The sequence below is a fragment of the Corvus moneduloides genome, chromosome 1 (assembly GCF_009650955.1).
Source record: "Corvus moneduloides isolate bCorMon1 chromosome 1, bCorMon1.pri, whole genome shotgun sequence".
Lineage (NCBI taxonomy): Eukaryota > Metazoa > Chordata > Aves > Passeriformes > Corvidae > Corvus > Corvus moneduloides.
Window position 1 is genome coordinate 135,506,804 of NC_045476.1, and position 141,395 is coordinate 135,648,198.

Sequence of the window (141,395 nt, forward strand, 5' to 3'; positions counted from 1 at the left end):
ATTACTTAAGAGAGAAAGCAGTACCAGGTAAAGCAGGATTAAAATAATGATCTTCTCAATGAACTGAGACTCAGAAAAATAAAGGTATCTCACAAATATGAAAGCCACTAAGATTTAGTTTACTTCTGCTGAGTAGGATTAAAAGGAATTTGACAACCTGCTGTTTCCCCTAAGGCTCTCCTCCCCAACACACTGCCCGAGACAATCATGTAATGTAGGGAACAGTAGAAACCTATTGAGGAAATTGAAGAGTACTCTGAGTCTGAAGTTTTAAAATAAATCCTTAACCGGGATTATGAGTGAGTCATAGACTTTGTGTATAAAAAACACTGAGTGATGTTCAAAACCCAGTGATGGAGAAATCTTTGTGATGTGGTGAAAACTTATTTTAAAGAAGCAACTCTTTACACAGTGGTTTTATCACCATTAGGGCATAACAGTCCAAATACTCTTCCCACACCTTCACAAGACATGTGCAGTTTGCCCTTGAGAACATATCTGGAAAAATACACTCACCCTCCAGTACCTGGTGGGAGCCTTACATGTGCAGGCAGGGCTGGCTGATAAAAGTCTCAGTTGTACCAGCAAGGCTGGCAGATTGCTGCCACAGCATTTTCTTTCTAGAGAAATTAAGGTTGGTTTGTTTGTTTGTTTTTTAAATGCAGCAGGTGCCTTGCTAAGAAAAGCAATTCAAGTTGTGCCAAAGCTCTGACAGGACCTGATGATGGAAAGAGCCTGTAGCTGTGTGGCTTCACCTTTGGTGAGCATAACTGTGCTCTGGAAGCCTTGTCACTGCTAACATTGACCAGCTGTGAATTAAAAAAAAAAAAAAAGAAAAGAAACAAAAATAAGAAAAAAAATTGAAAAAAAGTACCATACCATTTATCTTCCTAGTAAAACAGGATATATTATGTTGTGTAAAACAACAAAGCATTTCTTGCCTTCACAGAAGGAAAGGTGAAATTCTGTTATACCACAACTGTTGATGCTTTCTGCTATTCACCTTGTTTTTCTCAATATGAGCTATTATCAAGTGCTTTTGAAAAGCATCTAAAACCAGTCAAAGCACTATAATAGATCTGACCTTTCTTGTAGCTCTGTTTAGAGTACTTTTTTCCTAGGAAATGTGACCATTTTCTGATTCCATCAGTTTTGGAGTTATTCTCCACACTACCTGCACATCTGTGCACATGTGCACACCCCAGGACACACAGAATATCTCTACTCTGATATCAATATTTCCAGCTGATGGTTTTACCTGCATTTCTCAACATTCATAGCTTCCTTCAAGTCCCATGGGAGGCAGGCTTTCTTTTAAAATCTGAATTTATAGATTTGCTGACTACAAAAAACAAAAACCCCCCAAAAACCAAAGCTCCACTAAAGATGTGTACCTGAAAAGTAATAGCACCTAATTTATCAATTTAATATGCATATATTTAAAATTAGCCATATGAGGTCACCATTGTTTGTTGGGTTTTTTTTTAATGTTGGGGACTGGCTACACTGAGTTTCCTTACATATATATTTATTCATTTATAGTGTGCTAGTCAGAGCTTGGTATTGAAGGGCTGACTGACTATGTCTTTGCTAATATCACATGTCTGACCTAGTATCCTCTGTCTCATACCATCAGAGGACTCTAAATTTCTGCTGACCCAAACCCATGAAGATGTGTAAGAGAGTGGTGGGGTTTGTAAGGATAGTAACAGTGTTTACTGACCACCTGATCTGTAGGAAAAAAAAATAAATGGACTAACGTCTGAGCCCACCTGCTCTCTCAAAGTTGTCTTTGATTTTCAGTCTTTTATGTACACAGAACTGCAGGTATATCAGCTCTGTTGGCTACTGCCCATGAGGCAAAAGGCCCTCTGCTCAAAATCACACAAACTCTGACAGCAGCTCCAAAACTCACAGTTTTGTCAGTGTGTCCATGAGTTCTACAGGCTCTAGCAAGATCCTGGTAAGATGGGTTGCTCACTTCTGTTTGAAGGGCTTCCCACCAGGCATTAGGGCTGGACATGGCTCATTCAAGCGAAATAAGGTGTCAGCTCCCAGACCTGGACAGGTTCCCAGCCGTGGGCAGAGTGGTCTTCCTGAACAACTCTGGCACCCAACAGTACCAGAAGCACTAGTCACCTGTATTATTGCCATGGCAGTCATGACTCCAGACTTTGTCCCCTCCTGGCTTTCCCAGATCACACCCTTTGTGTGAGCCATGCATGGTGTCTCTCTCCCTGCACCCATCACTGGTGGCATTGCTGCAGAATGAGGTCTCCCCAGGACAGGTTCCAGATCCAGAGGCAGATGCAGTGAGCTGGTAATGGGAAGATGGCGAGCAGACCAGATAAGCTACACCCACAGGACCTGTAATCTTATAGACCCATTATCCAAGAAACCTTAGAGTTACTGGTGATAAAGCAATACTTTTCTGATATCATCATAATGACAGATTCAAAAGGGCTTCTCACCTTCATACACTGTGCATGTATGCACAAATAGCTGGGTGGGTTATTTGAAAAACAATTCCCAGGCTCTTTAAACTTTGTCTTCTGTTTGTTACTACAAGAAAAATAAAACTACAGGGCCCAACCCACTGCTCTCTAATTTTGTGCAGAAAGGGGAGGCATTTTTGCATTTTGGAGACAAACTGTAACAGACCACTCAGCAAACAGAAAAAAAAATAAATCAAAAACCAGTCCCTTGCCTCCCTGCTTCTCTCACCATCCTCTAAAATGAAATTAGCTTAAGATAAACTCAATTTTCTTTATATAGTTTGGTTTTGATCCATTTAGGTCTGTGTCTTCAGAGTATTCTGAATTTCTCTGTATCTAGGAGAGTGAGAAACACATTCTGCAGACAGAAGTTGTAAGTGCAATTTTTTGGCTTCTGACTGGGTTTTGAGAAGAAAAAAATCCTCAAAAGCAAGAAAGAAAGTGCAAAATTTATGAAACATTCTTCAGCTTGAGATAAGCTTAGTACAGTTAGCAATATAGTTAGCATAGCTGTACTGCAGCCATAAAAAGAAGGCAGCAGATTTTTATGAGGCCAAATGATGCTGTCAGACTGATGGTTTAGGCAGGAAAAAAGGGGTTTACTTTATCTTGATAAACAAGATGTATATTATTGTCAAATATATTATTGTCTGATTATCAGAAACAAGGAGAAAGAACAAAAGAAAGGGTATGGCTTACTGTGGATGAATTATAACACACCTGGACAGGGAAAGGGCTCTAAGAACAGTGTGAATTACACCCATCATATTGAGTGACGGCTGAGCGATCCAGGCAGAGCACACACATATAAAAGTGAATTTGGATGTGACTTACTTCGGAAATTACTGATCTTGGTTAGTTTTAAGAGCACTGAAAATTGAAGGGTCTAAACTCAAGGGACTCTTATAAACCTGCATCTCTCCCTTCATCTTACATACTAGTACTACTGAACATCCATCATACTCAGTATCACCCACTTGTAATTAAACAGTGGTAGCTAGGAGCAACAGATTTTAACAGCATTTTTAGGAAGAAACATTTTCCTAAAAATAGCAGAGGCCCAACGATCTTAACCAGTAATTTTTAGCTCTCCTTTTCCCCTCCAAAATGTGGTTCATACTCAGCAGAACATGGTCACAGAGGTAGACTGAGATAGCTGGTTTTCACAATGTCCTACAGCTTTTCAACTAGGTCATCAGTCTTAAGAGGAGGCCTTAGTGCACCAAATTAGGGGTAGAAAGTAATTTAGCCTGGGTTTCCAATTTCAAACTACGCCAGATATGGACATCCAAGATTCCTCGTTAGCTGTCTTCTGGCATGACCAAGAAATTATCTGACTCCAAGAAAAGAGCTGGTCTTTAACTTTATGGATGAGCTTTTCCCTGACCTGGGTAAAAGTCTGGTAAATCTGAGCTGTGTGGGGATTCTTCCACTCCTTGCCTATTTTGAGCTGCCTCCAACCATTCTCAGTTGCTCTCATCTCCGTGATCTGGTTTTTGTGGATGCCACCTCTACGACCTTACCTTTCCCCCCTGTTCTTTGTTCCTACCATCTCTGCTGACTTCTAAAGGAAGGAGACCTGAGACAAGACACTGTGTGCTCCAGGCAGCTGGAGTCAGGGTCCCTGGAGCCTACTGGGACACACACTGGTCACCCTGTGTGCTGATTTTGGCTGGCATACTGCTAATTTTCTTCACAGTGGCTGGTATAGGGCTGTGTTTTAAATTTATGCTGAACACAGGGCTAATAATATGGAGATGTTTTTGTTACTGCTGAGCAGGGCTTACACAGAGCCAAAGCCTTTTCTGCTTTTTATACTGCCACACTGGCAAGGAAGTTGGGAGTACTTGGGAGGTTGGGAGGAGACCCAGCCAGGACAGGTGACCAAAGGGATATTCCAGACCATATGATATCATGCTCAGAATATAAAGTGGAAGGAAGAAGAAGGAAAGGGGGGGTACATTTGGAGTGACGTCATTTGTCTTCCTAAGTCACTGTTATGCATGGTGGGGCTCTGCTCTCCTGGAATTGACTGGACACCTGCCTGCTCATGGGTAGCAGTGAATTAGGTCCTTGTTTTGCCTTGCTCGTGTGTATGGCTTTTCGCTCTTTTTGTCTTTATGTCCCCAGGAGTTTTCTGCCTTTTACCATTCTGATTCTGTCCCCAATCCCTGGTGTGAGTGAGTGGCTGCGTGGGGCTTGGCTGCTGGCTGGGATTAAACCACAGCATCCTGCCCAGGTGTGTACCTGTATTTCTGTGTATGTCGGTTCCTGCTTTGCAACTTGGGTTCTATATCTCCAGGTGCTCAGGGAGCACCCGTGAGCACTTTTAGCTCAATCCAGCTGTTCCAGAATACTTGTAAAATTAGTTTCAAAATTTTTTTGGGTCAGTATGACCCTGGAGATTTTTTTTTTTTTTTACAGGAGCACCTTTTTATATTTTTCCAGCATTGCATAACAGGTAGAGAGTTTGGTTGTATTACAAAATGCCTGGGCTGGGCCACTTGCTTTTTGCTGCAAATGTAGCTGAGAGTAGAGAGAGAATGTCCAAAAACCTGAGATCAGAAATCAGCAGGTCTTGTTTTAACAAGCCGGTTGAATCCACTACAGGCTTTTTGCTGTGTGCAAACAGCAACAAAGAAGAATAAACTTCAGTGCCCAGGTGGTGTAACTGCTCCATTCTCTTCCCAGTGGCTCACATCTGACAGCTCGATGAGCTAACCTGCAGAAACAAATGGGACACCTTTGGCTGCTTCCGTGAATGTCTTAACAACAATTTTTCCCACTTTCATCTGGGCAAAAACCAAGTCACTGCATTTGGTGCAACACACCTGTTCAAGATCAGGATTTTCTGTATGCGACCTCAATTCTACCATTTTTTTAGAGGTTTAACTAACTCCATAATTATTAGCTAGGGTCCTGATGGTGCTGCCATAATAGCTGTTGGAATCTTGACTGCTGTAGTAGTGGTGCACACCAATGATTAGAGAACCTCTCCATTCCCTCCTGGTGCCACTGCAGATGAGCCACCTACTATTACTTGTCACTATAAATATTTATACATCTTCCAACTCTGGAGCAAGCCCAAGAGGAATGAAAGTAGATTCTGTTTCCAACTTCTAAGTGTCTTTACACTTACCATATAAGCAAAAGTTTTGATTTTTGCTTCCATGTTTCTTTGCTTTTTATAGTCAGACACTGTCCCAGGGACTTTCGATCTCCTGAGGCAAAGAAGCAAAGGAAAACAATCTTCTAAAGTTTTTGCTGAATTTTCCTCCAGTTGCTAACTTCTCCTGCCAAACCTGCATCTGTTTGTATCTCATCATAGAAGACAGGAAATATCGCTGGAAAGGACCTTGAGAGGTCTTTGGTCTTGAAGGGATGAGCACTAACACTGCATTTATGATGGTTATTTGTATAACTTGTTCTTGACAACTTGCAAGTAGATATTTCCCACTCTCTCCAAGATTTTTTTTCTTATGAGAATTAATGTTTGTTGCTGCAGTTTAAATCTATGATTTCTTCCTCTGTCGTCACTGAATGTTCATTCTTTTACTTTTTGCAGAAGCTGCCTGAACATTTCAGGTAATACTTAATATGCCCTCAGTTTTCTCATCTCTGTTTAACAACCTTCCTTCTTCACAGTCCAAGTCTTTCAGGTGCCAGAGCCTTCTTGTTGCCTTTTTCTGACTTCCCCTGACAAACACAGTAAGATGGCCTTTTTTAATTTGCTGCTTCTTTATTGCTGTCAATGCTTGGCACACTTTTCAGTAATGACCAGCAAAAAAACTTCAGTAGGACTCTGTGGCTGGTCCAGTTTAAAATATACTTTTATTCTGAGATGTATAAAACCAGATCATGAGGATAGTTGCAGTCTTGGGCTTTGTTTTCTTAGTCATCCTTCTGGCAGAAATACAACAACATTCATGCATAAAGAGCTCCAAAAGTCTTCCATGTACAGACTTGCAAGTAGGAGGAAAGGCAATTAATGACCCATTTATGTGTAAAAAGAGAGGCAGATTCTTTGTGAGGAAAATGAGTAGAATTTGGAGAAATGAGTTTCCAAATCAGGCATTAATGGTCCTAACCAGAGACATTTGGTCCTAACCAGAGAGATTTGGGAGTTGCAGCATGCAAACACACAATGTAATGCTTTGAAGCTGTATGAACAGTGTACTGAATGCTCAGTCTAAACCTGGCCGGTTAAAAGTGTTCAAACGCTACTTGGAACATTTTCTCCATGACCAGAACATTTTCCTTTTGTCACCAGAAAGCAAAGCAGGAGCTTCTGCTGGTTCTATGCCTGTGCTCCTGACACATGTGATCACTTGGTGATGGTTGAGGCAGATCAAGCCCCTGACTAAATCAACCACCTGGGAGAAATGCTAAGAGCACCCCCAGGATTTGCGTCATGTTGTCTCTTCCCTATAAACATTTATTGCCTGCATTCCTCTGCCTACACTGGCAATTCAGCAGACTGTTGAGATATTAGTAGATATATTCATTTTTTCCAGTGCAACTGCTACCTGGACACAGGGCTAACTTCCTTGTGCTGGAAAGGTTTTAGATGCTGTTTTCACTAAATAAAGTTTTATGAAGTGTGAAGCTGCAAACAACATAATAAGTTTGGATATAGTGCTGTTATCAAGATTAAGAGGCTTTTATACACACATGGTGTGAAGCAATCCTTACAGTCAGAGGTGTCTGAATCACAGAAAATTATGGCTGGAAAGAGCTTCCGCAGATCAGCCATTCTACTTCCCACCCAGACACTGGATAAACCCTACCTACAACTTTCCTGGCAGATATTTGTCTTATGTCTTGGTAAAAGTCTCCTATGATGAAGCTTTTCACAGATTTCCTCAGGCAATTTATTCCAGTTCTTAACTATACTCAGTCATTTTCCTAATGTGTAATTTAGACAGACCTTATCTTTAGAGAAGAAAGCAGTATGGTCAGAGAAAGGTAATATTTCTATTTATCTCTAGTACAGCTGCAATAAGAGAGCTACACACATATATCTTGAAAGCACTAACTCAGAGAGACCTGTGTATAAACGTACGTGGATCTGAGCATGGCAGCAGCAGCCCTGACAGGGAGTTATGCAGACTAGGTGGCTGGAAGTGCTGAGCTCTGACATTTTACTGAAGCTCCTCCCTCTCTGGGCCATCGATGGCTGAGCCGGTGCTGTGAAGTGATGCTTCCCTCCATGCAATTTCACAGCTCTAAGCCTTCACCTGAGGCATCTCATTTGGCAGCAAATGAAGAGCTAACTCCCATTCTTCAACACCGATTGGCAGGAGGAACAAACTCTTTTTATAAATCACTCTGTTGTCCAGCACTCATGTGAGATGAGGAAAATTTGGTTCAATGTCCTCTTTTGCCTAGTGTGTCCTCACTCATAATTTGCACTCAGGTGCCTTGTCTTCAGATCGCTCACAGTTTTCCCCTTTTGCAATGCCCTGCTTGACATGAAAAAAGGTTTAAGTGCACTGGAAAGCAAGAGTGTGACTTTTAGTATTGCAATTCGATTCTTACAGTAACCTTGGAACTGTCAGTTTGGGTCTGGCCACAAGGATTGCATCAATATTTTATGCAACATTTGTTTCATGCAAAATGCAAACACAAACTTTGGCTGAAAGAGCAAGCATCACCCTCCACCCCAGCTGCTTTTCTCAGGAATCATGCTTACTTTCTATGACTCACTCAGCGTTCAACTTTTCCACACAGTGGAACAAGTTCAGCAGGTGAAGCAGAACCTCCCCTGCCCTTGGTTACACACCCTTTGGAAGGTGAGCAATGGTGGTTTTAATCCTTTCCCACAAAGAAAAGAACAAACCCTGTATCCCAGTTCTTGGTGATTGCTGCAGAGTGTTTAAAATATTTTCCGTTCACCTACATTTTGAAGGAAAACAGCAGCTTCCATTGGGCTTCATGTGGATCCAAGGTTTAGATCTCAGCATGACATGGCCTGCCCATAAGGCAGGCAGAAGAGTGTCTGCAGGGGAAGGCAGGGGCTGAGCTGCACACAGCCATCCCAATGGGCCCAGAAATGGAGTTGCAGAATGGACATCATGGCAGAAACCCCCCCTTCCTTCACGGTGAGGTACTAACGAACACAGATCTTGAGGGTTAAACAACTGGACTTAAATTTACTGCAAACAACTGGAGTTAAATTTAAATTGTCTTCCTAAGAACATGCAAGAAAAGTATAAATCTGAAAACTTTTCATGTCCTAGTGAATGAAACTTAGCCTTATAATACCACTAATGTGTTAAGGGAAGTTGACTGCTTTTAAAACTGCTATCCCGCATTTTAGAAATCAGGGCACCAATTAATTAATGTAACCTTCTTTCTACTCATCATCAAAGAAATTTTATCTAATTATAGTAGTTTACTACAAACTTTTCCCCAGGGAGTTTCAGACTGTGGTGTTGCTAGGTGTGCTGAACTAATTAAGGATGCACATTTCTAATTCAGCCATTCAGGAGTATTTTAGAGACTAATTCTCATAGAGTTTCTTATCTCTGTTGTTTTAATTTCTGTTGTCATTAAGTTAATTTTGGAAATTACTTAACAACCAGTAGAGAGAATCTGATATTGAAATTGGCTTGCATAAATGTGGACAAAAGAAAGACAATTTACAATTAAGATCTGAAGAAAAAGGCAGACTAGGAAAGCAAAACAACAGGCCTCAAAAAGGTAGATTTGACTAAATCCAAGTATTGCAGCTCAAAAATTTCATGGGAATTTGATGAGAGGGAAGGTTAAGCTAAGAAGAATGGCTGTCACCCAGACAGGATTAATAGGAAGGACAGATACAGAAACAATCAGACAGAACACAGAGGCAGCTAGCCTCCCTGTCATTTCACCGCTGCCCTCTAATTCAAGAAGAAAAAGAAATGAAAAGGAGGTCATGCTCATAGTCACAGGAAAAGAAGAATGAGCTTGAGCAACTACAGATAGGATCTGAAAGACCAAGGCATAAAAGAAGATGTCAAATAACAAGAAATTCAGCTTTAAACAGCCTTAGTAAGGGAAGAACCAGAAAATAGAACCAGAAGCAATAGGAAGGCCTTTGCTTCACTTGCAAAACAGCTTGATGTGGAGAAGGTCAAAACATTCAGTTCTTTCCTTTGCTTTTCTTTCCATAAAAAGTTCAATGATGAGCAAGTCTGTAATACTTAACAGTCCAAAAACTGTAAGATTTCAGCCTAGGTGAAGGATGGGACAGGGATAACTTGGAAGGTAAAATTCTTATATATTTGATGTTTCGGCATGGCTGATAAATTGTTCAGTAAGATATTTAAAGACATGCTGAAGCAACCTCAGTGGAGAATATACAGGAGGGGAGCAAAAGTTTAGTGAAAACACCTGTCCTTAAGAGAGAGGGAGAGAGCTGGAGGGGAGATAGGGAATAATGGGCCTTACTAACAACAACTGAAAAACTAATTTTAAGTATCTGGGTGCTGAAAAAAAATTCTGTTACTTGCCAAACTAGATGTCAAGAGCAAATTTTGTCACTTCAACATTTTCTTCTTCAAGAGGAAAATTGTGCTTAATATTTAAGGAAGGAGTAATATGCCATCTGTCCTGACTTTAACAGGGACTTTTGACGCTCCCTTTCAATGTTCCTACAGGGGTATTAAGGGACACAGGTAGGATGAAACCAGAAGAAAAGCACAAGAAAAAGTGCAATTCTCCATGATTCATTGTCAAAATGGAAGGACTAGGTTTTCTACAAGTCCATCACTTAGGTTAAATTCAGCTTTCTACTTGATACAAGAGCAATTTTGTTTTGCATGCTCACATGGAACAGAACAAGAAGTAATGAGCTTAAGTTTTAGAAAGATTAATTTTAGACATTAGTAGAAACATTTATAACTTTGTCACAAAGAGAAGGGAACAACTGCAGAGTCTCTGTCACTGGAGGTCTGTAATAACAGTTTAAACAAACATAAATCATGGAATGGTTTAGATTGTCAGGGACCTTGAAGACCATCTGGTTCCAACACTCCTGTCATGGGCAGGTGTGGGAACCCAGAATACCGAGAATACTTCTCTGTCTGCTTTGAAGGGTTCTACCCCCCTGGACAACACTGTTTTTGACCTTCGTCCATGGAGAAAATTGCCTACCCTCTGGGAAGAATTAGAATCTACACTGATGTGAACTAGGTGATAGAATACTATGTAAGATTGTCACAGGGTGAAAAATTTGGAGCTTTTGGGTTTATTAATATAGTAAGTAGATAAAAACCATCAAAATGGAGGATTGTTGTTGTTCTCCAGACCTTCTTCTTCTTCTTCATCTACTCCATATTCTGCAGTAGAAGTAATTTGGGATGATTGGATAAAGAATTCCGTAGTTCCTGCCTGCGTGACTAGATGATTTATTAGACATTGGTAGAAAAGTGAAAATGCCTTGCGTTTTAAGTTTTCATTGGGTGATTTACCTTTAAAAAGGCTGTGTAATCTTGATAATTCAGCTTTTTCCTGCATTCTCTGCTTCATGCTATGTCTCGGTCATGTCAGTGCCTCGTACTTTTTAGATAAGACTTAATAAACTACTGCAGAAGAAAGAGAAGGCTAAAAGTCCCATTCATCTCTGACTCCTGGCAAAGACTCTAAAAAGTCTCCCCCATCAGGGGAGACACAATTAAGGCGCAGATTGCGTCAGGCAGGGACACCTTCCTCTAGACCAGGGTCCTCAAAGTCCCGTCCAACCTGGCCTTGAACATTTCCAGAGATGGGGCATGCACAACTTCTCTGGACAACCTGTCCCAGTGCCTCACCACCCTCACAGTACAGAGTGTCTTCCTTATAGCTAATCTAAATCTACCCTCTTTCAGACTGAAGCCACTACATCTGTCAGGGATGAACAATTGTAGCTGACTGACTCTTCTCTCTCCTCCTTTTTGCTGTGATTAGAAGCATTCAAAGAAAAACAATTGACTGCAAATGCAATAAAATTTTTTTTTCCTAACTCTAGAAAGGGATGAACCCTCCCATTAATTCATGGAGTCATGCACTTGCACTGCTTTGAGAATCAAAGCCTCTATCACATCAAATATCAGTGATGTATGTGAAGATCACTATTCATCTGTATATTTTATCTTTGTTTCTGGCAGTTGTAATCATAATTAAATTTCAGCATTGCTGTTGTGGTTCATGTTAAAGCTTCTTGCTTTGCTGTGGCATAGCTGAGACAACTATTAGTCTCTGGTGATGTTAATTAAAGAATGAATATTGATGGCAGAGAACATAAAAAAGGGTTTGTTGTGGGAGAAAAAGAGTTATATAGAAACGCAGACATTTATCAAGAGAAGCAGTAGCAACACAGAGAAAATAATTCCAATGAGTGAACATAACAAAAGAGAGCTTCAGCAGATCCAGTTATTAAAAAGAAATGTCAGTGTTGCCTCCTTAGACTCAGCATGTGCACTGCTGCCTGCTGGGATGGAAGGCTCTGCTCCAGCAACACCCTCAAGTCATTGCATGTCCTGATAGGAACATAGCCATGAAAGTGGCAGGATGAAAATTGCTGAGCAAAAGAAAATGTTCTGCTGAAAAATACTGACAGAGTAAATCCTGCCAGCCTGGAACTGTGCTACAGGGAACTGGGCTTGGGAAAGAGAAACATGCTTGAGAAATGCACCTGATATCTTTGAAGTACAGCTGGGTACCTTGAAACCAGAGACATCCTGAGACACTAGTGATAGACCCCAAAAATAAGAAGCTGTAACAGCGACTTATTGTCTGAAAAAAGTGGAAACACTCTGGGAAAATAAAATGGTTCTAAAGGCTCTTCTTAAATGGTTCTTTTTAAAGGAACAGCAAACATCATCATCAGTTGGTTGTTACATGTGAAAAAATGGAAACTCACAGCATCTATTGGCTGCTTGAAGTAGCGATGTCCTACACCCCCTCATGCCTCTACGATCTAAAAGGCATTTTCAACCAAAGTGAAGCTACTGTCTCTGAGTACTTTCCGTGCTTCACTTTTTTTTTTCTTTCCCAAACAGGTTAAATCCCACACAAACTTTCAGCGAGCACTTGGATGCTCACCAGGGATATCTGGCTGACTCCAGGCTCGGTGACACAGATCATCTCCAAAGTGAGAACCCTGTGTAATAATTTTACTGGACTTCCTTTGGGCACAGTTTTGGGGGATTGTCCTACCACCTCTGGGATGGTTGGGTACCCTTCCAGGGTCAGTTTGTCCTCTCCTTTGGGATTGTTTGGCCCCTTCTGAAATCTGTATAATTCACTTGATACTGGCCAGTATCATATACCCATAGAAATAATCTATTTGAAGTGTGTCTGCTGCTACATTGTTGAAAAGTTTCTTCACTAATTATATTTGTAATAGTCTGTAATAACATATACCCCCTTTGTTGCTGCTACACAATTGGCTTCTGGTAATATTATCTGCCATACTAATGAGTGATATTGCTATTGATTTCTTATCATCATTTTTAATAGCTTGATATATGTATATATTCATGTATATATGTATATGTGTATATATTCACTTTATTAATCATATCAACTTGCTATTATTGATTTTTGTGCTATTTGTGCTAACCTGCAATAAGGTAGAGAAGTTTAGAGGATAAAAGTCTCCATGTCTTTATGTATTATGGAGTCCTACAAACCACAGCCGTGATCCCCACCCACCCACAAGCCAGGTAGCCCATCAGGTTGTGACATATTCCCAGGCACGTGCTTAGTTTCCCTAAGCATGCTCCATGGTGCCTTTGGGAATACAAGTGAACTTACAGGTAAGGACGTGGCAAAATGTTTTGCTGTATGTGCATGAAGCTGTAAAAATCAGTAACATCCCCCTACAGATAGGATCACATAGGAGGTTCAAGAAAGGGAAAATACAGCTGCATTAATCAAATGGCTTGTCACCCACTGAAGATGTTTGAGAAGAGGCTGCTCTCTTCATTCAGATCTGTGGTGTTGCAGGGTTCAGCTGCTGAGCACTGAGCTACTCGCAAGGCCAGAAGCAGCAGGTGATCTGGACACTTGTCCACTCTGGGACAGAAGCTGGGGAAAAGGGACTATTTACCAGAACCACCTCCTCTTCTCTGGCATGGTGTTGGTTTGTCACTGCTAAAAGTGGAGGCTCAGGGATTTAAAGCATTTTGGTGGTCATGAGTAGAAAATAATTGGCACAAGGTCTCCTAGCCTAGCCATGAAAAAAGCAAATTGATGGGTAATAGTTAAATTAGTATTTATCAAGTTAAAGTTTAAAAATTTAAACTTTATCATACATGAATTTGTACAGGAAATTTAACTTTTCCAAATGTGTTTTTTTTTCCTTTATGTATGTGGATATTGACTAGGTAATAAATATGTATGATATAGATGCATTGAATTTTCTCCTCGTGCTATCTGGAGTCATTTCTGTGTCTCCTGAATATGGCAGCATGAAATCAGCAGAGTTACACATAGAACTACCTTGCCCATCTTTCCTCCCCTGCCTTCAGTCACCTAATTAGTCACCTAATTAGTAAATCAACTACAATCTGGTTTAATGTGACGAAGTACCTGCTGTAGGTCTCTTCAGGCCCACCTACGTACCTGCTGTGAATGTGTTTGCTTTAAAAAGCAAGTGAACTGAGAGCCAAAATTAAACCAAACCAAGAAATTCTGTTGCACAAATCTTCCGTTTACCCAAGTATCTTCCTTCTAGTGGAAAGCTATTGCAAATTGTCCTCTCTATCATTAGCTTGCAAGATCTCTGTCACCATAAGTCAGCCTCCCAGCCCCCCTTTACATGCCCTTTCCAAAACTAAATGCATCCTGTCAATGGTGTTGCCACCTGAGTTCATTAAGTTCATGCTGTCTCTGAAGTCATTGATAGAAGATATTGCAACAGGCCAGGTGGGAGTGGATTTACAGTTCCTGTGCTGCATTTGGAAATGCTAGGGATAAATTTTCACAGACCGTAATGGAAGAGTCACACGTCTGAGACACTGCCTCCATGTGTCATCATGCATATGTTGGAAGATATGAAGGAACTGGGGAGAAAAAAAGCCTTCAAATGAAACAAATTTTTAATGAGCATGCTCAGGTAAAGATGAACAGAGCAGAAAAATCTGTTTTCTTTTATTTGATTTGCTGTCTATGTTATCTCAATAGCTGTAATTTGATTTGGGGGTTTTTATTGTAACTGATGCCACTTTCAGAAAATCATTAGTCTCTTTATAGGTTAAACCGTAATTGAGTTTTTCCTGCTTTCTTATCTTCAATTCCATCTTCTATACAGATGGTGCCTTTTCTTGTGAAAGTCAAGCCAATTAAATAGCTGTAAATATTTTTGGAAAAACTGACTTTTAAATTATTTTCATAGATGTTCCACTAAAATAAAATTATTTTTTAAAGAGATGCAAATATCTGCTTTCCAGGAAGCTCACTCTAAAAGCTTTACTATGGATTACATCAGATCCACAGGGCTCTCTGTAGGTACAGACCCTTCTGGAGCAGAGCTGTGTGTGGAGTTGGAAGTAACTTCATTTAGTGCTCTGTCAAGTAAATCAAGTAAATCAAGAGATATACTTTTGTGGGTTTTTGGGGGTATTTTTTTTTCCACTTCTTGAAGTTGTGTCATTCTGAAATGGAAGAGAGGAGGGTATCCTATCCCAAAAAAGTCCAGTGAAGAATGTTTATCTGAGAGAGAGAATGGGGTTGTGATTTCTCTCTCTGCTTCCCAACCTTTGAATATTTTGTCCATAATTCTTTCATTTAAATAAATTTTAAAAAAACCCTAGGCAATCAACTCTCTATTCTGGATTAGAAAGCAGATATAATCCACTTGACTTCCGCTGAGATACACTGAAGATTGCAATGAAAACTTTGGGAAGAAGAAACAAACACTAGTAACAGAGTCTGCAGAATTGGAGGAACTAACTAGAGTATACAGTTGGGTGGCATTTCCTAAAATCTCAAGTATTAGGCTTAACAGTTGGCAGGTACAAGAGGCAGAAAGAAATCCCTCTGACAGAGTCTATTAATTATTAATTTCCCATGATATTTAAATAAAAGATAGGAGAAATTAACTAAACTGGAACGTGTACTGGTGGAAAACATATTTTCTCTACTAATTGATTCATCTGACTGAATAGCAGTGTTTTTCTGTGCCAGCCACACAAATGACTGTTGATGGGAACCATTAGGTCCAGGTTTCCGCTTCCTTTCAGTGGGAACTGCTATTAACATCTAAGTACCTACAGAAGCAAAGCTTTTAACCTCCCCCTGCTATGACAGTTTGTCATTATGAATTCCATTTCAACACAGTGAGCTGAACAAGGTGCACAGATGAAGTGGGGTACAATTTACTTTTACACAGCTAACACATTGCTAATTACAACTAAATAAATATTGAAACAGGAATTTCTAATAACATTAACCATTACTCTCTTTCAAATGTGTTTTGCTGGAGGACTGTTGAGAACTGTAACCACAATTTCAAGTATAATGAAGCAGAAATAAAGGGTGTTTTTATTATTTTTAGTTTTCAGTAGTGAGGTGATTGTTTGCCTACAAAAGGCCAATGCAAACATCCAGTAAAGTTGAGGGTTATGCCATTAATAATAAATAAAGTCATCCTGATGAACTTTTACACCTGAACTTACTTATTTTAATTCTGGAAAAACTATAGAAAATTGAAAATCCCTACAGAGGCTTTCTAAATACCTCTATAGATGTCATCATACCTGTTTGTCATGAGAGCTGGAAAAGAATGACATTTCTAAAACTAGAAACATTCCCTGCTGGTACTAATATAACTCGGTACCAAACTAGGATCTCCTGTCCCTGCTGCTGTTGGCCTGTCCCTCTCCTACCTTCTCCAAGATCCCACACCACAGCAATCCCCAGGTCAACACATCTCAGCTGGGACCCTCTTTCCACAGCTATTTGTCCTCAGCCAAGACACCCACAGCCAGAAACAGCTTTAGGAGCTTTTCTCTTGTCCAAAGGGAAATTTGCAACTGAGGAAGGAAGGACAATGTAGCTGTCTTGCAACACCATAGAGAAGTCATAGTAGAAAGGAGATATACCATACTGATCCTCACTAGAGTAACTTATTTTAATTCACTCTGACCTGTACTAAAGGGCATTGCAGACAGTACAGGACACACCTCTCCTTTCACTACTTGCTTTTAGGAAGCAGAGTATCTTGGGGCCCCCCCAACAGCCTGTGCAAAGGTACTCGGCAGCGTCCTTATGTTCTGCATGGTGTGCTCTGGCAGGGCATCTCCAGATGTGTTACAGGGAGGGCAGGAAAGTCTTTTCCTGAGAAAAGTCCTTTCCTGGGAGACAATGCCTCTCAACAGCCACACTGAGATAAAGAGTGAGCCTTTCGTCAGTAATGCATTGGCACTTAACCTCTAGGCCACTGCCTTTGTAGGCAAGGCCATAAATACAAATAAACTTTTTATAGGATGTGGCACAGAGACCTGTGAAACCTTGAAATGAGGGGATGAGTTACCTATCCATGCTTGAGCAGATCCTGAAAAATATAGTTTCAATATACTATTGTACAGGGAAAATACAGACACAGCTACTATAGTTCCTTTACATCATCACAACACATTTGGAGGCAACATATTGAGCTTGTGTTCTCTTTGGAAAACATAACAACTGCATCTCAAAAATCATTAAGACCTCCTTTTTTGTGTCTGGGTTTGTTGTCCCAGGGCTGTATCTGCATATGGATTAATACATGCGTGCCCAGAAGATTATCTTGTAGGCTTAAAAGAAAGGCTTTTAAAAAGGCATGTCCTAATTTATGACAGCAAAAAACACAGGGGAAATTACTGTAGCCTTAAATGCAGTACAATCTAAGGATTTTTATGGCATTTATCTTATTTTAGAGTTTAGATTTGTGATCTTTTGTGATACATACCGGTCTTTAACACTGAAAAGGAGGGAATATTAATTCTGCTGGCACAAGTCCTATTTCACACTCCTTCTCAAGTCACAGAAAAACAGAGCCAAAGTCCTCAAAAAATTTTGGAATAATTCTTCTAAATAGTTCTCAGTTATTGTATCCAATAAAAACTACAGGGAGCAGAGCAGGATGGAAGTGAGGCGTGGAAAAAGGAATGCTCGCTAAAGCAAGGGAACTCCGGGCCTCCTCGTGTTTCCCTGACTCCGGCTGCCATCTAGTGTTGTGCCGGGAGCGGTGAGGGGCGCGGCTCTTCGGGGGTTTGCGCATCTTCCCCAAGACCGCCCACCGCCTGCGTCCACGGGCCGGATAAAACAGCACGGAACCACCTCTCCCGGGACAGCAGCACAGGAAGATGTAACCCAGAAAGCTGAGGAAGAGCGCCTATGAAATTATTTATCAATATTTGCAGTACAACCACTTCTAAATTAAGTGCTTCACATGGCTGTAAACGTAGTCTCTGCTGAGCTAAGGAGAGACATAACAAAATGTAAACTTTAATCTTCCACCGCATGAAAAGGGGAGGTTGGCTTACCTATTGCTGTGGCACAACCATTGCTATTGCATTTTCTTCCTCTTTTCGTTCCACTTTAAGGGGAGTACAGAGGGCCCAGTTCCCAATCACCTCAGTGTAAAAGTCATCCCCGGGATTGTGCAAGAGTATGTATGACACAGTGTATGCAGTCAATGTACCAGTCACCAAGAGAGGCTATAAGCTTCTGGAACAGGATGTACAGTTGCCATTATTTTTTAGCGTCTTAATAACTTGAATTGTGCTTGAAAATTAGTTCTGCTTTGCTTTGGGAAAGAGCATTCCATTCTTTAATCCATTCTCCTCCTCAAACAGGCGGGAGTTTGTAGCTCTCATACAGTGCCATAATATACTCTCGGCTGAGCACAGGCCTCCGATTTGTTTGTTCCAAAAGCTGCACACGGCTTTGAAGTGTGTCAGATTTTCTTTGCCCTGTTGTTCTAGCAGGCAGACAGCAGATAGTGGACACAGAGGACATGTCACATGTCAGAAGCTCCTGCTATCTTTAAGAAGCTGCAGATCTTTGTGTGAAGATTGTACACACTGGAGAGCGATGTGACAGACTACATTCACTGTTGTTCTTGGTGCTGGACAAGCAGTAATTCAGAGATGGAATGGATTTTGCCATCCAGGAGATCTGGCTGACACTCTTGAGGTGTCACATCATTGACATCCTTGTGATGCTTGGAGTTTGTGCAAATAAAGGCAGCCGTGCCAGCTGCTGTAGATCCAAAACTAATGTACTGTTGGAGAGCTGCCTATCAGCACTTTAGCAACAGGATCAGATTTGGAAGGAAGCAATTACCTCTCTCACAGGTAATGAATAGAACTGAATTAGCTGCTGGCTTTGAGAGGATAGAAAGAAGCTTGTGAAAAGAAAGAGATGTTTGTTCCTTATTTAAAATGCTTCATTACCAAGGCCGCAGGATGACATTTTGTTCTAGTCAAAATGCCCAGTTCACACTGACATTAGACTAAGTAAAATTAAACCACAGCTTTAGGTCACAAATATTATGAGGGATAGTCCATATTCCATAAGGGAAGGGGATGCAGAGGAGGGATTTTCTACGGGGCTATTTAAGAGGGCTGGACAAGATCCTGAAGCCTTTTGTGACTTTGGCAGTATTTCATGCTGGGAAAAGCTCTGCAGGATTGAATCTACTGGAATACTCTGCTGTGCAGCTAGAGCAAAGCTCTGCAGGTCATCACAGGAAACAATCACAAATTATCAGCAAATCAGTAAATGGAGATGGCCAGTGATGGGTGGTAGCCAGGACAGCAGGCTAAGGATACCTCCCCTCCTGCATACACATCAGTGGTAGAAGTCACCATTACTATTGTGTAGTACTAATTGTTTTAGTGTCAGGCTAAAAATCAGTCCCCTACTTCGAAGACCTTTGTTAAGACGAGCAGCAGGCTCTACAGTAACTATATAGTGACAATGTTGGCCATTTAAATTCTCAAACTAAAGGCAAAAGGACTGGTTAAATTTGCTCATGTAGTCCTTTAATTTCCAGCAGTATTTTTTTTATTTTTTCACTTGCTCCAGTTGCTGACTCTGTCCACTCGATCTTCTTGCACCTGTAAGTTTTGAGTGTTCTTCACTCAGAGCTGAGGTTCAAACCACAGTGGCATTTGCCAGCTGAAGTCCCGGGTTGTTCACTGAAAAGCTGTGCAAGAAAGTTTCCTGTGTACTGGCCTGTTGATACCTTCATGAGGAATATTCATGACTTTAATCTGACAGTTTGTCTGTTCAGTCTGTGGTAACTGGCCTTTCTTTCCAATTGTCTCATTGCCCAGCAAAAGCTATCTCGTAAATACATAATTTTATCTTAGATTTTTTAAAAAATAATTTAAGAGGATTAATTCTGCCCCTCCATCTTTTAAAGCAACAAAACCATACTTCTTGTAGTTTTGAACATTCAGGGACTACCTCATATATGCTCTCAAAAGCATTTTGCATACACAGAAATCTTGACTTGTTTCATTAGAAAAGCTGGTCAAAATCACAGGCTAGAACAGAAGCAAAATGTCTAAACTTAGTAATTACATTTCAGTGTCCTTTCACATGACAAAAGAAGTGGCGACATATTAAAGAGGTACCCGAGAAGATAAATGTTTAGCAAAATGGCAAACTAGGATTTCTGATCCTCCTCAAAAGGTGGCTGAAACTAAAAAGAAAGCAGTTGATAAAAACTGCCATTTAGAGAGTGAGCAAAAAAAATTTACACTAATCTCTAACATAAACAGAGTGAAGAAAGCCAAGATAAGAAATTAATAAAAATTTTTCCTCAGATAACATCATAAGGAAAGCTAACAATGAGAAAGCTACATGCTTCAACCAGCTGACAGACCTCCAACACAAATGACAGGCAAGATAACCCATAATGTTTGAGTCTGAGGTTGGAAATGATTAATGAACCATGATCTCATTGGAACAAGGGGAAATATTTGCTCCAAAACCCAACTGCAGGTGCATACATAATCCCACGTACAAAGGCACAACAGTTTTTCATCTATGGACATCAGGGGCGAAGAAGAAAAAGTGTTCAACTCAGAGAGTTTGAGGCCCACAGATCCAGCCTGATGGGTCACAGCACTGCAGCCTGATGAATGCTAAGAAAGGAAGCACAGCTGAAGCCACACTGCTGCTAAAGTTATTTATTTCTAACATGTTCTCTCATCTTAAGTACTTTTTAGACATATCTCCATTTCACAAATAAAGTTATGCAGATTTTGTTATACACTAGCCACAGAAATGGTACAGAAGACATTCAAAAATAACCATGATCCCACACACATTGTTTACAGCAACAAAGTTACACTGAAATGCTCAAGTTTTCCATCCTTGTCAACACGAATTTAAAAAGTAAAATAACTGTAAGTCTGGCTTTTTGGGAGGACCTTTAAAATAGCAGGCTGACCTCATTAACATTAATCATCTGGCATTAGATACATCTTAAAATTAAGTATTTCTGAAAAATCTGCAGAAATCAACTGATAAAAACCCCTGACATTTATAATATGCAATCTGTTGAAACTTCAGTATACCGTTTTTCAAAATAAAAATAGTGGGACAGCAGTACAAAAAGTCATACTTTCCATTGCTGTGTCTTGACTAAACAACCAATGAGACAACTTTCTTTTCAACACAAAAAAAAAATCAGTCTAAAAACTGATCTGAGTGACATCTTTTTTTTAAAGTGCATTAATTATTTGAACAGTGCACTGATGCTTTTAACAATCTTAAATACAAAAATGCAGAGAACCAGTATAATTTTCAAAGTTTACAAAAACTGACACCTAGAATTAAATCACTAATATTTCTTAATTTATAAACCCTTTAGGTTTACATATGTATCTTCTTCTGTGTACATTCTGTAAAACACAATGGAAACCTGCTCCTGGTTGGTCACTGCTTTTGTAACTTACAGAAAATTATGTAAAAAATATGGACTATGGACTTATTTTTTTGCCAGCAGAAGTACTGAAAACTCTCTTGGATTTAATGATTCCTTAGACTTCAAAACACACTCATCCATGAAGAAACTCAACCAAAATTAACAAAATGAAAATCATACTGCATCTTAATTTCAAGTAAGTACATTTGGTGCTAGGCGTGCTCAGACCTTAATTCTGGAAGATGCACGTATTTTCTGGCACAATAACTATTACTTTTGAAATTGTAATGGGTTTGCAAGTGTACTGGCCACATATGAGGCTAAAGAAGAGACTGTGTCTATCTACCATCAGAAAGGTAGGATGGCTACAAAACCAATGATACCTAAGTACTAAAAGCTTTAAACTGTAGCCAAAACTATGAGCAACTAACAAGTTTGGAAATGTGTGAACTACCTTTACAAAAACTGCAATGAGGTATGGAAATGGATACCACTGGAAACCAGACAGAGAAAGACAGGATAAACAGTAATGCCTTCATCTTTTTGGGTTCAGGATCAGCTGTGATGATGTGGTGTTAGGACAGCAGTTTTTGGTTTTGTCACTAACAGAACTAGAGATCTTTATTGATCTATACATCAAAGAGTCTCTTGCTATGTGTTCCAGTGTAGTATAAAACTTGAAAATACTAGTTGCATATATTTGCTTCTTTTTCTAGATTTTTATCTAATTGTGATGTTAAATAAAATACTCAACAGTTACAGCTTACTTACAATATTGTTCAATCTCAAAGCTCTACTTAGCAGCCACACCAGTACTGAAAGACTACCATCTATTCAAGGTGTAGAACAACCACCATGTGGGAATATGAGACAACATTAGAAAAAAACATTTAAGGTCCAGCTTTGGTGTTCAGTTGGTTGCATCATCTCTTCTCAGAGGAATTACTTGAAGTGCTTTCGCTATTCTCTCTCCGATAGCTTGACTGCTTGCTGCAATTATTCTTCGAGACATCAAATCAAACGGTCCACCTAGAAAGCAAAGCAAACAAAGCAGCCAGTTTTATATATGGAGAAAATTAAAAGCTGGTATGAAAATAAGCACTGAAAAAACTGAGTGTAAATTATACATTACAATTTAGAACCAAGTTTTGCTGGACAAAAATGCATTTAACACAACAGGTATCTCGTATGAGCTGCATTTAAATTCTCTTCGGTGTACATTTACTGTCTTTTTTCACTTTTCCAGGAGTCCAGCCAAGGCAGTAAAGGTTGCCTTGTTGCTTAAGAACATGAAATTAACCTGTTCTTCATCTATTGATGGGTTGGGAACTGTTCAGTAGTAGTTGCTGGAAAGAGGACTGAAAAGAACTTCTTGGCTTCTCATTTCAGCTACATTTTGCTCCGTTAGTCATTTAAAAGGGTAAAGAGTATTATGCAGGCCCGTGTATTTACCTGTTACATCCAGCAGGACTCCACCAGCTTCAGTAATAATGATTCCAGCTCCTGCCATATCCCAGCAGTGAATCCCCATTTCATAATAGGCATCAGCTCCACCTGTTGCCACAAGGCACATGTTCACAGCTGCTGTACCAACAGCTCTAATGCTAAAGGAGATACAAATGTTGTTTTAACTGAGAAGAGTTTACAAAGAAGTTACAGTGTCTGTGTACACTGCACAGAGAACACAGAAATGTCCTGATGAACTGGAGAAAGGATGACGAAATGCTGCAGAGAAACATAAAAAAATGGGCAGGAAGTGTTGCTTAAGTAGCTTGAAGAGTTTTCAAAATACAGCAAATTTTCAGAAATTACATTTACAAATTCTGTTAATCAATTTTGGTTTAAATACATCTTAAATAATTTCTTAAACTACAACATATTGTGGAAGATAATTTCCCATGAAACACTAACAGATAGTCTATTTTTCTCTTTGAATACAAGAATTCAAGCAGAGTGTATACTTTCCAGTGCTGAAAAACTGTTTTTGTCAGTTTCTCTGGTGATGCTCAGTAAACATCTCTGACTTGCCAAACCCCCTAACAGTAATCACAAAAAATAAATTACACAGCATAAATTTGGTCTGGTTAACTTCACCAAATCCTTGTGTCACAGATTCCAGTTTCTTTTGGAAATGTCAATGCACTTAGCCAGTAAGTGTGACTTTTGTAAATGCTGCAGTTATTTCAACTAACAGTAAACTGTACATTAAATTGTAACTGATAGCAGCTAAACTACTGCAAGATGCAACTTAAATCAACTCCAGTCTCAAATTATTGTTTACAAATAAAATGCCCAAGATGAACTCACGACACTCCTAAAATGTGTTTCCTACTTTCATCCTAACATATATATTCTTTAGCAGCATCGGAAGACTTTTTGGAAGTAGAAAAAAATCTACATGTTAAGCATGTCAAGTGTCAAAACAAGAATCCTGAGAATCTCAGCATAATACTTGTTAGAACAGAAACATGAATATGGTTGAGAAACAAAAAACTGTCTGCTGAAACCAACTTTATACAAAATATTTTGTGGAAATTATACTTTGGTTTATCTAGAGTAGAGGAAGCAGGGAATGCAACCAAAATAAGAGCAGTTTATGGACAATTTAAACTACTCAGACAAAGTTGTATGGTTTTGAAAGAGGAAAAGGAGATCTACTTTTGTCTTCTGAGACATATATATATATATATTAAAAAAAACAAGAACAATTTTCATTACTACAAGGAAAGGAAACTAAGAAATGCAATATAGCTTCTGTTCATCCAGTTTTATTCCTTGTGTGTTTCTAGGGAAAAAAAGCGCACAAAATTGCACATAATTTTTTTAACTAGTAAATATAACACTTTGCAGTCCTACAAGCCCAAACATGCTTTGCTTCTCAATACTGATTGTTAGGGTTCTCTTCTATACATCTCAGCTTGAAAAAGCTAAACACAGTTTCTCTGTGGAAGCTACTAGACAGAAACATTTAAACCATATTTCACATTTAAGGTGTCAAACATAATGCAACCAAAGCTTTCTATAAATTATCGTATTTACAATATTAACCATTGTCAGTACATATAAATACATATAGAAAATATAAAGCGTCTTACCCATGAATAGGAATACTGAGAAGTCTTTCCATATTAGAAAGAATTATTTTTATAGCCTCTGGATCACGATTTGACCCCAATTCTGTTACTAAAAGGGATTTTGTAATGTCTGGAAAAGAAACAAAACCTCACTCTTCCAACAGCACAGCTTAAATAGCCACAGGGACTAGCAGAGTTTACCTCATTGCTTTCTTACAAGACTGAATAAAAGTGAGGTATCTTAATAAAATATTACATATATCAAACATATAAAAATCTTATTATCTTATTACTTGGAAAATGGCAGGAAAAAATAAAATACAATGAAAGAAGCACTATCTGCTCCAACTGCGCATATACATTAATCAATGACAGTACTAAATAAAATTCTATTGCTAGAAAAAATAAAAGTCTTGAGATACTTAAAGATCCCATTTGAAGCACAGATTTTACTTGATGTAGGGTTGTAAGCATAGAGGAGTGCTACTGACTTAAACCTACAGGTCACACCTGGGAGAAGTTGAATTGTTTGGCAGATTTGTTACACTCTAAAGAACAATCTCAAACAGACTGCAGACATATAGGGAATTAAAAACAAACAAACAAACAAACAAAACAACAATACACACATGGGGAATAAAATCTTCAATTGCCAAGTCCTGATTTTGCACAGATGACATCATATGCATCAAAGAGAACATAAAAGGTGTTTCTTTTGGCCCATGGCCAAAGAAAGTCTTGCAAAACGAAACTATAAGCTAAGAAATACCAATATATCCAGGTATGAAATTTCTGCTGTCTGATTTGCAATGTGGTAATTACCAGAAAGAAGCTACTCAGCTCAGCTTACCTTCTTGGCCCGATACTTGAAGTTTCTGACCATTGCAAAATGCACCTTTTCCTTTTCTGGCAGTATACATCTTGTCTTCTACACAACTATACACAATTCCAAACTCTATCTGCAAGAAAAAATACCTTGAGGTTTTTTTTCCCTGTGTTCCTATTTACTGTGAAATAGGAAATTATAGAACTTAGTTGTAACTAGAAACAAGCAATTAATTTGGGTTTGATTAGATATTAAGTAATAAAAAGTATACCTTTTTGTTTACAACAAAGCCAATTGAAACTGCCACAAATGGAAACCTACAAAACAAAACATTTCACTAATTTATAGTGAGATACTAAATTTCTTTCATTACCATGCTTACTCTTAATAAAGACAGTGTTCAGTTAAATGTAATGTATATTTCAAAAACAAACTTGGACTATATACAACATAGGTTTCTGGAATTTGCACAGTTTAGCTGAAAATAGAGCCAATAACACTTATTCCCATTTGAAACACAAACTTTTCTATGCACAAGGGGCTGTTATTCCTGTTACAGCTGTTCCTAGCTTCGGGACTGTTTTTTACAGCCAAAGAATGCAAACAAGCCTCTATGCTACTAACCTTTCTCAGAAGGAACAAGCTGGTCTCATAAGAAGAACCAAGTTACCTCTGCCCCCACCTCCCCGTTTTCCACCAAAGCCATGACCAAGACAGATACTGAAGAATGGAGGAAGAGTGAAGACAGTGGGACTATGTAAGACATGGTGGATTGCATCTCAGTCTAAGTTTGAAACAATCAACCAGTTAATTTTTTTTCAATTTCCAGACATTTGCTTTTGTTCTTTCGGCAAAAAATACCAACTTTTAAGCCTGCAGATTCAGTAGAATGGGTTCTTTTCTTGTAAGTTTCTGAACATGTTATTTAGCAGGATTCAGAAGCTGTTTAAAAGCCATTGTGCACACAGCAGCAGTCATTTCAAAACTGAAATCAAGCAGACTCAGAAAAGCTCACTGGGGCCAAAATCTATCACATTTAAAAGACATAAGGAATAGGCTGTCAGCATTATACTGAAAGTCCCCTCCTCATCTTGGTGCAAAATACCATTGATAATTACTGGCAATATCTTGCTTTCTTCTTTAGCTGGGGCTCCTAGATCTCAACAGATTTGAAATTTCTTAGAAATCAGCACCTGAAGCTGTTATTCCCTCTCTGAAGATGCTGCAACTTCTTACTCTGAGTCCTGCTCCTGTTGCAATCTGCCCATCTATCTTTGGAATCCATGCCAAAGGCTGCTGACCCCTGCTATATAATACAGGCCTCTTATGGAACAACTGATGTAGGTTAACAGACCAAGACTATTAAAATACTCACAGGAGTATTAAAATGCTTACAAAAACTGCCCAGTGGCTCTCAGTAAGTAGCAATTTGTAACCATTAACAAGTTCATAGTATCTCTTTCAAAGCAATTTAAAAATTAAAAACAACCTTACTTTCAGGGAACCGGAGAAAGAAAAAGGACTATCAGTTGAGGTTGCTAACAAAAAAATGAAAGGTGGACCTGTGTACAAAGTTGGTAGTTCCATCAATTGGGTCTATAATCCACGTGGGGTTGTCTGTCAGAATGCTGCCCTCTCCAGCTGCAACAGATTCCTCTCCAATAAAGCTACAGTAGAAACACATTTAAAAGACAGAAAGAAATTGTTAAAAATGTATTAATTACAACACTGTCCTTGACACTGAAATTCTTAAAAGTGAGATGAAGCTTGGAGTACCACCAGTGATCATACATAAAAAACTGAGAAAAACATTATTTATCCAGAAAGCACCAACCATATCTGACCAAGCTTGCATCAGTATTTATGATGTCAAGGATAAGCACAATATGTGGCAAAAAGAATTTTATGTTTCAATACAGAAATAATACCAGAATTTAGCATTCAGAACATTGACGTTTTCATAATTTTTTTCCAGTAACAGCATCATCAAATTTTGTTCAAAATACCTATAGCTATTTACACCTTTCAGCTTATTTGTGCTACACAACATTATTTTTTAGCTTGTGTTTTCAGTGAAAAAAGCCTTTGTGGTCTTATGTATCTGGTTAGAACACTGCAGCAACTGTTAAATTTGAAGACTGATTTAAACCCAAATATGATAAAGTTGTTAATCTCAAAATTTTAGTTTTACAAGCATGAAAAAACAGTAATATAGTAATGGAATGGAAATTCAAACCAGTTTCTGAAGAAGATGGGTGACTGCATGCTCAGCCACAGTATTAAACCCCAGAGACACAGAAGGCACAGTGCTATAGCACTCCAAAATTCACAATTTTTGCTGCTCATGAAAGCATTTGTTTTGGACTGCAAAATTATTAGAATGAGTCTAAGTGGGTGGAATTCTCTTCAAGGCCTTTTGCAGGTTGTCACAATTTATCACACATTACTCAACCTATGAAAAGTTTGCAGCAAACACATGCTTTCCTCCACAAACATAAAAAATGAGAACTACTGAGAGGTAACAAACGAGGTCCCTTTAATACTGATTAGAGTTTTATGATTAACTACAGAAGTGAAGATGACTAATCAGAAAGAAACAGCATGTTTCCAAAAAGCAGCAGACCTTCAGAAAGATGAGACTGAATATAGCTGATGAGTAATTCACTAGGAAAAGAAGTTCAGCACCATTATGTCTAATGTAACACTGGTTACCTAAAATAAAAAGAAGCTAAAATATTCAAAAATGCTTATCAGTGTCACAGAAACTGTTATTTCAAGGTCATTCCACAAGTCTGTATGATTACACTAATTTGGTTACTGAACTTTTGCACCACCTCCGTTGCTTCAGTTCTACACAGATTTCTTATATTCCACACATACAGCCACAGTAACAAAATCTCCAAGAAAATGCAAGAAAAAAACAGCAAACTGACTTTAAGGAAACTGTATTAAACTTGAGCCATTGTGTCAAAATGCTAAAGACAGACCCATGTAAGCAAAATACATATAGATCACCCTTCACGAATACATTTTTCAGGGAGTGGAGGATAGGGATATAGAGAGAGGCAGGGGAAGAGGAAAAAAAGGGAAGAGCAATTAAGAAAGCAGTATTTTGTATGACAGCCTTTGTGTTATGCAGAACAAGAAGATCCTGTCTTCTTTTAAGGATGTTTTATGTTGTCAAACTGTATGAGATTTGCCAAAGGCACTCGGTTCCACAGGACCCATCCCACACAGACAGCAAAGGCACACTAGTTTCAAAAGCAGACAAGAAATCTGGGTTCCAGGTCTCCTGGGGACACCTCTGATTTTCCAAAGCAATAACCAAGAAGTTTCTTTCAGTTGGCTCAACAGCAAGTGAAGTTCAGTCTAAGTTTTGTCTCATGTCAGTAACCTGGGGACACCTTGTTTTGTTGCTACAGCCCTGTGCAAAACTTCAACCTGCTGGTACTCTAAAATACTTAATTTATTGAAGGTAAAGGAGAATGCTGCAATTTTCCAGCATGCCAGTTGTACTAAAATTTTACCAAGCAAAATCATAAATTTTCCATTTTTTTTTCTGTCAAAAGCATACTGGTAAACAGCCATACCTGTGAGAAGGATACTTTTCTTTTATCAAAGAAATAATGAAGTTTTCTACTTTTTGATCAGTTTCTGTCACTAGATCTACAGGTGAACTTTTAGTCATAACAGATATTTCTTCTTTGAGTGCTCCACAGATTATCTGTTAAAACAAAAACAAAAAAAATCTTTCACTGTTAACAATACGGAAAATACTAGTTTTCCAAAAAAATCTGAGCAACATTTTTACAGCCATTTTCTATACTGCATATACAAAACACAAACACAAGCAGTGACATGGATTTAACTGCAGGAGCTGAGACTTGCATCTCTAGTCCCTATTCACTACAAAGTTTTACATGGCTTTAAATCTAAGTACTATAGGAAGATCTCCAGGTAGATGAAACTGGGGTCCATTTTGTTAGGACAAGTTTTAAATTCACAAATTTAAATACCAAAGTTGAAGAAAACACCTGACACTGAGCTCAAATCAGCTATTTTTAGCCAGACCCAGCATTTATGATCTTAAAACTATCAGTACCAGCTTAAGCAGGAATCCATGCCTCATAGCCCACAGAATTATTTTACTACAACTCAGAAAGTTTTTCTGAGGGAAGACGTTAATGAGGTCGTTGCAGAGACAATGTTGCACAGATTTTGCAGCTCCAGGGGACAGAATTAGTACATGTGTCATCTTGTCTGGCTGCCACAGCCTTCAAATGTACCAAGTAGAACTACTAAGTAGAACTGAATGTTTGGTAACCACTCCTGCTGAGGCTTTGCCAAGATGTACGAACTTTTTCTTGTTCTAAGCCGTCTTAGATCTCAAATGGCAAAATGTCATCGCTGTAAGGGATGGTTTTTATTTACAGAAGCAAAGCAGTTAATGAAGAGAAACAATCATAGAGTGGTTTGGGTTGGAGGGAGCCTTAAAAACCACCTAGTTCCAACCTTCCTGCCATGGGCAGGGACACCTTTCATGGACCAGACTTAGAGCTCCATCCAACCTGGCTTTGGACACTTCCAAGGACGGAGAGAACACAATATGGTATTGTGTGCCATCAACAAGCCACTGTACAAAGCTGATTGAAGCGTTCACAAGAAAGAATGTCACCGACTTTCAGGCGGTAAAATAATAAGGTAGACAGGAGTTGTTTAAGGGTGATGCTCTTTGTCTACCACAATTCTGAGTTTTATTTTTTAAATCAAACTCAAGGAACCAAAGTTACTCCTTAGTCTTTAAGGACTTTAACTCCAGACCAAGGAAAAGCACAAAGTTGTTTTCTTAAGCTAACCAAATTGCAAACATAAAAGACAATCTAATCTTGCACTTGACCATCACAAACTATTCTGCCCATTTAGGTTTTGACAAAACACTCTTAGGAAGAGATTCCAACATCAACCTCCTTCAAAAAGCTATGTACATATTAAACTCAATAAATAACGTTATTATTTATAAAGAGCTTATACATACCTCCCCAGCTTTCCTTGCTAAACCAACTGCATAATCCATACATTCTTGCCAGGGATCTGCCATCTTTCCCGAGATAAAGAACCTAGCAAAAGGAGAGATTAATGCAAAAAAATTGTTACGTCTTCTTTGTTTTCTTTCTTTTTTTTTTTTTTACAAACTCGAAGTTTCTTGCTTCACCTGGTTTATTTTTAAGTACTGTTCAAATGAGTGCTGAGCGCACGCCCCGCCGCGGGGCTGCGCGGTGCCGCAGGACGCGTCCGGAGCGCGGGCGGGACGCGCAGCCCCCTCACGGCGCCCGAAATGGCGGCGGCCGCGCGCGCCGCACTCACCGTCTCCACCGCCGCCGCCGCCGCCGCCGCCGCCGCCGCCCCGGCGCAGGCGCAGCGCGCGAGGCCACGGGCCCGCCTCCTCCACCGCCCCGCTCGGCGGCGGCCGCGCCTGCGTGTGAGGGAGCCTCGGCCCGCGGGCAGCCGCCTCGGCGCCGGCGCTGTCCAAGTTTACCGGGGAAGTGTTGAAATTAGACTTTGATGTCGACTTCTTGTTAATAGTTGGACGTGGCAGGGCGGAGATACCGTAAATGCTCTCCCATGAAGCACGCGATTGAAGTTTATCATAGAATTGAAAGGGTGGTTGGGGTTGGAAGGAACTTTAAGGATCATAAAAGTAACCCCTCTGCCGTGGCCAGGGACACCTTCCACTAGATCAGGTTGCTCAGAGCCCCATCTAACCGGGCCTTGTTCACTTCCAGGGGTGGGGCATCCACATCGTCTTTGGAAAACCTGTGTCAGTGCCTCAGAAACCTCACGGAGGGTGAGTTCACGGTGTTCAACGAGTTTTGAAAGCAATTCGCGGTTCAGCTGATGCATTTTAAGTATTAATTAAAATCATACAGAGAAGAAAAACCTTCCAAGCCTGACAGATACCAGTTTCATTTTTTCCTGTGGTCTTTTGAGCCTATTGTCTGTCATCAAGCAAAGGCAAAACACTGAGGGCTTGTCTTGTCCTCACAAATTGCAACTGATGTAACTTACTGTTCAATGTAAAATGGTGATCTGGCTAAACAGGGCAAGGGTTGCAATTTGCTTTATGCTTAAAATAATCATAAAACGTCTACAACACCAAAAGAAGCAGTCTATCCCATTGCCCTAATGCCAACCCAAGGCACAGCTGGGCCAAAGGGGGTTAGTTTTGTCCTTCCCACACCAGAAGATACAGTTTCCACTCTCACCGACCCTGCTGTGTGGGACAAGTCACTGTGCAATTCCACATTTCCTCCTTCCCTCCTCATAAACAGGAATAAGCCTGCTTTTTAAAGTATTTACAGTCATTAAAGAACTACAGAGACGATAAGTTGTGGTTTTACTGATTATTTTGCAAGTCGTTCTTTGCAAGGTTGTACAAAAAGCATACAGCCCGTTCAAAGAGGCACTTTGGCTCAGATTCGGTTTTGTTGAGGCAAGCACCTGAACACGCCCCAGTACAACTTATATAGGACTGCATGAGTGTTATGAGAAATGGCTTTTTTGACATCATTGATTGTATACTTAACATTACAGCAAGGGTTTTACAGGAGATTTCAAATTCTGCATTCACCTTAAAATCAGCAGAAGTAAAACAGGAATGCCTGAAGTTCTCTCCTAACAAGTATAAGAATTTTCCTAATCCAAACCACAATTTCTATTCTGGCTGAAATGAAATTTTATATTTTACATATGAGGCTACTAGGAGGAAAGCTAAGCTGCAAGGTGTATTTTTATGTGTCACCTGATAAACTGAATGAACAGACATGACTTATTGATAAGAAGTCTGCAAACCAGACTGATCACACCGCAGCGTGCATACTTTTCTAAAACAGACACCAAAACAGAAAATGCTGAAAATAAAAGTATGAGAGATTACTGCCTGCTTTCTTAGTGGGATGTGTTCTGGTTTACTAAAGCATTGCCCAGCCGATCTAACAGGTCACGTATCCAAGCAGAATTGCACTTTTGGTGTTAATACAGCCCTTTCCAAACTTTTGCGTATCTTACAAACATGCCAGGCAACTTTGTAGCAATGTTTGAACTGGAACAAGGCCGGGAGCCGCTACCACAGCATCTCATAAAATGTGAAGCCTTGACCTTGTGCATTCTCTAAAATTACAGCTAGAACAACCAAAATGCTTGATATTCACCTATTTTTGTAGTTTGGGAGAAAACATTGTTTATTATCAAATCAGGAAGTATTTGATAAATTTCTCTTCTCACTTGCATAACTTCACATACATTTTCTTTACATCTCCTAGAAGTTAAAGTTTTATTTATTAACTTTGAAGTGAGACAGTTCAGCACCTTATAAACACAAGCTTGTAAAATTATCAGTGGTTTCAAATGCCAAATGACTCCTCCAAAGTGTTTTGGGTTTTTTTTCAAATGCAGTTGTTCAAATGCATTTCCCTATGAAAATGTGCTAGGATAATAAGTTTTAGAAAAAAACAACAAAAAATGCTAAGTAAAGATATGTTTGAATCTAAACAGGTGAAATGAGAGCAATTCTAGCCTAGGCAAGATACTAAAGGTCAGAGAAAGTTTCTGCTTTTGTTCCTAGCATCATTGATTAGGGTGGAGTTTTCACCTCTCCTCTACTATTTATCTGTCAGACTAGCTTAATTTGGTTTTGCTTCTCAGTTTCTGAAAACTACGTGGAATGAGCTTCTGTGTACCATCTTAGACACATTCCTGGAATAAGATAATAGTGAAAACTTTTTGGAGTACTATCAACTGTAACTTGCCATGTTTGTACTGTCAGTTACAGGCTGATAGCCCTTACTCATTACTGGCGATTGATGAAAGCAACCACCCTGGTAAAACCTTTGAGGTCTCCCCAAAGATTAACTTCCTGCATGCCAAGTCTATCTTCTCTCTATTCACAAAAAAGCGTTATTTCAATTATTTTGCCTGAACTACTAGGGCAGAAAAATCAGGGGCATGAGGAAAGGTGTAAGTAGAGAATGGGGATTTTCTGCTAAAAAAAAAAAAAGAAAAAGACCCTGTTGCACAACAGCATTTTTCACTTGCTTTTGTAGCAACAGTGTGGGGAACAAGTTCTGTTTAGGGCTCTTCCCAACGCACTGGTTCCACAATGCTGGTTGGCCTCTTACAGCATATTCTGTCTGACAGCAGCCTAAGAAAAAAAGAAAGATGAATAGACAGTTGCAGAGGAAAGGAAGGAAAATAAACAACAAGAGAAAAGGGAACTGTTCCTTTTGTACTGGAAAGCAAGATAACAACTGGAGAGACAGGCAGGGGAATGCAGAAAAATGCTCCTATCCTTTCTGCTGCCCAGAGACAAAGATTTCCAAAATATCCAGCCACTGAAAGCCCTTTCCTTCATGGAAACCAGGAAACACCTTCTTTTTTGTGGCATCCACACCACATCCAGTAAAGTAATTTATCCATACCTAAGTCATGTTAAAACTACAGTAAAGAGTACTGTAAAGCAAAATAAGTGACAGGCTTACTGAGATCTTTTATCCCCCACTAACCACACAATGAGATTTACAAACAGGAAGACACCTGAGTGAATTTACTTTTGCTTCATAAAGCTTTCCTTCTAAATGTCATTAAACTATTACAAGAAGAAAGCGTGGACCTGGTGTATGGACAGTGCTGGTTTCCAAATGCAATGAAACCTGTTCTTGTACATGTAGAAAAGATGCTGCAATAGTGCAATATGTTTCTTTCCTTCAGAAAACTGTCATACTGCAAGTTTACATTTTCATTATTTTATTGAGACATACTGTCCCCACCACTTACACAAAAATAAATACCAAATTTAAGAAAACATTTTTGATATTATACAGCTCAATAGAGCAAGAATTTATTCTAGAATGTGAGTATCTGTAATATTAGCTACTATAATTTTCCTTTCAGGACATAGGTCTTCTGTCAGTCAAGCAAATGAGAAATTGATGGCAATTGTGTCTTTACAATGGAAGATAGATTCTGGCATACCAGTGATTTCAAAAGAAAACTGGACTTGCTTGAATACCATGCTTCTAAAAAATATTGGAATTTTTGTTTGTTAAAATTTATTGAATAATAAAGTAGGACTCCGGATCTTCTATAAACAGAACATCGTTATCAAGATACTCCAGAATTATATTCCCTCCATTGTACAGTGGATAGTCTTTATCAGATAGCCATGTTTCCAGTGTGTGTTCAAATGGCAAAGCTTCTCCAGAGGCAGTATGGCATAACCTCAGCTTCTGTAAGAAAAATAGCACAGAAATTAACATCAAGATTTCCCTATCCAAGATGAAAGAAGTGGGGTGGGAGAGGGACAAAAGGGTAAAGAAATCTAAAAGCTAAATACAACAACCTAGAAAATGCTTGTTATTGCTGACTTACCTGGGATGTTGATTTGTTGTTGTCATTTTTAAGGCTTGCTAAGGAAGCTGCAAAATCTACTACTTTGCCAATACTCCACTTACTGCAAAAAAACATAGGTTTGCTTTTCTCTCTGTTCGCTTTTGGTAAAAATACTTGAAAGTAAATTCTTTCTGTCTAGAAAGACATGAAAAATAAACACAAAAATTTATCCACAGAAGAAACACATCATTCCAGTCACATACATCTAGTAAGTTTTTTTTAAGTAAAACTTAAAACTTTTTTTTTAAGATTTTCAGTAAAAACCCCCAAAATTACCAACTGAAATTTGTTTTATTCCATCAGGACAATTTTACTGCAAAACATAAATGACCAAGATCATCAAATCCAGTCCTCTCCAGCTGCAGGCACATATATGATGGACAGTAAGTTCTTGAAGGTGGAGAGAACATCTTTTCCCACCAGTCCCAGAGCACAGTTATATACAGACAGACATGAAAAAGTATCTGCCCTCGTGAGGAAAAGGTGAGTTTGAATAAGCAGTATTTGTTTTTGGCAGCAGTATAGTGTCTCAAATTGGAAGGCGAAAGCAGTTAAAACAGAGCAGTTCACTGTATTAGAAATGCCTGCTTCACAAACCAACATTTAGATCATGACCAGCTAATCCTTTATCCTGTACTGTATCCTCATTTTATGTACTAAACAATATTTCTACTAGACTGAAAGATTTTTTTAAGGAATGTCAAGAGTAATCTATGAGGGAGAGATTCTGAATGGGATTGGGGTAAAACATAGCAAGCATGACTACTATGTATTCATAATTTATGATCATCCTTGCTGAGTCAAAGCCAGACACTATCAAACAAGACAGGTCTTTTTAAAGGATTTATTTATGTGTTCCCTAGGAACATATGGAACGACCTCAACCATGTTCATAAAACTGACTCTGAATTTCAACCTGTGCATTTTCCTCTAAATTTGAGTGTTCTTCACACAGAAGAAAAGAGAATCACGTCCTGGAGCTATCCCTCTGAAACATCAGAAAATATTAGCAATTGGAGTAAACTGAGCAGTAGTTTCTTATTCAATTGTTAAGGTAAAACTGGAACTCCCTTTTGCCTCCCCCCATCCCCCAAAACCAGCAAATGCAACCAGGAAACCTAAATACATTCAATATGGATATTCTCTGCTGGAGTCAGGGGAACACCAACTGGGCTATCAAAACTATTGATGAAGAAACAATGCCAGGGCCCCAGACAGGAGGTCACCTTTTCTGGGGACCAAATGGATTGTGGGCAGGAAGTAAGCCCCCGGTCCACTTGGCAAATTAATTATGTTGGACTTCTCCCTTGAACACCCAAGGGGTGGCGTTATACCCTTACTGGAAATAAAATAAGGAAGGCTTAGGGAAAGCTTTTGCTTGTGGTAAAGCTGATGGTCTTACCACTCTGGCAGGATTTAATCAGTGGTTTGCTGACACTCCCATGCCCTCTACTGTGTAGTCTGACAACGGCATTCATTAAAAAAAGAAATCCAGGAATGGTGTGAAGATCATGGAGTTGCCTGGGTGTTCCACCTGTCCTACAAACCTCAAAGTAATGGTGCAGTCACAAAGTGGACTGGTCCACTAAAATGAGCTCTAGGGCAAAGTTTCCATAAGGAAAATAGGGAAAAGCCCTACTTAAAATTGTTTGATGTTTAAAGTAACCAGCAGATACCCACCAGATGCCCAGTGGAACAAGCTCATTTTCCTGCTCTCCAACCAGTAAAATGTCTAACAAATGCCCACTGTCAACCCTTCTCTTTTCTCAGGGTGACAATATTCTCTTTTCTCAGGGTGACAATATTCTTATTAACTACCCTATGAAGTTTAAAATACCTGTAAGTATTTTATACTTCCCTAAGTAAAGGGCACATGGAAAACAGTTTCTAAATGGGGGCTCCATTTAACTTTCACTAAGCTTTGGATAATTCCCAAGAATGAGTAATTTCTTACCATTTCAGATAATGAGTGGAACTTGGACAGATTCTTTGGCCTGAACAGACCTGGAGTGTGCCCAAGGAATCATCACTTTACCTTTGTAGAACACTCAGCTGTGAAAAGATGATCACAACACCTACTGTATTGTACTGACCCTCATCTGTACCTCTTTCCTCCCTATTTCATGAATGGGATAATAATTGCATCATTCAGTTTATGAAAATCATTTCTCTAATGGGTTTTTTACACATACAAATGGTATTGTATATACAACACCCTCAATCTTCAGATGATTCTGGGTGAGTAGCTGAACCTGCACCTGAAACATCTTGGTACCAATCTTAGTTGGCACAGTCATCCCTCGACCCTCCAAATTATCAAACTTTTAAGGCACATTCTAATGAAAAGACTGCATTGTCCACTACAATGCCCCAACATATGAATTCAATTTGGGTGGGAAAACCAAGCAATTACATGTTTCAGGGCTAGATTATCTGAAATGTTGATATTGCAAGCCAAGTATTAAGATATGACACAATCTGCAAAGCGTCCATGTGATAAGGAAGCACAAGCTAAGACGTGCTATAAAATTCTGTGCTGCACTACTTCAAAATTGTGCTACAGTGATTCTAAAAATTCTGTTCTAGTCTAATAATAAAATTCTATGCTCTGCTGATCATCAAATTCTGCTAAAATAATAAGCTTTAATACAACTTAATGCTGTCATCATTCTGCCAAGGATCCCCAAAAGACCCCGTCTGTCCCTGCAGTGCTATGTGACAGCCATGTGGCAGGCAAATATATTTCTGCTATAAAATAATAGAATTTGACTCGACTGCTCTGAACCCCACACAGACATCTTATAACAGACATAAGACCAGTGAGATTGCTTTTGGGTACCAGGCTGAAATATACATTTAAGTGAGTGTGGTCTTGAAAAATTAAATCCAATACCAAGCTGAGGGAATTAGATGATCAAGCAATTTAGAAAACTTTCCATTTCCTTTGAGAATTATTGAAAACAAACATCACTGACCTGAGGCAAGGACTTGTCCCCACATGCATGCATTTTCAGTTTCATTAATGCCACTTTTGCAGCTGTCTCACTGTTTTTTGCTCCTTTACGTTTTTTGCTTTTTGCTTCGTCACTTTTTTTAGAATCTGAGAACAATATTATTCCTGTTAGTGTGATCATTCTGACTGTTTCCTGTGCATATTGTATGACATAGACCCACTTAATCTGTTGGGTCTCATTGTATCTCCAAGAGTGCCATCCCTTTTCATGTCTATTCATATCCTCCCAAGGTCACGTATCAGAATTTTTACAGTTCTAGCAGAATTCCTTTACATTGAAAGGTAGATGAACACTATCACCAGGTAAACACAGGCTGCAAAAGCCAAATAGATACAAATTCTTTAGTTTCTACACCTGTGGCCATCACAGCATTCATATGGCAACAGTTTCAGGTCCTCCTTTCTACACATAACCCCACTGTCCAGCTGGGCAGTGCTGTTTATTTTCTTTCCCATCCTCAAGCTTCTTTAAACCTGCAAAACATTACATTGTAGAATCAGAGTTTTCTGGCCATCTTGATTGTGTAGGTCTGATCCCAACAGACTGACATGCACATTTGACACAACTGCATTATTTGCACATGAATGAACATGTAAATAATAATGGCTAGGTAAAATTCATTATATTATAATATTTGTAGAATGACACCAAGACAATAATTCTGAAAGAAACCTGTGCCCTATATACTCTTTTGAGATTCTCTTCATACTGTTGTTTTTGTTTTGTCTCAGTTTAGATGAACAGTATTAAATGCTGACATGTAAGTTTAGGGCTATTTAACAAAGGAACCCTCATCCTTTCTTCTTATTTGGTCAAACCTGACTCCTCAAAGGAGGTCAGAAGCTCAAACAGCATTCTGAAGAAAATACAAGAAAAAGAAAAATCTATCCCTTTGTACTTGCCTATAATATGCTGAACAAGCTGCTGGGTGGCAGCCATTCGAGGTTTTGGTGTGTCCAGCTTCTCACATTCATGGTCCGATTGATGACGATGTCTGTAAACAACAACATAAAACTTGTATTGCCTGTTCCATACATTAATGAATGAATATTGATGTTTAAACACTGTTTCACTCACCTGAGGCAAAAATGTTTTTCACAGTAAGGACATAACACCGGCAAAAGCTCTTTTCCATTGCAGTCCTTGTATGAGCACGGGTAAGATCTGTGCTGATCAGGTTTCACAGAATTGTTTCTTATATTCACCTAGGAATAAATACAAAATATTTTGTGTAAATAAACAGATACTAAGATATAAATAACCATCCCAGCTTTCTAAAAAATATGTGCTAGCTCTCCATTCTATGGGCAAACCTGGTCCAGCTATTCTCTCCTACTTCTACCCTGGTTATGTTTAGCTCAGAGGTAGAAAAAGAATCATCATTGTACTCAAAGTCTATTTACTTCTAAGAGACAGAAAAAGTGTAGATTCACTTTTTAAAGCTTGTCATATTCTCAGTTAAATAATTCATACTTATATGCCATATGCATTTGTCTAGTCTGAAAACACACAGCTAAGTCACATGGCATTTTAATTTAAGGCTGTCACATATTATTAGATTACCTCAGAACACCCATGAGCATCCCGGCTCCTGTGCTGAAGGCTTTGTGGAAAAAGAAGGAAAATATCACACTGTTATCAACATTCCAGGAAAAAAAACCTGCATGTAAAAACATTTAAGTGTTTAAAGGGTAATCTGACAAGTTTTATCATGGGAAAACTTCAATTAGATAATGAATCTTCTCCCAAGTTTTTTCTATCCTATTTCAATTCTTGAATGGATAGATCATATTCTTTCTCAGTACGTAAAACATTTAGCTTTTGGAACTTATGCCTCAAGGTAAACAAACCATTTCAAGAGAGTGAAGACATTACCATGCTTAAGAGGTCAGTTCTATGCAAACCAGAGTTTGTCTGTTTTAACAAATTTTCAATCACCTTCCATAACGGCAGAAATCCCTTGAAGGCTCTTGATATGTTAGAAGTGAAATCTGCCCCCAAGCTCTTTGAGTTTCTCTCAGCTGCCCTCTACTAAACTGAAGTGTAAATCAAAGTGAAGGCCCTGATTTCAAGCTTGCAAGAAACTTCAAAAATTTTTCTAGAAGAAAACATAACCAGCCACCTCCTTTTATGACAAGGTCACCCATTTAGTTGACGTTGGGAAACCAGCAGATGCGTTTTGCATTTTAGCAAAGCTTTTGACACTGTCTCTCAGAGTGTCCTTCTGGACAAAATCTCCAGCACACAGGTAGACAAGTCCATAGTATGATGGGTGAGCAATGGTGATGGTTTGTGCTCAGAGAGTCACAGTTAATGTGATTGCTTCAGGCTGGTGGCCAGTGGAGTTCCCCAGGGCTCAATTTAGTGCCAGTGCTCTTTAATATCTTTATAAATGATCTGGATACCTGTTAGGGTTGCCAACCATACTAAACCACGAAAAGCTGTGAACTCCCCTGAGTGTGGAGAAGTCATACAGAGAGATTCTGGATAGACTAGAGAGCTGGGCAGTCACCAACTGTATGAAATTAAACAAGAGCAAGTGCAGGATTCTTCACCTGGGATGAGGAAATCCTGGTGACCAGCATACAATGTGAGGAAATGGAAAGAAGCTATGTCACGGGAACTTCAGGTTGAACATTAGGAAAAGGTTCTTCTCAGAGAGGGTGGTTGGGCACTGTAACGGGCTACCCAAGGAACTGGCACCAAGCCTGTTGGAGTTCAAGGATTGTCTGAATGACACTTAGTCATAGGCTTTAGTTTTAGTCCTGAGGAGTAGGGAGTTGGACATGTTGATCCTTGTGGGACTCTTTCAGCTTGAGATACTCCGCGATTCTATGAACTTACCAAAAGACACCTGAACAGCCATCACATACAAAGGGAAGAAAATCTGAAACAAAGAGATTTGTTTTTAGTTAAGACAACATGGTTGTTGTTTTGCTAATAGTTTCTAGCTTAATTTTCACATAATTAACTTTTGCTTACCAACATCACTGAGTAGATATCTTTATAAGAATACTTAGCAACTGCATCTACACTTTAGCTAGAAGTGGCTTTTGTTAACTCCCCTAATTAGTATTACAGAAAAACATACGAGCAGGTAAATTATACTTATATACATTCCAGAAGTTGGAATTAGGCTTTAAATTCACTTTTTTTTTTTTCAATATCAAGCTATGACACTGGAACATTTGGCTATCCATCAAAGTTACTAGTTATGTTAAAAACTGAATTTATTGCAAGACCACTCAGAACCCTATTTACTGACACTGGACAATTTACATTTTATTTTATGGGTTACCAACTGGAGGAGATGCTGGCTCTTAGGAAAGGAGAGCATCTCCTCCACTGGAAAGTCATGATGATCCTGCCCCTTCTTCACATCATACCGTACATACTGTCCTTGGGTGACTTAAATTGCACACATTTCCTAAACCTCTGTACGCATCCCCTGCCTACTACATAAATTCTCACAGATAAAATCACTTCACTGTCTGCCGAACTCCACCACATCACCAATGACAGCAAATGCCAGGTCCAGCCCATTACTCCACTTCTCCATCCTTCAGATTTTATGTTAACAGACCACCACGGAGCTCAGGTCACGATCATCACGATCCCTTCATCTCTGAGTGGTCCCAACAGAAAGCTTTCGCTACAGGCGGTTCTGCTACTTCTTTCTGAGAGGTTACATTTCCAGTAACACTTTCCGAGATCAGTGAAGGCAAGCAAGTGTGAGGAAGGGGCAAGCGGGCTATTAACCACCCAGGCACACAACCGGGGCGACAGGCGCTGGCAATGGACCGTGCAAGGCTGCAGCGGCACAGAGGACTCCCCGAGCGAGGGGGCATCCCTCACAACCCCCGCACCGCCCCCGGCCCACCATCCCCGCCTCCGCCGGGACCCGCCGCGCTCTCCCTTACCCAGCTGGCGGCAGTCGGGCACCCCGCAGTGCTGCCCCACCTCCAGCTCCGCCATGTCCGCGACACGCAGGAGGGGGAGAAGAGGCGGAGAAGAGGCGGAGAAGAGGCGGAGAAGCGGCGGGGCCGGGCGGAGCCGGGCGCGGCCGTGCTGCGGAGGGGCCGGCGGGACCCGCCCCCGGGAGGGCGGGCCAGAGGCGGGGCCGAGGGAGATCCACCCGCGCCGGGCTGAGCCTGAGCCCGCCCCGCCGGCTCGGAGCTGTTGGGGTGCCGGCGGGACCGGCTGCGTCATCGGGCTCAGGGCAACCTGCGCTGACCAGTCCGTGTTGGCCCAAGCGACGCTTCAGACTTCAGTGAGCCTGGAGCCGCGGCTGGTGCTCCGCGGGTTGTTCCGGGGGGGAAAAAAAGGCACGTTTTGTGTCTTATTTGTGTCGCTATTTGCATCGTCCCTCGATGCCTGTTCTCGGAGGCAGAGCGGAGGTAGACCGGCTTCTCGAAGCATTTCGTGCACCCTGTAACCTGTTGGTGTCACTCAGGTTTCCTTAGCGGCGCACCCACCACTTTTGTAAAAAGCCACATTCCTTCAGAATTCAGGGTTATTTTCCCAGCCTTCACCCACGTGCACGCCTGTGCCCAAGTGTGATGCCCTCCCAAAACACCTTTATGCAGCATGTCTCCAATTCTGGCCTCCTCAGTACCAGATACATCGAGCTCGTGGAGCGGATCCAGCAGAGCGCTACAAAATTGATCGAGGGACTGGAGCATCTCCCTTCGGAGGAAAGACGGAGAGTTGAGCCTCTTCAGCCCTGAGAAGAAGCAACTGAGAGGGGACTTCACCAATGTCTATAAGCATCTTAGGGGAGGGTGCCAAGAGGCTGGGGCCAGGCCCTTCTCAGTGATGCCAAGCAATAGGACGAGGCAACAGGCAGAAACTGACACAACAGGAATTTCCACCTGAATATGAGAAAGAACTTTTTTATTGTGTGAGTGACCACACACTGGAACAGATTGCCCAGAGAAGTTGTGGATTCTCCCTCTCTGGAGATACTGAGCCGCCCGGATGCAATCCTGTGCCATGTGCTCTAGGATGACCCTACTTGAGCAGGGAGGTTGGGCCAGATAACCCACTGTGCATTCTGCGTTTCTATGACATGGGAAAAAAGAAAGGGGGAAGCACAAACTCGGCAGCCGCCTAGGCAGCGGCGGCCCGGCCCGGGACCCTGCGGCTGCCCTGCGAAGCTCGCCGGCTCCTCCCGCCGCTCTGCCCAGCTCGGCCAGCCCGGGGCCGCCCCCGGGCCCGCCCCGCCGCCAGGTGCGGTGCCGCCGCCGCCCATGGGCTCAGGAAGTGCTGTCACGGCGGAGGTTTCTGAGGACCGGGCTGGTCAGACCTTTCCGTCGGCGGGTGCCGAGCCGGGATCGCCGCCATGAGCAAGATCTCCAAGTTCTTCAAGGGGGGCGGCTCGGCTGCCTCCAAGGGCCGCGGGGGTCCCTCGCCGCAGGAGGCGCTGGCCCGGCTGCGAGAGACGGAGGAGATGCTCAGCAAGAAGCAGGAGTACCTGGAGACGCGGATCGAGCGGGAGCTGGCGGTAGCCCGGCAGCACGGCACCAAGAACAAGCGAGGTGAGTGAGGGCCGGGCCCCGCGAGACTAAATCCCGGGGCTGGAGGGACTCGGGTCTCGGGGGGGCTGTGGCTGGGCCGGCTCACCTGGCTCCGCAGGTGTGCAGTGTGATTCGGCTGTGGGCTCCGAGCAAGTATCACCACACGCGAGGCGGGATGGTGGTTTTGGGTCTTTGGCATCTGTTAGTGTTTAATGAACTGTGGATTCATATAGCGGGATGGGAATTTGTTATTCCTCACAAAATTTAGTGTCTGTGGTTTCCTGTGTGATTGTTCTGTTCGTGCTTTGCACCACAGTCGATGCAGGTATTGGCTGTATACACAGAGAGCAAAGTACTGCTGCTCAACGAGGGGAGGGAATCGCTGTTTGGGGGCTCAGCATTGGCTGGGCAGGTGGCAAAGGGGATGAGGGATGTGAGGATCTCCTGTATATTCATGAATAAATGCACATTATCCCTATTGCTGACAACTGAGGAACAAAGTGATGCAATGATTCATCCAAATCATGTAAGAAGTATATGTGCAACCAAAAAAAGAATGATAGCTTAGAGCATTAGTGACTGGTCTGGGACACTGTTAGCTACGAAGGAGAGGATGCTAAGGGGTCAGAACGTCTGGCTCCTGTGTATACTGATGTTGTCGTTCCTGGGAAGCAAGTGATGGTAGTCAGTGTCTTGGGGATATACAGACCTCTGAGAAACAAGTTAATTACTTCCTAAAGTCACGTGAAGGCCTATTTGTCTACTCTGAGCTGTATTTTAATTCAAATGCTTCAAAACAGAAGAAGAACATTTTGAATTAAAGATTTGTGATGTAACAAGAAAGTAGGTCTTTTGCCTGCTCTTTCTGTTACTCAATAATTTAAAAAATAATGCCATGTTACTTCAAACTTGTGAGGAGCTGTGTGTGTTAGAGGTGTTTTGGTTAGCCCTCTAATGTATTTGTAATACTTTAGCATTTAATAATTATTAGCAAAAGGCAGTTTAACTAAACTAACTTTTAGTTAGAAGGGATTTAAAATCATGGGTCAAGATGGGACAGATTTGAAGGCATGGTCAGGGGAAGTAAAGTCAATTCAGCAGCACAACTGAGCCAGCTGCTCGAGAGCATGGGAGCTGTCAGTGTTGTCCCAGTCCTGCCTTTTCTACTCCCCTGGCTTCAGCTGGAGTGTCTCTTGGTTCCTTGTCGAGGTACTGGCACCGTGCTGTTACAGTGAGCTAGTTCAGAAAGGTGATCCAGCTGGAAGCTAATTTGCTATGGGACAAAGTGACCAGGTAGCTCCTGGGGCTGAATTCATTGTGCAAAAGCCTGAGCTGCGGGGCTGGTGCAAGAAAACAGGCTGGTTCCTGTGACTGTAGCAATTCCTGGTTAAATCCAGACACGCTGTTCTGGAATTTCATTCCAAACCCGGACTATAAACTGGCACATTTGCAGAGAGAAGAAGCATTTCCTGCCTCGCTCCTGCCCTTGTGCTGCTCCCTTCCTTTCCCTTAGCAGAGCTCCCTGAAGGGTGTGTTTCAGAAAGATGGATGTTGTAAAATATTGTGGTTTTCTTTGTCTGGGTTATTTTTTTTACCCAGGATAGTTTAAGTTCCACTTATCCAGTTGACCTGCTAGCTGCATGAGTGCTCGTGCACCTGCGAAGGAGAAGGTGGTGCACAAACAGGAATGAGAACTTGTTGGGAAAAGGTGGATCTGCTTCTCCTTTAACTCAGCTGGTTGATGGTGGTTTTAGGTGTGTGTTGGCTTTTTGCTTCAGGCATGCAGCATTTGATATGTGAACGTTTTCTCCCAGATCGTTGTTTCCACTGCAGTACTCAATATGCAATTGCCCTAGCTTTTTATCTGTAAAATTGTTCATGGAGTCATATTGCAAACTGGATTGTTGAGCTGATCGTGGTTAAAAATAACGCCTTTTATTTTGTCATTTGCTCAGGGACCAACAGTTAAGGACAGTAAAGAGGCAAGAGTAGGGCAAAAAGTGCCATGTGGCAGTTTTTATTCATGCCAAAAATTGTTCTTAAACCAAAATGGGATAGTCTAAGTACAGCCAGAGGAGAAACAATATAAACTATGTTTTTTTTAAAATATAACCTTGCTGTGGCAAAGTGCTTAAATTTAGCAAGATAATCAGTGAACTTACATCCCCGATAATATGTCTTAATTTGATATATCAATTGCTTTACAGTTTAATTACTGTTGATTTACATATGACAGCATATTAGCTGGTGTATGGTACTGTATAGCTCAGAGAAAATCTGTGTGAACCGGCATCTGTTGTAATGTTATGTAAACATACAAATGAGAGAATAAAGGTTTTAAATCTCCATTGCCTTGTTGAAGTGAATGTTTCAGAGGGACATCACTGGTAATTTTTAATGTTTTGGTTTTTTTTTTTCTTAATTGCATCTATGTAGAAGCCTATGGAAACTAAAATGGGGCTGTCTGCAACTGGAGCAAGATGTATGTAGGGATAGAAAATGCACCAAATTAGCATGATCACACATGATTTTTAGGTGCATGAGTCTGAGTCACACCAACACAAGAGGGAGCAGATTCAAGCACCAGCAATTTCTCATGACTTCATATGACTCTTGAATGTGTTTCATGGGACGTCAGTAGGCTTAACTTGAATTAAAAGCTGTGATGCATCATTTGTGCGATAGATGTGAAACATCACTGAAATACTCCTGGCTTTTCCTTTATGAAATATCTCTGCAGTTCCTGTACCTAATCTGAAATTAGCTATACTTTTGAGCTGATACATTTCCAGCATTCCCCATTAATATCTGATTGTAGCTAGACCACTTCAGGTTTTTTTGTTTGCTGAGGTTCCTCCTGCAGAGGTTATGTCATGAGAAGCAATATTTTTTTCACAGTTAGCTCTGACTTCTAATATCTCTCTTTTTTCTATCTCTTGCTGTACTTTTAGGGGGTATCTCAGTTTCACCCAGTGCATAGCTGCCAACTCCATCTACAAATTGGCCTTTCTTCTCCATTATTTTGAAGGACATAGAGGAAAATTTAAAGAACAGGAAGCGATACTGAATTTTTGAGAACTTTGTTTAAAAGGAAATGTGTTTTCTGAAGCAGGCCTGTAATTTTGAAAAGAACATATACGTGAATGTGTGTTGTTTCATCCCGGTGTCTTTCACAGATCCTAAAAAAACCCCAAAAACTTAATAAAAGGAATAAAGTTAAGATAAGTCATCCAGAATAGGATTAAATCTTAACTATAAAGAACCACATAGTATTACTGAGGACAAAACCTATGAAGAAAGTTGGAATAACAGGGAGGGTTTCACAAGTAGATGCTACTAAAGACATTGTGTGTTACGGTTGGGCAGGGCTTATGTAGCTGTGTAGCATTCCTTTTCAATGAGTTAGGTGTAACCAGCAGGCTGTTGAAGCCAAACAACGATGTGGTAGTTGTGTGTTATGAGGGATAGGACAGTCATGCCTACGGCAGGCTGTGGGACAGGTTGGGAGTGAGGGTTTCTGGCAGGGACATAAAGGAAAGCCCTTAGTGGGTCTCTGCTCTGTGAGTTACAGTGATTGTTCTCTGACTTTAGTGAGCACATTTCCAGTGTCTTGCCATGAACTGGAATGCTTGTAACTGGTCCAGCTCATTGTTGTTCTTGATTTAGCTCCTCAGTTGTAACTGCATATGGCTTCCTCCACAAGGCTTTATGGAATATGGATGCTGATAATGAGCCTAATTAGGGTCCTATGATTTTTATGGCCTCAGCAGCATTGTCTTCAGTTGTCCCTGGAGTGAGGGAGATCAGAATCTGCAGTCCATCAATCCCTTGCAGGCCTGAGGTGGAGGTTTGTGAACTGTATCCAAGAATGAGATCCAGTATTTTCACAGTGGTGTTATATTTTCTGAAGAAATACTCTTTCCCTACTTCACCAGTTTCCTCATGGGAATTATAAGGATTATTAGACAATCTTTTTATTTCTGCTTCAGAAGATGAGATTGTTGATACTTTCTGTATTGATGGGTGTTGGTGGTGGGCTTGACAGGTAAAGGGGGTATTACTGCACTGTTTCTTTTCAATCTGATCTGTGATGGAACCATGAGAAGGGTGCCTCAACTCTTCCTATGTCATTACTTCTGTTTGTCCTTTTGAAATCTGCATATTCAGTGTGGCCAGGATTCCAATTGCCCAGCTGGCCATTTCTGCTTCCTTAATAAAGTGTGTCAGCATTGTAGTTAAAATGGAAAAGTGCCCTTCTGTATGCTAATAAAAGTAGTTCATTAATATGCAAACTTAAACTGACATCTGTTGTTCCAGACACCTTGACTATAAAATAAAAACTCATATTAAAAGCAATGGTTCCTAATCTATGAGCTGTATCCTGCTTACTGGACTTGGGAGTAGAGGAAATGTGCTAAAGCCCAGCCAACTGCTGACCATTATAAAATTCAGGAGTTGAATTGGCTTCTTTAGAGCACAGCGGAAAAAGTGTATGAGACTGCTTTTGTTTGTTTTTTCATGGAGAAGCCCTCCACCTCTTCCTGAATGAATTGGGGTTAGTTTCTCATGCTTCCTCAGAGTCTACCTCTGCTCAAACTCATCCTCCCCAGTCTGTGTTCCTACTTTGAAATCTTTGGAATGGGGAACACCATTTTTCAGTGCCATTCTTAGACCATCAGTGAAGTGAGTTGTGTTTTCTGCTCAATTTCATTATATTTTAATAGATAATGTTCTTCTCCCGTTTGGTAATTAGAATGTGGGAGCATTATAAAGCAGAAGCATTTCAATCCTGTAAGAGTTGCACAAAAATTTTAAAATGCTTGTAATATGCAGTAGAAAAGCACCAAAAGTTCTTGATACTCTGTGAAACACAGAAAAATAGATTTCAAATAACAAGGAAATTCTCATAGCTATAGGAGCTACTATAGCAACATACTCTGCAATAAAGGGCATTAATTTAATACAAATCAGGAAAATCGTATAGCATGGTGTGAGAATTTATAATGCTTTAGTTGATAAGGAGGAGTATGAATTAATTTTCTATGAAGTTCTGCTAGTCATGGGTAAAACTAAAGAGAAGGAAGATAATATGTTGCACCACAATAGTTAGGAAAAGATGTTTATGAATAGGTGAAGTCATAGAGAGTTTAGCTTCTCCTGTGTTTTCTTGATTTGGGTGTGGTTTAATTAAATGATCTTCAGGATTTTGAAAACAGCTGCTCTGTGTGTAACTGAGGAAATTCATTTTCCCTGTGAGCAGCTAATAATAACAGCACCATTGCAGAGTCCCATTTCTGAATAACACTGACTAGAAAGACTGCCCCATGGTAGATTCTTGCTCCAGCTGAAGCCTTTCTGCATCAGCTCATTAGTGCTCCTCAGTCCACAAGGCCTCGGAGTCCTCTCTGGCACAGCTGGTGTTGTGCACTGTTTCAGACTGTTACATTTGTCTGGAATCTCTAGCTTCCTAACCTAGGAATCCAGGATCAAATTTGATCCAATGGCAGCTAAGAAAGGAAGTGGCTGGTGTCCTAACTCTACCAATAAGAAGCATAAATAAGTAGGAAAATAATAAGTAGGTAAAGATTGTTTGGGAGTAGATCAAAATTATGTATTTTAGAATTGCCAGTGAGAATTTTACAATGCTTACATTTGCTGTGTGCATGACATTATCTGATGTTTGTGCATCTTCTTCAGAATATGCATGATCTTTGAACCATCCCCCAAAACCTGGGAAATTCTTGGATTTGAATACCGTGATTAATCTGTTGGGATTGTGGCTTGCTGTCCTGAAATATTTTACTGCCGGTGGTGGAAGGCCTCTAAGCCTGTGTGAATGCCTCTCCTTGTGCAGCTCATGATGAGCAATTTTGATCATTGATCATTGATTCAAGCATTTGTCAACAAAACATTAATTTTTTTAGTGTGTTGTTACACACCATAAATCTACGTGCCCTCCTTGGGGGGATCCTAATTTAATTTGAAAATTTGTGTACCCCAGTGTCAAGGTTCAGTGTTACTGCACAGGGGCAATTATTTGAACAAAATGGCAACAGTAGCTGCTCCTGTTATTGAGTTTCGGGGGCTGCAGGGCTGCTGGGGCTTGCAAGCTCTGAATCTGTTTAAAAAATTAAGTGTAGGAGACAAGGGAAGGGATGGGGGTGTTAATAGCATTGAAAGAAACCAAACAGTGGGTTAACTCACTCCCTTGGTTTATTTGGTGGGTTTTTTTCGCCTGGCACATGTGTAGTTTGGAAAGGACTGTCATCAGGAAATGCTTGTGGCAAAATTGTGTGTGTTCCCACACCCTGTGGCCAAGAGAAAGTCCTTTTCTCCTGCTGCTTGACACGTGCATTTATTCTGGTAATGATTTACTCTGGGCAAAGTACGCTGGTCATATCTTAGTGAATATAAAAGACTAATCTTGACCATTTACAAAGATAATGGAGTGTAGCTGGATTTCACTGTGCCCGTATCTACAAAGTTCTTTATGTTTTCAAATTCTAAGGTTTAAAGATCACATTCCTAAGTGATTGTAAGAAACAGATGAGCTAAAAGCTGGAGAAATTAAAATCCTGCTCTGATCTAACCCTTCTGTCTAGCTGGGCCATTTGGTCTCTCCATTGCACTTCACAGTTACTGCTGCTGAGACAAAGCTTAGAAAGCACTATTGGTGGAATTGTGGTTATCATGACAGATCTTCATACACTGTTTTCCTTAGGTTTTACTTACATCTTGCAGCTTCTTCTTCTCTTCTTTCTTCTGTTTCTGCTTTCTGACTACTCTCTGATGTTTTTCTTTTTCCTTCCCATCTTCCCTGCTTTGCCTCTGTGCACAGGATGGAGTTCAAGATCTCCCACAGTGGAGGAAGAAGCTGCTTCTCCTTGTGGCACTAAAAGGAGTTAATCTAAAAGAGGCTTCCCAGCATGTTCATGGAACAGCATGTTGGTGATTAACAGGCTGCTGATCTGGTGTGGTCAAAGTTTGTCTCCCTAGTAAGGTAGGAGGGTGAGAATTATAAATTCTACAGGTCAGCTTGGTGCTGAGCTACTTGTCCTTGCATTTGCTATGAAAATACACAGTGCACTTTGCCTCTTCCCATTCCAGCTGCCTTACAAGCTCTGAAGAGAAAAAAGAGATATGAGAAACAGTTGAATCAAATTGACGGGACACTTTCGACCATTGAGTTCCAGAGAGAGGCATTGGAAAATTCCCACACCAACACAGAAGTACTCAAGAATATGGGTTATGCTGCACAAGCTATGAAAAAAGTACATGAAAATATGTAAGTGTTTTCTAGTAGTTTCCAAGTTGAATTTACTAACCACTTTCAAATTATTCTATCACTACACACTGTTGTATCAAGTTAGATAGTTTTGACTTCATTTTTGGTTTGGACATCCAATGTCAGGAATGCTTTTGGTGCTGTAGTGTTTTATTTGGCAGAAAAGTATATTTTCCTAACAATAAATCTAGAAGGAAGTTCACTTAACTAGTGAGATCTGTTTTCTTAAGTCTGTCTTGGCAGTGGAGAGTGGCCTCTGTCCCTGGTTTGCCTAGAAGAAAATCTAGCCATAGAAACTAGGTGGACTCTTTTCCTCAGAATCCATAAGCTGGACTGTGAGATTCTAAGTACTAATTAGACCTGACACCCCCTCCTCCCGCTGCCCCGCATAAAAAAGAATTACCTTCTTTTTTGTCATATGTCCTATATTGTTTCAGGGGGTGTTTTTCTGCCTGAACAAACAGAGTTAAATCACAAGGGTTGTTCTGGGAGAAGTAAACAGGAACTGAAACAATAATGAAGTTAACAATAAGGGGAAACCTTTAAATGGGGTACAATTCTGTTAAGTTCCCCCCAGTTCTGGTGAAAGCTTAACATCAAAAAAGATCTATAAAATCATAAAATAGTTTGGGTTCAAAGGGACTTTTAGAGATAATCTTGTCCAAACACCCTGCAGTGAATAGGAATATCTTCAACTAGATCAGGTTGCTCAGAGTACATCCAATCTGACCTTGGATGTTTCTGGTGGTGGGGCATCCACCATTTCTGGGCAACCTGTGCTGATGCTTCACCAACCTCATCGTAAAAAACTTCTTCCTTGTATCAAAACTAAATTGACCCTCTTTTATTTTAAAGCTATTACCTTCTGTCCTTCACAACAAGCCATGTAAATGTTTATCCCCATCTTTCTTTAAACCCCTGAGTACCGAAAGCCCTGTAAAGATGCTGACTTTGGGGGTCTGCCCATGGGCTGTGACTGTCTGACAGAGGTATGAGGAGCACAGAGAGGGAGAGACACACTCTGCTGCAGTTTGACTTTTGTTATAATCCCAACGTGGAAGTAGCTGGACTGGGTGTAGGTGAGGAAAATTATTCCCTGTGAATTCTGCTGTTTACAGAGTCATGGGCATAAAAATAAATTAGGGTCTGTTCAAGTGAGTCTGTTCTGTAGGATTTGAATGATATATCTTTAAAAAAATGTTTCCATGTCACCTTGCCAGGGATTTGAACAAAATTGATGATTTGATGCAAGATATCACTGAACAGCAAGATGTTGCCCAGGAAATTTCAGATGCTATCTCAAACCGAGCCACCTTTGGTGATGAGTTTGACGAGGTTAGTACTTCAGGCCTGTAAGTTTTAACTCCATAGTTATTTTGCTGTGCAGTGGTTTGTTTCTCAAAAAGTGTGGATATGAAATTCCTTGGTTCCAGCTTACCCTATCTAGGACAATTGTATAATTTTTAATATAAATATAAAAATTAAATAAAACTATTAATATATAAAATACATAATGTACTAAATAGAAATATATAGATGTAAAAATATAAAAATTATTTTTATTTCTGTATACATTTTAAGAAAAGCATTTTTTACTACACTCCTGTAGTTATTTTTCTCATTTGAGCCACGGAAGAATGAGGTCACTAAAACGTGTAATTTGTACTACTCCAAGTGGACACTGAAACATATAATTTTTTTGTTGCTCCAAATAGACATCTGTTTGACTAAGTGCATGTCCCTGTGTCATGGACAGGCTGCTGTTCATAATTCTGAATATTTGGACCATTTTTTAAGGTTGTGGTGCTTGGAGATGCAGGTCCTTTCCCTGTTGCCCAGACCCCAGAAGCAGATCCATTTGGTAAAAGTAATACCTGTTGGAGGTAATAAGGTGTCATTCTAGAGCTCTTCTTTTGAAATCCCCACAAGGCATTTAGGACCTTCTCAAAATTTGTTGCAGTAGTTTTCATCCAGTGCCCCCAGATTTGATTTTGTATATCTAAGCAGGATATTATTTATTTCTGATCCTGTCATGGCTGAGGACTCAAAGGTCAAGGATACTCAAATTCTTGTAATCTGTGGAATGCAGAGATGAGTATCAAGCTCAGTATCACAACCAGTTTGGTTTTGTTTTTCAATTTCGTTTCAAAATGACCAAGCACTAAGGATCATTTGAAGAATGGCCTGAATACTCAAACCATTCACTCTATTCCCAACTAATTGGTTCCTATGTGCCCAAATGGACAACAAAGAAAAATATAAATGCTGTATCGCACATATTTGCTTGATTGGGAGGTAGAGGAAGTTCCATTCAACAGTTCTAATTCATTGAAAGTAAGAATGATTCTTTGTATTTTGTTCCCATTACCTGCTTTCCTGTATTTCTACTTTGAATGTAAACAGACTTTCCAAGAAACATTTAGTCATTACTGGCACAAGGAATGGGATTTGGCCTGAGCTTCAAACAATTGAAAAACATACTGTCCATCCCAAACAGCTGTACAGTGTCTTACTTTTCATCAGTGCTTAACTTTTTTGGAGTCTAGGCTTAGTAAGCATGTTGTAGATTGACCTGGAAGTTCCTAAGAGATCCTAGTGGAAGCTGATGTGCATTGTTCCTGTTTGGGAAATAAGCCACTGTCACTTGGGGCATTTGCATAGGAGCCTAATACTGACAGTACTTGGGTAGTAACTGGTAAACCTGGTTTGCAGGCTACTGCAGCTTAAGAGTGCTAGAATCAATGACATAATTGCTGGGATATAAGCTGGTTTGTGTTGAAGGATGATATATTTTTTTTTTTTGAAGGATGTTTTTTCCACGCTCTTGGATGTATTTTTTCTTCACATGTGTGCCATGGGTGTAAGGAGACCATGGAAGCATGTGATTTCTCCTGCCCCGGACAGGCACAGAAATATAAGGGTTCTTTCTCCCTGGGTTGGCACAGTGCATGTTTGCCTTAAATTATAAAACCAAGTAAATCTAGGTATCAAGTTCTGTGGCGGCTATGCACCTATGATTTTAACTTCTACATTGGTGATAAACAAAGTCTAAATGTGTAGGCAAAGCCCATTTCAATACCTAGTAGCTCCTACTTTACTGCTTTTCTGACACTTCCCCCAGCCCTCTCCAGTTGTTTTTGCCCATTGTTTCTTTAAAACCATTTTACCTATGTGGCAAATGCCCATTTCTCTACAAATATGTAACATTTGGCTTCCTTTCTTTGGGAAACGTCAGCCAAGGAATAGTTCCTTGATTTTTTAAAAAGTGTACAGCCTTTTTATTTTTAGCATTGTATGAGTGGATTAGATCATCTGTCCAAATCAGCCTCTGCACCTAAAAGCCCACGAGTGCTGCGTGCTTCAAGAGTGGATAGCAGGAGCCAGGAGGACAGTTTTGATTCCAGTGCTGCTTTGAAATCACATATAATCCTGGATTTGTGTGATAAATTATGCTGAAGCATAATGTTTAATGACAGTCTGCCTTATAACCAGTGGAAGGTGTTTGCCTTTTAAAATGGGAGAAATGGCACATTAAAGTTAGAATCCATTGAAAAGTACAGGCTCTAGATTTGGAACAAACCTGAGGACAGCAGAGAGGCTTTTTACTCCCGTATTTGCCTTTTTGACGTGTATTGTACTGCTGTTAGTTTTGTTTCTAATTTTATTCCTGTTTCTAACTTCCACTGTCTTATTTTCGATGTTCAATTAAGATTTACTGTTATTGTCCATACTTAGTAAAAATTACACTTTTAATATGCTGTTTCCTGATATATCCTTTCAGGTGTAAACTGTTTTTTCAGTAGTACTTTGCTTCATGGTGGTTAAATGTGTCCTTGTGTGTTATCACTGTCTATATTTGTAAATAATGTTTCCCTTGAATTTAGGATGAGTTGATGGCAGAATTAGAAGAACTGGAGCAAGAGGAACTGAACAAGGGAATGAGAGATGTCAGGTTGCCAAGTGTTCCGTCCACATCGCTGCCTTCTCGCCCTGGTAAAATGCCTGCTTGCCATTTTACATTTCTCATGATTAAGCCATGCTGTGAGAGAGGGGAGAGGAAGACAGGGTTTCAGATCTCCATTTAGCTCTTTTTTAACTTTTAAAGTGTTATAAATTCCTTTTCCTATTTTTGTATCTGCTTAACAGAAAAAGCAGAGTAGAATTCCATTTTGCTCTATGAAAGCCTTTAGGACCAAATTCTCTGTAGCTTTGGGGAGACAAACTTGTGGAACTTGACCTTGCATATATACTGATGAATCTCCTACTGAAATGTAGTAAGATAATTAAGGAATGATCCTTTCTGCCTTTTTTTTTGTTGCTTTTGGCAATTAAATCCTTAGTCTCTTTCAATTAGAGTCTGACCTAGATTCAAAATGTTTAGGTCATAAAGATCCAGCTTTGCAGGGTAGTGGTTTGATATTTTCCACTGGTATTTTAATTAAAAATGAAGGAGGCAGCAGGAAGTACATATTTAAAGACATATTTTCATTCCTTTGCTGTCTTTCTACTGAATAGGCTTATTCCTGGTATTAAGCTGTAGTTTTATTTTTCTGTAGTTCTGCCCTGTTCATTTTAAATTAAGCTAGAGGCAGTTAACTTCTACTACACTTTCCACCGTCAGTTGAAAGACTTACTGTGTACTGACATTAGTAAAAGAATATAAATACTTGATGGTAAGGACAGCACACGTGACACAGGTTGTTTATGGTTTCTGCTGCAGAACAGGTTACCTAGACCAGCTTGACACAAATACTGTTATATGTGTTTTGGCAGATGGCGCTTAAATCCTGAGAAGCAGTTTAAAATGTTCAGACTGAAACTGTGGCCTCATCTACTGAAGTCAACTACAAAACAGCTAGTAAAAAAAAAAGGGATTTAGTGAAAATTCAGTCTGGCCATTTAGGATTTGTTCATACATTGTCTTCCAGATCCAGCTGTGCCAGTTGACATTTTTATTAAACCCAGACCACCTCCATGTGTTTCTCACTATTTTAATTTTCTACTTCATCTGTCTGTATGGCTGCTTCAGGCAAGATGAGCTGGTTACAATTATATAGTTCAAGGCACTGAGAAACTGGCTTATGTTTTCTAAAACTTGCTGCTTACTGTTACACAGCAACAGCAAAGTTAGAACAGTCGATACAATGCTTCTAATTGGAGATGCATGTTGCCCTCCTGATTTTGAAGATGAGGAAACTGCAATGGAGCAAGGCATAGTGACCTTCCCCAGTCACACAGTGAACCAGTGACACTTGCAGAATAGGGACTGAATCTGTGGTCTCCATGTACTTCTCCCACCTTTAGTCCCTGAAGGTGGTAGTTGCAGTCCCCTCAGGATGGCGGCTCCTGGCCCTGCAGCTGCCTCCGGGGGGAGCCGGCTGGCCGCTGTAAAGGGGCACACGTGGGTGTTGCACCCAGTAACAGCGTTCCACTGGTGCTTGGAGAGATGCCAGTCCTGATGTGCACAGCCCACAGACGGAGGAGGCAGCCTGAGGTTCAGCCCGGGCTGTTGGGCGTCTAGTTTGCAGATCAGCAAATGAAGACAATTTGGGTGAGGTTTTTGTGCAGTGAAGGCAGATGATGAGTGTGAGGAGATTTGCGTACAAAGGGACAAAATGTGTGTGGGACCTGATACAGAGCTGGGAATTGCTGCTGCTGTGAACGCAGCAGTTAACTGGCATCACCTGAGCAAAGTAAGTTCAGGAACTTCTTTCTCCGTTTTAATAAATGACACCACCCATTAAAATGGGGTGAGTTCATTCAGAGACTGGGCTTGCATGTACAGAACCTCTCAGCACTATTTGGAAAGGTAGCAGGATGTGCAGCTGGCCAGGGTAGGTCATTTTTGCCCATTTACATGGTGGTGCGAGAACTGACAGCATTCTTGTGGCCCCTTTCCAGCTGTGAAAACTCTTAGATATCAAATGTTTTTTCTGTGTGAGTCTTTCAGTAGGAATTGCATCAGACCTATATTGTGAACTTTAGGGTTCTGTGGGAAATAATGATGGGGCAAAATAGTCACATCTCTTATGAGCTTCATTCCTGCATTACCCATGTTCAGCTTGCTACTCAGTAAATTGGTCTGAGATCTTCAAACTGAAGACTATGCAAGTCCTCATGCTAACAGATAGAATGGTTCTGACTGTTACATTAGTTGATGGTTATTGTCTCTTTATCTGCAGCATCGACCAGGAAGAGAGCAGAGGATGAAGATGAAATGAAGAAGCTGGCTGCCTGGGCTTCATAAGAGCATGGTCTTTTTATAACACCAAACATTATAGTGCAGATGTAAAGAGCTGTAATGCTGTTTTATAAAAGCACTCATTTAGTGTGGTTGTATTTCATACAGGCTGGGGTTTTTTATGGCAAATCTTGCTAAGACTGGTGTTACTGCCATATTACAAAGCTAGTTTAAAAACCAGCAAACAAAAGAATTAAGTAGTTGCCTAAACCTTCAGGCATTAATTTTTTTTCAGCCTCGTCAAGAGATTTGTTTTATTATTAGTATCAGTTTTTATTAGGTACTATCTTACCATATCTGTTGGTTTGTAAAACCTGTGTGCCTCACTTGTGCTCAAAGCTGGATTAATTTTTGAAATGAGAAAGTTAAGGAAGTCATCAGGGTCCTATAACTAGAGGGTTATTTGGTTCAGACTATTTAATATTAGCAAAACAGCTTAATACATGTCCTGACTTGCAAGTTCTCTGAGTACAAGAGCTAATAAATATTCATTTGGGCATGAAGATTCAAACAGTCTACCTGGAGCAACTTATGTTGTCCTAGATATTAAGAAGAAACTCTACTGTAGGGTTTTTGAAGTGGGATACGTTATTTGTTTTAACTGGCCAAAATGTCCCATGGACTTCTATAGGTCAACTTGAATTTTATTTTGGACTATTTCTGACTTGGTTACAGAATTACAGTGATAAAGGAAAGTGAAATGTCTAAGTTCTTACAGATTCTTGACAAACAATACTCATTTTCATTAACCCTGTCAAAAATTCAGAAGAGATTTGACCTTCCTTTGTTCTCCTCTATCTTGTTTTTTTAGGGTGAGTCTTTACTTTGTATGATAATACTCATCCTCAAAGGAAATTAGCAACACATTTTGAATTATACCATTTCAAAATAGTTTTAATTTCTGAGCTTTGGTTCTTTTCTCTTACTCAGTTTGTGAATAGAAATAATACCAGTGTGTTGCATTTGCAGTGCCTTTTTAAACCCTGGTTAAAAGCCGATTCTGGGTTACTTGTAAAGTTGGTGTGTTACTGTCCAACTAACAGCCTTTTAGCCTAAGGAGAAAATGCCACTCTTGAGTGCTAAACTACTACATGTATGGAGAAATCGCTGTTCAAATACAACCCAAAAATTAAATAGGCTGCTTTGTACTAACAAAGTTTATTTAATAAGTCTTAAGCTCTATGCTAGTAGCCTGCTGTCAATCACAAGGAGATAGTAAAACACTGTGGAGTTCCTAGAGTGTAGGAAGCACAGACAGTCCTTAATCTAGGTTTCTTGTTTTCAAATGACTTTAAATTTAATGATGACCAAACCACCTGGGGAATAATGCTAAACTTCGTTTCTGTGGATCTTCAGCAACAGAAGACTGGCCCCTTCTCCTGCAGGCTTTAGCCTGTGATTTGCTGTGTGTTCAGCTTCAACAGCCTACAATAGCCTTCAGCTTAGTGGATTTTAGGTCAAGCATCACTAAGTATGTGTTTCTAGACGTGGCCTGCTCAGAACCTTTCAAGTTGAGCCCCATGCATGAAACCTAAAATGTATAACCCCTGTGGAGAGATTGACTTTTTCAGAACTTTCATTCTCTGTGGAGGAATTGGTTTCGGTTTGTATCTGTATGAGAGGTGAATCGAGCCTTGCTACTTTACTTAGGATAATTTTCTTTCTGGAAAAAAAACTAGGTGTGTTAATTCTGTCCTAAAATTTGGAGGTATCAAGAAAATTTTCCCTTTTTGCTGAGAGTAGAGAAAGTCTGGAATTATTTATTTTTTGTTTTAAATACAAAATAAAACAGAAAAAAGAAAGAAAGAACTGCCTTAAATTTAGAAATACATTTTGAACTCTCAAGGAGTAGGAAACCAAATGCTAACAAAATGCTACTTGGTTTTAATGCTTGCTGAAATTCAGCATGAGATGCTAGCTGAAAGCAGGAATATTTAGTAAAATAGCAAATATTCTAAGTTATTTTGGATCTATTTGCTAATCTTTCTGGCTTGAATCCTATGTTCCAGGTGTGCAGTTCATGCAGGTCTCTGAATCGGGTACAGAATGTGTTAGCACACACTGGTTGTGTGACTGTGCAAGGCTGGCAGTGTGCTTGTGGACACTTCTGGCACTTCTAAATAGCATTTCTTTGCCAACATAGTGCCATAGTTAGCTTGGAAAAGCTGGCTTCTAGCCTCTGTTCTTGGTCAAATTAGTAGTTTAACCATGTTTGGCTCTTACGTAGCACTTGGCATATTTGAAGTGCTCTACAACCTAATAGGTCTCTAAGCTCCCATTTTGAAACTAAAGTGACTTTCAGTCTGCTTTGGAAAATATGGGCCTGCTGTTTTTGTGTAAGAACTTTCCCTGTGAACACCCCTCAGAAGAGAGAAAGAAAACCTATAGAAGATCTCCTTTGCAAACCAGCGTTTGACTGCTGGCCTTCAGCAATGTTTTGGCCAAGTGTTGATCCTAAAGAAACTTTGGGTGTCTTCAGCTTATTAATCTCAGACCAAGCACTTTAAAAACAAAATTTTTGGTAGATGAAGAAATGAAACTGGATATTCAGGTGAGCTGCTCTGAAAGCTTGTGTATAGTGGCTGGTGATCCTGAAGGACAGACTCATGTACCAGTTCACAGGCCAGGACGTGTGGTTGGTGAAGTTGTACTCAGAAGCACTATAGTGATGTAATGACAGAAACCAAAAGACACCATGGACTTCCATAACTGGAGTGTTTGTTGCCATATTTTTTTGGGACGCCAGTTTTCTTCAAAGGCAATGGGGTTGTAGGGATTTAATTCTTAATTCAGCTGAGGGAGTGGCTCTTTCCTGTGTAAATTCAGATAAGTGGGACAAATGGCTCTTTCTTTTTGGAACATATGTCTCTCTTCATGCCAAGATGGTATTTGTTTAGTGTGTAAGCAGTCGAAAGTGAATCGTGTCAACGTGTTATTGTCAATGTACCCTATTAACTGGAACATATTTTACAGGACTGTGGCAGCAGATGGTGTACTATAACTGACTTCCTTTCTTGTTGCTTATTTATTCTGAGATTGGGTTGTTTTTTTTTTCTCCTAACAGGCTTAGATATTTTTAACCTGGATTACTTTAAAAAGAGGAAAATATATTAACAAAAAGTAAAAAAAAAATCATATATGTATATATATACACACTGTAAATAAATATTTTAGTGTCATGTTTGTGTTACATGATTTTATTAAATTTCTTTTCCTATCAGGCTAAATTGTAAGTATCCTCTTTACACTGTCATTAGGATATAGTGCTCTTTTAAAGGATGTGAGAATATTTTGAAACATTTTTGATGTATTAATCTTTCAGCAGCAAGCTAGAATTCAAGAATTCTTTGAAGTTGATTTGGTTTAAAAAAACAACCAATAAAAAACCCCACTCCAGTGTAAGCTGTGGTGTTTGGGCTGCATTCCTTCACGCTTAACCATTGTGCTGCAAGAAATTCTTCTATTTTAATATATCCAAAATACCTGCCTCTCCTCCCTCCCCTCTGACGCAAAGATCTCATCATTGTTTCAGAAATATGTGTTTTTCACTTTCCAGGCTGCATTTGAAAGGAAGAATGATCAGGTCTTTTAAAAATGAAAAAGAAAAAAATATGATAGGCAAGGAAGAAGTGAGACAAATACAAAATGCATTTGTTCATTCGTCTTACTAGAATCTCTTTAAAGTCTGTTTGTGTGTACAGTGTCTCACCTTTTGTGTACACACACATATATTTACATGTATGTATGAAATGCTGGAGCAGTGATTTAGGACCACCATTCATTATCTGGTGTGGAAGGGTTTCAATTGCTTGGACAGCTTCTCGTTTCCTCTTTGTAAATCCTAAGGGCTTTGTCACAAAATGCCAGGGAACTGCTGTGGTACAAGCACTGCTGGCTGTGTCTGCAACTGTGGGTGGTGGAAGAATAGGATGAGTGTGTGGGGGAAACATTTAGAAAATCTCACAGTCTCATGATGTAGAGTTTATATTATTTTAATTATGTCACTTTTTTTTTAGAAACATACGGAGGAAATTTTAGTCTCAAAAATTATTTAGCACCAGGGATTAGCTTGAACATTGTAAGAATTACAAGTAGTATAATCTCATGTAGCTGTCATATTTTCTCACATCTATCCCCATTGCAGAGACTGTGGAAAGACTCACCTTCATAGCACTGTTCAGTCAGGTGTATATTGTAGGAAAAATATAGCTGGTTGATGTGACTTTGATCATAGTTTAAGTGGTTTGTTGTTTTGTTACCAGGATGTAATTACCTGGTCACCACTGACCTACTTAGGATCAATATCTGCAATATCTGCAGATAAAACTAGATGATATAGTTATGAAATGCTAACTGTGCCTAGAAATTTCTGAACAACCTTGTGTACCTAAGATGGCTGTGTCTGGCAGGGTCACACCCGCCCCTCTGCTGCCCTGCTCCCCTCCTCTCCTGCAATACTACACTTGTGTTTACGTGTTTTTCTTGTATGTCTGCTTAGCTGACTTTTCCCCCTGCAACTAGAAGTTTTCTGATAATTCCCTCGTTTCTGTTTACTACAGTTGATTGTCATATTCCTCTTTACCAAGACAGACTTTGGGCAAATGCCATCTTGGGGAGTTTGGGCTTGACCCTCACCTAGCCCCTTACAGCCTGTGCTGTCTCAGTGGCCGCTGCTACCCAGGCTGTTTTTAGGACAGCAGGGCAGTGTAGGTACCCCTCAGCTGGCTTTCTCAAAGGGCAGGCATCCAATTCTCCTAGGATTGAAAGGCAAGTTGAGGATCTGTGATTTGAGCTAAATTTCATCAAATAGGTGGTAGGCCAGTTGCCTGAGCTGGTGGTCTGCTCCCATGGAGGTGATGAGCATCAGTACCTCCCATTCCCATTGCTGTGACATCAGCTTTCACCACGTGAGTCTTGTGGGGCAGGATTTACATGGACACCCCAACTCTACCCTGAGTTTAGCACTCTTTTCTCAAAAAATTAAACATGCACTTTGGGAGTAATGTGTTCAGATACATTTAATTTATAAACATATCCAGATATCTTAGCTTTACTTTTTACTCAGCTTACTAAAGGGACCTTGGTGCAGCTGCTAAACTAACTAAACTCAGCTGGGACTGCAGATGTATAAGCATGTGCAGGGTTGTTGTGTTACCCTATACCTACCTGTTGTACGTAACCTATGTGTATACGGGGTGCTGGAGTGCCTGGTGCGGCTGCTTTGCTGCCCAGCAGCAGTGGTGAGCTCCATCAGCAGCAGGGCTGGGGCTCTGCAGACCTCCAGGAGGAGCTCTGGGTTCAGCATACAGCCAGAAACTCCAGCAGGCTGGAAAGGCTTCAGCTTTCTCACAGGACCTATTTCAGTCTTCCTGCTCATGCTGGAGGAAAAGGCCTGCCTTGAACTGCTGCTCAGAAACCAGGGGGGAAACCCTCCCACTCTTCCCACTCCTCCCACAAATCTCCACTTGGTCAGAGCTAAAATGCTCTTTTAAATACTAACCCACCTTCTCAGCTGCTTCTCTGGCTTCTGTCTCTTTTCTTCCCTTCTCCTCTGGCTGCCTTGGCACCCAGCTTTGTTCCCTGCTCTGGACTGATGGAGGAGCTCAGAAGCAGATCTTCATGCAGCACTTCACCAGCCCCCTCTCTACACACTCAGGCCAGGGCAAAGAGCTAAGACCAATCTCAAAGCTTTCAGTTAAAAGTACTCATTTTCAAGAAATTTAATACTGGTTCAGTGATTTGTGCCTTGCAGCGACCAGCTGCAAGCTGGATGTCATTGGAACACACTGAGGACACTGAACTGCGAGAGGGATTTCTCGGTCAAGTCTGTCCCAGACCCTGTGAAGGTTCAAAGCATGTCTGTCATTGTGAGGTGATGTCAGCACTACTTTGGGTTAGGTGGGAGCATATGGGATATGCCTTTAGGGAGGTATTGCAGCTGCTGGTTTTGAGCCTGCTGATGTCATGTGTAAAATTAATCACTTTGATTTATTGAGGATTTGGATCTTAAAAGGCAAGTTTACCAAGGAGTGGGTTTATTTGGCACAGGAGGTTCATCTGAACTGACACCTTCTTATGGCTGTAATGCAGAAGTTTATAGATAAACGTAGGTTGGAGACACTACCTTGCACTTTTCAGGTTAAAACCTTCACCTCCCAATGCTTTTCAAGCTGTCAGCAAAATATTTTAGTCAATTCAGTTTACTGAGCTAGGGAAAATAAATCACCCTCTGTGAACCAAGTTCTGGAAAAGGTTTGTAACGGCACTAACCTGAGAACAAATAGTATCTGTATTGTAGCAGACACTTGTGGTTGAACACAAAGGATTTTATTTTATAAAGACAATAGGAGAAAAAAAATGATGGGGGAAAATGATAACTAGTTGAGACATTAATTTATGTAGCCTGAGAATCTGTCTAGAGCACATATTGTGTCTGAATAAAGTGAAATCTGAGTCAACAGCTGCTTCACCAGAGCCGAACATAGAAGCCTCTTTGTTGAGAGAAGAAATCTTATCCTGTGACCTTTGGATAATCATGAGTCTGGTGTCACGTCATTTGAAAAGTGAAAGATGTTGATCTTTGCGTGGTTTTCTAGATTCAGATCTGAACCTTGTCTCACAGGGGATGCCAGTAGTGAACTACAGCATGCCGACAGCAAAAATAGATAAAAGTAATTATTTGCACATGTTCTGTTCCTCATGTTAACAGCAAAGCTGAGCTGAATTTTTGATTGTTTAATGCTCTTTCTTAATATATTACTTTGCACATTAATTTTGCTGCATTCTTAACATTTTTTAATTGCCTGTTTAGGTAGGAACAACTAAGTCAGATCTGACTTAGTTATCTTTACAAGAAACTCATTTTTTGGGCTGCTTTTGTACACCTAAGCAGGAGCAATGTCTCTATAGGCACACAAATATCTCACTGACTCTTACTCATTTTTTTGTAAAAGATTACATAGAGTGAGACAGTTTTCTCATCTTCTTTTTCCAATGCAAGTTATTATGCCCTTGCCAAATTCAAATCTAAGAGGAAGCTCCTGGTGTTTTTGTTAGGTTTACAATTATCCTACAAGCTATGCTGCAAGATTTCTAAATTGATCCTGCACATCCACACACAAAAAAATAAACTTCTCAGGGCAAGACTTTTTCTAAATGTACAAAGCAGCTCCCATAATCAGGTAGAGCTCTTGCCTGTTGCCTCTGCTCATCCCTGTAACAGGTGGATTTATCCTGCAGAATGAGGGGGAAATGGAGACCCCATCACACCACAAACACTCCACCCCATAACCTGGTTACCAGAAATGCCTAGAAAAGAGCCACAGGAAATTCGGGAGGAGAGATCCTGTAGTTTGCCACATGTCAATTGCTTCCTAAGCTCCATCCATCCATCTATCTATCTATCTATCTATCTTTCAGACATGCAAAGCAATAATGAGATTTTGAAAGCTCAGTGTGCAGCATTCTCCCAGTAGGTGCTTGCCAGATGAGCAATGCCTGACAAACCCACATTAACTGCCAAACAACTGACCAAGCAGCATTTCATAGTCATCCTCACAGCTCTGGCAGCTGTGGTTTCTTCTAGATGAAAAGCATTAATCCACATGGGATTGAAAAGACAGAGGCTTGTTTCTCCACCACATGCAAGCATCCTTGTGTGTTCAATTTGAAAGGAATATTATAAATCTAGAAGCAGCGAATAATTTATAAGCAAGGATATATAAACCTACTTGAAATCCAGTTGAGATATCCCAAGACAGAGTTCCTGTATTGTACAGGCAAAAGTCTCACTGGATCAGCAAATCATCTAATTTTAACCTGCTGACAAGTCACAGGGATCAGCAGTAACACTAGGACTGCACCAACTTACTGCGCAATTAGGGTGAATCATGTAATTGCTTTCTTCCTCAGGTTCCTTATTTGCACAGCAGAGGGAAATACAATACCTGTCTCTCAGATACAAAGTGGGGACAAACTTTATTTGGAGAGCACTCTGGTGATCCTCAAGTCAAAGAAGTCCCGAGTATGAATCAGCAAGCCTTTAGGGTCTCCATGAAGAGCTTAAAAGGGCTAAAAAGGGGAAAGGTCTCCATGAAGATCGTGTTGAAAACCAGGAAAACATAGGTTGGAGCACTGCTTTTGAAGGCTTAGCAAAGGCTTAAGGTACAGAACCTGAGAACTTCCCTTGAAACAGGTGACACTTGGCCACTGCTGAGAGCTGATCCCAGAATCCCATTTATTAGGCCTGTGCTTTAATCAGATGAGCCCCGCCTCTGCTAGAAGGCAGACCCATGCTGAGGGTTTCTGCACTGTGGGGAGTGATCTCTTCTCTGACAGATGTCCCTGTCTCCCAAAGCCAAAGGGTTCAGCTCTGGCTAGCAGTGACTTCTGAGGACTGAAATTAATAATGCAAGTTCAGCACTCCCACGTCCATGCCTCCTCTTTCCCCAGAGCCAGGCTGCCCTGCTTTGCAGTTTGCAGTCTTTGCAAGCCATACGAGAATTCTAGCCTGGGCTGGATGCTCTGATATCCTTAATGAGACAGAAAAGGCCCAAGTCATACAAACAGGGGCAGGAAAACAGTGAGGATCTGGGTCATACATACACAAGAGAAATGCATTGAAGACTACTTTTCTCAATGTTGGGTAGAGGTTGAAGGTATAAAAGGACAAAGCAAAGCCTCACCAGTTGAGTTAGAACATCACTAGCTTTCCTGAATTTTAATTTCTGTGTCAGGTGCTGTTCTGTTGCAGACAGACTTCATGTAAAAAAATTCTCATTCTCTTAAGTAAGAATAGCCTACACATCAGGCTTTCTGACTTACCCAGCTAAGCAGAATTACATTTGAGAACTCAGCCAATTACAGAGCTCCTTCAGCCTTCCTGTTACACGACAGTGAAAAATGCTTGTCTTGGAAACATCCTGCTTGTGCACATCCTGTGCTCTGGGCAGCATCAGTGTTAACTCTGCCTGACCCTTGTAAAACAGGATTCCTCAATCCTAGTATCACTTTATTTTGATGATGCTGGATAAACCTGCGGTTTGGGGCTTTTAAATATCCCCACCAGAAGAAAAAAGATGCTTTGTATATGACATGGGGTTATGCTCAGATAGGTCTCATGACAGCTTTTTCCTGACTCTAGAACAACCATCAGAATGGTTCTGAACTCATCAACCTAAGGAGAAACTGCAAGAGAAACATTTTGTATTCCAGTGTAACACTCAGGCTATCCAGCTGGAGAATAATCTGTAAACTGACCAACAGTCACTATTACTCTGAGCATGGCATAAGTTTTTCATTTATTATCTATTACAACAAAAGGATACATTAATCTTTGATTGTTTAGCATAAAGGACTGCATTTTCCCTATTTTTCCACTCTTCCGAATCCGCATAGTTGCATCAGAAACAAAAGGCAAGTAACATCTTGGCAGATCTGAACAAAAGCCCTGGGCTCTGTGTTTTCTTTGCAATGCACAGCCTGAGGAGGACAGAACACAAAAGGTTGTCCTTTGAAACAAGACTGGGATAAAGGTTAGCTCAGTGAGGCTGGCAAAGAAATGCCAGTGCTATGGTTGAAGGTGGAGAAGGTGTTCCTGAATGGATTACAATTAACACAAAACCTGAACCACTCACAACACAGAAACTAACATTTAGTGGGGGAGAAGCAGTTCTGGTCAACAAATGAGTGAACAAATTTTTATTTTCAAAGGGGAAAAATGCTCAAGTGTAAACTAAGGACAAGGCAATCCCCTCTTTCCCTTCTATCTTTTCTCTCATCTTTGCTCTAGGAGGTTAAGATCCTATGCACTAACAATGTGTTGAAGATCATAAAAATGTAGAACAACCAACTCCATTGATCAGTACATTGACTGCTCAGCCAGAGTATAAACTCTTAGAAGAGACATCTTTTGGAGATGACTGCATTCTCAGTTCTTAGATTCATTATCAGGTTCAAACATGGATGTGAGGATACAGTCCAGTTACCCAAGCCTCCCCTAAAGCAAGTCCTGTATTTTATAGGAAAAATATGTATCTAGTTTGGAGTGTTGGACTTGTCTAGTAATTGGAATGTTCTGATCTCTCACACAAAGACTTAATTGAAATACAGAAAGAAATAATAGGAAGAAAGACCCCTAGGACCTGGCATTCCATAGAGTATTTCCTATAGGATTCTTCCCTTCCTTGGTGATTTGTGACCATGGTCTATCTATTTGTGTTATCTGACATTTCTAAAAAAAACTGATTGCAGCAGCAACTTCAGAATGTAACGTTTTTGAACTCCACCCCTGTCCCCCAATATGTATCAGAGCCTGCCATAGACAGAGGAAAAACTCCTCCAACAAACCACATGAAATTTCCTATAGAATGCTCTTCTGAAAATGAAATTTTTTCTAGTAGAATTGCTGCTCCTTCGTAGCCACACTTCAAAAAAGGAATAGAAACTGTACAGAAAAAAAATCAAATTACTTAGTGTTCTAATGAGATGCAGAGAGTAAAAACAATCTGGGGCAGACATACCATCTAGAACAGGAGTTTTCCTGGTCCTTTTTCACTTCAGCTGTAAGACCCCAACCCCTTCCCCTGACAACAAAGATGCTTAACACGAAGAGCAGAGCACAACAGCCCACTGGGAAGTGCACCATGGAGGCTACTCTCTCCTACCACGGTCAGGTGCAGTTTGGAGAATTAATTTCCTCCCCTCCTTGAGCCCGTTCAATTGGGACTTTTGTACTCGCAGCTCATGTTGTGTGTTCTACACCCAGCTAATGGTTGTCCCAGTGGGAAGGGTATGGAGTGGGAGTTTACAGGGACTCATTCTTGATTCAATACTAGTCAGCATTTTCACTGATTTAACAGTACACAAATCAAAAGCAGAGAAGTGGCGTGGGCAGACTGGAAGTGTTCTGGAGGATAAAAAATCCTGCAGGATTAAAAGATGTAGTATTAAAGACAAGCAAACCCCCAGTAAGATTAAACTATCACTACGTACTAAAATCTAAGTGGAAAGCCCTGTTATAAATCAGTGGCTGAACTATTAAGACAATCACCTACAACAGAACAGAACAATGTGTTACAGGTTGCAATTCTTGTAACTAGCTCACTCTGCTACAATTCCAGCTTGAATATTCCTCTGCACTTTTGGCAGGGCACAAAACTCTACTCACTGTCAATTCTTAAAAATTAAATACTGGAAACTTGGCTTCTTCTGTACTAAAAGTGCAGCAGTGAGTGAAAAAAGAAGGAAATACAAGGAAAATAGTGCCAGAATGCATGCAAGTGCACCAGAAAAAAATTCAGTGTGGGATTACTTGGAATACCTTGATCGATGTTCAAGGCCATGATGGGCTGTCCACCTCAAATTCTGCATGTCCTTTAGGGGAGATAACCATTCATTAACCAGTTACATAGCTGAAGTGATACCACACTGCTGCTGAACAAATTCACTTTTACCAGCTCAGTTAGTTAAAAACAAAGTCTCCCTAAACAAAAATGTGTATTCATATGATACTAAATACTTTGGGTTAGCAAAATACCTTTTAAATCTTGAAGTTTTAATTCCTTTGCCCTCCCATGACTAAACTGTAAATTATATTAATGCTTTCTGTAGTGTCTAGATTTGCAGATTTACCTGCTGTACTTTGGAAATCCCTGGCATGTATGACCCAAGCACCTTCTCAATATTTTTAAAATGTTTATAGTTGTAAACCTAACAATATAATAGACAAAGTTTGAGCTTTTCAAATATGCAAGTGACACCTGACACAAGATTTCATGTATTTTCAATAACGTGCCAAAACTTTATTGAGTTCACCCAGCATCTATGAGGACTTACGTAGGATATTTAAAAAAAAAAAAATCAGTTCATTTTTTTACTTTCACCTTCAACAAAAGTACAATAAGGTTTCTGGTGTCATAGCATTCTCATTCATTTTCATGCAGACAATTTTTGGTACAAATAGGACTCAGACCAAAGGCTGAGTAAATCTCTGAGGTAAGAAATGGTTCATTCTAGCAGTATTTTATCCTTCTACTAGACAAGACATTAAATGTTTTTTTCTACAATGCAAAAAAGAAGACAGGTGTTTTGTCCATAGTTTTATTTCACCAGGAAGGTTTATACAGTTCTGCATAAAGGTCATTTTATGCACACCCTGAAGTACAAAGCTCCCTTTGAAAACTCCAGCACAAAGACACTGCATCTTGACAACATTAAACAACGATGTGGGTGGTATAGGGCAAAAAAAAAAAAATTAAAACAAAACAGCATTCTTCCAATTGGAAAAGCATAATAAAACAAGGCACTTTCAGTAAATAAGTGAAGAACAGAAACATGCTGTATCAAAGATTCCACAGAACTGAGCCAGAGCACTGTAACAAAATTCTGCAGTAATGAACAAGTAAAATACAAAAAGGCACTACACAATCCTCTCCCTGCAACTCCCATTTCTCAACCAATTAGCCAACTGAACTTGGCACAATGGAGTCTTAATTATAAAGTGCATCTCCTGTTTTAATACATTTTGAAAAATAGGCTATACAACATAGGTACCAACATCCCCATGTGTACAATATATTGAAACAAAAATACACTGCAACTAGATTCAATCTAGTTATGAACTGTGCAGGAAAAAATATGGCTTCTTTACAAGTCTTTCAACAGCCTCCATATAATCTGGATATTTTTAAACAAACATGAATGCATTAGCAAGGTGGTAAGAGGTAGTGTTCTGAGTAAAAGGCAAACTTACAGATTTTATTGTTACATGGGTATATAACAAAGGTATCCCAGATTTTCAAAGCAGCATTACTGAACAAAAAGTATTACAGCATGCTATCTTGGGATGAAGATACACAGTGTTTTGGGGGTCTCAGATTAGTTCTTTCAGCAAAAATGACCATTTTACAATGTCCAACTATGATCCCATTTTGTAAGTACTTTTCTCTTGGTACTGGAAGTTTTCCTATTGCATTGTGTTAAAATTTCCAGAGAAACTTTCTTCAGCTTTAGAATTTAAAACCAACACGTTCTCCATTCCTAAACACAGACGAGTCCATTTCTATTTCAGCAAGCATTATTTTATGGCTATAAGAATATGAAAACACAAATACCAAACAGATGAACACATCAACTGTGTCACAACAATGGCAATATATGACATATGAATTAGATGTGTTCCATAATTTGATGTGAAACTTTTGTCATTCTGCTAGGAAAGTCAGCCAAATTGTGTATGCACACTATCTAAACTTTAGCTGATTTTAGCCCTTATTAGACTTCAATATATTAAATATATAAAGGCTAGATAAAAATGGAAATCAAAGCAGCATTGGGTATATTTCTTACATTAATAATTTGTAAGGATTTATGTAAACATTCAATATGTGCATTCTTGCTCTTTGCTGTAAATTCTTCACAGCTACTCTATGCTCTTACCCACGGATACATCCCAAACATGAACCTTTCCCAGGTAACAGCTGCTGCTCAGCTATTCCTCATCTGCGGTATAGGCTACTTCAGCAACTTCAATTTCTGGGACAGAATTTTCAGCCAAAGAGCCACTCCAGCATGGCTCATGGTTCTCTTTGTCTGAGCTGCAACGACAAGATCAGTAAGTGGAAACTGGTATGATTTTCTATAGCTATTTTATGCAAACAATCCACAAAACATTTACAAAGCTTTTTAAACTTATTGCTTATTCCAGATCTAAAATTATCTATCCTGAGGGCCTTTATGCAGCAGAGAGGTGCAGTACACAATGCTGAATTTCTCAGCTGTGCAGAATTAATGCAAGACCAAACATTTCAAAAAACATACTTTAAGAACTAAAATACAAGTAGAATAATAGTATTTACCAGCTGTCCTCACCCAGGGTACCCTGGTCTGCTTCTACTGCAGAAGACTCCACCTCACCACTGCACTCACTTTCTTCTCCTGACATTTGACGAGTCATTTTTCCTAAAGATAAATCCCTACAACAGATAAGAACAGAGTACCACCAATCCATACAGCAAACATTTGTCACTGAAGAACTGTTTATTTCATTTTAACCTTGGCAATTTCTGCAAAAGGACTGAAAGTAACCTTTCAGTCTCACTCCTGCATGCCCCATTTCTTTTATTAGTACAGAGATGGCAGGGCTTGTACTGGGCAGCTATTTAAACAGTTTATTTGCTCCAGCTGCTTATTCCTCAACTAAATTCAGTCCTCTCAATCTCTGGGCCACCAAGATGATCGTAGGGATGGAGCACCTCTCCTATGAGGAAAGGCTTGGAGAATTGGGATTGTTCAGCCTGGAAAACAGAAGGCTTTGGGGTGACCTTATTGCGGCCTTCCAGTACACCTGAAGGGAACCTAAAAGAAAGATGCAGAGAGATTTTTTACAAGAGCCTGTACAGGACTGTTCCCCCAACCAGGAATGGCTTCAGACTGAAAGAGGGTAAGTTTAGATAGAATATTAGGGAAAAAAAAAAATCTTTATTGTGACAGTGTTGAGGCACTAGAACAGGTTGCCCAGAGAAGTTGTGGATGCCCCATCCCTCGAAGTGCTCAAGGCCAGCAGGTTGGATGGAGCTCTGAGCAACCTGGTCTAGTGGAAGGTGTCCTTGTTCATGGCAAGAGGTTTGGAATTAGATCATCTTTCAGGTCCCTTCCAACCCAGGCCATTTTATCATTCTCTGGTTGCATGACAATTTAGTACCTTTACAAAATTCAAGTCTCAGAGGAGTGTGTATGACTTCAGGCAAAAAATTACAATCAGACTAAGCCACACATTTCTTGCCTAAATGGCAGAAGGATTATAACCAAAACACAGTCAGAAGGAAGACAGACAGGATGATAAAAAGATTTCTCCAATAGTTTCTCAAGTTTCTCTGTAACTTTACAAAACCACAAACTAAGTTTCAGCGCATTGCATTTTCTCATTAGTGATAAAGATAGTTTTTTTCTTAATGGCAACACAAGATAATGGTCCAGCTAGCTTGGCTACAAATGGGAATATGGTCATGAAGAAAGAGCAAAGAAATCCTTTTTTCCAAACCATTTCTCTATGTGGAAAACATACATCAATTTAGCACTGAAAGCTGGGACTTGAACTGGAAACAAGAGCTTGTGATCCATTTTGTGTTTGAAGTGATACTACTGTATTTCTTCCCCTTTTAAAATTGCTCTAACTACTGTTTTTATTATTTTAATGCCTGCATTTTAGGTAAAGCCTTAGCAGTATTCTGTAATGTGACTACCGGCCTATGTTTGAGCCAAATCCAGCAATACGTAAAGGCCTACAAGTCTCAGGACTCGTCCAACCGTCCCCTCCTACCTCACATCCACTGCAGGTACCTGGCCTTTGGAGTGTGTGGGTATAAGATGCTTAATTCTTGTTGGGCCATCAAATAAAAATTCTACTTCAACAAGGCCAAAGACAGACACATTTCTTTTGGGTTAATTTCCTATCAGACAAGCTGAAGTTCTCAAACAAGATCATAAGTTTACTTGGTAATTTTTACAGCTAGAAGTCACAGAAGTTATTTTCCATCAAAACTACTTGGCTGACTTTTAATAATTTTATATGTCTGGGAACCTAGCAGTGTGTTTGTGTATTTAAAAAACATCACCTATCCTTAGGGAACACACTAAAAAAAAAAATCACTTTTTGCTATTCCTGCCTTTTTATTTTCAGTCACACAGAATTTCCTATCATGATGTTTTAGCCAAATTCAAGTTATTTAACTTTTCCCAACTATTGCACTGTTTAAACCAGCAGCATGTAATAACTTTCTCATCAAACAGGGCAAGCATCTTCCAAATGTAATTATTTGCCTTCAGGAGTAAGCAACAAACTGAATATGGTATTCTGATAAGAATTTTCAGACAGCCACAATAATTCCATTTAAATCCTTTTCCAAAGGTAGCTCACTAGAACATTGTAAGGTGTGATTTGTTAGTCAACCTGGATATGCTGGACTCAGCAACCCTATGCGGTATTAAAATAGAATTTATTTTAGTTTTTTTTTTTTAATTTCTTCACTGCCCCTGGTCCGACACACACAGAGGGGATGTTTTTTCAGCTGATCTCCTATTAGGAAGAAATTCTTTACTGTGAGGGTGGGAGACACTGGAACAGGTTGCCTGGAGAAGTTGTGGATGCCCCATCCCTGGAAGTGTTCAAGACCAGGTTGGATGGGGCCTTGAGCTACCTGGTCTAGCAGAAAGTGTATGATCTTCAAGGTTCCTAAATAATTCTGTAATTCTGCGAAGTTCTAATGGGACCATAGGAATTTACTCTTTTGCTAAGGAAATGCTGCAATACTGACTCAGCAGCTCTAATGAGACACTGGATAGCACAACATCAATTCCTCAGCTTCTGCTACAAAATCTAGCAGACAGGCACCATTTTTCCCTTGGGTTTAAGTGGACAGTCTCTCATGCTATTTAAATTGTACCTGCAGCATCTCATTCCAAGCAATTCAGAATAAAGGTAAAGACATTATTACAGACACATACCTGCTTGATCCCTATGCTCTGTCAAAGCTTTGAGTACAGACAGAATTTTATAACTAAAAGCAATTTTTCCACTCATCTCTAGCAGCGCATTTCACATTTTCAATATTTCAAAAGCAGAACAGAATCTTGCTCTATCTTTACAGGACTTAACGGATTAGGAAACAATCACAGTTACTTTAGAGGGAAAAGTTAGGACAAGTTTCTCAGCCATTTTTACTGAATAGCTTTTAGCCAGCATATGAGATAGAGCTTACTGAAAATATTGCTTTGTATGTGGTTATGTAGGGAAAATGGTTTCCAAGATACAGCTAAAGCTGGTGCTTGTGACTAGACAGAGAAAATGCTTTAATGGAGATAAACTGAAACCCTTAAAATTTCTACATACCTAATTCTTCTTTCAACAGCATCAATATGAAGTTGCTTTTCAGTTAATAATTTCTTCAGTGATTCAACCTCCCTTTGTTTTTCAAGCAGTTCTTTCTGTAAGCGATAATTTGTTTCCTCCAGAGTTTCACAGAAAGCCTGAAAGACAAATTTAAGAGCATCTTGAATTTAACTTCAGTGGACTACCTTTATTGACTTTTCTCTTAGAAATATCAACCTGTAACAGTGTTATAGCTGCTTTTCTTCAGATTGATTACTATAAAAAGCTATGCAAATTTTAAACTAGATTCTTATCTTAATAAAATAATGCTGCTTTGCTTTGAATGATGAATTTATGCTGAACTGCAATGCAAATACTTTAATCACATCGTTTTTGTCTCACAAGAGAGACTTTAGAAAAGTAGTCCCTGATTTTGAACCTTTTTGCCTATATCGATCATAAACTGAACTCCCTGCTCCCTTTTCTCGTCATAAAGTTTTGTTTCCACATGACTTGAAAGTCAGTTTCAAAATACCTATATATTCCCATGATGCAAGGAATATTTGGATTAAGTACATGTTCTTTCCTTACTCAGGATAAAGACAAAGCTGTACAGTTCTGTACCAAACACCTGCTATAAATATGAAATCATGACAATCAGAGGACCAGTTCAAAAGTATTTTGAAGAAGTTTAATGGGATGCTGTGAACACTAACTACTCAGCCATAACAAATATGCTGTGCTCCTCTGCTGAGCATGACATGCATGTATCACACCCCCTGATGGATCTGACAGTGAGCAATCTCAAAACCTAATGTGAAGAGCCTGTGTCTAATGCAACATCCTGCAACTGAATGCAGGAAGTGACAGAGCCATTGGCACAGAGCCTGCTCATCTATTACTGGAAAGCACAAGTCTTCCAACAGTAATGTGCAATTCTGATTTAATAATTTACATGTTCTCTATAAATAAGAGCCCCATGAGGGAGGCTTTCTTGGCTTAATATTACCTACAACTAAACACTAATTCAGAGTCTGCTGAATATAAACATTTTATACAAGCTTGGTTAAGAACAATGTTGTTAAGACACTGTTTTCCTGAAGTTTTAAAACAGGCTACGAACTTTAAGAATATCCTTTGCTTTAACTGAAGCAGATTCATGATCTTCAAAATGTTAAGTTTTCCTGTAATTATACAAAACAAACAAATGAGGAATTTTCAATTCAATAATCCTATTTTTTTCCATGGAATTTTAATTTATTTTATTGACACAGATAGCAAATTTATCTGTGTTGACAGGCACTTGAAGACCAGTCATGAGTTAAGCCATAGCTTTATTCATGTCTACTAGAGCCAAGAGCACGGGTCATGCAATTCGTTCTTCACACAGCATTTGTAGTGATTGCTTTAGCTATCACTCTGGTTAAGCAGTCATCCCATGTCAGCCAAGCCAATTAAGTAAATTTTACTGCTCTTTGTAAAAATATTTAAGGTTGCTGGTACCGTAACTGAGAATTGGACATTATTTCCTTAAGAATGTAATTAAGTTTATTATTTCAATCTGTATTAATTTTTTCTGTTCTCGTTTCTTTTCTTCTTTGCCTCTGTTTTGTGAGTTCTTTTACTCAGAGTTCGAATTAAAATGCAGGAGACAGGGAGTTTATCTTTGCACTTAGATGTTTATTATTTTCTGATCTATAACACAGCTGCACGGGATGTGCCTCTTAGTTAACAAGGTGGAAAATGGCCCCGAGTTCCAACTTCCAAGGTCTTTTAAGGTCCAAATCACCCAATTATGGAATGCCAATTAATTTGTTTTTACTTATAATCCAATAACTATTCATGATGTGCACTGCGGGTTTTTTGATGACCCAATACCAGAACACCCAGATTTGTGAAGAAGGAGAAAAGAAGAGCTAATCCACACCCAAAATCCTCCATATTGTTACACATATCCCAGAAACCTAAATTCTCTAAACCCAGGGTTCCAACTGATGCCTTTTCCTGGTCTTAAAATCAAGAGTCATACATGGTTAGAAGGGGAAAAGGGATTTTACCTTGGTATTTATTTTAAGGATCTTTAGCTGCACACGTCCAGGTCATATGCATCGAGATGCACCTTGCTGAGCCTGTATGTGTTCTGGAGAGGACCTTGGGCTCTGGGGCACACTGATCCCTAGCTACGAAGCTTCTAAAATGTTTAGTCTCTTAGCTTGACAAACAAGTCCAAGAATGTAGGCAAAAAGCACTAGGAATACAAAAGTTGTAAAAAGGTAAGGAGAAAAAAATATATTCTGAAGCAGAAAAGTGAACCAAAGGTGAGAAAGGGAACAGTGTGTAATGAGCTATCTTGCTCTTTAGACAACTGGACACCTGGAGTCTGGAACAATTTTAATACCCAGGCCGGAATAATTTTCCCTGTAATTCTGAAAGGACAGCTGGGAGACAGCTTTGCTTCCTTCTTTAGTGGATATGAAACAGAGATGGCAGGGAAAAGATCTGTGGAAACAACTACCAGTATGACCAAAAAAAAGATTTAGTGAATATTTTGCCTACTTTTCTGTGATTAGATTTCTAGGCCTAATCAGCTTCTAATGGAGCAGGTACCTGTATCCCTCCCCCAAAAAAGATAAATGTGTTTTGGCAAGTCCTTGGAATATCAGAATAGACATAAACCAAATAGAAGATATCCGTATTTTGCATTATCAGGAAAACAGAAGATTTTTTTCTGCAATGCTTTGGATGGTAATAGAAAGGCAAAACAGAATAAGTTTTCAGATAAGTTTAAAAATGAACTCCAGGAGTAAGTACATGAACCTCGGTGCTTTTCCTGTACAAGGCAGTTCAGGGAAAGAAAAAAAAAAAAGCAACAAACAGCAAGGGATGGATATGGATGCTTTTAGCATGTAGGAGTTTAGGCTCCTAACAATCAGAATCAAGACAAAAACCATGACCACAACCATAGATTTCAGGTTGAGCAGATTCAATCTCTTCTAAAACCTGCTTGGAAGAAAGAATCCATGGGAAACCACCTTGGAGGAAAGAGCCGTCTAGGAGAGCTATTCGGTATTTAAGGATCACCTGCAGGGTCAGTAAGTACAGCTCAACAAGCAGAAAGTCAAGCAAAGGTTGCAGGAGGCCTGTGTGGATGAGCGAGGATCTCCTGAGCTCAGACATAAAACACAATTCTACTAGGGGTGAAAGCATGGAGAGGTGACACAGGAGAAACATAAGGCTGCTGTCTAATCTTACAGGGACAGGATTATGGAAGTGAAGGACAACCTGGAGTTGAATCTAGCAAGGCATGTGAAAAGAAACAAGTACAGAATCAAAGAAGGAAGATGCAAAACCTTGGACTTGTTGTCTTGATTGGAAAGATCAGCCTTGAGTAATTCCTTCCCTGCATCCAGAAGGAAGGGCAAGACAAACTTACCTGCAGTAGGGGAAGACCAGGTCAGGGAACACTTGAACAAATTGGACGTACTAATGTCCCTGGGACCTGAGAGGTTGCACCTTTTCACTGTGCTGGTGGCCAGCCACTGGAGCAGGCTGGAGAGAGAGGCTGTGAAGTCTCCTCTGTAGAACATTAAAAAGCTGACTGGACATGGTCCTGAGCAACCTGCAGTAGCTGACCTCACTTGAGCCAGGAGGGTTGGAATAGATGATCTCAAGGAAGTCCTTTCCAACCTCAATCACTCTATAACAAGGTGGGGTATCTCTTGGAGAATTTTACGACAGCTGTCTCAACAACTTTACAGAAATGGGCAATAGCTAAAACCACAACAGCACAGCTATTTTAATGGTTTGATTAAATTCCAGTGGAAGAATAACACAGATTTCACCACAGTATGCATGACTGAAATTTCAATGAAGAAGGCACTTAAATTTTTTTAATTATCTGAACAAATAATTACAGTAATTTTTAAAAATTTTGATCAGCTTAAATAGCAATGATGCAAAGCAATTGTACAGAAATCAAATATGAGCTTGTGACACAAAAAACATACCAAATCTTTCACATGCACACAAGAGCCAAGGCACTCCTACATACATGCAAAATAAACTGGTAAATATAAATTTAGTTGAAGCAGCATCATTTAACATTCAGAATTTCTGCAAGCATAACAATGTATGCACAATTCTAAAACAAAGTTTTTCTATAAAGCAAGAAAACTAAGATTATCTGCTCTAGACAGCCCTGATACAGCTCTGCATGACAGTGAAACTTACTTCTAATAAAGTAGGCTGCAGCACACAGTACTATTTGTTCAGTGTACTCATATGCATGTTGAAAGGACGCTGGTTTACAACACTACTTAGTTTTCCGCAAGAACACTATTTTTGGTGGTGACAATTAATCCTTGAAGTACATTCATTACATGAGAAGGCATCCCTTCCCATGACATGGGTGTTGGAAGTAAATGACCTTTAAGGTTCCTTCCAACCCAAACCATTCTATCATCCTATGATTCTGTGATTTTATAGCAAGAAACATTTCCCTGCAAGACCGGAAGTCTAAGGTATAAGCATTGTAACAATATGCTGATTGTAAACTTATAAAATCTCTCCTTATATTAAGTAGTTGCCTTATATAAGTAGTTGCTTTAAAAAACAAACTTCATCCATGGCTCATAAAAGGCAAAAAAGAAGATACATTTTGAGACAGGGATGAAGTGCAGCAGTCAAAGATGAATCAGTGTGCACCAATTATCAGACTATGCCCATTCTAGAAACAAATCCTTTTGTGATTTTTGTGAAAGAACATAAACAGAAGTGTTTCATTCCATATCATTACACAGATCTTACAATATTCTAACAACACCTGCCTTTTGCATTCTGTTTCTATCCTACTACTTAGCACTTACCCTGCTCTCTTCTAGACTGTCAAAAGGACCCGGAGGATCATCCAGACAAAGAAATTCTCTCACTGCAAGGCTTTACCGAATAAAAGAGAGTCAATTACTTGAAGTATAAAACCAGCAACAACACTTAAAAATGATCACAAAATGGAGGTATTTCTTTAAATGACAAAAATTTACATCCTCAAATTTACTCCCAAGTATTCAAAACAATGTTAACAAACTATTAAGTCTCAGTTTCATGTGTTGACCAGGGACAGTACTTAAAATGTAACTTAGGAAGATGAGTAAGAAATTTTAGAACATGATTTTTCATGATTTTAAAAATTTTCATAAAATTTGTTGCTACATGACAACTGACAAGTTTATAATTTTGGAATTGAAGAGGTCTGAAAACTTCTCCTGGAGAAAAAGAAGTATTATAGGATGGATGAAAAAGTATGCTGTTAAAATCCATATGCAGATCCCCTCAGGAGGTATCAGGGGATTTAAGCATGAGTACTGAAACATTTTCATCTGTCTCCTTTTTGCCAAGTTCATAATCCACTGACATATATACGTAATTTTTATGTATACAGTATATATTTTTAATATAAATAATAAGTTATAAAATAACAGAAGACAAAATTAATATGCCAAGGATCTACTAAATAGCCATCTCTAAACACACATTTCAAACTAATGCATTCCACTTAGAATTGTGTAACATCTCTGTGTGTTGTTTTGCAAAGGCCAGAAGAAGGAAGTAGGTGTAATCCTGTGGTTTACTACAGAATATTTCAAGCCTGTCTCATTCAACCTTCCAAATTTAGATTACTTTTCACAGAACTCCTAAACATCTCCAAACATGTCCGTTCAGTCACCTTTTTGAGACTTTCCTGCTCGGTTGTATTCATTCTTCTTCAAATAACCTCAAATCAGAACATTGTATTCACAATTAATTAGCAAGTAGTAACTTAGGAGCAAGGCTGTGCTTACACTCACTACTGTAAATCTTTAGATCATCTCCTACTGCAATGAACGCACAAAAATGAAAAATGTGAATCCAAACTTAATTGCCTGTCTCTTCCTCCCACCTGGGTCCCATGGAAAGGTGAGGGCAAAAGGCAGTAATTTTCTGCCTTCCACTCATTCTCTCACTTGAGGTATTCTCAATGTACAAACACAAGAAAGGAAACTTTCACCTAGCTACCATCGCGATCAACCAGCTTCAGGTTTGGCAAGCAAAATGAGAAGAAATTTCTTTGAACACTGATCATTCATTATACTATCACTTTTAGTTTTAAAAAGACTTTAAAGAATATTTATCTAAAATACACTGAGCATTTCCTTTGTTGTTTCTTTACCTAAAATAGGCACCTGATGGCATGAACATTTATTTGCAGCCTACCTTTGCACTGAGAGTCGGCTCTGAACCTGCTCTCCCCTCCATGTGTTACACCTCTTCCTTTCATTTAACAAATAGAAGATACTGCCTTATAAGTACCACAGGGATCTTTTCTATCCTGAGACACAGCTTGCTGTACACATGTGCTGGCTGAGATCCCTGTCCAGGAAGGAGCCGTGCCAGCATTAGGGAGGGCAGCAAAGGGCAGTGCAGCACATGGGATCCCTGACTCCAAGCTGACTGAGTTCCTCCCTTCTAAGCTTCTTATACAGGGTGGAGACAGGACAGCTCTGTCATCTATAGAAAGCTGTCATCTATATAAAAATGATGCTTCTGCTTAGCGGGTTAAACTTCTTTCTCCCACTTCATGAGTTATATGAAATTTTCTTGAACACATTTAACTTTGTGGGTGGATTTCAATTTGATCTTTCACTGAATCTTCAATACAATGCAAAACATGAGAAGAAGTCTATAAAACACCAACAAGTCTATAAAACACAAACACTAAATTTAGCATATACCTGCATATACCATCCTCCATTTTATCTTTAAAATACTTTGTGAATCTAGTTTTAATAAGAAACAGGTATACCAAATGTGGTTTCCTATCCCTGAAAGGCAAATTTCCCACTGTCAATACAGTACATAAAGCATAAAGAGAAATAAAACAGACTTCCCTACAAAGAGAAAAGGCTTTTCTGGTTTAGGTCTGACCCAAGCAGTTTGACTTATTTGCGAAACAGGAGAAGTAAATGGTGAGCTTTAAAGGAGAAAGCAGGGTCAAATGCTCACCACTACTCCTGTGTACAAGTATTAATTCCCACTAATAGTAAATTCATTCTCTGAAAAGTGGGTAAAAATATTAGATGGATCAAATCTCCCCCATTCTAATCACTTCTTGAGGACTTCAGACCTTCCATAGATCCAAACATTAGAACCGTATCAATATGTTATAAAGTTTATAAAAAAATTTTGTCTTCATGCAGAGCCCTACACGGGCAGTTCTCAAAAACACATTTCAGTTAACCATCTCTTCATTAGCCAAAATACAAACTGATTCCACAAATGTTTTATTTTAATTCCTTTTTGTATCTGACAACCATTGTAGTTCAAAAGTTACAGTTTGGAGTTCCTTGCCTTAAATTATGACAAACACTATTTTGTCCAGTATGGTCCATCACTAAGACACAAACAAGCCAGCTGAAATGATGAACTAGCTGCAACAATACGAAGCATGAAGACTTCAGATCTATTTAAGCAACTCCATTCCACTCACTAGTGTGTCTCCAGCAGCATAGCAGAAGTTACATTTATGGACTATTAGAGACTGATTCCTTTTCTTTTTGGCACACCTATTATTGTGTAATTTAATTATTAGGAAGTTTTTAAACTTCTCAGCTGCATACTTCACCCACATAATCATATTTAATAGCCACTGACACAGAAACTCACAGGTTGAGCCCCATTTCTTTTTGAAATCATTTAAGCTTTGTCTCTGACATCTCACAACAAAGCTTTGCCACTCAGCATGACAGACTCCAGCATGACTATGAATCATCAAAATATTAACATTCTTTACTCACCTTCCCTCTCTCCTTTGATGATTTCACATGCCCTGTTTAGCCAGCCCTTGCCCAAGACAACAGACTAAAGAGAACTCTTCTTGCAGGGAAGTTTTTCTGCAGCTTCACCTGTTCTTGCTTGCTTTCTCTGTACCTCTAACAGACACCTCCCTTGAAACTGAAAGCTGTGTTTTAGCACTGAACTATGTGGAAGTACAATTCAGATTCCCAGAGCAGTAACTTTTTTTTCCCCTTTTAAGTTCCTCTAATGATTTGAATGAAACTTTCTGACTATTGCTGAGTACTGAACTGATTCAGAAAACTAGTGGTATCAATATCAATAGTTATTTTCCAGGTTGCAAAAACCAGTTGAGTTTGCAAATCTGTATGGGTGTACTTACTGACATTTTGTACTTCAAGACACAAAAATAGACATTAGTCACTCAGTGCCTCAGGATCCTTTTACAATAGTTTGTGATCTCATTGTTCATTCCATTTTCCAGATAATTTCAAGATGTTCTGAACATCAGTGTCTGCAACTGTGATCTAACATTCCACAGGTACTACCCTAAATTTCCACCAATCCTTTTCCCCTTGTTTTTTAACCATTTTATACGAGCCCTGTCACAACTACTTGTTTGTTAGATTTCCCTCTACAGGAGACACTATAGCATTTTTATTTACCTGCTTACCACTTTGGGGTTTTTTTACTACAAGCAGTACCAACGTCAGACTGATGTACAAATCCCTATTTTCCAGACTCAGCAGTTGAATGCCCTATAAAAACATGTCAAATGTAGTAATAGCCCTTCTACTAAAAAGTAAAGTAGGTATGAGCATTTTATGGTCTCACACCACAGCTTGGCAATTGTACAATTTAGTTCCTTTAAAAGTCTTGAGGGAATTAGGTTTGCTTTAGAAAATTTCTTACTCTTTGTTTTGATTGAAGTTTCAGATGATGACAGGTCCTCAGACTCATTCCTCAAAGAATCTCTAGTACAGCAACCTTAACTTTTTTATTTCTGGTGCTGGAAAAGGTTTTAAAACTGCCTTGCCTCCAGCAAGTTGCCTACTTAAATTCTCTTCTGGTCTTTAATAAAATTATTTTATATTTCATTTGTCAGAATTACATTCTCTTAATTTTCCTGCTTTGGAAGAATCTCCCACTTTGTATGAAAAAAGATACTGTTGAAACAAATCTTTGCACTTTGCTACTTAAACACATAATGTTTTTTAAACTATTAAGACTTTGTTGATTTGTGGTTTACATTTACTTATGTACAGCAATCTATAAAGGTACTCCTATTACTATCATGTCATATCAATTAGAAACCTGCAATTTAATAGACATTTTCAGAACTAACTGCATAATAGTATAGGTACTCTCCATTATGAAAGTCTTAACACTTAATCCTAGTATAAATTAACAATATAGCAATTCTGTATTAAACAGAGAGATGTTTTAGGAGTAAACATGGGATTATTCTAACATTTTAAATACTACAGCTTTTAGTTATGCCTGTACAATTCAGAATACTGCAATTCCACTTTTTTTTTAATGCTAAGATGGGACTAATTTAAAAGGACACTGAATAATTCACATAATGACCAAATGCACAACATGAATGTTACTGAGATTCCTCTCCACACTGCCCAAAGATACACTGCTGGAGTCTAGGAGTTTTGTAAGATGAGTATGGACAGGAAATAAGCCGCAAACGCACATGCAAAGTTTAATCACATACCAGTTAGCAATATCTTTGTGAGCTACTAGGTTCTGGAGGAATGCCTGCAGCCCCAGCTGTCGATCTTCCAAGAAGTCAGGATTGTAATTGTCCTTGAACCAGCGCTTTGGTGGAAGGGCCAACCGAAAGCCTGGAAACATATCTTTTAGCTGAAATTGAAATCAAAGACAAAAAAAATTTTAAAATTTGAGAAAAATACTGATTTTGTCACAGGCACTGATTTCACTCAGATTTATGAGGTATTTCTGATTTCTGCTAAGTTCAAGCACAAGGTAAGTCTCAACCATAAGTATGATCCAAACTACAACTTAAACTGTGGGCACAGTTCTGTCACTTGCTGTGCTGCCTTATGCAATACAGTGCTTTGTATTTTTCTTCAAATTTAACACATAAAAATAGGAATTGAAACCTTTGCTTTGTTATTTAATGTCTGAGCCTGCTATTTAAAGCCTTTAAGACTGTAAATGTAAGAAAACTGTAAATAAAAAGTATCAGATGAATAATAATTTCAGTGGTATTTCTTCTAAAGTACTTGGGGATAATAAGTACTATATATATGCATATATATAGAATAAAACCCCATTACAGATCTACAACTCTGCCAACTTGTCTTTCTTGGGGAGCTACAAGAATAAATTACAACACTTGCATGAGGTACTTCTTGTAAAGAGTAGTTCTTTGTACACCCAGAATAATAAAATTCCAATATGGAAATATGGCTCAAACCCTAGTGACATGCAAAATTGTATTTCTGAGTTACTTAAATAGCAATGGGGTATGGCTGACATCAGGAATACCCAGAATTTTGATTTGAATTCAGAAATAAAATGTACAGGTGAATGAAAGCATTAAATTATACAACAAGGAACCTGTCCAATGGTGCTAATTATTTTTCTAGTATGCATGATAATCAAAAATACTTTAACACTTTGATTAAAAAAAACAATTATTCAAAGTGATGCTTGACAAAGAAAAATCTGGGAGAGGATTTACAACACAAAAAAGCAAATAGGTTTTACAAAATCTGGTATCTCAGCTGCCACAAGAATTGTTTCTTCTTCTGAATACAGGATCTAGCCAACTTCTGTCAGAGATGTTCTGCATATACCTTTTATATTAATATGAATGCTGCAGTGACAGAAAATGCTAACGGGTAGCTCTTTCACCAGATTAAGTTTTGGAAAAGTTAGAAGAGATGCTGCATTTCAAACAGTCTCTCGATGCACTTTAAAGGAAGAACCACATTAATTTATCACCTTTGCTCATGTAAATATTGCTCCACAGCATGAGGTGCTTTTTAAACATCACAAGTATTGCTTATTCAAATAGCCTGTGATAACAACTAGTTCCTTATTTACAGAATGGTTTATTGTCAAAGCCTTGCTCTTTATTACTGAATTTAATTATTTAAGTATATGTTTTCCTCTTACTGAATTTCATCTTGATATTAGACTCTTCTTTATATCTTTAAGTTTATCTTTGGTCCTCCCAAGTTCCTTCACCTCTTACCAAGTTATGATCAATACCATACATATATAAGAATGTATCTGAATAGAACAGAACCCATAGAATGCAACAAAACGAGTTCCTGTCCATTGTATAGAAGACCACAGATAACCATTGCTGGGAAAGCTTTTCAACCACACAGATTTCTGCTTAATGGTACTTTTACTTCTCTGGTCACATAGATCATGCAATTTAATTCTAAGGAGAGAGCACTCCTATCCACAGGTTACTCCTTTTGTGGATGACGGGTGTAAGAGCCAGCTGCTGTCAGTGGACTAATTTTCAACAGCACAGTCCTGGAGCATTATTTCTTGAGCACTCCTTAGACACAGCAGGAAAACCCGTGGGTCAGACAACTTCTGGCCAGGGCTGCTTGCTTGGAACCAGAACCTTTCCTACATCACCATGTAATGCATTACACGTGTCATGTGAGTCACAGTCTTGGGGAGAAATGGCAAACTTCTTGGTTCTTAACACTGGCCATTTCATTACATGTTTTCAAACTATTAATACGTTACTATTTTTTAATTCTCCAGTATTTCCTGAACGGTGTTATGTTTAAGGTCCTAGAGTTCACATTTCTGTATTATTAAAAGTATAATGTCTTACAGACCAAACAGTAAATGGTTTAGATGTATACTGAAAGATGAAAAAGCTTCAGCTAGTGACACAAATTCAAAAAATAGAGAATTTTCCTTTAAACAGAAATACTAATACCTAGAAATAATGCTAGAAGCCAAATATTTTTGCCAAAGATTTGATGGCAAAGACTAAGGGTTTCACTTGTAAAATTTAAATATTTATTCTAATAGCTATTTAGGCATTTTAATTTTTCAAACCGCCGATAACCACACTAAAAGTCAATGGAGGTAAGCCAATTCTTGACCTATACCTGACACAGCTGATCAAAATGCAAACTGTTGTCTGACTTGACTTCCAAAATCTGAGGTGAAATACCAAGATCATCATCTCAAAAGAAGTCAGGCTTTTGCCAATATCAAGACATTCCTCAGTTTAAGATAGACTGTACTTAAGACAGGAATTCCTTCAGAATGAAATCTCTAAACTAATTCACATTCAGCAATTTAGTTTTAGACTCCACTGGTGTTTCAAAGGTAGTCTAGAAGATATTCAAATAGGTCAAACCAAGAACCCAGACAAATTTTTAAGTTCAAGTCCATTTTCAAAACTTCAGCCAAATTAAGTTTTTAGCTGATGAGGCACATTAATCCAAAGTTATAAGCTATTAAAAAAATCCCTTACTATGGATAAAAAAAGGGCGTGTTATAAGGTTCATGTTGAAACATGATAGAACACACTAGCAGAAAGTGTGTTGAAGTGGCAATGAAAGATTAATCTTAGGAGTGAAGAGTGGACAAAGAAAAGTGCAATTGTTTCTCTACTTTTGATAGCCAAGCACTATTTACCAATTGTAAAAACCTGTGCTTTTCAGGCAAGTATTTCTTCCTTTCAAGTATTCTAAAAATATTAAGCTGTTGACCCAGAATTCCTATTAATCTGGTGTTTCCTCCTTCATCTTTAAAGATCTGATATAGTATTAACTTTGAAGACACTGAAAACAACTGAAGACTGACCAACACACAAAGAACATATTTATGTTCATGAAACTTCAGTTTTATCATGAACAAAAGCAGAGTTTGTTACACAGAAAAGGACTAAATAATTACTGGATCATTCTCGCAAGAGAATACCAGCCCCTAGTTCTATTTCCATGAAGAGGATAAATATTCAAGAGTTAATTTCTTTTGTCATATAAACTAGGAATAAATATAAAGTTTGATGCACACAACAGCTTCAGATAAAGTTGTCACCTCTCCTTTACACCAGTGGTAGCTGTTTCATGTATCTTTGAAAAAATAAGGAATCATATTTTTCCAGTCATTAATACAGTATGTGTTTCACATGCATTAAAACCAGAAAAAATAGAAGTGACAAAAATACAATACATGAAAGAAGTGAGGTAAGGTAGCTGAGAATTTACCAGCGTATAATTCCCACCTTGTCATTAAGCCTGGAGAAATCTGTGTACCGTCTGAAAACCACCCAGCTTTCCTCTGGACTTCTCTTTACCAGTATTTTGTATACCTGTGTGGAAAGACAGGAGTATCAGAAAAATGTGCAGAACTTCACACTGCATTGTCTGGAAGGATGAAATGATCCTTGGTTTCTTAATGAAACAAAACTCATGGATAAAAAAAATCTTAATTAGAGTAAAAGAAAACCAAATAACGATTACCAGTACAAAGAGTTTATATTAATTTCAGAATTTAAGAAAGAAGCTTCTGTAATTCCTAAATAGATATAACTATCTCTGTCTGTAAGAAAGAATTTATTGCCCTGCAGAACAAAAGTCTTGGCTATCGAAAAAGTAAGGGAACTGTGTTTTAGTGATCTACTTTAACCTTTGCAAAATTATAGTTTTACTCATTGATCCTTCAGGCCACTGCGTTTTTAAGATGACTGTTAATAATTAAGTACTGAGTGTGATATTGCTTCAAAATGTCTCATCTGACTTGCTTCACAAAGAAAAATGATGGGAGAATAAAATGACATCCTCTTCTGTATTTGTCTTGAACATTAGGTTTTGTCTTTCCAGGCAAAATATGACTTCACTGGAAAACTGCATCAGAATGATTATACCAGCACTGTATAACTGAAGTAATGGATTCTTTGAATCAGATTTTGCAAAACAACAGCACAGCAGTACCATACTCCTACTTAAAAGCAAATGGATAAAGAAAAAAACAACAACAACAATAATAATAATTTTCTAAAAATTACTTTTTAGGAGGCCTGATATTCCAATGCCTAAGCACAATGAATCTAACAACAAACAACTTCAACTGAAAAACATTAAACAAGTATTACTTTCTCCAATGTAAGGAAAGAGAGGTTCTGCAATTGCGCTAGGTTAATCCTCCCAGTCTGTATGTAAAAAATGTAATACAAGAAAGAAAAAGATATTTTTAGAATCATGATAAACAATCCCTCATGTAACCAAATTCTATTTAAAACCTTTTCTAATCCGTTACATAGTAAAATCTTTTCCAGTATTTCATGCTGTCATAACAGGTTGTCTTAGCTGATAAGAGTATTTTTCTTTTTGCAGTCCCAACATGTGATAACCCCAGTGTGTACTTCTGTACAGGTCTGAGACTATTTCTAGCAATTTTGTATTCCATAACATATTAAGTTGCAGATAGTTACAGAAACTGCAGATAACTATGGTGCAAATCAAAAGCAATTTTTCAGCAAGTACTTCTCTTATCTTTGTTTTAAACACAATTTCACTTTCAAGAAGAATCATCTGTGGAAGTCATGGATTGTGTCAGAGGAAAAAGTTATTAATTTTTAGAATTCAAGCTGTAGGACATGCTTGCAAAACTATGATTAACATATAATTTTTCTGCCTTGCATTTTATGTATAAATGCTTATCCAAATATTTTATTACTCCGCTGTCATACTAGAAGTATAAACAGTTTTATTTTCATAAATAAAATAAAGGATTAAATGTAAAATTGTGAAGAATCTTTGCTAGTACACAGTAAAACACAGAACAAGAAACTTTGGAATATGTGTGCAAATTGACTAGCTAATCAGTATTCTACTCTTGTATTCTACTGAAAATTCTGCAAAAGCATTGTTTAAAAATATATATGAGAAAAAATGGAATAATTTCCAAGTAAACATTAGATAACTTAAAAACAAATATTCACCAATTACAGTGAACTTAACTGTAACAAGGGTGCAATCAACTTGTGCTTAGTGGCCTCAAAATTACGGTCAACCCAAAACAAACATGTTTGGTTTTCCTGCCAAAGTTAGAAAGGTGGTTGGGTGTTTTTTGGCTTCTCTTTAAGGTTTGCAATTAATGAATAAGAACTAGAATATTACAAAACCACCTCTCAGTTCCTTCATACATGATCTGGGGTAAAAATCACAAATTAAGTCAACAAATTCACTTAAGTCCACTCAATCATGAATGGCTTTATTCTATAAATTAAAAAATCAATGAAAATACACCCATATGTGGTAACATTCTGTGGCTGATTCAGCATCTCATTATAATTTCTATTTGGCTTAAAAAAAAAAAAAACCAAACAAACAGAAAAAAGGAAAAAGATAAAAGTGCTAATTGAACATTCCAGGATTGTGAATTCACTTAAGACCAAATGTTTACAAAGAGATGTTTTTCAGCCTAGGTTTTCTCTCCCATAAGCTTCAGCAACCACATACTCTAACATGCACCAACATCTAATTCCTGAAGTTTGGACATCATTCAGCCTAATCAGATTCTTATTTTTGGGAATTATGAGATGCTACCAACACTAAAAAAAGAATTCAGCAATTGAGTTTCCTCTCTTTTACAAGTGATTTTAATTCAATTTCCAGTCTTCCATCTCATTGTTTTAGCACTCCAAAAGCAACCCAAATTTCTAGGACTAATTACTTGCTGGCTTTAATGCACAGCAGCAAACTGTACAACATGCAACTGAAAACAAACAGTTAATTGTGTGCTTTCAGAAAATAACACAGCAATAGAAGTGAAATAGGGAAGAGCAAAATGCACTCAAGCATTTTACAATGGAGGAATGTTTCACTTGTTCTGTGACCTGGCCTTCCATATACAATAAGGAGACAAAGCTGTCATTGTTAATACAGAACACCTTACAGGCATACTGGAGTTTCTTGGCAATGTCTTCAAGAAAGACACAGAGGAGCTGGAACAAGCCCATGGAAAGGCAACAAGCTTGTGAAAGGTTTAGAGGGTAAGTCATGTGAGGCTGAGGGAGCTGGGGATATTTATCCTGGAGAAGAGGAGGCTCAGGAGACACCTTATTGCTCCCTACAACCACCTGAAAGGAGGCAGTAGCCAGGTGGGGGTCAGCCTCTTCTCCCAGGCAGCCAGCGACAGGACAAGAGGAAATGGCCTCAAGCTGCACCCAGGGGAGGTTCAGGTTGGACATCAGGAAAAATTTCTTCATGGAAAGGGTTGTTAAACATTGCAATGAGCTACCCAGGAAGGTGGTGGAGTCACCATCCCTGGAGGTGTTCAAGAAATGACTGGATGTGGCACTTTTTGCCATGGTCTGGCTGTCAAGGTGGTGATCAAAGGCTGGACTCTATCTTAGAGATCTTTTCCAATCTAAATGATTCTGCGGTATTTTCAGACTAATCCTTGTCCATATAACTATATTGATTGTAGTTTTAGTTTTGAAGGTTAATATTTAAAACAATTTTTTTAATCTATGTGTTAAAAAAAATTCTGCTCTTCTCTTATGCTATCATGCACAAAGATGTTAGAAACTGAAAATCTCAGGAAAAGACAGGGTATCATTCTCAAGTAACTAAAAAGCAGCATTATTTAACTTTTTGCAAAAAGAACTTGATTTCCTTAGTATTTTAACTGTCATAAAGATTCTGCACTTCTCTAATCTAAAAGAAAACAGGAGGGAAAAAAGTTTGTAATTTCCTTCTCCTTACCCATTTCTGATTGATGTTGCTCATCTTAAGTAATATAATTAATAATCAGTAATGAACAGCTTCCATCAGTCCCACAAGCACTACAGTATTATCTCAAAGAAATATTTCAACCACACCCACAAAAACAAATGTAAAAGTGCATTGATACATTTATGGCATGGAAAAAAAATAAACTGCCAGCTACGGTGCACTTTGAGAAAAATCAATACAAACCAGTTAGGCTGCTGTTCTGGCACAAGAGATGGCATAAGTGACTTCTCAGTCTCTCTGCAGAACAGGTTTCCCCTTACTGGAAACTAAGCTGGGCAAGAAGTTGAAACCCACAGGTGTGCACTTTCACAGAAATGTTTTAAGTTACTAATAACTGCCAAGGGCAAACATCAAGGTTTCTTATCATGCATTTCAAATAAAGGACTAGATTTCATTTAAGAAGTTTAACTACACAGAACTTATACAGGTTCAATTTCACAAGGAATTGTAACTGTGCAAGGAATTCCTGACTTTTGCAGCAGAAGTTGATAAATGAAGCAGAACCAATTCCTTCTATTCCACATACACAATTGCAGGAAAGACTGCTTTCTAGTCCCAGTCTTCCCACCTGTATAACAGGAATGACACTCTCCTGTCAGGAAGTACTTTGAAGTTAAACCGGTAAACATCCCCGAACTGCAGGATTATTTGCCGAAAGACAATGCAAAGCACATTCAATTGTTATCTTGTCATTCCAGGATCAACTATACTATGCCCAAAACTTACAGTGAATTTTGCCCTTTCCTCCATCACCTCATAGCCCAGAATAGTAGGTGTGGATGGTCGATCTTCCCAGCTCCTGGAATCTGCATTCTGCTCTATTTCTTCTACAGGCTGAGTACAGTACTCTATGGATGTATCCAGACCTGTAAACTTAGTCCTAACAAGTGGACTGCTACATGCAGATGATGTGGAACCAATCTGGTCAGGCATGCTCATCTTTTTAAAACTATCAACTGTAGAGTCCTCCAGCTGTCCTTTTGAGGAGCTTGAACTCGTTGAGATGCTCCCAAAGGAAGAACTTCTTTGGTTTCTGTTTGTAAAGCTGGATGATGAACTTCCAATAGGAATAGGAACAGGAACATATGGTGTTGCCATCCTTCATATAAAAACCCCTCAGTTTTTGGTCCAGGAATTTAAGCTTCATTCACTGTATAAACCATTTTTTGTCTTGTTTTCAGGAACAGTACCTGCAATTAAGGACAGAAAATATTGCTGTCATTTTTAAGTCAAAGCAACACTAAGAGCTTTGGAAAAAAAATCTGTATTAGCTCTGAGATGGTACACAGCAGTATTGACGGTAAAACATTTCCACAAAAAATCTGGCTTTATATAAAATGGTGCTTTTCAGTTGTATCTCAACCATTTGACAGCTTCACAAGAGTTCTGTCTTCCACAGCTACTAAAATTAAAATGGCAAAGAAGTAAAGCAAGATTACAAAAGAGAAAAATCCTTTTGTCCTTTATGACTTAAGTGTTATTTAGTTTTATCCAAAGAATCAACAATTTTTTGCCATATAAGAAGGAGTAGTTTTAGTGACTGTTTAAACAGTACAAAAGGTTTTCTTAGAATTGATTCTGTAAGACAGCCACTGCAGACTACGTGAGCCAAACACACAGGCAACAATACACACGACATGAATCAAAAGAGATGACAGCAAACAACTTAGGTGAAAACATATTTGCATATTACACACCCACTGAAGCATAATAGGTCTGTTTTCAATGCAAAGTATTTTTTCAAAACAACTCTGTTGTATGTAATGCTGCAGACATTTGCCACAATGTTAAATGGGCACATTTTCTGGAGTCTGAATTGGAGCAGTTAAGTTTTACAACCATGCACATCAAAAGCAGGGTTGTTACAGCAGGTAGTTTTACCATTCCATAAGATTAAAATGCAAAAAAAAAAAAAAAAAAAGTGTATGGAAAAAAGATAAATAAACAATTTAGTATTTTTTCTTCAACAAAACCATTTCAAACGGGTCTGTTGTGTGCACACATGTACATTCCTGGAAAAAAGCAAAATAAAATTAAGACCGCAGTATCAAACTGCCAAAACAGCACCATCTCCTCATTTTAACAAAGCACCCAAAGAAGAGCTCTTATAAGATGCAAATTAAATACCACCTCTTTGGATTAACAGGATTTGAGCCATGATCCATTTCACCCAGAAATAAACCAATCAACCAGGAGGCTGCAGGAAGCTGTGAAATGGGAAACCGCCAACCTGATTCACATCAGACAATCAATCACCTACTGCAGCAAAACCAAATGAGATTCCTAATTGCAAGGGTGAAGTGATGCTTTCACTCTTTTGCTCTAAATTAATCCTAGAGCACATGAATAAAGAAATAAATTTTAAATGAAACAGCACCAGCAAGACTGAAAAATTCTCTTGAACAAATTCCTTGAGTGAACAAAAAAACAAACTTAGTCATCTTTTCAGCTACATCAGGAAGACTTCACACACTCTCTGTCAGAAACTTCAGGTAACTTGACCAGGAGAACAATTTCAAACTGGCAGCGGTCTCTTGGGAACATCTCTACTTCACTGTGGAATGAGGCTGGACACTGGGCAGCATCTGAGGGCCCTGAACTGTCAGTATCATAAACCCCTGCTGACTCACTTAGCTGGTCAGGGACGGGATTTGAAGTATCCAGCAGCTTCTGTTGCAGCACAGTCCTGTGCTTGGTTGTGTGAGTGAAGCCACAATTCAGACATCTGACCTGCTTCAGCCTCACTTAGTGTGAGAGAAAGCAACTCACACCTGTCTCCGTGACAAGACGTTCTCCTGGAGCTACACCAAGATTTAAACCCCTTTTTTCACCCACATCTCAGTAAGAAAATATATTTTCTGCCTCAAACAATAAACTCTGCAATAATTTTTCTTCAATGCAAGGCATGAAGCATTGTCTGATACATTTTCTCTAGCAATATTCTCTGAACAAATAAATATCTAAATGCAACACTGAAAAAGGTAACTACTTTTTTGCTTGCCACTTCAGTGATTCTTCCATGTTACCAGCATAAGGAATTGGGAGCATGCCCTTAAACAATGTCCCACCCAGCTATGTTCTTGGGAGGTGTAGGATTAAATTCCTGTAAACAGAAGAAGAACCTAAGTGAATCCACACTGCAAAAACTCAAACAGTCTATACATACAAAGTGATTATTCTCTGTTGCATGACTGGGAACCTGGAGCAGAAAATAAGCCCACATCTCAAGGGAACCTGCTGAAGTTCACTCGGTAGTTTGTGGAATTTTAAGATGCAAAAAATACTTGTGCTTTTCATCACTTTACCAAACCAAATCCAAAACCCCACAATGACACTTTCACCAGTTACAATACTTGTGAACAGTGTCTTTCGTAGAAGAACTTCTTCCTTTAAAGTCAAACACCAGTCAAGAACTTACTATCTTGAGCTGGTTTACTTACTACATATTACTCTTTAATGCACATCAATCTCTGAGCAGCTGTACCAATTTGGCAAGCAAGAGAGCTCAACACAGACGATCCTGAGGATAAAGCCCTTGGTGTTGAGAGGCCAACACCTACACCGTATGTGCTTCAGCAGCTTTCATTTCAGACCAGCTCTAATCTGGTACCACTGCCTGGATGCTTATTAGCAGCTGGACTGCACTAAACCTGCTCCGAGGGTACATTTTCTGGTTTAGTTACTTTTGTACTCTGCAAGGCCACCCCAAATTGTGAGTCAATGCATATTAAAGATGATGATGACACTATTTTCATCTGAAGGACGTTCTTGACTCAATTTGACACAGGAAACACACCCACAGACAAAAAAAAAAAGGGCTGATACTACCAGTGTCACATGCAGATTCCTGTAACTTTAAAGAGTAACAGAAAAGTATTCTTTGAGTAACAGAAACACCTGGTCAAGTGAGCAAATGGCACACTGCATCACTTAACTTGAGTAATTTTTTTGTAAAAAAAATTTGAAAGAAATATACAAAAATATTACTATACCAGACTCACAAATACATCTATATTCATAATACAGATGTAATTCCATCTTCAACTGTAAAAGTATCACAATTTCCCAGTATGTAAAATATTTACATGCTCTGAGTTACAACAGAGTTCAAAACCACATCAATCTGCACTTTATGAAGGCTACTAAATATTAGAAAAAAATACAATGCTCAAACAAGGGTCAAAACCCTAGAATCAAGCCTTATCTACAAATATAGTTTACTGCCAGTACATGCAATAAAAGGAACTGAGAACAATTTCGTTTAAAAAAAATCCTTTCAGACAAACCACGTCACTCCCTACTTACCTCGGCACAGGGAGGACGGTTTATGTGCTCAGTTTGCTCCTACCCCAGCTGCACAGAACCAGCAGAATCATTGCAGCACACCAACTTTCAGAGCAAACCGCTCATGATACCTAGGAGATAACCCAGAGACTGCACTTTCTCGTCTAGCTATTTACTTGACTTTTTGCAAGAAATTTGCTTCCTGTTCGGAACCTGTATTTTGTTTAGTTTGATTCCCAGCTGTGAGTCAAGAACGAAAAGAAATGGAAGAGAACATTAGCTGGAAGCGCTGAACTGCGAGATCAGAAACAGGATAGGACAGTCCCGGGAGCCCAGCCGTCACATGCTACAGAGCAGCATGACACCAACTTATCCTGGTGTTTACAGCAGGCACCTCCCTTTCTGCGGGTGAAGCAAATAAGCTGCAATAAAACCACTTAATAAGGGTTTGCGTGCAGCTTGCGGCCACCGCAGTTCCAAACCTTTTTAAACTAATGGCTTGTATATTCAGTGAGAAACTGAATAAGCCACATGATTCAAGGATAAAAGATCAGAAACGAAGCATTCCTTGCTTAACAGTTGTAATTGGATTTAGAAGACTTTTAGCTATGCAATACTATTCGTGATCTCGTTACACATATTGTGCCTCTGGACAACGCAGACAAGCTGACTTCTGATGTTTATGGTTTAAGTGCAACTGAGGAATGTCAGCTGAAAAACAAGTACAATATATAAAGAAAGAACTTGCTGACTTAGGTTTCATGATTTCTTTGAATAATAATTTTGTGCCGACTTCAGCCAAGTTACCTAACAACATTTTTTTACTTGCTTATGAACTCAAAATGAGGGGGGGACTATTTCTCACACCTCACACACACAGGAGTAACTCCTGCCCCAAAGAGTCTATTACGGAATCAGAAACAACTGCAGGTACCTTGCTCCCAAAACCTGCACATCAGGGAGCGCTACTTCTGACGGTAACCTGACGGTTCTGAAACAGAGGAGAACCAAACCAGCCTGGTCGGCACCGCTGGGCAGCGCCCGGCCCGGCCCCGCCGCCGAGGGGCCGCGGGCGGGGAGCGCCGCCGCCGCTTTACGTAACTCCAGGGGCGGCCCCGAGCCCGCGGCACCGGAGAGGCCCGGGAAACCCTCCCGGTCCCTCCGCACGGCTGCGGGAACCGGGCAAGAAACAAACACCTGGAGGCGCGGCGAGACGCCGCCCCTCACCCCCCGCCCGGGGAACGGGGCGTTCCGCCTCCGCCGTCCCGTCCCGTCCGAGCGGGACCGGACCCCGCGATGCCACCGCCCGCGGCCGCCTCCGCACAGGTGCGCGGGAGCTGCGACAGCTGCGCGGAGGCGGCGGGGGCCGTTCTCGGCCGGCGCGGGACGGGCAGCGGAGAGATACCACTCCCCCGGCCTTCTCGGGGCGGGCTCTCCACTGCCTAACTCTTTCCCTGCCTGCCTCCCTGGTTCCCGGTGCTGGCGCTGCCGGTGCCCTGCCCGTGCCCTGCCGCTGCCGGCCCACGCAACCGCCCCGCTCACCTGCTCCCGCCGCGCGCGCCCCGCTCCGCCGCGCCACCGCCGGCCCCGCCCCGCAGGGGGGCCGGCGCAGGGGCGGGGCCTGCCCGGAGCGGCGGAGGCGCGGGGCCGCGCAGGGACTACAAAGACCGGCGTGCCCCGCCCGCTGACGCGGCCTTTCTTTTCTGGTGCGCTGCGCGCGGTGCGTTTCGGGGCTTGTAGTGCTATGCGTCGCCGCCTAGTCCCCTGGGGGTGGTCTGCGTCTCCGCGCAGGGAAGGAAGGCGCGGGCGGAGTGGGAGTCTCCGCCTTCCTGGTTCTGGGGGCGCAGAAAAGCCCTTGGCCTTTGCGAGGTGCAGGCTGTTAACGTGGTTTTGCGCAGCCCTGCCATGGAGCCCCGCTGTACGGCGAGGTGCCCGCGCAGCGCAGCGGTAGCGGAGCGCCGTGTGAAATTTCACGGATAAAAGTCATCTGGGAGTTTCCTGGGGAATGGGGGGTGGAAATCACTGTTCTTAAAGAGTGGTGAGAATAAATCAGTATCTTACTATCTCATAGTGACTTAGGGTATGTAAACAGCAGTGTGATACTCTGGAGAAAATGAACACAACACAATTTCTGTTAAAAAGTACATTTTCTTAGTGCGTTTTACGGTCTTTATACATAATTTTAACATGTGATACCCGCTGCCCGAGATCTCTCCTGTGTTCACGGCTCTGGAAAATATTCACCTCTTGTTTGTGCTGCATAACGCATCTTGTTTATCATAAACTCGACACCTTTTGCAGGGCACGGTCACACAAACAGCGTAGCAAAACTATGCTGTAAGGTGATCTGGGCTGTGGCTGCAGGCCACTACAGGCCTGAGGCACTGTCCGTGTCAATACATACTTCCCTGGGGGCTAATTTTACCACCGGAGTGTAATTCGTTTGTTGGGATTATATTCTTAGGATGTTAGGGAATTTTTTTCTGCACTGGGTGGTTTTTTTTCCCTGCTCTGTCACATTGTTTCAGCAGCACATTAGTTGTCTGGAATTAATTTTGGACTTAGTGGTTTTTCTGGATGCTAGTCTTTCAAGAAATATTCTCAGGATTTGGCAGGGTAGCTCGTATTCATCATGAGTATAATTAATACATTCAAATGCATTTGTGAATGACTAGTTCAGAAACCATGCAATGGGAACTTTTTTGGATCCAATTCTGTTTTAAATATGTAGTACTTGGAAGAGACAAGCACTAGATTTTAAAATGCCATATTAAATCTGAGGAAATTGATTAAATTACATTTTGAAAATTGCACTGCCAAACCAGATATGCTGAGCATATAATTATAATGAACTTCAAACTTTATCTCACTCAAGATGAAAATGTTCCTTAACACAGAACAGCAGAAAAGAAAAAAAAAAGAAACAAGAGAATTCTAATTTCCAGTTGTTCAGAACACTTTTTTCTATAGAAGTTGGTCATGTTTGATCATTACAGTAATTTAGTTGCATATCCTGTTTAAATTTATTTAACTGTAAATAGTTACTGATTAAGTTTCCTACCTATATGAAGCTACTTTTTAAGAAAAATGAGGTTTTTTCCACATCTAGAATAATTTGATTGTTAAAAGTGCACATTTTTTCAGTTTGCTAGTCTGCTTTCTTAACAGTTTGTGATATGTTTTTATTGCATAAAATTTTTATTAGCCCTCCGTTGATAGTAAGGTCAGTTTTTATAATGGCACTGTTGATGGAACAGGAGTCCTATCCCATGCCCTTTGAAGAGAACAAGATCTATTTTGTCACAGTGAGCAGGTATAGAACAAGGCATGAGGCTGAATTTCTTTGGTCATTTGGATGTTTCAAGGAACTCAGTGGGATTTTTTGGCTGCTGAGGAATGTGGGCTCATTGCTTTTATGTCACAAGGTTCTATCCGCCCGCAAAATCATCAGGAATGACTGTTGGTTCACTGGCGGGAGAGAAACTATGCAGGGTTAAGGTAAATTTAAATTGGGTCTGTGCTCCTCCTGGTTTTCTCTTTGTAGCAGTTCTTCCCTGTGTACTCCGGCTGTGGCAATCCGGCTTGGAGAAAGAGCGGCTTTTCTTGGGCTGCTTGTGTAAGCAGAGAGGGCTGTGACTCCCATCGCAGGCGAGATGAGCCACCCTGTGGCAATACCCTGCAATTCGCCTTTGTTGAGGCGAAAGGACGACAAAACTAGTTGCTGAATGTGTAAAACTGTGGAAAGTATTTGCTGGCCTTTTTTTTTGCACATATTGGTACCAGATGTCATGTGTGTTCTGCCTTCACTTGCTTGTTATTTAGTTTTCCAGTGGGTGGGTATATATATTATAGGCCTGATCAAAATCTGTGCAACCATTGTAATCCTGTGTGCCAAACCCATGATTTTTGCTTGCTATCTTAATTTAACCTTGTTTAGGCGCTAGGGCTTGCAGAATCAGGAAAGCCTATTAACGTAAAATAACTTTATGCAACCTCTGTGAACTTCCCAGCACTATTCTCTGCTGGGAAGAAGAATGCAGGAACTGCTAATTGTGTAACACTAGTGGTTCAGCAATGCCACCTTCTGTTGTAAAAGAATAAAACCCAAGAAAATAATCCTATAGGTGAGAACGCTGGGATAATCTTACTGAATTAAATGCAGCTTCTTTTGTGCTAGTTGAGGCATAATGTGATATGTTTTCAAAGTCCCACCTGCCCCCACGATCCTGTGAAACACTGAGGGTAGTCTTTCAATCAGGTGATGGGATTTAGGTACTCAAATCTAATTGCATTTCAATTGGATGTAGGCACTTAAATTCCATTGTAGTTTAGAATGCATGCATTCAATCCCGTTATATTCCAGTGGGATTTAGACCTTCCTCTCTTAGGATACTATGAAATCTGTGACTTGGAGGATATTTGTTTTGTGACAAAACAGCCAATTTTCTTTCTCAGATGTAGAGCCTTTGGTGTTAGGAGTGATGGAGCTTCTTCTAAAGGCAATTCTTTAATTCCTTCCAAATCCTAAAAACTTCACAACTTTAGAAATGTGCAGCTGGATATTTTGAAAGTAGACATAAGCACTGAAACTGGGAATTTCGTATTGGCAGGAATTTCATGTGGGCATCCAGATCCTAAGTTGTGATCCTTGTAATGCTTTCAGTAGTTGCCCTGTCATTCTAATGTCTGCACTTCAGAGGGAGTGTATCACTGTGTGTGGATGCTGTATTTTAATACTTCCTGTGCCTGTGATGTCAGCACATGTTCAGAAGGACCTTGACTTTTGAAAACCTAATAAACCATGACCTCTTTCACATATCCTTTGAGAGCTCCTGTCCTTGGGAGGTAGTAATACCCCATTTCGAATATCCAGAAAGGACACGGGGAGATGTAGGAGATAGGATTTAGATTCTGTTGTGGGCTGGCTCTTTGCAGATTTGGTCTGACTCTCTGTGATTCACTGCTTTGTGGCTGACTGCGTTGAAGTTTCCTTTGAAATCATTGTGGGGCACCTCGCTTGTGCAGTGTAGGCTCCTGGAAGCCTGCAGTCCTCGTTCAGAGCTTAAAGTGGCACACAGAGGACTAGGCTTTCCCAAATTCCATTTTTTATTAGCTCTAGATCTTTATGGTTTCTAGCTCAGGTTTTGAATTTCAGACTTGACTCTTGACCACAACTTCAGGTGTGGGATACTGATCACACCTTTGGCACTTAACTGATTACTCCCAGCTTGGTAACATCTCTGTGGTATCTTCTGATGCTTGTCATTAACCTTTTCTGTAATATCCTGTTACACCTAAGTTGGTTCCAATGTGGTATAATGATAATGGTCCATTTATGGAATAAATTATAAATTAAAATTATATATTAAAAATATAAAAAATTGATAGGCTTTTTGTGGAATACCAGGTTCACATGTGGAGTTCAGCTGTTGTGAACTATTCTGGTAATTCACTGCGCTACAAATAAAGGTTTTCTATTCAGGTATGCCTGTTGTGCTTCCCTCTCATATGGGAGTCCTTAAGTAAGAAAGCAGAAGCCTCTAAGGAGTTAAAAAATTTCTGCCTGCCAGAGGCTGGGTCTGCTTTGAATTATAAGGAATATTTCTCTCAGGGATTGCATCTGGGTAGAGAAACTCATGGATGCTATGGCCAGAATTTTCAGATGAATGAACTATAAATGTGAACTTTAAAATAGTTCGAGTTATAACATTTGCTTCTGTCCAGTAGCAGCTATTGAAATGCCTAGAAAACTGTGTCCTTCCTTCTTCCTTCCTTTTTATTCTCACCATTAACATTTTCTGCCCCTGTCCTGGCTGGGTATATCTTGCTTCAGCTTTAAAATACACAAGTAGTTATGGTCACCAATTGCTAATAATGATGTGTCATTAATAAATAGAATTATAGAATCATCAATGCTGGAAGAGACCTTCAAGATCATCCAGTCCTACCATCCACCTACACTAAAGTGTATCACCCAGCACCAGATCCAGACACTTTTTGAACACCTCCAGGGAGAGTGACTCCCCCATCTCCCTGGGCAGCCTACTCCAGTGTCTGACTACTTTAACAGGGAAAGAAATTTTTCTAGTATCTAATCTGAATCCCCCTTAATCTACTTTAAGGCCGTTCACTCTGTTCCTCTCACTGCAGGCATGGTAGTTGAGAGCAGTCTCCACTTCACCACAACTTTCTTTCAGGGAGTTGTAGAGAGCGATGAGGTGCTCCTTGAGCCTTCTTGAGACTGAACAAACCCAGCTCCCTCAGCTACTTCTCATAAGACTCATTTCCTAGACCCTTCATGAGCCTTGCTGCCCTTGGCTGGACACACTCCAGCACCTCAATGTCTCTTTTGAAGTGAGGGGCACAGAACTGAACACAGCACTTGAGGTGTGGCCTCACCAGTGCCAAGTACAGGCAGACACTCATCTGCAAATGAGGAGCTGGGAAAGCTGGAATTGTTGAGCCTGGAGAAGGTTCAAGGGTGCCTTGCCCATGTGCAGAAATACCTGATGGGAGTGTGCAAAAACCTTGGAGCCAGGCTTTTCTCAGTGGCACCCAGTGACAGGAGAAAAGTCAGAGGGCACAAATGGAAATACAGAAAATTCCATCTGAACATAAGAAAGCACATTTTTACTGTGAGGGTGATCAAACACTGGAATAGATTGTCCAGAGAGGTAGTTGCTTGATGATATTTAAAACCTGACTGGACACAGCCCTGAACTACTTGCTCTAGCTGACCCTGCCTTTAAGCAGAGGCTGGGCTAGATGATTTTGAGAGGTTCCTTGCATCAGTAACCCTTCTGTGATTTTGTGAGCTTACAGACCCTCCATCCTGCTGTTGCTGCAGAACAAAAAGGTATACGTGCCGTTTCTATTTCTGTTTTCTTAAAAGCATCTACTCTTCAAAGAGTATGGGAGCAAAAATTGTTCTCATTTGCTGTTGTGTGATGAAATAAAATTCAACTTGTGGCAAGTTGACAGGTAATCTTTGAATGTACTTTCTGATACTTTTTTTTTTCTGAATAAGGTATTTTTTTCTTGCCTTCTTTTTTCTTCCCTGTAATCATTGTGAAAAGAACATTGTAAGGAAAACCCAGGGAGCAGAGAATAAGGAATTATTGTTAACTGAGTAGACTACATGTTTTCAATCTAAATAAAAGTATTATGGCAGGGATTACAGGCATTTAGATTGAGGAGTCATATTCACGTATAATAATGAGTTCTTTTCCTGCCTGGGAAGCTACAAGTTTAAAAATAGTTGGTTTGCTCTTTGCTAAAAGTAGTGATTTTAAATGGTCTTGGTTTTACATCATTGCATCATTTGCTTGCTTTCATTGCAGGGAGGAGGTGGCTCTTTCCCAGTAATACCCTTTTGGATGCAATGGTACCCTGGGTTTTAATGTGACATGACAAAGCTTCTGGTCCTTTGATACAGCTTTTCTTGGAGGTTTTGTTTTTCCTTCCTAACGCACTACAGCTTACTGTTTTGTATGGCACAATGTATTTTAGCACTGATTTGTGAGAGTCTGAAAAGTATTTCTTTCTCTGTGGGGTAAGGAGAAGAAACTTGGTCTTGTTAAAACATGAGCAGACACACAAGTGAGACAGACTGTTGTTTCCAGTGTTTCTCTGTGACCTTGGACAAATCACTTAAATTTCACTTTATTGTCGATTCCCAGATTTTGCTATAGGCTCATTCAGCAAGCTAACAAAGTTGCAGTGAATATAATCTTCTAAATCTGAAAGGCATCACTATTACTCGTGCAACTCTGTGTTCTGAATTTAAAGTGATGCTTGTCTTTCCTGCACAACACAGCTCTGTTATAATGCTTTCCTTTTGCCCCAAATCACTAATACAGCCCTACAAAGGACAGCGTTCATTAACTGTATCCTGTACACAAAGGATATAAGTTTCATTGTTTTTTAACAATAGCACAGAAACCTTTCCATTTATTTCCAAAGTTCAAATAGCTGCAGTGGTGTGAAACAGCTTTGTCTCGGAGAAACATGTGTCGCATTGATATGGAAATGAGCACACCCTGTGCTTCAGTAAGTGCCAGGGTGGCAATGTTTAGTACTGCCACACTTAAGCAAGCTTCTGCATTGTGCTCAAATTCTGTGCAGCCAGCCAAAATTCTAGCAGCTTTTCCTTCTGTGTTAGAAGTAGACTTCGAAATAATACTGCTGTACCTGACATCCACACACGTAAAGTTGGATAGAATCATGCTCTTATCTTTTTCTTGTGAAGTAGCAATATGGAGTTAGTTTTAGATGAATATTATATAATAGTGCACTTCATTTATGGTAAAAAACCCTGCAGATAATTTGGACTTCTGGCTTTGAAGAAGAACAAAATCTCCTCTTCAGAAGGACTTTGCTTTCTGTTGTTTTCTGTTCATTTGGCCTTCTGGTCTCTTTCTGTTTCTACTCTGTGAAGTGCAATTAAAGGGTACGTTGCACTCTGACGTTAATTAAGCATTAACATTTGCAGGCTATTCTAGGGCCGGATCTACTATTTAGTGGTTATTGTTCTTGCTATCTTGCAGAGCCCACAGGTGTGCTAAACATTTGCAGAGACATAGAAAAACATTGTTATTGTCTGGATGGATTTGTAACTTTATGTTGAACACAAAGAAACAAGTGATGATAAAAAACATTTCAGACAAGTTGATAAGAAGGAGCAAGAATTATCACAGGAAGATCAATCACTTACTCACCTGAGGCCTTGACTTAGAATTTATTATCAGACAGTATTTATCATGATGGATGATTACATGGAGCAGACTTTTTGTAGGAGAGATGACGTCCAGAGGGAATGCCTTAGCAGATCTCAGCTGTGCCAAGTTTCACCAAGTAAGCATAGTAGGAAACCCCCAATCACAGAAACTTCAAGGCAAGGCCACTGCATAGTGTTTTCTGCACTACTTGTCTTGCTGTCATCTGGAAATGGTTCCAGGGTCTGCAATGTCAATACCTTCCTTCAGAACTGTCCACATGCCTAATTTCCCAATGAATGTAAGAGTATGGGAGGGAAGCAGAAGCTGAGGTGGTCCCAGCATGCTGGTGGGATACAGCCATGTCTCACACCAAGACTGGGGAAGAGTCATGGGTACCAGAATCTAGAGGCAGTAGTGGTAGTTTCACCTAGAAACATAGACACAGCTAATTACTGGCATATTGCAGCATTCCCTAAAACTCAGTAATTCTAAATGAAGGGGAAAATCAGACAATTGGATTGGATGAGTGAATAATATCCCATATGCACTCATGAGGCCATCATTAGGATGCCTTTCGAATGAAAACATTGCTGTGGCTGGATGTAATGGGCATGTCAGGTATAGGGTGAGATGGCAAAAAACAAGGGTGGGTGTAAGAAAGGTAAGCAATGTTCAATGGAGATTTGCTCTCAGAACTGTCACAGGCATTTCAAATGAGACATCATATGTGATGGAAAAAAGCCGATATTAGAATGGTCAAGTTTTAATCAGAAATCAATACTGCCTTTCACCACTACAGGCATTAGTACCCACATCTCCACAAATGCATACTACTGGCATAATAGAAATAAACTCCTTATTTTTGATGGTGTTACTTTCCTAAGTGTTCCTACATGGTCTCATGTTAGTCTGGCTCACTGTATGATAGTGAAATTTCGACATGAAGACCTTGGCTTATTAGGTCCACAATTGACACTGCAAATTGTTTTAATGTTTTAATAAAGATATGGGAAAAAAGAAGAAAAGTAGTTAGAAAATTTGAGGTATAAGTGGAGTTTTTAAATATACATTTTAAAATAAAATCTGTAAAAATATGCAATACAATAAAAAGTAAGAAGTTTTCATTTAATTGGCATCCCCTAATTGGTTTCCTTTGTATATAAAAAGGTTGTAGAAAGGAGTTCTTCTAGTGAAACTGTATCATATGTAGTATTACAGATTTTATCAAATGTCTTTTTTGGAAAAAGAAAAATGTACTTGGAATAGATTCAAGGTTTTGTTTTCCCTAAGCTCTGATGTCATTTTGCTGGGAACCAAACAAGACAAATAGACATAAAAGGGAAGAGAACAACAAAAGCTGATGTTGCACTTTTTATTGTTGATACTGATTGTTATCTTGCAGCTTCATGAATTAGATTGACAGGTACACTACACCATCTCTGCATCCAGCCCAAAACCCAGGCTAACCTGCATCAACCACCTTTCAGAGCATGGGTTGACAATGAAATAAAAAGAGGTTCTGTGTTGGTTGGCTAAAACAGATTTCCACCAAAAAGAAAAAGTGAAATAGGAAAGAACAAAAGTAAACCAGAGCAAGAAAGCAAAAAGAAGAAATGTTACATATAGGACCCAAATCCTATGTTCTGGATGGTGTTGCAGTGAAGAATTTTGGGACAAAGGGAGCTGGACTTTTCTTACTCTGTACAATGTAGAATACAGGATTTTACACCACAAGGCTCCTTGCCTGGTGTTATACGGAGCTTCTTTGGTGTGCAATGATATGTGTGCTATAATTTGAATGTAGCAATCTGACTATTGTGCAAGAGAGATGGTTGAGAGGAAGCATAAATAATATCCTATTTCTTCCTGACATGTAGATCATGCTGCACATTAGATGATGAAGATATTGCTGTCCTTTGATATCCTGTGCTCTCACAACAAATTATTGTACATCAAAGAAATGAGCTCTGAGTCAAAATGATAGTAAAAGTGATGAACTAGAAAATAATGTAAAGAGCTAGTACCTATGAAATTACTGCAAATGTCTAAAGAAATGGGGTAAAGGAAATTGCTCTCAAAGTTGTTCAAATAACTTAAGCTGCTGTCTGAAAAATAAATAATTTGGGAGATGACTATTAAAAATGAAATGTGATTAGAAGCTGAAGTTTTTGAAGCACTGTATCTGATACTGCATTACAAGCCATCTTTCTTTAACCTCCTTCCCCGAAGAAAGTTTTAGAAAGATTATAGTAGGGGCAAGTAGAGGGCAAAAGGATGGCCAATATCATAAAGCATGTTTCTTATCTAAATCATTAGTCCTTTCCCAGCCAGGTCAATAGTGGCTTGAAGTGTCATTGCCAGGAGATTATTCAGTGGTCTCTGTGGTATGAATTGATTGTTTTGTTCTCATTCCAGTTAGATATTTACATCAAAAAAAAAGATTGCCTGGAGTGATAGCACCCAACTGATACCAAGGAATGAGCAGTGGTTGAGGATTCACTGCAGAGGGAAAACTGTAGTTAGCATGACAGACAGTCCTTTTAGGAAAAAGTTAAGTGAGTAATGTAGAGTGGTCAGGAAACTTGTCCTTTTTGCTGACTAGATTCTTGTGCCATATGGTCCAGTGTCACATCAGTGGCATGTCTTTCCTACCCACTCAGGAACAAGTCTTCCTCCTACTTTTGTTTAGCCATCTAAATTTATGTTCAAAGTGGATTTCCCTAATAGCCCATACTAAACAAAAGCATTTTCAGAGGACTTCGGTTTTTCTAGAGATAACCTTTTTTTGAGATTTTTTTTTTTTGGATCATTTTGCATAGTTTGTCCATGTACCTAAATGTTGGACTCCATCCATGGCTGGGTCTCAGTTTTGTTCATATGGCCAGAGAGGAAATGCATCTTAAGTAAAATGACATATGGATTAAACTTTTCCGTGAAAGCTATAAGATTAAGAGCAGAGATGAGCAGAAGATGTATTATGTATTCTGGGGGATATTCTTCCTGTTAAAAAAAGAAAAGCATAAGAGGAGAATGTGACATTTTAGTGAATGTTAATTATTCATACTGAAAATGTTAGTGATGAAGCTCACTCTGAAGACAGTTTTCTGTTACTTAAGAGCATGGACTTTCCATGACTTCCTGCAGTGAAAGCTTGTCTATAATAACTTTTCTTTCAGGGGCCTCAAATTAGTTCTTGAGGTGTCTATTTCAGTTCTGGAGTCAATAAAATGGGAATAACAGTGCTTTCTATCTCCCTCAAAAAATGTTTCTTAAGAATTCAGTGTTGAATTATAGGTCAGCAGTGGTAGGTATGTGCTGTATGTGTTCAAAGGCCCAGGCTAGCACCAAGATTTCTTGAAGTGGGTGTTACAGACTTAGATACCTAACTATCACATTTCTATCAGCCAACAATTGTAAGTTAGAAATTTTTCAGCTGCTGCTTTTGAGCCCTCCCTTGTGCTTCCTTTTTGGCCTTAATTTTACTTTTTTTTTCATTTTCAGAGGGAAAATACAGAGGAGAAAGGTTACTTTAAGCTGTGCTCTTGGTTATATATTTGGATATTATAGAAAATTGAAAAACAAATTCTTGCCATGTTTTATTAAAGACCCATGTGTCTGGACCAGCTGTTTGTTCTAGAGCCAGTGCTGCTAATGAGGAAAGAGGTAACTAACCGTGACATGATTGATTTTTGGGTGAAGGTCCATCTTTGCCTCTACCCCTAGCAGGTGTATGTACTTTCTGTATTGCAGAGAATTCACATTTTCTGTATTGAAAAGAATATATAGCCTGTCCACTACCAGGACTTAGGGAAGAAAATATGCTGGTGAAGACCAACAGATCAGCTCTCTTTCTTTAGGACCACATCCACCCTTATTTAAATGTATCTGGACAAGTGACAAGTGAGTTTCTTTGATTATACTTATTTTACTGCTTCTATTGCAGTAAAATAAGAAACTGAAACTGTGAATTGTGATTGCTTAGATAAATGCACTGCAACACTGTCTGTTCCCACTTTGGCTTACACTTTGAGGAATACCTCATTATATTTTTCAGCGAGGTACTGTTTTGTAGTTTGCAGCATCAGTCTCAATTGTGTGAATCTCTACACATATCTCAGCAACCTCTTCAGGAGGGATGGGTATGGGTACCACTTCCTTCTGCTTTCCAACAGTGAAAGAATAGCGCTCTCACAAAGCTGTGTGAAATTTGAAGACTAGCTTTTTCTGTGCTAACTCCCTATTGTTATGTGCCATTTTAGTCAGTGTGGTTAAAGAAGAGGATGAGGCATCCCAGCTTTCTGGGTGGCCTGAAAAAATCTGTTATCTCCCCTCAGGTTTTCCACAAATGTACTTGAGCTTTCCTTTAAGTATCATATCTGAATTTGAGAATCCCCATAAAGGAAAGGAAGATTCGAGGAATCTCTGAATGCAAGTTTTAAAAGCTGGAAATAGGACTAATGGAATCTCAGTGGGTGTCCCAAAAAGATAATGTAGTAGTTTGTGCTGAAGAGCATGCTGTATGATTTGCTGATGAATGCTGGGATATTTACTTAGATGTAGGATCAACCACATGTGGAGCAGATCAATAATTCAAGCACTTCTCCTAGGTGAAAAAATTGCTATCTTCCTGTAGTTGGGTTAGTGCTGAAAGGTGCAACAAGCTAGCTCATATATTTTCCATAGGATTTTTTAAATAAAAGGCAATAAATTTACTATCTATTCTATAAAGTCATCATTAAGAAAGGGACAGTGTATAATAAATTGCCCATCATTTATTTTCTAAAAGGGTTTCTAATGAAAGATTAGCACTAATTGAATTTAATCACACTCGGAAAAAATTGACAATTTTCCAAAACTTTTAGATCTTGTTCATAGTTATTCTACTTTAACACTTTCTAGATTTCTATATCACCTGCAGTATCTCCACTATTTTTTAAAATTACTTTTTTCTAAAGATGAGAAACTGCTTCTTCCATTATGAACTGTGTTTATAGGCAAAATTTTGAATCTTGACTAACTAGTCCCACTTACAGAACAAACTTTTCCTTTTTTCTACAAAAAATACATGGTCATATTAACTGTCAGCAATGTATATTGCTCTCCTTACTGTCTTTCTCCATATTGTCCTATCTGAGCATTTTCCTGTTCAACAGAAAAAGTTTCGAGATTTGGAGATTTTGGGGTGGTTTTTTTGCTGCTAGTCTCATTCTAAATTTATCCCCATTTCATTGCGTATACTATCTGCTTGCTTAGTTTAAACTCTTCTGTTCTTGATTGCATTTGCTGTCATCTTTGGCTATGTTTTCAATTAATTATAATCTGAAATATTTGCCATTTCTCTTTTTGCTTGCTTTCTTCTCTGTTTCTTTTCTAACCCTTAAAACTAAAGCAAAGCAAAATTTACCTGATCTTTAGTTAGGTTAACATCCCCAAAAGGAAAAAGACATTTTAAAATAAGTGGGTTCATACTGGTTCTGAGAAAAGTGTCTTCTGTTTCTACTTAATTTGCTTCAATATGTTTGAGTCCATTATATTATTTCCACTGGGGAAAAAACAAAAATGTAGTTTATTGCAGAGTAAATACACTGATACATATGAGTTTGCATTTGAGACAATTAAATACCCTTTTTATCCATGCAAACAGAGGATGCTTTCAAGGGCAGTGACAGTAAAATCTTGGCACCAGTCAAGTACATGAAATTGACTGATTTCCTTTTAAAAAGTCTTTAAAGATTTCTCTAGATGCTTCTGTACATGTCTGCAGGCTGAAAAGACTTCTACCCTCAGAAACTCTCTGTAATGGACTGAGATATCAGGCTTTTTAGCACTAATAACATAACACCCTGTCAAATACTTGATGGTGGAGGGAAGGTCAGTTGATCGTTCAGCTGGCTGACCAAGTCACAGTCTTAAGATTTCAGGGTAGAGGGAAAAATACTGCTTTTGTTAATGCCTTCTCTCACCTTAAGGTGCCAAGAAGTCAGGTGATGTGAAGCTAATCTTTTTAGGAGATAGTTTTTTGCCCAAAGCCACTTTTACATTTCTGCCTTATACTTGGTTCATGTTTAAGTCTTTTAACCTGACCTTGCATACCATTGGTAGAACACAAGCTTATTTCCTTCAGAATGAGTTCTCTCAGGCGATGCTTATATTTTCAATGGCAACTTTCTCTTGCTGAGTTTTGAGCCATGGTTCTTTGGGCCTCAGTCATGTCTCAATGTTTATGATAGACTTTTATAAAGTTTGTAATAGAAAGCGTTAGGAAAGCTTACATGGTCTCAGTGACTCCCACTGGTGGTCTAAGGGCTGGAGTTGCTGTTGTTGTAGGACATTTTCGTTCCCCGCTTTCTCTGCAAAGATCTATGTCTGGACAGTTGAACTTCTGATAAAGGAGTGGAGCACTGTTGGGTTACTTTTATTCCTGTTATTTGGCCGTGCACATCCATTAGTCACTTGTTGGTCTGCTGTGCACAGGAACACCACCTGTGTTCATCATTCATGCTCTGTACCTTGCTAATGACTGTGCAGTATGCATGCATGGTGCTGGTTTTGATCTGACATCTGTATTTGCACCCATTTCAAGGTCCTTTTATACTGCCAGAGCAGTGCAAACGGGTGGTGGTGGCAGGTACCTACAGATTAAACCCCCCTTAAACATGAAGGGTTCAGTTCTGTCACCCTGACTCATTTCAGGTAATACCTTGCTCTACAAGTGCTGGTAGGTTCAGTGCATCTGTTTATGTGACAAGGTGAAAGGGAAAGGGTGGGAAAGGGTGACAAAATCAGGTGGTTTGCAGTTGAGCCCAGCGTTAGGATATCAACTCTGTTACAGAAGAAGAGCTGTCATAAAAGAAATATTTGATTCCGGGAGAGAAAGACCAAGTCAGCAGGATAACATACCTTGAGGAACACAAACAGTAATTATATTACATTGTTTGTCAATATTCCCCTTCTGTAATCTAGAGCTGTGTTGGCAAAATTGGCTGCAGAGCTCAGTATTAACTCTAGTGGGTTGCTGGCATCCAGGTAGACTGGATGGCTTAACTAGTGCAAACTGAGTGCGACTGGTAGCAGGCAAACAGAGGGCAATTTGCCTTCTATTATATTTTCAAGGATGTTCCCCATAGAAGAAAACATTGCTTTGAAATGTATTTGAAATGTATGTGCTTTTGAAAAGCACTTGCATCCACAGGGCTCATATTACCTCTGAAAACTTGAGAATAAAAGTTTGAGAGGAATCTCTGTGCGTAACAGACTCTACATTTATGAGCTACATTTTCCCAGCATGCATAATTCTAAATATTGAATGATGGCAATTACTAAGGGCATTTGAAGAGTGAGACATTGAGGAGTGTTGTCATATTATATTAGTTATGGGTAATAGCTGCTGACTTTGGAACAGTGATGTGAAAATCAGACCACTTCAGAAGCTTAATTTGAAAGCTGGGAGAGTCATGCAAGGTGACAGATCTGTACCAATGTAGGAAATGTCTCGGAGGCAGACAACTGCTGTTTCATGCATAAGTAGTCAGAGTCCCAATATTTTTTCTATGCAAATCAATGTCAAAAATTCAGGTTAACCTGATTAGGATCATCTTGCAGGAAAGGATTTTCTATATCACAGATAAGAGCTATAATTACGTTTTAGATGAAGAAAAGTTATGAATTCCATTATTTACATAATATGTTGAATCTAGGAACCCTAGGAAAGTTCTTAATATCAGTTATTGTCTGTATAGAACAATTCTTGTTCAGAGAAACAAATGAGGAAGGTGCTTTTCTGTGAATTTAGGAAGGCAATTTGAATTGGTATGCATGGTGTGCATTTGTGCTGATCCTCCATTATGCCTTTCTCATAGATGTATCACTAACTCACCTTACATTTGGTGAGAATACTTTGAACATTCTAGCAGACTGCTTGCTCATCTTTGGTAGTTTGCCTAAAACAGTGTGATCTCCATAGCTAATGATGCTTAAGGTTTTTTGTTGCATCTCATCCCTCATCTACATGGGGTCACCTTTGCCATTTTTGAAGAAAGACTCCCACAAAAGAAGGGTGTTCAGGAGACATTGACAGAGACCTGCAATATGTCTTGGGTAGGAAGGAAGATTCTGTCTAATCTGTGCTATAAGTAATAAAATGTGGCCAGGCAAATAATTTTTCTTCTCTGGAAAAGTTCAAATAAACCATAAGGGAGATATTATGAACTCATCCAGCATATAAAACCCCTCATGTTCTCATTCATTCACAAGGCGACAATAAAGAATTTGTTTTGTGTCTTGCATATTTATCATTTTTGGATGTCAGAATTATTGCTTTCTGTTATCACTTTAAAAGATTTTCTGATAAAAAATCTTCCAAGGAAGATTTGTATTATACCAGGAAAAGAATTCTTTTGCTATCATAATATAATCTATATTTTAGAATGGAATTAACTGTATTCACAAAGAACTGTTTGTAATGTCTGGTCATCTAGATTAGGAGTGTTGCCAATGTAAACAGAATTTTCAGTTGGGAAAATTTTATAGATATGGAATTACCATGGACTATGTAGTGGCTTCCTGAACACAATAGTAAGTGCTAAGATTTTCATAAGCTGTGCCTAGTTAGGAAGAAGTATATGTTGCAGTGAGGCTGGTTTGGTAGGTTGTTTTGCTCAATATAGAACACTCAATGGTCTTGGCAAATACATAATTTCAAAGTTACTTCCCCTGATTTGTCTCAGTTTGCTACCTCATTCTGCTTTTCCAAACAGAGAGACTCCTATTTCTAGAATGGATCTATTTGCTATTTTCTAGAATGATGTTATCACCAACATCAGTCCTTAGCTGATAAATCCAAACATTAATGCAATTTTTTGACCATTGTAAATTATAGAAATGCTTTTCTGGATGTGCTCTTTCAAAGTAATTTCTTTGCTTCTTTTTTCCAGTGCTACTCTTTGCTTTTGTAAAGCCTGATTTTCTTTAAGTGATCTGATAGAAAAATACATGGGCTGCTGTTTAGATTATTGCTCACATTATTTTAGGATTAAAATGGGAATGTGTTTTAGTGTGCTATTGAGTATTTACAGTGATATGCGTCCTTGAATATAAGCCTTTCTTAAGAATGTAAAAGGAAGGAAAAGCAGAAAAATGCACAAACTTTGAATATATGAATTCCTATTGTTATGTCTTGTATATAGTTCCATTCTCTAAGTAGTAAGGGTCATGCTGATTTTAACTACACAAGAACTGTGCAATTTTAAGTACTTTAAGTAAGGTTTGCTTTTGTGTCTTTAGACAGCTCTGGCCCCTATTTCTTTACATTTCAAGCAAAGTATAATATACCTAAAATTCAGAAATAAAAATAGAACATAATATGCACTGAAGCTGTATCCGTTATATGATGGTAGGTGTTGCTTCTGACAAGATTGATTGTGCTATTACCTGGCCTACTTGAAAACGATAGGAAACTAGAATTTGGTGCATTTGCATGTACTTGGAGAAAGTACTTTTAAATTAGGACAGCACTGTATCATTTTAAAGCACTGAAGAGTAAGTAATACAAAATCAACCAAGAGGATAATCTCTGACATTTACAAATATTTATAATGGCATTAGTTCCAAATAAGTTAGCTGAGGCAATTTGAACCTGTATACCTGAACAAATAAATAAGCATGGCTTGCCATCAGCTTTTTCAGAAATGTACCCCTATTGCTATGGAGCTTTGTGCATCCAAATAAGCAGGGAGAACTACCAGATTTCTCTGGGGCTCCCTTTAGTTGTCTACTTTATTAGGAAGCATTTCACAAACAGGTAAAAATGTTATGTCACAGAATTTCTGGGCTTTCTGGAATTTGTGCTGCAGTGTTTTAGAGCTGGTCTAAAACTAATGGGTTTACAAAAGACTTGGAGACAGGGCTTTGTTTAATGAAATGTCCCAGATTGGCAGGTCTGGCACTAGTTTTCCTTGCTTGCCCATGAAACAACATTGTCTTTATGCAACTCAATGCAGTGGTTAGAATGTGTTGCCCGTGTGAGCCAGACCTTGCACTTGACCCCAAACTGACTTTGCCAAATTCACTGAACTCAAGCCAATGCTGAAGCAGTTTTCCACAAGCTCTGAGGAGTGCACGAAAATACTAAATGAGCCTGTGTAAATTTTTAGCGTGGGCAAAGTGTTCAGGTAGGAAGGAGAGCTAAGCATGGGTGTGCCTGCTTTCGCTTAGCCTCTGTCCCCTGCCAGAAGGCCAATGGAATCCTGGCCTGGATCAGGAGTAGTGTGGCCAGCAGGACCAGGGAAGTGATTCTTCCACTGTACTCAGCACTGGTGAGGCTGCACCTTGAGTCCTGTGTCCAGTTCTGGGCCCCTCAATTTAGAAAGGATATTGAGGTGCTGGACCATGTCCAGATAAGGATGATGAATCTGGTGAAGGGTCTGGAACACAAGTCCTGTGAGGAGCAGCTGAGGGAACTGGGGGTGTTTAGCCTGGAGAAAAAGGAGGCTCAAGGTAGACCTTATTGCTCTCTACAACTGTGTGAAAGGAGTTTGTAACCCTGTGGGGGTCAGTCTCTTCTCCCTGGCAACCAGCAATAGGACAAGAGGACACAGTCTTAAGCTACACCAGGGGAAGTTTAGGTTTGACATTAGGAAAAAATTTTTCACAGAAAGAGTGATTGGGCATTGAAATGGGCTGCTCAGGGAGATGGTGGAGTCATTGTCCCTGGAGGTGTTTAAGAAAAGATGGGATGTGGCTTAGTGCCATGGTATAGTTGACATGGTGGTGTTAGGTCACAGGATGGACTTGATGATCTCAAAGGTCTTTTCCAATCTAGTTGATTCTGTGATTCTGTGACTTGCAGTCATGTCCTATGGCCATATGGGGATCAGAAATCCTGATTTTATGGTCAGCATGTCCTTATGGAAAATAGGCTCACTGTGGCACAGGTGACTGAGGCAGAATGAGTGTGCAGAGTGTGGCTCAGGGAATGTGCTGTGCTTTAGCCTGCCCTGTGATTCTGTGGGCACTTAGCAGGGTGGGCATGGCTGCAGGGCTTTGGTGGTTGCCATCAACATGTTTTGCTGCACAAGAGGCAGAAGCACTCACCTTTGAACTAAAACAATAATTCAATTCCCCACTTACTCAATTGCAACCTGTCCTCAGGGGAAATCTTATTTATTGAGATGTCATCCACATTATTCCTCAGGAAAAAATATGTGAAGAGGAGAAAGAGGTGTTTGAGTCAGCAGTCTGAGGGTCAAAGGAGTTTGAAGACTAATAAGCAGTCATTGCAACAAGTCATGCTCAGAGACCCAAGTGTGAAGTGTGGAGCTGACCACTAGCAGAGAACCTTGATAGGACAATATGCATCAGGGTCCCAAGTTCCTGCATCAGCAGTGCTCCTATAACCTCTAGCCCTCCAAACTCAACTCCAAAACCTAAATATTTGCCCTGAGAACCATAAGATTTAAATTAACCTGATGTGGTGTTCAAAACTAAAAGCTTGATTTAAAAGTAGGAAATTTACAGAAGCACAACTGAGAGTTAAATTTGTCTTGTGAAGCCTTTATTTCTGGTCCTAATGTTTAAGATGGAAAAAACCCAGCTTGACTTCCTGTTTCCCAGAGTGAATTTGTAGGCCTGAGATTTAGAAGCAAAAGTAATTTTGCTGGTATATTGAGATATCTAACCTGCAAATCTATAAGAGAAGACAAAAATGCAATTCTCACAATGCTTTGGTTGCATTTATTTAGAGGAAAACCCCATTTAGAAACTAGAAACAGTGCTAAATGCCAATTGTAAGATGCATGCTTTAATGGTGATTTCCTGCTACCATCTGTTCTGTAACAAAAAGGCAGTCTCAGTTTCTGGGTCAGAAACAAGGCTCTGGTAGTAATTTTGTACTTGGAGGATGTCATGTGCTTTAAACCAATTCACTCCTGTGGTGCTGTGCAGTAGGAGATCATCTGAGAAGTTTAAGATAACCCAGGACAATTTAAATCACACAGTTTTAGCAAGGGTCTGTTAGTTTTAAGCACTAGCACAATTTGGCTGAGGACTATGTGTAGATTGATTCTTCAAAGGTTGGTGCACATCTAATTAGGACCTGGAGGCTTGCTGGGAATGGTTTTATGTTTATTCTTTTTCAAGACTTCTTTATAAAAGTTTCTAACTGGGTGATACTTTCTAGTTTATACCAAACTTTTGTAATGGTGAAATTTAGAGGACAGGATGATCATCCTGTCTATAACTGCAACTACAGCCTCTTGGAATATAAATCTGTTGTCCCATTCTTCATATTATTGATCTAATGAATAACAGCTTTTTGTAAAAGATGCCACACAAGTAATCTTCTGAGTTAACAGCATACTATATATCCAAAATTTTTACAACCAAGTTTTTAGAGGTACCTGAAAGGGCAAATTATTCCATTGCCACAGTGTGTGATCTAATGGTTTTGTATGTATGGGGTTTTGTGGGAGCTGAAAGACTTGCTTTTTATTACCAATTTTCTGAAATTACTCTTCTGACCTATTTTTTTGTTCTGTTTTTGTTCTTTTTCCAAATGAAGTTCATATATTCTTCATGAAAAAAAAGATACCAGCTGTTAAATGTTTTCATTTGCTGGAGTACTGCTTTATCGGGTTTAGTTTGGGTTGTTTAGAAGAAACCCAGGAGATCAATATTTACAAATATCACCACTTTGGAAATGAATTTTGAGTATTTTAAGTAAGGGTGGAAATGTCTTGAAATTGGCATAAGAAAAGCCACCAGCATTTAGTGAGGATCTAATCTTCCTATGTGAAGTCTTCCTTCCTCTCTCTACTGGCAGCCTAGGGAATGTAGAATCCCCAGTGTGTCTTGGAATTCACTTGCAATGCAATGTTTCATCTGAGAATATAGGAAACCCACAGGACGTACAGGGTGGTCCTAATTGCCAGTCTGGTGTTGGCATTGTCACCCATCTTCTACAAGAGTCAGGGAGCACTGAAATTCTACATCTTCTACACAAGACTCGAGGGAACCTGAGATTACAGCCCCTGCTCCTGGGGAGTGGCATGTGCTTTGCCTGGCTGGACCACCAGGTAAGCACAGACATGCTTCCCAGGGAATGGACTTCACTGACCCCTGTTTCCCTTCATCTGTGGAATGAGTGGGCATCTTGGAAGCCCCTCTGCCTGTCACCAGAGCCCATGCTTCCCGGGATGGTGCCCTGTGGGCTGGTCCACCATCCTGATGCAGCGCAGTGGGCCTGTCTCCTTCCTTCCCATACCAGTGTCAGTAAATAACTTGTAACTATTCAGGGACTGGAGTCCTTATGCTTGTCTGTCTTGTCTTGTCTTACTCTGGATCTTCACTTTCAGGTTCAGTGGTGGCTTCCCAGTGCATTTAGCAGCATAATGTTGATATGTGGACTTAGTCACCTAATCCTATTATGCTAGAAACAAACTGCTTGGATTGCAGTCTTTGACATTCAGTGCATTTTCTGGAACTTTTTGAACAATTTTCTGTCCTTTTTTTTTTCTTCTATTACGCTTTGAATGGTAGTAATTGAATCCTGTTTTAATTCAGAGAAACATGGTCAGTGGCTCAGCAAGGCTGCACATACCACAAACACTTGTGAGTTTACCTTGCTGTATTGAAAACTGAGGACAGAATCCAAATGGAGAGATTAGAGTTAATCCTTGGAAGTACACTGAAGTTCACAAATTGTTTATTTGACAATTTAGTTTATTTGTGTTGTAGTGCTAGGTTTGGTTTAGCAAGCTGCAGCTTTCCCTGGGAGCTCAGCAGGGCTTCTTAGGGCAGGGCAGCCATTCTGGCCTCCCATAGCCCATTTTGGACAGCTCCGCAGTTTTGCTCCCACCCGCTATCAGCTCTACAACAGTGACGGCGAAGGAGGCGAGAAGGGTCCCTCCACAAGGGTTTTAGAGGATCTTTAATCTTACATCTTCTCCCACAGACCCCCAGAGGCCGAGAGACCTCATGCTCCAGGTGCAGGGGGTTTTTGTCAGCTTGCAGGGGCGGTACATGGGCGGAGTTGGGGTACAGGAACCAGTAGCGAGAGCCCAAGGGAGTGGCCAAGGCTAGGGGCAGGGGAAAGTGGGGAGAGGGGGGGTGAACAATGTGAAAGGCATTTAGTAAATGAATCAGTGGGAAATACAACACGGCATATTTGTCTAGTTGCTGCCATCCTATATAGTCCACCTGTTCCGTCTTGATAAAGTGATCATTAATTGTTCAGAAACATGCCTCAGTTTTTTTCTGTGCTGGTGCACACAACTAATGCATGTCATTAATGCCATCCAGAGGGAGCAGTATGGAAGATGAGAGGATAATTTACTCACCATGTGCATTTAGTCCTTAGCTCCCTTGCTGAGGTTCCCCTGCTGGTTTGGATTCTGTTTTCTTATATAAACCTGCCCTACTTGTGATAACCAGAAATGTAGTGAGCATACTAGTTTAATTCAAGGATAGGATGGTACAAATTCTGGTTTGTCTTTGGAAATCAGAAAGCTGAGTTCTGTTTTAATCTGCAGACAGATGCCTAGTTCTGGCATTGCTACCTCAGTATGAGTTGAGAGCTACATTAGGAAGCACTGTGAGATAATTACAATCACTAAAATATGAATAGACTTTAATTTATAGTAGAGAAACCAAACACTTTGTACAACAAGTAGATAATAGTCATCCAAATGCTCAATAAACATCCAGTAAGTGGGAAAAAAGCTTAAAAATCAGTTGATGTACAGTGATGTACATCTTATTAGTGTAGTCTGGTCTGTGCTAACACCATCATAAGCAGTAGCAGTCTGTAGGGAATTTGAGTAGATTTCAGTGAAACATTTAGGATGAGGGGAAAAGTCCTCCTCCTTCATCATCACTGGAGACACTGTCCAGAGGATGAGGCTCACCTGGAACCCCACGTCTGCCCTTACTGACTGGCCTTCAGGGAGTTTTTCTCCCCCTCTCTGCATTTTCCTCTCTCCTGTTCTATTTTCTCTTCCCTTCTCTGCTTTTGCTTTTGTTTTTTTTCTCCTCAAGATTACTTTGTCTATTAGAGTCGATGTGTGTCATCAGCAGTGGATCCTGCTAATAAATCTTTGTGCACATTCCCCTGCCTCAGCATCCTTTGTGCAGCAGGGAAATTGATGATCAAGGCTGAAGGAAAAAGCTGTAAGAGAAAGTGAAAGGTGGTAATTCAGACAGGTGAAAGCTGAAGAGGAAAGAGGGGTCAAGGTGCAGGACTTCAGACCAGACATAGTGCTGGTATGGATATGCTGGTGTGGTTGTGCTGATTTCTGTTATCAAGGTGCTCTTGCTGAGGGTACAGTTTGTAACAGGAAAATTATGGGATGCTTTCAGCATTGTCTACAAAAGTGCAGTTTTTCTGGGATAAACGCATCTGTGCAAGGACACCGGGGCACTGGTATGTCAGGCACAAGGACTCTTAGTGCCAGCAAATGTTTGTAGGGGACCAGAGTGTGTCTGTGCATGTTGAAGAAAGCAGGATGCCCACAGAGGCGCAGGCTTGCATCCTCAGCAGGGTCCAGCATGTTTCCTCTGACAAAATGGGATGCAGAATGTGTCAAAGTTCTTCTTCAGCCCCTGAATCACTCTGGCCTTAGTTTGCTTAAGTGTCTGTTAAATTGTTTCCCCTCCTTCCTGCTGCAGTGGGTTCTGGACACTGTGTTATCATAGAATCACAGAATTGTTAAGGTTGGGAAAGAACTCCAAGAGCATCGAGTCCACCGTTAACACATGCAGCAAGGGGAGCATCCCAATCAGTGAGCGCTCCCGAGGCTGTGTTAGCCCAAAGGCTGGCTCATGTGCGCGTGCCGCAGAGCTGAGATCCCCACTGTGGGGTGAGCTGGGCACTACCTCACACCAGCAATCCCTGCCTCTGCCTGTCACTCCCAGCAGAGCTCCCAGCACCCATCAGAAACCTGTCTGCAGATCTGTAGGACCAGGAGACTCTGTAAAATGATCTATTTCCACATTTGCTATTCCTTTTGCTTAGAAAAGCAGACTTAGCTCGATCCTTATTTTTAGTTTTGTTTCTCTTGTGTGTATGCTAATTGTATATTCCATGGAAAATTATAACTTGGGGACATTCACAAAGAGATACAATATCAAATATAGTGTTATTTTTTTCTACTCATAAGTATTTGATAGAAAACAGCAGGTGTTATATTTTGTCTTGGAGCAGATAACATTCAAGGAAGAAGAAAAGAAAACCTTTCCTTTTCCCATGGGTGCAGGACTGATAAATTATTCCAATGATAGATAAGGTGAGAACTCACCCAGGTAACAAACCTTTGGGAAAGAAAATCACATAATAGAAATAGTGGTATTAATAATAATAAAAAAAGATGAATGTATGCTTTCACTGCTAAAATCTTGTTTGGATGCAGAGCTCCAAAGCTTTGCATGTTATTCATTCTGAAAGAAAACTTTTTATTGCCCTTAAATGAAAAGAAGCAACAAAACCAATCTACTGTACAAATGGAATGGATTTGAGGCTTTGTCTGACAGTAGATGTCCCAAAGTCTTTCCTTTTTTCTTGCTTTTCTACATTCATGTGTGGCACAAAATACTTATATTCCAGTATATAAGAATGTGTGACTCCAGCTGTCTTTGCATCTATCAAATAAGGAGAATAAATATCCAAACGCTTCTAAGACCTAAGAAAATTCTCAGGGGAGGAAGTTGAAATAAGAAGAAAGAAGCCACATGCATCTCCCTTTTGTTTCCATTGGCCTGCTCTTGATCATGAGGAATATTCCTTCAGCATGTTTCTCCCACTGCTCTTGAGCTACTCTTAGTATCTAATAAATACATCACATACCCAATGAGTTGTCGAGATTCATTCAAGGTTCCTGGTCTATTACACAATATCTCTAAGCACATTCTCAGAGTGCCTGGCTTGGGAATTATGCCACAGTTTCTACCCCAATTTTTTGGTCACTCTGAACCCTCCTTTTCTTTGATGATCCTTGGTCCATTCTTGGTGACTTGCTGGCTGCTTTTGCCAGGGTCTGCTCTGCCAGAAGTGGGGTCTGCTGTGCAATCTGCTGTCCAGTGCCTGGGATCTGCTGTGTTGCTGGGGCTGCTCTCATGGGCTGGGGGATGGTGAGAAAAATCCATGTGGAGAGGTTCACCAGTGAAATCCACACCTAGACCCTGGGTAAGACAAAATTTACCAGACGGTCTGGGCATTGGCTAGAGTCTGTCATTGGAATAATTCTGTCCAGAACAGGAAAAAAAATTCACTGGCTTTTACGGACTAGATCATGGGCTCTGTGCACAGACTTACACTGTTTAAAAAGTTTTGTCTTGTTCACTCCACCCAATCAATCAATATGAGAAAAAGAAATGATTGAAAGTTGTTTGTAATGAAATACAAGAGAATTAACTCACAAAATGGGTCCACATTCTTATATATTCATGCAGTCCCTTGCTGATTATATCTTTTATTGATATCCATCTGAATTGGTGATGAATCTCTTATGTGTATTCTTCACTCCAGTGTAATTGAGCCTTACCTATCTCAGGTATATTTAGATAACTAGCTGGCTGTGGTGCTGTGCAATTGGTTTTAAATTAATGCTGGATAGCAGAATAGTTGCTTGTAGCACAAAATAATAAATGGAAGCAGCTTTGAGGTCTGCTCAGGAGCATTTTAGAGATCATTGTTTAATCAGACCTTGAGGAATTGGGCACAGATCTGTGCAAGTCAATGGAATTGTTCATGCAGAGCTGAGTGGGGTATAGTGAGCTATGAGCTGGGTTTGCAAAGCTTCTGAGTGCACAGAACACCATCTGAAATAAGTCTTTCTTGTTGGTCTTGGTTGAACATAGGGAAAGCTTTAGATACTTTGAAATTTGCTAGAAAATAAGGAATGCAAAGGTGAAAAGCTGCTATAATGGAACAGAAACTATTAAGGTATTTAGGACACTAAAAGTACATAATGGTAAATAAAAGTCTGAATCTTTGCTTTCCTTGGCCTGAAACAAAGACTTAAACATAGTTGTCCCTCTTTTCTGAAGTCAACACAACACAACATAATTTGCCATTTGGCTCTTCTGTTAGGTCATTCTTCATCTGCCCTCTGACATGGAAAACAAATCTAAGACATGCTTCCAACACCAAAGTATAAATACTTCATTCTGGAAATCTTTGCATGAAATGTTTTGTTAGAAATTAGGTTAAGCTTAGCATTTTTTTCACCTAGCTCACTAGTTCATCCTTTTCCCTGAGTAGGGCCTCTGACCTGTGTCTTCAAAGCAACTGAATTTTATGCTAGGCATCTAGTGAGTCTTTGGAGGTAAAAATGAGTGATAACTTGTGATTTTAAAAGTTGGAAGTTTTAATATGGATGTCGACATAGATGTTTAGACTTGACGATATAGTGTGTAGAAGCTCATTGCAGCTTCACCAGTTATGTAAAAAAACTCCATTGTATTTACCCTGGGGAAATGATGCCTCTCTGCTAATGTCTGTATATTAAAGACAAGGATGGGCTTATTAGCAAAATACTCAGGATCTACTCTCTTTCTTGGACTGATGGATTGTAAATAGGCTCAGAACTGAATCAGGGATTTTGTGTTGTGTTGCCATTCATTAAGTAGACTGAAGTAAAAAGAAAGGGCTGAAGGTCTGAGTTGCTTGGCAGGCAGCAAGGGAGAAATCCTGAGCTTGCAACTCTGCCATTCAGTTTAAAAATGTTGAATGCATCTGACAAAACGGAACATTATTCCTGCCTGTTTTAATTCTCTCTAAAACTTCTGCAGTCTGACTTTCCCCAACAAAATGTGAAGGTTTCCCCTCTTATTTGGGCATGTCGTGGAAGATACCTGTTGTTCCCAGCTGCCTTTGAACTAACTAAGCTGCAGCTCAGTTAACAAGACTCAGTTTTCCCAGTTGTATAATTTGAACTGGTCAAGCAAGTGAGAAGAGGAATAAAAATAACTGAGCCAGAATTACATTTTTGTGGCAAAATTTGACATAAGGAAAATGTCCTTTTATGAGTTCTAGCTGAAGAGGAAGGTATATTTTACAAATGCAAAGGAATTTTTGTTGAACCATTCTTGTCCATTTTTCTTGAAGTGAAAGGAGGGAGCCAAGTTCTGAAGCAATTTATTTTAAAATCAAAATTTGACTAACAGGTTGCAAGGAATAAAAAATAATATGTCTGTGGACTAATTTGTGTACTTGGAAGGTTTTGTCAGTTATTTCCTTTGATGTCATCCTCTGTTTACCTGAGATACTATACAGATAAGAATGCTTCACTTTCTTGACACATAATAGTACAGATGTTTAACATAATAATTCAGAAATTTTTAAATAGTAGTATTTTAGTAATATTTTGTGGACCCTAATGATGATTTTGAATTCTTACAGTCTTGATCTGTTGATAGCTTTTTTCTATCTGATCAGTGGTCCAAACATTATAAAGTAGGGATGCTATAGCAAAACATTTACACTGACTTTCACATTTTTTCAGTGATGGGGGCATGCTTTCTTATTGTTAGAATATTGCATTTCACCTTATTGCCTACTCTTCTATCCAGTTGCATACTAAAATTACTTTTTAAATAGATAAAATATTTTGATGTTAAAATTATTAAAATTACTAACAGTAAGACTAGTGCTTGTACCAAGCTCTGCCACAGACATTTTGACTGGTCCTGAGTCTCCTTCTCTGTCTGTTAAAAGGAAGGAGGAGTGTTGATAGTTCCTCCTTTCTCACATTCTTCTTCTATAAGAAATGTATTTTGCAGAGTGTTTAAATATAACTTAGATGCCACCATATCAGAAATTTAAGTGCATGCTTCTAGCTTTGCTTAAAAGAGCATAGATATATGCTATTTAATCCTTTCCTGAACCAGGATCATGGACTGAAGGTTATTCAAGGTAAGAAGCACCCTGAGTGTGCCTGGGCTTGTACCCTATATAGGGGCACCTGCAAGGAAAGAGAGTTCAGAAGGCTTGATTGGTACAAATGGTTGTGAGGGGTGTTTAGTACAAGGCCACTTGGATAATCACCACACACTGAGAACATTTTGTTTTGTCTTGGGCTCTCTTCAGAGAAAGGACTTTTCTTCCTGTCTGCACTTTCACACATTGGCATCACTCTTTAGGCTGTTCTGGCACTCTGGACCTACATCAGTTCTGCTGCCACAGTGTGTCTGGAGGGTGGGCTGAGGTTTCTATTTATCACACTGAAGGATTCATTTATGGTCTGTTTCTTTGATTTTATTATGATTGTACCAGGGTTGTATGTGAAGCTGCTCTGCAAGCCTGTTAAATTTGGAATGACTTTGTCCCTCTGTCCTGCAAAGGGGGAGTAGCAGCTGCTGTCAGAAACTACTGAGACATTAAGACAGTGAGTTCTTTCCTGTTTCTGTCTTGCTAAAGTAATGGTAAGCTGAAGAGCCCAGCTGGGAGTCAGGTCTGGTCTGGTCTCTTTGCCAGCCAATGCTGACTGTGAAGATGGTGTAAATTACAACCCTAGATGCAGTCCTGGCAAACATTGGCTTTATTTGTAATCTGTGTGGAAGAAGGATACTTATTTCTTTGCAGAATTGGGTTGGTTATGGTTGGAGTTGGTGGAACAGAGGGTAGACTGTAATTTTACTTAATCCCATGCTTGAACATTAAAACTTCTGGGTTTTTTCCCCTGGGGAGAAGATTACCTGTTTGGTTTAACATTCAGTGGCATTTACACTATGTCTGGATGGCTCACATAATTTCATTTTAAAGTCTGAAACTAGTTTTGCATTTTGAATCCTCTTTCTTCCCCCAGTGCTCAGAAGGGAGCTGGAGATTGTTTTAGCTGTCTCATAACCTATGAGCAGTTGCATTATGTTTAGTTTTAATCAAGTTGTGTATAAACAAAATGCTTGCTCTTAGGCATTTCTCCTGAACATTGAGGAGCTAGGATTCACATTATTCCGCAGGAAATATGAATTGATAAACACACATTTTCCCTCAATATCTGATTAGTAAAAGCCATGTGAGGGTAGTGAGGATTAAAACGATCCGAACAGCAAAAGAATTAAAAATCTGCTAATATTTTAGTTATGCAGGGAAGAGACTATAACAAACTGCCTATCCCTTCTGAAAAGAACTTATTTGTATTTTAAAAACTCTTAGTTATAGTCGGTAAAGCTGAGTGTTTCCTTCAGGGACTTTGTATGTTGAATCTGATTTGGATCAACTCTGTGTGGAGCAAGGCATCCTTCTGGAAGACAGTAAACACACCTACATTTATCTTTCTTATGGGGAATCACTCCCCCCGCCCCAAACTTCTTAGAAAGGTACTGATGCTTCCTTTTACTTCCTTTTAGTTCCATCATTTTTAACCCATGTTCCTTGGTATTTATTTTCCAGTATAAACTGTGTGTGATTGATACTGTGGGGTGACTAAAAATTAAAGCATGATGTAACTAATTCTAATTGCACTTTCATTTGTAGCTCAAGCTGTTGTCTCCTTATGTCCCATGAGATCAAGATCTGTCATCAACTGTGAAGCCAATTTCCATCCCACATTTTAAACAAGTCAGAGAGAGTAATGTGTGCAAATCTGTAAATTAAAAACAAAAAAAAAAGAGTTCCTCTCAGTGTTGGAATTAATTTCTTCTTGTTTTTTTCTCCAGTCCCATGTACCATGGAGAAAGTGTTTAATTCCAGATGAGTGGGTATGTGAAAGGGTATGTTGTCCCTTTAGACAACTTGGTTCAGTTTTGAGTGTAGATGAAAGCATGCTTGACATTTATTTCCAAGACTGTATTAGCAGGCAGGGCTACTCTATTCAATGCCTGAGTTTTGTTTGTGCTGAGGGTCAGAGCAGATACACCTCAGAACCCTTTCTTACATGTCCTAAAGAAACTGCACTTGGATTTCATTGACATAGCATATCAGGCTTCAGCAAGGTAAACTTTTTTAAAGACTTAGGCATATTCAGTAGTGGATGTCAGTGAGTGGTCTAGTATATTTATTGTGATGGTGAAAATGGAAGCTTTCAGAATGTGTTGTGGAATTACTGTGCTCAGAAGCCCATGGAACAATACTGGTTCTTTTTCATACCATACCAAATCATCTTTAGAATACAGAATTCCAAGGTAGGTAGTTTTATTGCACAGATATAACTTCAGTGAACCATCAAAAGCCCATATCTACCTCTGGCAAATTTTGTTATTGTTCCTAATGGACAAAGGATCAAATCTTTCTGGTATGGGTTCTCTTCTGCTGTGTGGAAAAGGAAAAAAAAGGAGGATTGCTCAGCTGCCATTATTGGTGGTGGGGCAATATGAAGCTCAAAGCTGAGTGTTTTACGAGTTTGCAATAACTTCCATACTGCCAGGACTGACTGTGTTCCTGTCAGTCCCCATTGCTGTTTTTAGAGATTTTTCTAAAGATGATGCTGAGAGTCTGTCTCTTCTGAGAGCTCCCTTTACCTGGGGGATTATGAGAAGGAGGGAGGAATGTAGAACTCATTTCTGCACACCATGAACATGACTGCAAAAGTAGAGCATTTGGCTTTACATACTGTAGATATATTAAGCTGCTTCTTGCCCTCAGAAACTCAGAAAATATATATATCAAAGTTAAGTTCCATGTCATTTTGATGTCTGCTCATGAATACCCTGAAAAAGTGTCATGGTTTAACCCCAGCCAGCAACACATCCCCCCACACAGGCTCTTGCTCACTCACCCCTGGTGGGATGGGGGAGGGAATCACAAGGGTAAAAGCGAGAAAACTTGTGGGTTGAGATAAAGACAGTGTAACAGGCAAAGCAAAAGCCATGCACACAAGAAAGGCAAACCAAGGAATTAATTCACCACTTCCCATAGGCAGGCAGGTGTTCAGTCATCTTCAGGAAAGCAGGGCTCCATCACACATAGCGGTGACTTAGGAAGACAAGCACCACAACTCTGAATATCCCCCCCACTTCCTCCTTCTTTTCCCCAGCTTTTTATGCTGAGCATGATGTCATATGGTATCAGATATCCCCTTGGTCAGTTGGGGTCAGCAGTCCTGGCTATTTGCCCTCCCAACTCCTTATGTACTGCCAGCCTGCTCACAGCTGGGGCAGTGGGAGCGGCAGAAAAAGCCTTGACACTGTGTAAACACTGATCAGCAATAACAAAAACATCCCTGAATTATCAACACTGTTAACATAGCCCCACACTGTGAAGAAATTTAGCTCTACCCCAGCCAAAACCAGCAAAAAAGTCATTGCACTGTTGGCTTTCAGTGTATTGTGAGCCAGAAGTCTTCTTTCCCAAAAAACATGCAGGCTAAATCCAACAGAAGAAAGAGATGATGTATGGGAAAGACATACAGCATAAATACCATTACTGTGCACTGAATTCACTGACTGCCAGGTGAGGCCCTAGGTAATTTTACTATTTATACCAGTTTTTGGAAGAAATCAAGCTATGCAGAGTGGGACTGGTTCTGGTGACTCTGAGCCCATTCCTCAGCTATCCCAGACCTGTGTGGAGCTCTTCCCAGGGGCAGCTCTGTCATTGCTGGAGATCACAAAGGGGCTGCCCTCTCAAAACGTCTTCATTGAAACACAGATCGAAAAGGACAAACTTTTGCATAACACCTGGTTATAATATGTGATTGAAAGTTTTAGCATGCAAAATTTTTGAAGGAATAGAAAGAGATACTTGTTTTCCACCTCTACTTTATAAGCTTAACCGAGCCTATAAGCACTGGGAACGGGTTGACCTTGGAGTCGTGGAGGATCCTGAATATGGAAATTTTTTTTTGTTGTTGTGTTTTGGTAGACTGTCTCTAGCCCTGTAGTTCAGGGCTTGTCCTTGTACTGGTCTCCTCCCTTATCTTTCCTGAGCTTGAACTATGCTCCAGAAAATAAATTGTCATGTGGGGAAAATGTGTTTCCAGTCCTTTAGTTGCAGAGGCAACTTTAAAAGTATAAGTGAGTTAAATCTGTGTGAGCTCCCAGGCTTTCTGGCTAAATCTAAAATGAAGATATAACCAAGCTGTCTTTGAACTGTGTAGAGCTCGTATAGCAAGGACTGTGTGCTGAATTAAAGTAGCTAATTAGCTGTGATGAAAAGCTGATACACAGGGCTGGGTCAAGGCAGCTGCCTTGCTTCTGGACTGGCTTGTTCTGAGGAGCCTCGGGGTTCTCTCTGCAGCACTGCACCATGCTGAGCAGGCACACCTCCAGCAGTGAAAGGTTGTACAGCTGCAAGCTGCCACTGCTAATCTTATTGAGGGGCTGTCAGAGACTGCATCCTGGCTCCTGGTCAGGCTCTGACCCTGGAGCGCACAAGGCTGCTTCCCCTTTTCATCCCTTTGCTCTGATTTCTTCAGAAGTGAAAACTAAGCAAGGTCCAGGAGGATCCCAGATCTGCAATCAAAATCCTGGAGTATGCGCTGTTTTTTTCTTGGTAATTAGGCACAGCCTCAGGCAGCCAGGGTGGGAGTGATCTCATTTAACTGAAGGTGTTGGAAGGTTAGATATCAGTTTTGGACTGGTTGGTCATCTCAGAAGGAGAGAGGCAGGTACTTCCAGTGAATGCTTTATCTCCCCTGGAACAGATGAGATGAATCCTGCTCTGGAGGTGTCTGTCTTTCTCCATTGACTGCATAGAAGAAGCCTCAATGGTAATATTGAACTTGATGCTGGTCTTTGCAACAGCTGGAGTTCGGTGAGGTGCATCTTTTGATATTTGAAGTGTAGCCTCAGCCATGTGCTGGAACATTTGATGTCCAGGGTACTGTAAAAGAAGAGGCATATTCCTAGTCTGAAGATCTGTACTACCTAGTATAAATAACAGCTTGTTTATTGAAGTGATGAGAAGGTGATATGTGGGAATAAACTACCTGAGACCATTAAAGAAAAAAACAAACTAAGAAATTCTACAAAGCCTAGGAGTTCAGACAAATCAGTCTATGAATATAGCTGATGCAATTGCACAAGTAACTAAAACTAGTTTCTTATTAGATAAGTCTACATATTATGGGTAGTATTGCAGGGAGTATGCTGCTTTATTTTCCTTGGTTTGACTCTTATTCTAGCTGTATATAAACCAAATGCCTTTCTAGTTAATTTCCAGTAGGTAGCAGCAGTTCACAGAGAGTATTTTTTTCTTTTTTTTCAGTGAAGGTGCATGTGAATCAATGAGGATCTTAAAATGTTTCCTTTCCACTCAGAAAGTTCAGTGGCATTTTAATACATGCAATACATGCTGGTTTTGTCACCATAGCTAATTTCTGAGGAGTATTGATGAAGTATTGAATTTATCTTGAGACTGAGCCAGTTAGATACACTTTTATTCACAACACCAAGGAATAAAAGAAAAAGAAGAGGAAAACAGGGCTTTTCTTAGTCAGTTTTTGTAGGTTAAAGTTACATTAAGTTCATTAATTGAAAGAGCGTGTATTTTCCTTGGAAACTTGATTAAACTCAAAATTTGTTTTAGGAGCAAGAATCATGAATGATTTGAAATGTCCCAATAAACCATGTCTGACTTGTTGAACCAAAGTCCTCAGAGTTCCTGAGTTTGGTGCACACCCTGGTTGTGGCAAAGGGATCATTTCAGGCTACTAAGTTGGAATGGCTGTGTCATCATGTACCTGTATCTCTTGAAGAGATTGTAGGGACCAGATGGGAGCATAGAGGTGTGCTCTCACAGGAGTTGATGCTTCTTGGCTTCAGCCCCCAAACAGACCCTTTTTGAACTTTTTTTTGAGTAGATTAAGAGCTGATTTTGGGGAAATGATGAGAAAAATGACATTGTTACTAGATCAGATCTGTAATCAGATCTGTAATCCCTAGAAGGTAGTAAAATAGATTATGAAATCACAAAGCAAGCCATTAGCATTCTTATGTCAAACTGTACATTTATTCTATCTAAATTTCAAATTATGCTTAACACATTTTGATTTGAATAATTTCTTTTGTCTTTCCATTTGTATAGGTAATTTTATCTACTGTAGGTTTTTCAATATGTTCAGAATTAAAATCGGTACTCACTTGTAATTGTCTGAAACTCCTGCATAGCATTTTTCCTCGGTGAAATTGGTTTCAGTGGGGTTTGGCAGAGGCAGCATGCTGTGTACAAGCACCTCACTTCCAGTAACCAAAGGCAGTTGCATAGAAGTTAGTCTTCTTTCATATCTGCAGAACAATTTTGGGAATCTTAATCCAAGTCTGTGTTCTGAAAGTATGCAAGATCTTTATTCAGCAGATTAATACAAGATGAAAAGCTTTAAAATGAAGGTCAATTTCTTAGCTTTTTTTTTTTTAAGTACATTTAGTTACTGCAGTTGCTGTTATGTATTTATTGCAGCAGTGAGTTTAAAGCTGAGGTGTTATATTCATGGCTTAACTGTTAATGTTTTTTTGTCTTCAGACCTTTCATGAGTTGTTAGGAGAAGGATGCTGCATATGGTGGAGTCCTTTACTGGGCAAGCAGTTCCTCTGACATAAAGGATGACAAAATCTGACTGAGTAGAAATAAGATTGAGTTATTTTTGAATTGTTTGAAATTCACAATTGATGAAGTTCAATACAAGAGACTGATAAATGACTGAAATCTTCATTTCTGATACTTGGCCTAAAAATACCTGAAGGCCAAAGCAAACAGCTTAATGTGCGGCATGCTCAGGACTGAGCCTGGTCTGAGATTTGCTTTATGATGACCTGACCTGTCTCTCTGGCCTATCCTTATTCCAGTTACTAAGCAAATGGATTAATTATTTGGGCTTACTTTTTTTCATGTTTTTGAAAACACTGAATACATGACTTAGCTTATTTGCATTAATCAGCTATATTAAAATATTAGGAAAATGTGAACTGCTTCTTTCTTTTACAGTAATCAAACACTGATTTCATCATTTCTCGAAGCTTGGTTGGATAGCCACCATTGAGCTCTGCCTCAACCACTTCCTGTGCAGGGACCCCACCATCTTTGGGCTAGTGTACAGAGCTCTGATTTTAAGCAGAGCAGAAAAAAATCCACTTAAACATTTAAAATAATTGTCCAAAAATGTGAAGGACAATTGAAAAAGCTTTGAATTGGTGGGTGTCTTTCTCAGCTATGTTTATCAGAGCTTAATTGCACATAATTAATAAAAATTTTTGCTCAAAAATAAAATGGTAGTCAATTGACCATCCAATAATTGAAAATCCTAAATTGGTAAAATTTGATCCCAGTAACTAGATCCTTATTCCATTATTTTTAATAGAGTGACTGAACCTGCCTCATTTTTCCTGTTTCTGCAAGCAATTAAGCAGTTAACTCCACATATAAGCAGGGAATAAAATGCATGAAAAAACTTACTTGGAGGATTCTTCCATACCGTTCTATAACACCTGTGCAATTTTTTTATTCTCAAGAAAAATATATTGTTGATATAAATTGATTTATTCTCAAGCTCCACAGATACATTAATAAGCAGATCTCTGTGTGGCAGAGTAGACTATATATTTAGGTGACAGCAGCAGTACATTTTAAGTGATTTATTCTAAGTAGATTTAATTACAGGAACACATTAATACAGAGGTAGTATCAAGCTAGATTGGAAGACAGAGACTGGTAAAAATCCAGCCAGCTGGTTGCATTTTGCTATTGTGGAATATATTGATTAAAAGGAGAAAGTTAGAAGTAGAATGAAACTAGAGAAAAAGTGAAATTAAATTTTACATTAGAATAGTAAATTTGATGTTTAGAATGGCTTCTGGCTATCAATTCAAAATCCAATCCATATGGAACAGGGGACCCTTAGAATTTAGAAGATTATAAATCCTCACTGGTGATTTCTTTTCTCATTTTCATCAGCCCTGCCCCTGAAGATTGCTAAATGCTTCCCATGAAAGGAAGAGACATAAGCCACAAGTATTCACTGAGCATTTATATTTACATGTAGTATTGACTAGTGATTTTTAGAATTTGTGTACACCCCTCTCAGAATGGAATATAAATCTCTGTTATTATCAGAGGCAGCTTCCATGTATTTACGTGTCTGGAGTTCCTCACAGATAAACTTTTCATGATTATTTTGGTGAGCAGCAGCCACTGCATTTAGTGAGATGGCTCAGTGATATGGGTAATTCAGCACTTACTCACCACAAAGGGAAAAATAAAACTCCTCAGCATAATGGGTAATGAATGGGTCTGACTTCAGTGACTACAAGGGGCGGATGGTGAATCATCTTCCTGCAAGACTGAGTATAGCTTTTTTCCCCCAATACTTTCTGACATCTTTCATACTAGAGAATACATAAATCTTTTTTTTTCATGCAGCTTGGTTTTAACAGCATCCAGCAAGTTATGCTGAACAAATCACTCCTACTTGATGTCTGTTTTTAAAGAGTTTATGATTCTTTCAGATTATCATGCAAGCTATTAATTGTTACAATTCCAAGTGCACAGTTTCTTCTATATTCACATAGGCAGTTATTTTGCATTGTTTTAAGGAAGTGATTGATTGTAAAAGGCATAGTACGTTAGGCCCTCGATGTTACCTTGGAAGCTCCGGAGTTTTCCCTTCTTGTTTCAGAATGGAGACACATAACTTCTCTCCTAACAGCTTCAGAATTCTTTCAGTGTACACAGTGCTAATTTCTTCTGTTGCTGACTGCTGGTTTTGCTTTCTGTGTCCAGATGAGTTGATCTATCCCTCAGCAGAATACAATCTGTTCACTTACAGCAGGCAATTTTGTATCAAAAACATACCTTTGAGTTCTGACAAATTTTTTAGCATCTGTCATGCAGTAAAACACTATCTTGGTCCATGTTCTTGCTCTCTCCCAATCTTACCCTCTCCCTGTGTTGAGCAGATTCCTTTTTCAATCTCTTTCTCTGTACTTCCAGCACTCTCCAGTGTAGTTAGTGGTGTATATCTGTGATTGACTGCTGTTGGGCAACATGACTGCCACTGTGCTGCTTGGCTCTGGACAGGACTGCCATGTGGACTGTGTCACACATCCAGTGACAGCATTTATAGTGTTTTCTTGTATGATAATGTAAAACTTAGTGTAATTGTTTCAGTCTCACTGTTTGGTCCAGAAAGTTGCATAATTGGCATTAATTACTTATTAGTCTTATTTATCTGGGATAGTCTTAGTGTAATGAATCGTAGCCCCTGATGAGGTCCCACAAGGCAGCATAGGGTTTAGAAAGCAAAGGGAATCAGGTCTTGTTTTTGACTCCCACAACACTTCTGATTTTCAGTGCCAAATACTGTCAACCTGCAAAAAATAAGCATACATATATTACATTTATTCATCTGCTCCTCTTGATTATCTCAAAAGACATGTCAGTCTTGAGCTCTGAGCTGGATTCTTACCTGCTGACAAGCTGATGTGGAAGTCATCTGAGTTAAGAAGAGAACAGATAAGGTCTTGATGCACCATCTCAGTAAAGGCTTGGGGTTGGGGTAGGAGCTCATGGGAGCCATCCAAGCTGCAGGATCTAACTGGCAATGTGAGCCTTTATTACCAACCTAAATCCTTTCAATGCAAGTCCTAGGTGCAATTTGTAGGTGAGAGATCACTTGACTTTGAAAGTTTTCCTGAAGGACACAGCTCTCACCAAAATGCAGTATAATAGCTCTGCTTTGGGACTCTAAAAAAAAAGGGACTGTCAACTTGGTGAGAAATTGCTTATAGACAGAGAATTTTTCTTAAAGCAAATTGATATTTATTGATCATTCCTTTTACAGGAAGAAAAATGCTTTGTGTAGAGTCTTCACAAAAGGCCCTTCAACACAGGACCAGGTGAAGTAGCTTTGTTCCTCTCTGGAATGTAAGCTGATTTTATGTTTTTTCTTCTTTATCAAAAACCAGTTTTTCTCCATGTGGTTTCATTTTCAGGGTCAGGGCTTAATAGGAATTTGTGGCTGAGATTTTCTCTGCTTCTAGTTTCCACTTTAGAAATAAATTATATTATTGTGATTATATAATGAATTGGTCAGTTATTGAGCTCTTTAGCAGTTACTAAAAACATAAACTAAAACCTTACAGAACTTACTAAAGGATATTAAAAGATCTGATTTAAAGGAAAGATTGTTTTCTTTATCATTAGAATTTCAAAACCCAGCTTGATGTTTGATGGCAGATCTGAGTGCTTAGAGAATGACAAAAATTGTTTATATCAGTGTTTGTTGAGCTTATCTTTTTAGCTAAGGAGAAACTAAATATAGTGAAGGGTAACGTAAATTAGAACTAGACCAGAAATTACATCAAGATTTTGTTAATTTGGGATTGAGTATGGAACAAATAGGAACAGAGTATGCAGTCCTTGTTCTCTGACCTCCTTCACAGGTCTGCATTCAGAATCGCTCATGAACAAAAGCTTCTCAACCAAAAGCTTATTACAACCAAGTATGTATACTAATGCCTTTGAACAAATGGAATTTTAGATCCAGAAGGCTGGAGTTACATGGAGACTCGATCTTACATTAGGAAGATCTTGGCTGATAACCTTCCAAACATCTCAAACTCCTACCTGTGATTGTAGTAAGGCATTGTATGTGTTGTAGTGGTGCTGAGTCAGCAGCACTCTGTGGAGATTACAGACCTATTATCACCTGCAGAAAGTTAATCTAGCAGTGCTCAAGGCTTTAGGAGTCTAGCTTTTTTCTTGTCACCCTAAAATACTGATCTGGAAAAGATGCATTTGGTCTTAGTCCTTGGCAATGCAGCTGTCCATTTTAGCTACCCACTTGAAAATGTAGACCAAAGCATTCTATGCACTAAAATTAACTGTGGTGAGATCACTGGACATATTACTGGTGGTTTTATAATTTTTGCATAATCTATTCTGCTGATTTATATTATGAGAAATGATTGTTTGGAGTATTGGAATTCGGAGAGTGAAGCTTTAATTTTTTTCTGTCCTCCTTCTGCTACCCAGGACATGATTGGTTTCTCTTTGATTCCTTCTTGGCACTCACACTCTTATTATTCCTCTTCCCTTAATGTTGATACATGCTTTTTGTTTCTTTTTGACCTTCAGAAAAACTCTTTTAAGATGATTGAGCTTAAGGCAAACCGAGCGTGAGGATGTGTCTTGAATGAATGCTGCCCAAGGGAGTGGGGAGGGTGGAGGGACAAGGCAGCCTAGTGGAAACATTCAGTGTATTTCTCAATTATCTCTTCACAAATTGTTTTTCAAATGGTTCAAAAGAAGAACAAATATTTTGGGCAGAGAGCACTACTTTATTAATTTTCAATTAAAAAAAAATTTTCCCTTGAATGACCTCATGGGTTATTTCTTCAGTTGTGTTTATGCAACATTGTCTCTTTGGAATCATAAAGATAATTTCTTTATGTAAAGAACATGATGAATTCACAGTGTATTTTTAGCCACATTTGATCATATAGCCAGACATGCCTGAAGCACAATAACATTGGTGCTGGCAAAACCCAGGTAGTTAAACAGGTAGGCGGTAAATATCTACAGTCATTGCTTGAAAGCTATCAATTATTTGTGTTCCCAAGTTTAACTGTTAAACTGAATATTTACCCTGCAAACTGAGAAATGGCAGCCAATCTAAGCAAGTAATTTGCTTTTCAGTATTAATTTTGCTTCTTGTGCCAAGCCCTGTAAATGTTTCCTCATGTATCATTGTGACAGTGCCATACATTTGAAATGTCAAATTATGCAGTGTGTGGTGTCAAAAGAATAGTACTAGCAGCAGGGAGAGACAAAAAATGCCATGCAGAGAATAAATACTTGTTTTTGGTATCTGCCTTGCCTGGTGTTGCAGTGCTACGGACAGAGTAATCTAAGGGTTGTTTGGATGTATAGAAAATACATCCTTTTAGTCACCCCTTGAGGAGCCTTTTGCTTGTACTGAAAACAAATGGTTTGTGCAGTTCAGCTGCAGTATTTCTATCTTTCCCTATGCTCTTGAATCCAAAGTGAGCATACCAGAAAAGGCAGAAAAGTGCTATTCTTTTTAGTATTTATTTTCCAGTTATTGTTAATTCACTAGCCTTTTGTGAGATATTATAGTGCTAAAGCAAAGTAAGAGGCGAACTTACAGATGACTACATTTTACATGCAGTGCTTTATTCTGCTCTCCTGCCACCCCATTTACCATCAGATTTATACCACACTAGCACAGCAACTGAAGATTAAACAGGGATTAACCTTTTTGGTTATCCACAATTTCTCACACTATTTGTAGAATTAATATAATTTACCACTGTGTTATTATTGTCCTGGTGGAGTAATACTTCTAATACTTCTATGGAGGTTAAAGAAGTCAGGGCTCTGTAACAATCTATTTATAATAATAAGAAAAAGGTGATCACATTAATATTCTCAAGAGGCTTCACAGGAGGAGGGCCATGTTATGTTGTGTTTTGTCATTCAGACTGTGTATTTCTACCCAAAGTAAGAGATTCTGTTCTGTCTGTCCCTGGAGCCAAGAAATGCCAGCTTGCTTCCACCACCCCTGACCCCTTTTCATGCCTCTTCCCACTCTGTCTGAAGATTTAAGAAGGAGGTGCAGAGCTATTTCTGTCAGCATTTTCTCTCATGGTTTGAACATTTCAGGCTGGTGGATAAGTTGAAAGGGCTGAAATCCAAATTTAGTGTCCTTGGGCTTGATTAATTTGCTCATGCTTGAACATCCAGTAGTGTCTGAGCTATCGAGAGTATCCAGCAGCCTCTGGAAGCAAATGGGTCTCACAGAGGTCTTGTGAAATATATACTGGCTCTGCAGGGATTTCTCAGATACTCTAGTGTATCTGAAGTGACACTAAGGCATTCAAGTATGCATCACCACACCAGACCCTATATAATCAGTTTGCAAATTGGAAATGTATCTTCCATTTTCTGAATATCCAGTTCTGTAGGAAAGCAATGAAGAGGCTGGGAGGTTCCTGAAGGGAAAGCAATTGCCTGGAAAGATGTCTAAATGCCCACACTATTTGTCAGGTTCAGGAAACAAACACACAGGAAATTTTAGGCATTTCAACCAACTGCTTGTGTAGGTGTAGGGATGAAGTGGAACTGAACTCCTGTTGTTGTGGTGCTTCTATAACCTTACACATCTTATACAACCTTGTAGATAAGCTCAGGAAATGTGGGCTGGATGAGTGGAGGTGATGTGAATAGCTGAATGGGAGGTGAACTGGCTGAATGTCAGAGCTCAGAGGATGGTGATCAGTGGTGTAGAATCTGTCTGACTGGGGACCTGTAGCTAGCGGTGTTCCCCAGGGATCAGGACTGGATCTAGTCATGTTCAGCCTGGAGGAAGGTACAGAGTGTATGCTCAGCAAGTTCACTGATGTTACAAAACTGGGAGAATGGTCAATACCACAGAGTGCTGTGCTGCCATTCAGTGAGACCTGGACAGGCTGGAGAGTTGGGTGGAGGGGAACATAGTGAAGTTCAACAAAGGCAAATGCAGGATCCTGCACCTGGAGAAGAATAACCACATGCACCAGTACAGGCTGGGGGCTGACCTGCTGGAAAGCAGCTGTGGGGAGAAGGACCTGGGGATCCTAGTGGACAACAAGCTGTCCATGAGCCAGCAGTGTGTCCTTGTGGCCAAGAAAGCCAGTGGTATCCTGGGGTGCATTAGGAAGAGCATTGCCAGCCAAAGGAGGAGATCCTGCGCCTACACTTAGCACTGGTGAGGCCTCACCTGTGTCCAGTTCTGGGCTCCCCAGTTCAGGAGAAACAAGGAACTCGTGGAGAAAGTCCAGCGAAGGCTACAAAGATGATAAGGTGACTGGAGCATCTCTCTTATGAGGAAAGGCTGAGGCCTGTTCAGCCTTGAAAAGAGATGACCAAGAGGGGTTCTCATTGATGTGTACAAATATCTTAAGGGCAGGTGTCAAGATGATGGGCCAAGACCCCTTTCAGTGGTGTCCAATGACAAGACAAGGGACAACAGGCACAAATTGAAACACAGGATGTTTCATCTGAATGGGAGGGAAAACTTCTTTCCTTTGAGGATGGCAGAGCACTGGAACAGACTGCCCAGGGAGGCTGTGGAATCTCCTTGACTGGAGACATTCACAACCCACTTGGATGTGCAATCCTGTGTAACCTGCTCCAGATGAACCTGCTGTAGCAGGGGGGTTAGACTAGATGATCTCCAGAGGTCCCTTCCAACCCTAACCCTTCTGTGATTCTGTTCATATCCACATAATTTCTAGTATCTTTTCAATATTCTGAAGCCCAGTGTCTGAGATTTCCAAAGAGCACAAAGTGCTGGATTTCATTATTTAAACATGTGGCACATCTGTTTTCCATAGTCATATGAAATTTAAGGCCTGTAACACAGAAGACATCTCTGAGCTACTGTACACAATTCAGAATGAATACTGATGTGTTAGGTTCCCTACTTTTGGTACCTTCACTGGCTCCTAGTGTTTTATTTTGTGATGACTCTTTTATTTTCTATAAAATTGTCTATTTCAAGCAATAGGATTGTGTTACATTGTATATATCTAGTTCTCTGGACGTCTTTGAGAATTTATAAAACCACATTATTGTGTTACTCAGGCTTGAAATATACAGATGTAAGAATACTACACATACTGAATGAGCAATGTACATGTCTTTGTTTCGTGTATGTTTACCTATTTGAAAAAAAAAATGGTTGAGCATTTCTTGTTTATCTTTATTATTTGTTTTGATTCCAGTGTGGTTATTCTCTCAGTGTTAAAAGTTGTGAGTCAAACTGGAAGTTGTGGAAATATCTTTGGCTTCATGAAATGTGAAAAAGAAGTAACGGCATATGTTCTCCTTCTGTATTCATATTCATACATTCATATGTGTCATATTATAGTTGCAATATGGCCATGGGTTTTTAATCTGCCAATGGCTAAATAGATATTGATAAGAAAGAATCAAGAGAAATCTGGAATATCATTGATCATCAATATCTCTTTAACTGACACTGTAAGAACAAGTCCAAGTGGCAGGAGTCCAAATAGTGCTGCATTTGTTCTTAAAAATCTCTGAACACAAGGATTTCTTAACTTCCCCAGCTGCTTCAGCACTTAACTCTCCTTGTAAATAGACTTTTCCTACACCTTACAGAAGCCTTCTTCTTACCAACATTGCTGATTTCTTGTATAGAGGGTACACAGAAAACAATTAATCACTGACGTGTTTATGACAGTATTTCACATAATCTCATTATGCCTCTCCTCTGTTTGAAACGAAGTCAATCCTGTTGCTCTATAGTCTCCCCTCATAAATTCTGTTTATCAGTCTTGTTGATTTCTGCTGAACCTAATTTCCTGAATTGTCACCTCTGTGTCTGATGAATCACATCCACATGTCCCAGATTTGCATTTGCCTTTTTGTGTCAGTATTGTACAAGTTGCTGCAGTGCAGTTTATAGCATCTCAGTCCACTTCTGCTAGAGGGTTTGTGGTTTTTTTTCCAATTGTTGATGATGGTGGTGGATATGAGGTACCTCAAGAAGAGTCAAGACCAAGACCCAGCTGTGTGAGATGTTCTGTGACCAGACTACATTAGACAGCTCTGCCTCCGGGCAGATCCTGTTGCCTTCTTGAACACCCCAGTGCTGTTCTTCCTAGGAAAGTGGGGCATTTCTTTGCTGTACACTGATTGTTGTAGCTCAGCTGAGACTCTGTCTCATATCTACTACTCGAAGTTTGTTTGAATTGATTGATTGTATAAAACCTCCTTCTGTTTCTAGTACTTAGTAATAGTTAGCTAAAAGGACTGATTCTCTGGAGAATGTTTGCAGATAGTTTTTCCTTGTAGCACTGGAACTGCTGCTGTTTTTATCCAGCATGTCCTCAGAAAGCAGTACCTTTCAACCTGTGTACAGCATCAAACTGTTGGAGTTGCTTTCTGCAACATTGATTTTTGCCCTTGACATTTACAAAGCTTCAACTAGGAAAAATCTCACACAGTCATTATATCCAATAGAATATAGTGGATATAGCAGGATTGTCATATGGATTGGTGAAAGCTTTGCCTTGGTGATCAGTACAGCCAAGAATCCACATGGTATAGCAAAAGTACATTTTTGTATTCCTTGATTCTCCTTCCCCCTGTCTTAAAGAAGCACTGAAAAGATACCTGGTGTCTTCGTTTGACGTGCAGGTGGTTGGCAGAGTTAGTTAAATCATCCTGGGGAATTAGACTCTTTGAAAGACAACTAATACATTATTTCCTCTAAATCTTGTATTTCCTGTATCCATCTTTAATTACAAATATATTTTCTTCCTCTCTCCCTTGTCACAGTCATTAAATGAAAGTGAGAATGTTCATTTCTAAAGTGGTTTGTGTGCCTGGCGTTGCCTGGGACCTGCCAACATCACAGACGGAGATTCATTGAACGTGAGTGTTTATCCTCTGCATCTCATTCTGCTGGGAGGTAACACTCCTGCCTCTTCTCAGCAGTGTGGGTATGCTTTTATCATAGAATCATGAGGATTGGAAGAGACTTTAAAGATCACCTAGTCCCAATCTGCTGTACCATGGGCAGGGGCACCTGGCACTAGACCAGGTTGCTCAAGGCCCCATCCAGTCTGGCTTTGAACACTGGCAGGGTTGGGGCATCTACAGCCTCCCTGGGGGGCTTGTTCCAGTATCTCACCACTCTCACAGTAAAGAATTGCTTCCCAATATCTAGCCTAGATTTCACCTCTTTCAGTTTGTACCCATTACTCCTTGTTCTATCACTAGTTTCTGACAAAAAATCCCTCTCCAGCTTCTCTGTAGGCCCTCTTCAGATACTGGAAGTTTGCTACGTGGTCTCCACACAACCTTCTCTTCTCCAGGTTGAACAGTCCAAACTTTCTCAGCCTTTCTTCTTAGGTGAGGTGCTCCAGCCCTCTTACCAACTTCGTGGCCCTGCTCTGGACTTGCTCCAGAAGACTTTCTGTGTCCTTCTTATGCTGGAGGCATAAGAACTGCACCAGCACTGTGCACAGCACTCCAGGCGGGGTCTCACAAGGGCAGGGTAGAGGAAGAGAATCCCGTCTCTTGACCGGCTGGCCACGCTGCTTTGGATGCCGCCCAGGACTGTTGGCTTTCTGGGCTGTGAGCACACTGTGATTGCAGTTTGTTTTTCATCAAACATCACCACCAAGTCGTCCTCTGCAGGGTTCGTGGCCACAGAAAGGGACGTGCCCTTGGCTTCTCCCTCGAGCTGGCGCTGAGAAGCCGCGGCGGTGAGCGCTGGGGCGGCAGCGCTGCGGCGGGGCTGTCCCGCGGGTGGCGGTGCGCGGCCTGGAGAGCGCGGCAGCGGCACGGCCCGTCCCCAGCGCCGGCACCGTCCCCGGCGCAGCAGTGTCGGCGCCGGCCAGTGCCGCTGCTCGTCGTGGTCGGGAAGGGGCGTTTGTGGTCCTGCTTTCCTCCCTTGTTCCGTTCGTCATCTGTTCTGCCTTTGTTTGTCCTACGTACAGAATCGTTGGTGTAAGGGGAAGGCTGTAAAATACCTTCCAGCCAGACTATAGCTTCTTTCTGCATAGGAGTAGCAGAGGTGTTTTTCCTCCTGGTAACCTTCTGGCTGATTCTGGTGGGCTCTTAGCTGCCAAATCAGTCCAGCTGTTTCACTACAAATTCGAACACTGGCTACGTTTTCCAGCCTTGTTACCGCAGTATTTGATATTCGGATGTCCCCTTGACCATTGACTTGGGGCTTATACTTATGTTTTCAGTACATTTAGAAAATTCTGCAAGGCATTTTATTTGTAATAAGAGTATCTTCATCTTTAAACACCATCAATTTTTTTCCTCACAGAATTTTTCTTTTCTTAATTAAGCTACTTTTGCAGTTAATAGTGATATTTAAAAAAGAAAAACTGGAGAAGCTGAAGCAGACCACTTACTGAAATCTAGAAATCATTATCATAGACTTCATTACTCTTCATGTAATTTTATTCTGTTCATGTTTGATTTGATTAGAAATGTGAAACAGGTTGCGACATTTGAAGTGCTTGATCTTCTCTAAGCCTTCTTCAGTGCTTAAGGAAATCCAGAAAAACCTTGGATTTTTTTTTAGCCTGTATTGTTTTCTGCTGTTTTTTTGTCTGTAGATTTTAGAAACCTTTGTAAGGCAAACAGCAGCTGTGAGTATGAGCCATGGCAATGGATACACATGGCTCTGGTAGTGCGAAGTCTCTAAAATGTGCCTTGTGCAATATCATTTCTGT

The 141,395-nt window shown here is 39.6% G+C and overlaps 4 protein-coding genes and 1 long non-coding RNA gene across 10 annotated transcripts; 2 read left to right on the forward strand and 3 right to left on the reverse strand.

Moving 5' to 3' along the window:
• Positions 1-20,632: 20,632 nt before the first annotated feature.
• IMPA1 (inositol monophosphatase 1) lies at positions 20,633-30,639 on the reverse strand. Of its 2 annotated transcripts, XM_032128347.1 has the most exons (9): positions 30,500-30,636; positions 30,323-30,404; positions 28,878-29,011; positions 26,850-26,954; positions 25,559-25,604; positions 25,312-25,420; positions 24,483-24,591; positions 22,840-22,991; positions 20,633-22,416 (listed from the first exon to the last, which is right to left on the reverse strand). In XM_032128347.1, the coding sequence occupies exons 2-9, from the start codon at positions 30,383-30,385 to the stop codon at positions 22,298-22,300; spliced, it is 837 nt and encodes a 278-aa protein (XP_031984238.1). In that variant the 5' UTR covers positions 30,386-30,404; positions 30,500-30,636; the 3' UTR covers positions 20,633-22,297. The 2 variants fall into 2 exon arrangements, with proteins under 2 accessions (XP_031984238.1, XP_031984247.1); XM_032128356.1 differs by lacking the exon at positions 20,633-22,416 and having other exon boundaries at positions 22,882-23,112; positions 30,500-30,639.
• A 127-nt stretch (positions 30,640-30,766) lies between these two features.
• LOC116453202 lies at positions 30,767-35,923 on the forward strand. The gene is made up of 3 exons (XR_004243708.1): positions 30,767-31,132; positions 35,035-35,214; positions 35,595-35,923. It is a non-coding gene; the product is annotated as an uncharacterized LOC116453202 (long non-coding RNA).
• On the reverse strand, positions 34,070-41,773 carry ZFAND1 (zinc finger AN1-type containing 1). The gene is made up of 8 exons (XM_032128366.1): positions 41,666-41,773; positions 40,590-40,632; positions 39,309-39,348; positions 38,823-38,950; positions 38,648-38,739; positions 37,707-37,831; positions 34,711-34,866; positions 34,070-34,568 (listed from the first exon to the last, which is right to left on the reverse strand). The coding sequence occupies exons 1-8, from the start codon at positions 41,718-41,720 to the stop codon at positions 34,392-34,394; spliced, it is 816 nt and encodes a 271-aa protein (XP_031984257.1). The 5' UTR covers positions 41,721-41,773; the 3' UTR covers positions 34,070-34,391.
• Positions 41,774-41,998: 225 nt separating this feature from the next.
• On the forward strand, positions 41,999-60,189 carry CHMP4C (charged multivesicular body protein 4C). The gene is made up of 5 exons (XM_032128367.1): positions 41,999-43,282; positions 50,369-50,546; positions 51,767-51,881; positions 54,431-54,539; positions 56,729-60,189. Exons 1-5 carry the CDS (start codon positions 43,087-43,089, stop codon positions 56,791-56,793), a joined length of 663 nt encoding a protein of 220 aa, XP_031984258.1. The 5' UTR covers positions 41,999-43,086; the 3' UTR covers positions 56,794-60,189.
• An 8,368-nt stretch (positions 60,190-68,557) lies between these two features.
• Positions 68,558-96,119, reverse strand: SNX16 (sorting nexin 16). Of its 5 annotated transcripts, none has more exons than XM_032128369.1 (8): positions 96,076-96,119; positions 90,976-91,439; positions 86,733-86,819; positions 83,208-83,356; positions 78,520-78,589; positions 73,676-73,812; positions 70,644-70,760; positions 68,558-70,382 (listed from the first exon to the last, which is right to left on the reverse strand). In XM_032128369.1, the coding sequence occupies exons 2-8, from the start codon at positions 91,345-91,347 to the stop codon at positions 70,277-70,279; spliced, it is 1,038 nt and encodes a 345-aa protein (XP_031984260.1). In that variant the 5' UTR covers positions 91,348-91,439; positions 96,076-96,119; the 3' UTR covers positions 68,558-70,276. The 5 variants fall into 5 exon arrangements, with proteins under 5 accessions (XP_031984260.1, XP_031984284.1, XP_031984261.1 ...); XM_032128370.1 differs by lacking the exon at positions 96,076-96,119 and adding an exon at positions 94,555-94,952 and having other exon boundaries at positions 68,878-70,382; XM_032128375.1 differs by lacking the exon at positions 96,076-96,119 and adding an exon at positions 93,239-93,352 and having other exon boundaries at positions 68,878-70,382.
• Positions 96,120-141,395: the final 45,276 nt, after the last annotated feature.

Excerpts from the sequence above, each read along its gene's own strand:
- SNX16 (XM_032128369.1), bottom strand. The coding sequence starts at position 91,347 with ATGGCAACACCATATGTTCCTGTTCCTATTCCTATTGGAAGTTCATCA. Across the intron at positions 83,357-86,732 it reads TCTCCAGGCTTAATGACAAG|CTAAAAGATATGTTTCCAGG; the intron begins GTGGGAATTATA and ends TTTCAATTTCAG. Across the intron at positions 70,761-73,675 it reads GCTGTTGAAAGAAGAATTAG|GGATTTATCTTTAGGAAAAA; the intron begins GTATGTAGAAAT and ends TATCTGTTGTAG.
- CHMP4C (XM_032128367.1), top strand. The coding sequence starts at position 43,087 with ATGAGCAAGATCTCCAAGTTCTTCAAGGGGGGCGGCTCGGCTGCCTCC. Across the intron at positions 43,283-50,368 it reads CGGCACCAAGAACAAGCGAG|CTGCCTTACAAGCTCTGAAG; the intron begins GTGAGTGAGGGC and ends TTCCCATTCCAG. Across the intron at positions 50,547-51,766 it reads AAAAAAGTACATGAAAATAT|GGATTTGAACAAAATTGATG; the intron begins GTAAGTGTTTTC and ends TCACCTTGCCAG.
- IMPA1 (XM_032128347.1), bottom strand. The coding sequence starts at position 30,385 with ATGGCAGATCCCTGGCAAGAATGTATGGATTATGCAGTTGGTTTAGCA. Across the intron at positions 29,012-30,322 it reads TAGCAAGGAAAGCTGGGGAG|ATAATCTGTGGAGCACTCAA; the intron begins GTATGTATAAGC and ends TTGTTTTAACAG. Across the intron at positions 26,955-28,877 it reads GAAAAGTATCCTTCTCACAG|CTTTATTGGAGAGGAATCTG; the intron begins GTATGGCTGTTT and ends TTTCTACTGTAG.
- ZFAND1 (XM_032128366.1), bottom strand. The coding sequence starts at position 41,720 with ATGGCGGAGCTGGAGGTGGGGCAGCACTGCGGGGTGCCCGACTGCCGC. Across the intron at positions 38,951-39,308 it reads ATGCTCATGGGTGTTCTGAG|GTGAATATAAGAAACAATTC; the intron begins GTAATCTAATAA and ends ATTTATTCCTAG. Across the intron at positions 34,867-37,706 it reads GGGACAAGTCCTTGCCTCAG|ACAGAAAGAATTTACTTTCA; the intron begins GTCAGTGATGTT and ends ATGTCTTTCTAG.